A 144179-nucleotide genomic window follows, 5' to 3' on the forward strand; every position below is an offset into this window, starting at 1 on the left:
ACACACCACAGCTCACGATGCAGCCCGGAGTGTAGGCCTATGTTAATTACAGCCATACTGAACAGAAAAAGATATAGTGCGGATAATGAATTAGACGCTTGTTAGTGTTAGCGCTCAAAGGTGTGAAATGCCATGTGTACGAACCCCCATCCACCCCCAGCTCTCTACCCTGGTCCAAACATAGCCAGAAACACAGAGAAAACACGTCTTATACAGTCAGTTATGATAATTAATGGTAATAACCCGGGTCTCCAGCACATCAAATTGTCAGTTTTCCCAATTAATGTCACCTCTCTGGGAGTACATTTAGCAGGCAGAGGAAAGAACAGTCACCTGTTTTGGCAACCTGAGCCTCACCACAGCAGACAGAGAGAGAGATGTTAACCTACCCCTAAAACCTACCAAAGAATGATTCACATGATTTTAACTTAAACCTATCCTATGCATTATATAATATTAGTGTATGATGATACGGTATGTAATAGAGCATGTCAATACTGAACTATAGAACAGGTTAACGTTTAATCCATTGTAGAGGATCTTGTAGGTACACACTGAAGCCATGTTAAAGTGATACATATGGAGGGGAGTTGAGTTGAGTTGAGTTGAGTTGCAGAGTTTGAGGAGTATCTATAGATCAGATCTTTACTGGTCACATGTCCAAATACCTCCATGCCTCCACTCAGTTACCCAACTCAACCAAACTGGACTCAGGGGTAGACGTAACATAGTCAACGTAAATTTGACACTCCAATTAGTATGATATGTTACGTTTCGTATGGTATGTATTAATTTGTGGATGTCCATTTAGTATGCTATGTTCTGAATTAAAATTCGTATGATATGTTATGAATTCCAATTCGTTGTAGCTAACGTTAGCTAGGTGTCAGTCAATACGGAACATTTCAAGAACTTTGAACGTTTCTTCAAGTGCAGTTGCAAAAACCATCAAGCGCTATGATGAAACTGGCTCTCATGAGGACCGCCACAGGAATGGAAGACCCAGAGTTACCTCTTCTGCAGAGGATAAGTTCATTAGAGTTACCAGCCTCAGAAATTGCAGCCCAAATAAAGTTCAAGTAACAGACACATCTCACCATCAACTGTTCAGAGGAGACTGTGTGAATCAGGCCTTCATGGTCGAATTGTGCAAAGTAACCACTACTAAAGGACACCAATAAGAAGAGGAGACTTGCTTGGGACAAGAAACACGAGCAATGGACATTAGACTGGTGGAAATGTGTCCTTTGGTCTGGAGTCCAAATTTGAGATTTTTGGTTCCAACCGCTGTGTCTTTGTGAGATGCGGTTTGGGTGAACGTATTTCCCATCGTAAAGCATGGAGGAGGAGGTGTTATGGTGTGGGGGTGCTTTTCTGGTGACACTGTCTGTGATTTATTTAGAAATCAAGGCACACTTAACCAGCATGGCTACCACAGCATTCTGCAGCGGTACGCCATCCCATCTGGTTTGGGCTTAGTGGGACTATCATTTGTTTTTCAACAGGACAATGACCCAACAAACCTCCAGGATGTGTAAGGACTATTTTACCAAGAAGGAGAGGGATGGAGTGCTGCATCAGATGACCTGGCCTCCACAATCCCCCGACCTCAAACAAATTGAGATGGTTAGGGATGAGTCTGACCGCAGAGTGCTCAGCATATGTGGGAATTCTTTCAAGACTGTTGGAAAAGCATTCCAGGTGAAGCTGGTTGAGAGAATGCCAAGAGTGTGCAAAGCTGTCATCAAGGCAAAGGGTGGCTATTTGAAGAATCTCAAATATAAAATATATTTTGATTTGTTTAACACCTTTTTGGTTACTACATGATTCCATATTTGTTATTTCATAGTTTTGATGTCTTCACTATTATTCTACAATGTAGAACATATTAAAAATAATGCCCTTGAATGAGTAGGTCTTCTACATCTTTTGACCGGTAGTGTACACCCACCCATCCATGCTGACCAACCACCCTACTTTTGTTTTTGCCTTAAGTAACCTTCTGTCACCATACCAAACGTAACATATCATTCTAATTTGATTGTCCCGGATTACACTTACTATGTTACGTCTAGTCTATGAGACCAGGCTGACTCAACATACTGGACTGCCTGAGTACTGCAAGGGAATACCTTCCTTGCTGTTCTTATAGAATGTGAAGTGATTACAACATTGTCATATCATGTCATATTACATTACATTATAGTATATACTATTAAACATCATATCATATCATTATGAATTCAGACTGCTAACACACATTATCACCCTGCAAGATATGAAACTGCAAGAACTCTCTCTCTTTCTCGCTCTCTCTCTCTTCTCTCTCTCTCTCTCTGGTTCGGATGGTCATGTGTTCAATCCCAGTGCTAGGCACTCATTTATTTTATATATTTTTAACCCTATTCCAAACCTTAACCCTTAACTTAACCATTCGGAATGAATGCCTGAATTTAACCTTTGAAATCTGACGTTTATGGACAAATATTGAATTCTGCAGTGAGACTGTGAGAGCTTGTTGCTCTCTCTCTCTCACTCTGTCTGAGGAACAGTCCATTCTCTCTCTCTCTCTCACTCTGTCTGAGGAACAGTCCATTCTCTCTCTCTCTATCTCTCACTCTGTCTGAGGAACAGTCCATTCTCTCTCTCTCTCTCTCTCTCTCACTCTGTCTGAGGAACAGTCCATTCTCTCTCTCTCTCTCTCTCTCTGTCTGAGGAACAGTCCATTCTCTCTCTCTCTCTCACTCTGTCTGAGGAACAGTCCATTCTCTCTCTCTCTCTCTCACTCTGTCTGAGGAACAGTCCATTCTCTCTCTCTCTCTCTCACTCTGTCTGAGGAACAGTCCATTCTCTCTCTCTCTCTCTCACTCTGTCTGAGGAACAGTCCATTCTCTCTCTCTCTCTCTCTCTCACTCTGTCTGAGGAACAGTCCATTCTCTCTCTCTCTCTCTCTCTCTGAGGAACAGTCCATTCTCTCTCTCTCTCTCTCTCTCTCTCTCTCTCTCTCTCTCTCTCTCTCTCTCTCTCTCTCACTCTGTCTGAGGAACAGTCCATTCTCTCTCTCTCTCTCTCTCACTCTGTCTGAGGAACAGTCCATTCTCTCTCTCTCTCTCTCACTCTGTCTGAGGAACAGTCCATTCTCTCTCTCTCTCTCTCTCTCTCTCTCTCTCTCACACTCTGTCTGAGGAACAGTCCATTCTCTCTCTCTCTCTCTCACTCTGTCTGAGGAACAGTCCATTCTCTCTCTCTCTCTCTCACTCTGTCTGAGGAACAGTCCATTCTCTCTCTCTCTCTCTCTCACTCTGTCTGAGGAACAGTCCATTCTCTCTCTCTCTCTCTCACTCTGTCTGAGGAACAGTCCATTCTCTCTCTCTCTCTCTCTCACTCTGTCTGAGGAACAGTCCATTCTCTCTCACTCTCTCTCTCTCTCTCTGTCTGAGGAACAGTCCATTCTCTCTCTCTCTCTCTCTCTCTCTCTCTCTCTCTCTCACTCTGTCTGAGGAACAGTCCATTCTCTCTCTCTCTCTCTCTCTCTCACTCTGTCTGAGGAACAGTCCATTCTCTCTCTCTCTCTCTCTCTGTCTGAGGAACAGTCCATTCTCTCTCTCTCTCTCTCTCTCTCTCTCACTCTGTCTGAGGAACAGTCCATTCTCTCTCTCTCTCTCTCTCACTCTGTCTGAGGAACAGTCCATTCTCTCTCTCTCTCTCTCTCTCTCTCTCTCTCTCTCTCTCTCTGTCTGAGGAACAGTCCATTCTCTCTCCTCTTCCCCCTTTCATCTCTGTCTGAGGAACAGTCCATTCTCTCTCCTCTTCCCCCTTTCATCTCTGTCTGAGGAACAGTCCATTCTCTCTCCTCTTCCCCCTTTCATCTCTGTCTTCTAAAGCCTCTCTCTCTGTATAGCATAATTCAAAGAGCCATTTTGTCACTGAGAATTGAATTTGTATGAATGGCGCAGACTGAATGACACACACACACACACACACACACAGTATTTTACAACTAACACAATTCAGACCCATTCAAAATCCTATTTTCTCTAACCCCTAAACCTAACCCTAACCTTAACCCTAACCCCTAAACCTAACCCTAACCTTAACCATAACCCCAAAACCTAACTCTAACCCTAAAACTAACCCTAGCTCCTAACCATAAACCTAATTCTAATCCTAACACTAATTCTAACCTTAACCCTAAACCCCCTAGATATAGCATTTGACCTTGTGAGGACTAACAACATTTCCCCAGTTTTTGTTTGTTTACTATTCTTGTGGGTACTTCTGGTCCCCACAAGTATAGTTAAACACATCCACACACACACACACACACACAGGAATAATTGTCTCTCTGCGATCTTCCCTGTAGTCTTTGGTGTCACCAAATGGACAATAAAATAATAGTCTACTGTGAGGTTCTCCAGTACGTGGCTGTCAGAGTTACACTATTATGTAAATAGACAATCTTTTAAACAGACAGTGAATACATTATTACGTATCTGTCAATACAGTATAATTATATTGAGAAACCACTTATACATTTCAGACATAATTTTCCCTTACGAAAAATGTATCAACCCCTACAAAAATGTCTATTAATTATAATCCACATTTCCTGTTGGTGCAGGATTATTTTCCTGCTGTGGCAAACTGGCTCAAATTAAGATCCTACATCTGTAATTGGTCTAGGCTGGAGGGTTCCTTCCTCTGCCTGTGAGATTCATGTGATGCTAGTCATCTGCCCCTGCTTACCAAAAGTGTGTGTGTGTGTGTGTGTGTGTGTGTGTGTGTGTGTGTGTGTGTGTGTGAAGTAGGAAACAGTTAACTCTACTATATATGTTTAAATATAGTCAGTTCATGGTGAGACTCTCCTCCCACACTCAGAACTCAAAGTCCTCTGAGTAATCCATGTGCAAACCACAATATTGCAGGTTAGTTTGCATTCATGTGTGCATGTTTGTGCATGGATGTGTGTGAGAGCATGTGTGTGTGTGATCTCCAAAGGAACGTGTGCGCAACAAACCATTCCGGTCTTGAAACTGTATCCATCAGAAATCCTACTGGACGTTAGCTCTTAACAGGCTATCCAACTGGTCCAGTACATTGGACCATTAAAATACCTGAGCAGAGAGAGAGAGAGAGAGAGAGAGAGAGAGAGAGAGAGAGAGAGAGAGAGAGAGAGAGAGAGAGAGAGAGAGAGAGAGAGAGAGACCCAGCTCCATGTCCTGTTCTCTGTTTGTTTATTAAATATTTAACCACCACTTTGGTGCTAGCAGCTCCCTGGAATAGATTTACATTTTCTGTTAGGTTCTTCTCCTCACCCAGCGCTCTGTGTGTTTGTGTATGTATGTTTCTGTGTGTGTGCACCCTGTAATGGAGGACACGGCCAATCTAATCAGTCTGAAGAATGTTCCAGGCTGAGCTCCTGGCAGTTGTTCCATGCTGGAATAGATTTACATTGTCTGTTATGTTCATCTCCTCACCCAGCACTCTGTGTTTGTGTGTGTGTGTGCCTGCATGCACGTGTGTGTGAGAGACTACATTTCATTCATGTGTTCATTTGTGTTTCAATGGAGTTTGCTGTTGTAAATACAGCACAAGACCACATGTTTGATCCTAATACTAAATAGAGAATACAGTGCTATGAAAGAGTATTTGCCCCCTTTCTAATTTTCTCTACTTTTGCATATTTGTGATACCGAATGTTATCAGATCTTCAACCAAAACCTAATATTAGATAAAGGGAACATAAGTGAACAAATAACACAACAATTACATATTTATTTCATTTATTTCATAAACAATGTTATGCAACACCCAATTCCCCTGTGTGAAAAAGTAATTGCCCACTATTCCATGCAGAACTGCTTTAACTCAGTGACGTGTGGGTTTTCAAGCATGAACTGCTCGTTTCAAGTCCTGCCACAACATCTCAATTGGGATTAGGTCTGGACTTTGACTAGGCCATTCCAAAACGTCCAATTTGTTGCTTTTTAGCAATTTTCATGTAGACTTGATTGTGTGTTTTGGATCATTGTCTTGCTGCATGACCCAGCTGCGCTTCAGCTTCAGCTCACAGACGGATGGTCTGACATTCTCCTGTAGAATTCCCTGATACAGAGCAGAATTCATGGTTCCTTCTATTAAGGCAAGTCGTCCAGGTCCTGAGGCAGCAAAGCATCCCCAAACCATCACACCACCACCACCATGCTTGACCTTTGGTATGATGTTCTTACTGTGGAATGCAGTGTTTGGTTTTCGCCAGGCATAATGGGACCCATCTCGTCCAAAAAGTTGACTAAAGTTTGGCAAAAAGCACCTGGATGATCATCAAGACTCTTGGAAGAACGTTCTATGGACAGATGATTCAAAAGTATAACTTTTTGGACGACATGGTTCCAGTAATGCAAAAAAACAAAATCTGCATTCCACAGTAAGAACATCATATCAAAGGTCAAGCTGGTGGTGTGATGGTTTGGGGATGCTTTGCTGCCTCAGGACCTGGACGACTTGCCTTAATAGAAGGAACCATGAATTCTGCTCTGTATCAGGGAATTCTACAGGAGAATGTCAGACCATCCGTCTGTGAGCTGAAGCTGAAGCGCAGCTGGGTCATGCAGCAAGACAAATGTGATCCAAAACACACAATCAAGTCTACATGAAAATTGCTAAAAAGCAACAAATTGGAAGTTTTGGAATGGCCTAGTCAAAGTCCAGACCTAATCCCAATTGAGATGTTGTGGCAGGACTTGAAACGAGCCGTTCATGCTTGAAAACCCACACGTCACTGAGTTAAAGCAGTTCTGCATGGAAGAGTGGGCCAAAATTCCTCCACAGCAACGTGAGAGGCTGATCAACAACTACAGGAAGCATTTGGTTGGAGTCATTGCAGCTAAAGGTGGCACAACCAGTTATTGAGTGTAAGGGGGCAATTACTTTTTCACACAGGGGAATTGGGTGTTGCATAACTTTGTTTATGAAATAAATGAAATAAATATGTAATTGTTGTGTTATTTGTTCACTTATGTTCCCTTTATCATGGTTCATCAACATCTTCAACAGCCGAAGCTAAGTAGTAACATTAACATGATGTCTTCTAATTGCAGTCGCTGTACTCATAATATACAGGAGAACGATCGCCTTACGGCGAAAATAGCTGTGCTACAAGCCCAGCTTCAGACGCAATCGTTAGGCAAGGGTAATCTCAGTGTAGGAAAGGAAGAAACAGCGTCTGTGCCACCAGTAAGTACAGACAGTAACGTTAGTATAAATCCCCCCGCACAGTCCCTGCAGCCGGACAACTTTCTCATGGCTTCTGGAGGGAAATACTGTTGGAATGCTCAACCGGTGTCGCTCATTCAGCCGACAGAAACCTTCAACCGGTTTTCCCCATTATGTAGCGAGTCGGAGTCTGAGTCTGAGTCTTCTCTAGTCTCTACTCCTCCCGTTACAGGGTCTGAGACGCCGAAGGCTCCCACCATTAGCTCTGACAAATTGAAAACCCTAGTCATTGGCGACTCCATTACCCGCAGTATTAGACTTAAAACGAATCACCCAGCGATCATACACTGTTTACCAGGGGGCAGGGCTACCGACGTTAAGGCTAATCTAAAGATGGTGCTGGCTAAAGCTAAAACTGGCGAGTGTAGAGAGTATAGAGATATTGTTATCCACGTCGGCACCAACGATGTTAGGATGAAACAGTCAGAGGTCACCAAGTGCAACATAGCTTCAGTGTGTAAATCAGCTAGAAAGATGTGTCGGCATCGAGTAATTGTCTCTGGCCCCCTCCCAGTTAGGGGAAGTGACGAGCTCTACAGCAGAGTCTCAGCACTTAATCGCTGGTTGAAAACTGTTTTCTGCCCCTCCCAAAAGATAACATTTGTGGATAATTGGCCCTCTTTCTGGGACTCACCCACAAACAGGACCAAGCCTGACCTGCTGAGGAGTGACGGACTCCATCCTAGCTGGAGGGGTGCTCTCCTCTTATCTACCAACATAGATAGGGCTCTAACTCCTCTAGCCCCACAGTGAAATAGGGTGCAGGCCAGGCAGCAGGCTGTTAGCCAACCTGCCAGCTTAGTGGAGTCTGCCAATAGCACAGTCAGTGTAGTCAGCTCAGCCATACCCATTGAGACTGTGTCTGTGCCTCAACCTAGGTTGGGCAAAACTAAACATGGCGGTGTTCACCCTAGCAATCTTATTAGGATAAAGACCTCCTCCATTCCTGCCATTATTGAAAGAGATCGTGATACCTCACATCTCAAAATAGGGTTACTTAATGTTAGATCCCTCACTTCAAAGGCAGTCATAGTCAATGAACTAATCACTGATCATAATCTTGATGTGATTGGCCTGACTGAAACATGGCTTAAGCCTGATGAATTTGCTGTGTTAAATGAGGCCTCACCTCCTGGTTACACTAGTGACCATATTCCCCGTGCATCCCGCAAAGGCGGAGGTGTTGCTAACATTTGCGATAGCAAATTTCAATTTACAAAAAAAAAAATGGCGTTTTCATCTTTTGAGCTTCTAGTCATGAAATCTATGCAGCCTACTCAATCACTTTTTATAGCTACTGTTTACAGGCCTCCTGGGCCATATACAGCGTTCCTCTCTGAGTTTCCTGAATTCCTATCAGACCTTGTAGTCATAGCAGATCATATTCTAATTTTTGGTGATTTTAATATTCACATGGAGAAGTCCACAGACCCACTCCAAAAGTCTTTCGGAGCCATTATCGACTCAGTGGGTTTTGTCCAACATGTCTCTGGACCTACTCACTGCCACAGTCATACTCTGGACCTAGTTTTGTCCCATGGAATAAATGTTGTAGATCTTAATGTTTTTCCACAAAATCCTGGACTATCGGACCACCATTTTATTACATTTGCAATCGCAACAAATAATCTGCTCAGACCCCAACCAAGGAGCATCAAAAGTCGTGCTATAAATTCTCAAACAACACAAAAATTCATTGATGCCCTTCCAGACTCCTTCTGCCTACCGAAGGACGTCAGAGGACAAAAATCAGTTAACCACTTAACTGAGGAACTCAATTTAACCTTGCGCAATACCCTAGATGCAGTTGCACCCCTAAAAACGAAAAACATTTGTCATAAGAAACTAGCTCCCTGGTATACAGAAAATACCCGAGCTTTGAAGCAAGCTTCCAGGAAATTGGAACGGAAATGGCGCCACACCAAACTGGAAGTCTTCCGACTAGCTTGGAAAGACAGTACCGTGCAGTACCGAAGAGCCCTCACTGCTGCTCGATCATCCTACTTTTCCAACTTAATTGAAGGAAAATAAGAACAATCCAAAATTTCTTTTTGATACTGTTGCAAAGCTAACTAAAAAGCAGCATTCCCCAAGAGAGGATGGCTTTCACTTCAGCAGTGATAAATTCATGAACTTCTTTGAGGAAAAGATCATGACCATTAGAAAGCAAATTACGGACTCCTCTTTGAATCTGCGTATTCCTCCAGGGCTTAGCTGTCCTGGATCTGCACAGCTCTACGAGGGCCTGGGATCGGGAGAGACACTTAAGTGTTTTAGTACTATATCTCTTGACACAATGATGAAAATAATCATGGCCTCTAAACCTTCAAGCTGCATACTGGATCCTATTCCTACTAAACTGCTGAAGGAGCTGCTTCCTGTGCTTGGCCCTCCTATGTTGAACATAATAAACAGCTCTCTATCCACCGGATGTGTACCAAACTCACTAAAATTGGCAGTGATAAAGCCTCTCTTGAAAAAGCCAAACCTTGACCCGGAAAATATAAAAAACTATCGGCCTATATCGAATCTTCCATTCCTCTCAAAAATTTTAGAAAAAGCTGTTGCGCAGCAACTCACTGCCTTTCTGAAGACAAACAATGTATACGAAATGCTTCAGTCTGGTTTTAGACCCCATCATAGCACTGAGACTGCACTTGTGAAGGTGGTAAATGACCTTTTAATGGCGTCAGACCGAGGCTCTGCATCTGTCCTCGTGCTACTAGACCTTAGTGCTGCCTTTGACACCATCGATCACCACATTCTTTTGGAGAGACTGGAAACCCAAATTGGTCTACACGGACAAGTTCTGGCCTGGTTTAGATCCTACCTGTCGGAAAGATATCAGTTTGTCTCTGTGAATGGTCTGTCCTCCGACAAATCAACTGTACATTTCGGTGTTCCTCAAGGTTCCGTTTTAGGACCACTATTGTTTTCACTATATATTTTACCTCTTGGGGATGTTATTCGAAAACATAATGTTAACTTTCACTGCTATGCGGATGACACACAGCTGTACATTTCAATGAAACATGGTGAAGCCCCAAAATTGCCCTCGCTAGAAGCCTGTGTTTCAGACATAAGGAAGTGGATGGCTGAAAACTTTTTACTTTTAAACTCGGACAAAACAGAGATGCTTGTTCTAGGTCCCAAGAAACAAAGAGATCTTCTGTTAAATCTGACAATTCATCTTGATGGTTGTAAAGTCGTCTCAAATAAAACTGTGAAGGACCTCGGCGTTACTCTTGACCCTGATCTCTCTTTTGACGAACATATCAAGACTGTTTCAAGGACAGCTTTTTTCCATCTACGTAACATTGCAAAAATCAGAAATTTTCTGTCCAAAAATGATGCAGAAAAATTAATCCATGCATTTGTTACTTCTAGGTTAGACTACTGCAATGCTCTATTTTCCGGCTACCCGGATAAAGCACTAAATAAACTTCAGTTAGTGCTAAATACGGCTGCTAGAATCCTGACTAGAACCAAGAAATTTGATCATATTACTCCAGTGCTAGCTTCCCTACACTGGCTTCCTGTTAAGGCAAGGGCTGATTTCAAGGTTTTACTGTTAACCTATAAAGCGTTACATGGGCTTGCTCCTACCTATCTTTCCGAGTTGGTCCTGCCGTACATACCAATACGTACGCTACGGTCACAAGACGCAGGCCTCCTAATTGTCCCTAGAATTTCTAAGCAAACAGCGGGAGGCAGGGCTTTCTCCTATAGATCTCCATTTTTATGGAACAGTCTGCCTACCCATGTGAGAGACGCAGACTCGGTCTCAACCTTTAAGTCTTTACTGAAGACTTATCTCTTCAGTAGGTCATATGATTGAGTGTAGTCTGGCCCAGGAGTGTGAAGGTGAACGGAAAGGCTGGAGCAACGAACAGCCCTTGCTGTCTCTGCCGGGCCGGTTCCCCTCTCCACTGGGGTTCTCTGCCTCTAACCCTGTTGCAGGGGCTGAGTCACTGGCTTGCTGGTGCTCTTTCATGCCGTCCCTGGGAGGGGTGCGTCACTTGAGTGGGTTGAGTTACTGACGTGATCTTCCTGTCTGGGTTGGCGCCCCCCCCTTGGTTTGTGCTGTGGTGGAGACCTCTGTGGGCTATACTCGGCCTTGTCTCAGGATTGTAAGTTGGTGGTTGGGGATATCCCTCTAGTGGTGCGGGGGCTGTGCTTTGGCGGAGTGGGTGGGGTTATATCCTTCCTGTTTGGCCCTGTCCGGGGGTTTCTTCGGATGGGGCCACAGTGTCTCCGGACCGCTCCTGTCTCAGCCTCCAGTATTTATGCTGCAGTAGTTTATGTGTCGGGGGGCTGGGGTTAGTTGGTTATACCTGGAGTACTTCTCCTGTCTTATCCAGTGTCCTGTGTGAATTTAAGTATGCTCTCTCTAATTCTCTCGTTCTCTCTTTCTCTCTGAGAACCTGAGCCCTAGGACCATACGTCAGGACTACCGGGCATGATGACACCTTGCTGTCCCCAGTCCGCCTGGCCTTGCTGCTATTCCAGTTTCAACTGTTCTGCCTGCGGCTACGAAACCCCTACCTGTCCCAGACCTGCTGTTTTCAACTCTTTAATGATCGGCTATGAAAAGCCAACTGAGAGACCTGAGCCCTAGGACCATACGTCGGGACTACCGGCCGTGGTGACTCCTTGCTGTCCCCAGTCCGCCTGGCCTTGCTGCTATTCCAGTTTCAACTGTTCTGCCTGCGGTTATGGAACCCCTACCTGTCCCAGACCTGCTGTTTTCAACTCTTAATGATCGGCTATGAAAAGCCAACTGAGATTTATTCCTGATTATTATTTGACCATGCTTGTCACTTATGAACATTTTTGAACATCTTGGCATGGTTCTGTTATAATCTCCACCCGGCACAGCCAGAAGAGGACTGGCCACCCCTCATAGCCTGGTTCCTCTCTAGGTTTCTTCCTAGGTTTTCGCCTTTCTAGGGAGTTTTTCCTAGCCACCGTGCTTCTACACCTGCATTACTAGCTGTTTGGGGTTTTAGGCTGGGTTTCTGTACAGCACTTCGAGATATTAGCTGATGTAAGAAGGGCTATATAAAATAAAATTGATTGATCTAATATTAGGTTTTGGTTGAAGATCTGATAACATTCTATATCACAAATATGCAAAAATAGAGAAAATTAGAAAGGGGGCAAATACTTTTCATAGCACTGTATAATGAACTATTCTGGGATAGAGCTGCTTTGAGAGCCGCCCTTCTAGCCCTAATAATTATTTAATGATCATAACCTTTTCTCTGCTCTAACGATGACCTTAGCAAACATTTGCATAATGAGGTATTCCGCAAAACACTTGTGAAGATGGATTGCTGTGATTTTTTGTAAGGTACATTATTATTTCCATCAGTTCCATCAATATCAGCTGTGCACACATCATATTTAATGCAAGATCATACCTGTACATTTACTTTGGCTGTGTCTCAAGTCAAATGACACCTTATTCCTCTGGGGAAGTAGTGCACTATATGAGGTATAGGTTGTCATTGCAGATTTTCCCTTTGTGACCCACTACCTGTGGTGTGAAAGGTGTTGAAGAGGAGACTTCCCCCAGAGAGGTTCAGATAGACCCTGGGTGAACAGGGAATGTGTTGGGAGCTGAGGTGGCTGTGGAGGGTAAATTAGATTAGGTAGTTGAGGAAGGTGAGGTGGCTATGGAGGGTGAGGTGGAAGGTGAGATAGTTGAGAGATGGTTGTGTTGATGCAGATCAGTTATGTAGAACATGTAAACATAACAAAAATAGCCACTGACATACTTACTTACTGTAGGTAGACAGGAGAGGAGAGGAAGAAAACAGAACAGAACTTCTGTCCTTCTTTCCCCCTCCCTCTCTCTCCCTTCCTTCCAGCCAGCCTTGCCTAGCGGGACAGTGGCCAGTTACATTTGGAGGGATTTGTGTTAATTCCACTGCAAACCAATAATACAATTAATCCTATAAGCATCCAATCATCAGCAGGCCTTTGTTACCCTACTTCCTGTTTCCTGGCCTCATTCTGGGCCGGTCGGCACTCTGATCCTGACCTCTGAACCCTCAGCACCATTGCCATCAGTTACAAAACAAACATATGCGCTGCAAAGACCACTGCTCACACCGGTACACCTCCATTGACATGTTCAACACGTCACAAGTTCTTCAATACTTTAATGTCTGAATGTCTATTAAATGTTGTTGGTTGGTTGTCCGATAGACAATACCAGGCAAATATAGACAGAGGCAGGCACAGAAGAGTAGAGTAGTCCTTTGTTGGCATCAAACGTCTGTGGCCATGTGGGCATCACCATGCCAATGGAATGCAGACAGGCCTGAACCAGATGCTGGGAGAGTAGTTCATGTCTGTCTGAGGAAAGTTCACTTCTACGTTAAAGCAATATGAGCTCTACAGATAACATTTAGCACTTTAATTTTCCTAGCTCTCCATTCAAGGCCAGGTTTGGTAACCACTCACGGTTCTACAGACATTGTGAGTGATTGTATGTCTCCTTTCAGTGTCCTTGACTGTAAGTCGCTTTGGATAAAAGCGTCTGCTAAATGGCATATTATTATTATTATTATTGTTAAGTCATGACTAGGATACAGTCTTACTGTCCTAACTAACTGAAAGAAGCCATCTGGCTTCAGCTCTCATGTAAGACCATTCACATTAGCCAGCTGAGCTGAAGCCTAGATGTTAGGTTTTAAGGGTTAACCTGGGTCTTCAGGTGTCAGGCAAGGTTACTCATCAGGCGAGGATTGCTCAGGGAACTACCCCTGCTACATTCACATGTCACTGAGTTCACTACTCAACACTAATAGATGTTGACTCACACACATTCACACACACACACTGCTGAAATGGCTCTTCTAGATGTTATGTCATTACAACTATCACCAGTTCAAACATCACCAGTCAACTGTCACCATGTTCAAATAGTTATTTATTCTGTAACACGCACACGCACACACAAACACACACAGACTAGGAGGCATATTGCATTAGCTGGTTAAAGTGAGAATCATGTCAACACTGCAAGGCTGGCTGAGGAAGGCTTGTGCTATGCTGAGCTGTGATTGGCCGTTGCTATAACAATGAGGGAGGGGGATAAAGGGGTAGGGGGGCGGAGAGAGAGGCTGATTATAAAACCCTCCATATAGCTCTCTCTTCTCCTCTGGGGATTTTCTCTTCAGTTTTTTTAGTTTGTCTTTTTTTTCAGGCAGCGGAGTGATTGCATGCAGGTGGACGGAGGGGTTGAGTCGTGCACTGTCAGAGGGGAAGACTGGAGTGGTTGTTTCTCTCTACCATTCTCTCTCTGTTTCTCTCTCTCGGTCTGGTCTGTGTCTTCTGCCTACGTCCGTCAGAAGAACATTAAGACACACCTGGGAAGTCTTTGGAAGCCGTGAGCAGAAGGAGAGAGGCTTCTGTTTCCCTTCGCGGACAACCTCTTCACTCCTGTAAGTACAACTGTTGCTGCTCTCTGTCTTTTTCCCTCTCTCACTCTGTATCTCTTTCTCTGTATATCTCTCTCTCACTCTCTTCGTATCTATTTCTGTGTCTCCTTACTTTCTGTCTTTCTATGTATCCCCCCTCTCTCTCACCCCTTCCCTCCCTCCTCTATGTCAAACAGCTGACATCAGGTGTAGACTGACCCTGAGACAGTGTGTGTGTGTGTGTGTTTCAGTTAATCCAAGTCACTCCGTGTTTCACTCACGCAGCATTTTATTGTCAGAAATGTTATTATGAGAAAGACTAACTATGTGTGTGTGTGTATATACAGTGAGCTCAAAAAGTATTGGGACAGTGACACATTTGTTGTTGTTTTGGCTCTGTACTCGAGCACATTGGAATGATACAATGACTATGAAGATAAAGTGCAGACTGTCAGCTTTAATTTGAGGGTATTATCATCCATATCGGGTTAACTGTTTTTTTTCTTCATCAATCTACACACAATACCCCATAATGAACAAGCGAAAACAGTTTTATTTTGTAAAAATGTTGATAAATTATAAATAAATAAAAACTGAAATACCTTATTTACATAAGTATTCAGACCCTTTGCTATGAGACTCGAAATTGAGCTCAAATACATCCTGTTTCCATTGATCATCCTTGAGATGTTTCTATAACTTGATTGGAGTCCACCTGTGGTAAATTCAATTGATTGGATATGATTTGGAAAGGCACACACCTGTCTATATAAGGTCCCACAGTTGACAGTGCATGTCAGAGCAAAAACCAAGCCATGAGGTCGAAGGAATTGTCCGTAGAGCTCCGAGACAGGATTCTGTCGAGGCACAGATCTGGGGAAGGGTACCGAAAATGTTCTGTAGCATGGAAGGTCCCCAAGAACACAGTTGCCTCCATCATTCTTAAATGGAAGAAGTTTGAAACCACTAAGAATCTTCCTAAAGCTGGCCGCCCGGCCAAACTGAGCAATCGGGGGAGAAGGTCCTTGGTCAGGGAGGTGACCAAGAACCTGATGGTCACTCTGACAGAGCTCCAGAGTTCCTCTGTGGAGATGGGAGAACCTTCCAGAAGGACAACCATCTCTGCACCACTCCACCAATCAGGCCTTTATGGTAGAGTGGCCAGACAGAAGACACTCCTCAGTATAAGGCACATAACAGCCCGCTTGGAGTTTGCCAAAAGGCACCTAAACGACTCTCAGACCATGAGAAACAAGATTCTCTGGTCTGATGAAACCAAGAGTGAACTCTTTGGCCTGAATGCCAAGTGTCACGTCTGGAGGAAACCTGGCACCATCTCTACGGTGAAGCATGGTGGTGGCAGCATCATGCTGTGGGGATGTTTTTCAGCGGCAGGGACTGGGAGACTTGTCAGGATCAAGGGAAAGATGAACGGAGCAAAGTACAGAGAGATCCGTGATGAAAGCCTGCTCCAGAGCACTCAGGACCTCAGACTGGGGCGAAGGTTTACCTTCCAAGAGGATAACGACCCTAAGCACACAGCCAAGACAATGCAGGAGTGGCTTAGGGACAAGTCTCTGAATGTCCTTGAGTGGCCCAGCCAGAGCCCGGACTTGAACCGGATCTAACATCTCTGGAGAGACCTGAAAATAGCTGTGCAGCAACGCTCCCCATTCAACTTGACAGAGCTTGAGAGGATCTGCAGAGAAGAATGGGAGAAACTCCCCAAATACAGGTGTAACAAGCTTGTAGCGTCATACCCAAGAAGACTCGAGGCTGTAATCGCTGCCAATGGTGGTTCAACAAAGTACTGAGTAAAGGGTCTGAATACTTATGGAAATGTGATATTTCCGTTTTTACTTTTTTATAAATTTGGGAAGATTGTATCCACCATATAATTAACATTCTATTGATAGCAAGAATTTTATATAATAATTTCAATTGAAAGATTCTAAGTTTTGAATCCGGCGTCGTTTTGCGAATCAATTCATAAACACTATGCCATGGAATCGGTACGTCAAAAATCTCTTCCCAACAATTTTGCAATCTATATGGGACGGCTGTCAATCCTTTGGTCCTTAAATGAAACTGGTATACTTTTTTATTTATCACAATTTTCTTTAACCAATTATATTCTTTAATGCAAGGCCGACAGAAGAGTTCCTTACTTTTTCCCCCTTCCACTTTCCTTTTTTCTTTCTTTTTTTGTGGTAATGCTGCAATTATTTGGTTGTAATTTTGGGTAGAGCAGACATTTCCATATGGTTTTGTTAGCTGCATGTGCGACATAACTCCAACAGTCCTACATTTTTAAAACATTTTGTCCAAAAAAAAAGTTGTTTTATCAATTAGTATATTTGAGTTTAACCACAATATTTGTTGCATTATTTGTTCTGTTGTTTCTGGAGGATTAAATTTAAATTGCAATCAACTTTCTATGGCTTTTTTTTTTTTTTTTTAGAAATAGTGATATTTGGGAGATTATTTCCTTCCAAATAACTTAAAGTGAGAGGTTGTAATCTGAATAAAAGGAAAAAGTCCAGTGTAGCTCAGTTGGTAGAGCATGGCGCTTGCAACGCCAGGGTTGTGGGTTCGATTCCCACGGGGGGCCAGTATGAGAAATGTATGAAAATGTATGCACTCACTAACTGTAAGTCGCTCTGGATAAGAGCGTCTGCTAAATGACTAAAATGTAAATGTAAAAAGGCCATTCTTGAACATTGGGTGAGACAATCTTACTAATTTGCTAGAGAACCAGTTCGGATTTAAGTATGACTGAAGCTTTTAGTGATAGGTCTAATGCTTTAATATTTAATCATTTCTGTCCTCCGAATTCATATTCATTATATAAATAGGCCCGTTCAATTTTGTCTGGCTTGCCGTTCCAAATAAAATGAAATATTTTTTTCTCATATAATTTTAAAAAACTGTTCGCTAGGCGTAGGCAAGACCATAAGCAAATAGGTAAACTCGGATAATACTAAAGAGTTAATCAGGGTGATTTTTCCACAAATTGACAGCTTTTACCTTTCCATGGTAGCAAGATCTTATCTATTTTTTCTAAATTACTATTAACATTTATTGGAGTGAGATCATTTATTTCATTTGGGATATGTATTCCGAGTATATCCACATCACCATCAGACCATTTTATTGGTAAACTACATGGTAATGTGCAATTTTTATTTTTTTGTGATCCAATACGTAATATAGTACATTTATCATAATTTGGTTGTAATCCAGAGAGGTTAGAAAATGTATCTAGATCCTCTATGAGGCTGTGGAGGGATTCAAGTTGTGGATTTAAAAGAAAACATGAATCATCAGCGTACAATGACACCTTTGTTTTTAAGCCCTGGATTTCTAATCCCTTGATATTATTGTTGGATCTGATTTGAATAGCTAACATCTCGATGGCAATAATAAATAGATATGCCGATAGTGGACAACCTTGTTTCACTCCTCTTGACAGTTTAAACATTTCTGAGAAATAGCCATTATTTACTATTTTACACCTAGAGGTACTATTCATGATTTTAACCCAATTTATAAGAAATTGTCCAAAATTGAAATGCTCCAGGCATTTATATATAAACCCCAGTCGTACTTTATCAAATGCCTTTTCGAAGTCTGCTATGAATAGTAGGCCTGGTTTCCCAGATTGTTCATAGTGTTCTATTGTTTCCAGTACTTGCCTTATATTATCTCCAATGTATCGCCCATGTAAAAAAAGTATTTAATTGCATCCAGAAGTTCCTCCTCTGTAATTTCACCTTCACATGAGTCTATCTGTATGGCTGTTAATTTTACATTATCAATAGAAAACAAATCTCTACAATTTGCTTCAGTTAGAGGAGATGGAGGCGACTGAAATGAAAACATATGCTTAAAGTACTTTGTTTCCTCCTTCAAAATATAATTTGGTGAATCATGGGTGACTCCGTCATTTGTAACCAGTTTAAATAAATTAGTTTTGGTAGCATTCCTTTGTTGAAGATTAAAAAAGAATTTGGTGCATTTTTCCCCATATTCCATCCAGTTTGCTTTATTTTTTATAATATATTACACTTGATCTTTCTTGAATAAGTTTCTCAATTTCTTTATTTGAGCTGTTCTTGCCATAATATGGACTTGGTCTTTTACCAAATACAGTGGGGGAGAAAAGTATTTAGTTAGCCACCAATTGTGCAAGTTCTCCCACTTAAAAATATGAGAGAGGCCTGTAATTTTCATCATAGGTACACGTCAACTATGACAGACAAAATAAGGAAAAAAAATCCAGAAAATCACATTGTATGATTTGTAATGAATTTATTTGCAAATGATGGTGGAAAATAAGTATTTGGTCAATAAAAAAAGTTTCTCAATACTTTGTTATATACCCTTTGTTGGCAATGACACAGGTCAAACGTTTTCTGTAAGTCTTCACAAGGTTTTCACACACTGTTGCTGGTATTTTGGCCCATTCCTCCATGCAGATATCCTCTAGAGCAGTGATGTTTTGGGGCTGTCGCTGGGCAACACGGACTTTCAACTCCCTCCAAAGATTTTCTATGGGGTTGAGATCTGGAGACTGGCTAGGCCACTCCAGGACCTTGAAATGCTTCTTACGAAGCCACTCCTTCGTTGCCCGGGCGGTGTGTTTGGGATCATTGTCATGCTGAAAGACCCAGCCACGTTTCATCTTCAATGCCCTTGCTGATGGAAGGAGGTTTTCACTCAAAATCTCACGATACATGGCCCCATTCATTATTTCCTTTACACGGATCAGTCGTCCTGGTCCCTTTTCAGAAAAACAGCCCCAAAGCATGATGTTTCCACCCCCATGCTTCACAGTAGGTATGGTGTTCTTTGGATGCAACTCAGCATTCTTTGTCCTCCAAACACGACGAGTTGAGTTTTTACCAAAAATATCTATTTTGGTTTCATCTGACCATATGACATTCTCCCAATCCTCTTCTGGATCATCCAAATGCACTCTAGCAAACTTAAGATGGGCCTGGACATGTACTGGCTTAAGCAGGGGGACACGTCTGGCACTGCAGGATTTGAGTACCTGGCGGCGTAGTGTGTTACTGATGGTAGGCTTTGTTACTTTGGTCCCAGCTCTCTGCAGGTCATTCACTAGGTCCCCCCGTGTGGTTCTGGGATTTTTGCTCACCGTTCTTGTGATCATTTTGACCCCACGGGGTGAGATCTTGCGTGGAGCCCCAGATCGAGGGAGATTATCAGTGGTCTTGTATGTCTTCCATTTCCTAATAATTGCTCCCACAGTTGATTTCTTCAAACCAAGCTGCTTACCTATTGCAGATTCAGTCTTCCCAGCCTGGTGCAGGTCTACAGTTTTGTTTCTGGTGTCCTTTGACAGCTCTTTGGTCTTGGCCATAGTGGAGTTTGGAGTGTGACTGTTTGAGGTTGTGGATAGGTGTCTTTTATACTGATAACAAGTTCAAACAGGTGCCATTAATACAGGTAACGAGTGAAGGACAGAGGAGCCTCTTAAAGAAGAAGTTACAGGTCTGTGAGAGCCAGAAATCTTGCTTGTTTGTAGGTGACCAAATACTTATTTTCCACCATCATTTGCAAATAAATTCATAAAAAATCCTACAATGTGATTTTCTGGATTTTTTTTCTCAATTTGTCTGTCATAGTTGACGTGTACCTATGATGAAAATTACAGGCCTCTCTCATCTTTTTAAGTGGGAGAACTTGCACAATTAGTGGCTGACTATATACTTTTTTTCCCCACTGTAGGGCTATCTTCTGTATACCCCCCCCCCTAACTTGTCACAACACAACTGATTGTCTCAAACGCATTAAGAAGGAAAGAAATTCCACAAATTAACTTTTAAGAAGGCACACCTGTTAATTGAAATGCATTCCAGGTGACTACCTCATGAAACTGGTTGAGAGAATGCCAAGAGTGTGCAAAGCTGTCATCAAGGCAAAGGGTGGCTATTTGAAGAATCTCAAATATAAAATATATATATACTTTTTTGGTTACTACATGATTCCATTTGTGTAATGGGAGACAGGTAGCTTAGTGGTTAAGAGTGTTGTGCCAGTAACCGAAAGGTCGCTGGTTCTAATCCCCGAGCCGACTAGGTGAAAAATCTGTCGATGTGCCCTTGAGCAAGGCACTTAACCCTAATTGCTCATGTAAGTCGCTCTGGATAAGAGCGTCTGCTAAATGACTAAAATGTAAATGTATTCTTTCATAGTTTTGATGTCTTCACTATTATTCTACAATGTAAAAAAATGTAAAAATAAAGACAAACCCTTGAATGAGTAGGTGTGTCCAAACTATTGACTGGTCGTATATATTTTATTTAATTTTATAATTTATATACTTAACAAAAATGTAAACGCAACATGCAACAATTTCAACTATTTTACTGAGTTACAGTCCATATAGGAAAATCAGTGAATTGAAATAAATTCAGAAATCTATGGATTTCACATGACTGGGCAGAGGCGCAGCCATGAGTGGGCCTGGGAGGGCATAGGCCTACCCACTGGGGGTCCAGGCCCACCCACTGGGGAGCCAGGCACAGCCAATCAGAATGAGTTTTTCCCACAAAAGGGCTTCATTACAGACATAAATACTCCTTAGTTTCATCAGCTGTCCGGGTGGCTGGTTTCAGACAATCAAGCAGGTGAAGAAGCCGGATGTGGAGGTCCTAGGCTGGCGTGGTTACCCGTGGTCTGCGTTGTGAGGCCGGATGGACGTACTGCCAAATTCTCTAAAACGACATTGGAGGCTGCTTATGGTAGAGAAATTAACATTAAATTATATGGCAACAGCTCCAGTGGACATTTCTGCAGTCAGCATTCCAATTGCAAACTCCCTCAAAACTTGAGACATCTGTGGCATTGTGTTGTGTGACAAAACTTTTAGAGTGGCCTTTTATTGTCCCAAGCACAAGGTGCACCTGTGTAGTGATCATGCTGTTTAATCAGCTTCTTGATATGCCACACCTGTCAGGTGGATGGATTATCTTAGCAAAGGAGAAATGCTCACTAACAGGGATGTAAACACATTTGTGCACAAAATTTGAGATAAATAAACTTTTTGTGTGTTGAACATTTCTGGGATCTTTTACTTCAGCTCATGAAACATGGGACCAACACGTTACATGTTGCGTTTATACTTTTGTTCAGTATTTTTGTTCAGTATATATACATACATACTAACTCGTGGAGGCCATGGGTGTTCAGTGGCATGTGTATGATGCGCCACTCAAACCACCTCGCTGGCCGGATTGAATGGGCCCGCTGGCCATATGTTTGACACCCCTGCTGTAGAGTGTGTGTGACGTGTGCATGCTGCCATGATTGGCTGCTCTGTGCCAGGAATGGAGATTGCCCAGTGTTCATTGGCTGTGTGTGTGTGTCTCACCTGCACTGACCCCAATTACAAGCAGGCAGTTGTTTTGTGTTGTGTTGTGTTGTATGGGGCACATTACACTATTTACATAACTCACGTTTTATTGTTGGCTCTCTGACTCATCTAACACCCCCAAACCCGTTTTTAATCATGTTAATATGAAGCAAGAACCACGGCATAGAGAAACAATGGGCCTGGATTAATCAAAAAACACCACAGATATAAATACACTCACTGGGAATACAATCAAGCCCAGATTTATACACACATGCTAAGCCACACACCAAGCTGGTATCATTGTATGTGCGGAAAAGCATGTGTGTTTTAGTCAAACTTCTCACCTCTCCCACTACAAGATGTCCAGGCTGGAAAGTGATTCCCTTGGTGTGAGGAAAGGAGAGAGAGAGAGAGTAGAGAGCTGAGCCCGGTTTCCCAAAAGCATCTTGTTGTGGGAGAGGTGAGCAGCTAAATTCATCGTTAGAAACTTTGTAGGAGCATCGTTAAATCTCTGAGCTGTTTCCCAAAACTATTGTTATTAACACTCGTAATCTAACACCTGCCTCAGGCCATTCGTAAAACAGCTAATTGGATCGTTAGATGCTTTTTTGCCCTCTTGTGTCACTTTATACACTGAACATCTCCGCTGAACATTGTTTATCCGCCTCTCTGTAACCGCCGATAACTTCAGAACAAAATTGGCTACAAATACAAAAGTTGCCAATGTCTTTGCAACTGATAAAAAACCAGCAACGTATAAAAAGATGCTTTAAATTAAAACTGCATTAAAATATAAATACAGTGTGCTATAGGCTAGGCCTATTTCAATCATATTGAAATCAGTGGCGGCCGCTGATTGGCTGAATACCCGGGGCGTGAGGTGGTTGGAGTTGTCAACAAAGCAGCATGACAGAAATATGAAGCCAAGTTTTTGAACTAACGGTAGTTTCTTTGAGAAGATATATAAAGCGATCTGTGCATTTGAACAACAGCATAAATACACCTATTTCACTTTTGCATGTAAAAAACCGAATGACCACTGCTATACATGCTGCCACTGATTTGAACAGATTACATTATACTATTTATAACGAGCAGCCAACTCACGTCATGAAAGAATGAGTGCACCAGGGAGAATGCAACAAGCATGCAGATGCAATAAGTGATAACACATTATGTACCTGGGGATAGCTAGCTAACATAATGTCACAAAGCATGATGCGCTAGCCAGTTCACTATAATTCTGAAATAATTTCATATTTCCAAGTTAGTCATATATTAGTTTGGAAAGACTTGAAATTGGCATGGGAGCGAACTATCTAGCAAACTACCAAATGTAGATAACTGGTTAATTTGACCAAAAAATCTACCAAACTATTTCTCAATGTTTAAAAAAATTACTGTAGCTGGCTAAATCATTTGATCATGCTTTCTGATACACCCGGTTTTATGCTGTTTTAGTCCACACAACATGTCGCACTTTCACCTACAGTAGAACCCGATGAACAACATGGGGGGAAAAAATACAATTTGCCAAGCTTTTTTGTCCTACCAGTTCCGCGATGAGAAGGTTCTAGCTAGTGTATCCCTCTGTCCTTCGACTCTTGTTGGATGTAGTTGTCTGGTTTATCAGGTCCCAGGCACCCATGACTGTTATGATTATTTATTAACAAGGTAATTACAATTTGCTTTTTGCTTTAGCGCCATCTGTACCTGATAGAGCAGATCTAGTCTCACGTAAGCCGTCTGGCATGAGAGACTCATTGGGAGGGAGACTAGAGCAGACCCAGAAGTTCTGACTGAACGGACGCAAATTTGAGTGCCCCAGGACAGTCCTTTTACTTTGTGCTGTTATAATTTATGCTATGAAATCCTGAGATTTTAATTAGGGCAGTTCCCCCTCATATCAAATAGCTGGCAAAACAATCCAAGCAATGATCGCACGGCCTATGCACCCACGGAGGCAGAGCTGCTGCTGCTGCTAGCAGACACAAATGGGCAGAGTATTAAGTAACTGAACAGCTTGTTTTGAACTATATATTTTTTCAACAGGAAAATGTACACATTTACCACACTTTTATGAGCATTTAAAACATAATCCATTAAATACAAATAGTTTTGGGGGACCAATCACAAGTGAGGCACCGCCCCTAACACCCTAATTGGCGGGCCGCCGCTGATTTAAATACATTTAATGTTCAATCAATTGAATTCTATTTTGCTACTTGTAGGCTACTGTCCGTAGTTTGTCTCAATATATTTCATGATGTGTAGCCTAACGTGCACAATGATGTGCCAAATCTTGATTTTGTGCATTATTATAGGGTAAGCATTAGAATAAGCTGCCTCAATATTTGCAGCCATAGATTATAATATCTTTCTAGGAGCTGATCCGTCGTCAGTATTGTGGAATAATTCTAATGTTAAGGTAAGATTTGAATGGAGAAAGCTGATCCGAGTGCAGCTTGCCTTTCTTTCGATCCTATCAGTATCGACACTTAGCGAACGTTCTCTCTGGGTGGTGTTTTGGGAAACGTACACTACCATTCAAAAGTTTGGGGTCACTTAGAAATGTCCTTGTTTTCGAAAGAAAAGCAATTTTTTTGTCCATTAAAATAACATCAAATTGATCAGAAATACAGTGTAGACATAGTTAATGTTGTAAATGGCTATTGTAGCTGGAAACGGCTGATTTTTTATGGGATATCTACATAGGCTTACAGAGGCCCATTATCAGCAACCATCAGTCCTGTGTTCCAATGGCACGTTGTGTTTGCTAATCCAAGTTTATCATTTTAAAAGGCTAATTGATCATTAGAAATCCCTTTTGCAATTATGTTGTGCTGATTAAAGAAGCAATAAAACTGGCCTTCTTGATACTAGTTGAGTATCTGGAGCATCAGCAATTGTGGGTTCGATTACAGGCTCAAAATGTCCAGAAACAAATAACTTTCTTCTGAAACTCGTCAGTCTATTCTTGTTCTGAGAAATGAAGGCTATTCCATGCGAGAAATTGCCAAGAAACTGAAGATCTCGTACAACGCTGTGTACTACTCCCTTCACAGAACAGCGCAAACTGGCTCTAACCAGAATAGAAAGAGGAGTGGGAGGCCCCGGTGCACAACTGAGCAAGAGGACAAATACATTAGAGTGTCTAGTTTGAGAAACAGGCGCCTCACAGGTCCTCAACTGGCAGCTTCATTAAATAGTACCCGCAAAACACCAGTCTCAACGTCAACAGTGAAGAGGCGACTCCGGGATGCTGACCTTCTAGGCAGAGTTGCAAAGAAAAAGCCATATCTCAGACTGGCCGATAAAATGGGCAGTCTGAGATATGGCTTTTTCTTTGCAATCAATTTGATGTTATTTTAATGGACAAAAAAAATAGCATTTATTTCGAAAACAAGGACATTTCTAAGTGACCCCAAACTTTTGAACGGTAGTGTATGTTACATTTTTGTCTGTTGTAGGAAAGATGCATTGTTAAAACACTCGTAAGCCTAAGTTCCATCACTATCGGGAAACTGGGCCCTGGTGTCTTAGCCAAGGTCAGTCTGACATTATCAACCAACTCAGTCGAAATGTGATTAGACACCATGCTAAACCCAGTGAACTCTCCCTCACTCTCCTGGGGGTGTGATTGAGCTTAGAGGAGAAAGGGGAGCACACTGTTTAGATGCAACAGACACACTAATGCAGCTCAACAGGAACAGTCAGCACATATGAGCTTTCATGAAAGACACACAATAGCCGCTAACCTCTAGCCCCTTACCTCTCCCATGTTTGCATATCTGAAGTAATCGGATAGATAGATATAAGCAATATGGTGAGGGCCTACGCCCTATTGCTTAAACCTATACGGTTTCCACAGAGCTGCCAAACCAGGCTCAGTGTGGCATTGTCCTGACAGTATTGGTCTACACTACAGTAGGTGTCCCCCCCGCTGCAGCACATCATGTGCTCCTCCGAGGCCCCGGCAGAGACAGCAGATCAGGTGTGCTGCTCATAACAACAGGCATGTAATTCACACAATCCTTGCAGTCTGCAGACATGGGGTCAACTTTATTCCAGAACAATCAGTCATTTATTCCTGGAAGCTACAGTGTTTTCACAGAAACCATTTGCCTGATGTCTTCTGCCATGAGAAAAATATGTCAATCCGATGAGGTATTTTCCCATCCAGACACATAGTTGTTGATAGTCAGAGCTTCTAGTCTTCCAGCTTTATAGTCTTGTTCAGTGACTTCTAATGAGATGCATGCAGAAAATTATCTGAGGCAACAAATTCTCTACAATGATCATTCCAGTGACATCTTCATCTTTGGCACTCTTGCACAATCACACTGTTTGAAAATAAGGATCTTTCTGCTAATTGTCTCTTTCTGGTATTTTCCCTCTGAGTTGTGGAGTGAACTGTTGAGAACTCTGCCTGCTGGTCTAGTAGACTGTATTCTAATCTGGCTGGCTGTTCTGAGGCAGTCTGATGAGGTGATTTTAGATAATTGCCAGCTTGGTTCTCCAGAGGCGAACGCTGGCTGGGTAAGAGCTCATTAAAGACACTGGTCGTGTCCGAATACCCATACTAGCATACTACATATTTAAACTGCATACTATTTACTCATCGTCGCACACTATTTATCACGTACTGTTTAGTCAAATGTATGCAGTATGCCAAAGCCACAACACAGTAGCGGCTCCTGATTGGCTGAGTAGGTGTGTTGAGGCCAAGTGCGGGTGGATTTTTTCCAAATTCAACAAACATATAGTACATTTGTCATAATTTGGTTGTAATCCAGAGAGGTTAGAAAATGTATCTAGATCCTCTATGAGGCTGTGGAGTGATTCTAGTTGTGGATTTAAAAGAAAACATGAATCATCAGCGTACAATGCACCTTTGTTTTTAAGACCTGGATTTCTAAATCCCTGATATTATTGTTGGATCTGATTTTAATAGCGTACATCTCGATGGCCACAATAAATAGATATGCCGATAGTGTACAACCTTGTTTCACTCCTCTTGACAGTTTAAAACTTTCTGAGAAATAGCCATTATTTACTATTTTACACCTAGGGATACTATACATGATTTTGACCCATTTTATAAGAGATTCACTAAAATTGAAATGCTCCAGGCATTTATATATAAACCCCAGTCGTACTTTATCAAATGCCTTTTCGAAGTATGCTATGAATAGCAGACCTGGTTTCTCAGATTTTCCATAATGTTCTATTGTTTCCAATACTTGCCTTATATTATCTCCAATGTATCTTCCATGTAAAAAACCTGTCTGATTAGAATGAATAATAACCGACAATACCTTTTTCATTCTATGCGCTATACATTTTGCTAGAATTTTTGCATCACAACACTGAAGTGTAAGGGGCCTCCATTTTTTTTAATGGACTGGATCTTTATATTTTCCACTTGTATCCTGTTTCAGTAATAATGAGATCAGACCTTCTTTTTGAGTGTCAGATAATCTACCATGTACATAGGAGTGGTTAAAACATGCTAATAACGGTCCTATTAGTATATCAAAAAAGGTTTGGTATACCTCGACTGGTTTGCCATCCAACCCTGGAGTTTTCCCGGGCTTAAAGTCTTTAATTGCATCCAGAAGTTCCTCCTCTGTAATTTCACCTTCACATGAGTCTTTCTGTATGGCTGTTAATTTTACATTATCAATAGAAAAAAACTCTCTACAATTAGCTTCAGTTAGAGGAGATGGAGGCGACTGAAACTAAAACATATGCTTAAAGTACTTTGTTTCCTCCTTCAAAATATCATTTGGTGAATCATGGGTTACTCTGTCAGTTGTAACCAGTTTCATTAAATTATTTTTGGTAGCATTCCTATGTTGAAGATTAAAAAAGAATTTGGTGCATTTTTCCCCATATTCCATCCAGTTTGCTTTATTTTTATAATATATTACACTTGATCTTTCTTGAATAAGTTTCTCAATTTCTTTTTGTTTTTCCTCTAATTTATTCTGAGCCTCTATGTTACAGTTTTTATTGCCATCTATCTGTTCTGTTAGACTTTCTATTTCCTTTGTTAGTATAAACTCTATTGACCTAAATTGCTTTTGTTTTCGAGATGAGTACTGAATTGCATGGCCTCTAAAGGCACATTTAAAGGTGTCCCATACAATAAGGGGATTTGCTGTACCTATGTTATATCGGAAAAAGTCCGTTATAAATTCCTTTGTCCTAGTTAAAAATAAATTATCATACAATAGGCTTTGATTAAATGTCCAATATCCTCGCCCACGTGGAAATTCAGTAAGAGTAATGTATATGCCAATTATATGTCCCCTATCAACACTTTTTTTTTTACTTTTGATGCCAACGAGAATGAGATAAGAAAGAAGTCAAGACGACTAGCTTGATTGAGTCTCCGCCATGTATATCTCACTAGATCAGGATATTTAAGCCTCCATATATCTACTAGTTCTAATGTATCCATGACATTCACGATTTCCTTAAGAGCATGTGGGTGATTGTTTGTGGTGTGATTTCCTTTACGGTCCATTGAGCTATTTAAAACAGTATTATAATCCCACACCATAATAATATTGTCTTGAATTGCTTGCAGGGTTGATAATGTATTATATATATTGTCAAAGAAGTTTGGATCATCATTATTTGGTCCGTAAATGTTAATGAGCCATATCTGTTTATTGTCCAATAACATATTTAAAATAATCCATCTACCTTGCGTATCTATTTGAAAAATGTGCACATTCGGATCGAAATTACAATTAATATCATCACCCCTTTTGAATTTCTTTGCCCATGGGAGAAGTATATTTCGCCCCCCCCCCCCATTCCTTTTTCCACGCAACTTCATCTAGAATTGTTGAATGAGTTTCCTGTAAACAATAGATATTATATTCCTTCTCTTTGAGCCATGTAAATATTGTTCTTCTTTTGTTATTATCAGCTAAGCCATTACAATTATAACTGGCTATACTTATTTCACCATACACCATAATGAGATATACATTTCAAGTCTTTTTATCATTATATATGTTTAACATTTACCAATAAAAAATACCGTAATGATTGAGTGTCCATATAGCTGTACCGTGATATTTGCATTGCTACTAAGTATCCCTTCAATTGTTCTCCACTAATTCCCCCGCTAAAGCCCCTCCCCATCCCAAGTTGAGCCGTCATCCCAGTTATCGGCATCCCACCCACATCCCTCCGGATCCCTAGGGCCCCGAGAGGCCAGGACCCATCCTTCGAAAACAGCACACAGTGCCACGCACAAAACAGAAGCAGATTAACCGCCAAAAGCATTTCTAATGCTGTCACCTCTATATATATAACTATTTAAAAATATATATCTATTCAAATATCTTGCATATCTTATTTTCCATCATTATCAATTAATATGCGTAATAATGTCGGCAGTTCATGCATAGGATTTTAACATATAACCCGGATTGCCATTGTATTACATTTAATTTATTGACAAACAATTATTATCCTAGCAAATAATTACCGCGGTCCATCCCATACCCCCCCCCCCCCCCCCCCCAACATCCCCACCCCCCACAACAGATGCTGGACAAACACACACGCACATACTCACATACTCCAACACACTCAACCCCCCCCCTCTACAATCCACCATAAAATCAGATACTCAACGGTTGTTATATCCCAGAGCCCAACTCAAGAAAGGACCTGATTTACGAGTGCACATACAGTTACAGCTGATTGAGAGAGCATGCAAGATTGAGCAGAAATTGACAACAATGTGAGATTTTATTAATCTAAATCTATGTCAAGTACTAGGTAATGGAGATCAGATCCACCCTCTTCACCTGAGACACAAACACTCTGGTTCCCTGTTGTAACCATTTTTCCCAAGCATCTCCGTGCATTCAGACCTTTGATTATTTTGTGCCACTTGGGCCACAATGATAAACCCCCTCTCTGATTGTCCGAGTGTGACCCCCTCCCCATGGGTTACTGCAGCCAGTGTTGCCAGCACTGCCACTACCTGGGTGGGGGTACCCCACCGGAATCCCCACCGGCTAGGTACAAGGTCGTCAAGGTTCTCATTAGCAGCTTTGAGAATGTCCTTGTATATAATGCTCTCCCATCAGGGGGCTCTGGCTTTGTAGGACCAACCCTGCCAGGCAGGCTCAGAATCTTGAGGGGGCGGTGCTGCTCAAGTAGGTCTCTGACCGCATTTATTTCTCTGTTTAGGCTGCATACTCACAGCAGGTCCATAAAAGAGATGGGAACTTCTCTTTGGTGTATGGGTCACTCAGGTGGGTGTCCAGGATATAGGGTTGGGGATCTTTCCATCATGATAGGGCAATAAAAAAATTAGATTAGATGTATACTATATTTAAAAATGTATATCCCTCGTCTACACAAAATTGAAAGCTCTCTCTCACTACCCCTGCTCATAGACACCCGTCGGCTCTGGGATATGCAACCATTTCCCCTCTCACTCACTTAACACCGCACCTTTTCAAACACCAAAAATGCACACCACATGGTTGACTGCGGAGGAAATGGGCCGAGTGTGCAAACGCACCCACATCCCACACCTGCCGCAAGGGGGAAAGGACGCCGGGGAGAATAATAATAATAATATAATAATATGCCATTTAGCAGACGCTTTTATCCAAAGAGACTTACAGTCATGCGTGCATACATTTTTGTGTATGGGTGGTCCCGGGGATCGAACCCACTACCTTGGCGTTACAAGCGCCGTGCTCTACCAGGACCAACCACAACAACCGTCCGCCAAAACAACAATTGCCCGCCAAAAATGCCATGTTCTAATTAGTTGTATTTGAAGATGTATTATTCTGCTTGTTATCTTTTCTTGTTATATCGTTTTATCCTTTTTTAAATACTATACTTACTATAAATGTTCTTTAATATTCCAATCCCTATCATTGCTACTATTGGGTGTTCCATTATTTGACTCCTCTATTACAACTTTTAGAATATCCATGGAGTAGTCATTGTGTCTCTGAACATTTGGTTGTCAATATATAGTTTATCGACAACGAGTGCAACACGTTTCCCTTTTAATCTATTTTCCTTGAAGATTGGATACAGAACTTTGCGCCTTTCTGCAATCTCCCTCGGGAACTGATCATTCATGCCTATTTTTGTGCCAGCAAGTCTTTTACCAAGGCTTTTAACCATTGCTTTATTCTTAAAAAATGCAAATTTGGCAACAATTGGGCGATCATATTTCTGTCCTCTTTGTCCAAAACGGTGTACACGTTCGAGTTGGATTTTATCGACAGCCTCGAGTGGGATTTGAAGTGCTGTATGCCGGAAATCCTTCATAATATTCTTGGTTATTTCTCCCTCCTTTTCCTGAATACTCGTAAGTACTAGATTTTCTCTCATCGATCTAGTTTGGATGTCTAGTAAGGCTTCTCTCAAAAGGTTGTTCTCCTTTTTAAGTTTCCTAACGTCTGTTTCCATCTTAGTTAGTTACTTTAAATTTTTTGGTTTCTGTTTCCATTATCGCTGCTTTTTCGTCACTCATTTCAAGACTCGCTTTCAACTCTTCTACGTCCTTACTGACCAATTCTAGTATGCCCAATTTGTCATTTATCGACTTCAACAGGTCACTTTCCACACTTACCAGACCCAGCGGTGAAAAGCATAAATAATCTGTATCAGTCGACGAGTCGCGTTTTCTCTTGGGGATTGGTTCTCCTCGTTTATCTTCCGCCATGTTTGGTTGTTGCGTGTTATTGTAACATTTGTCGATATATTTCTCTAGCCTTATGATTTGCTTTGTCTTATTATAACATAATTTTATTTACTGCGAATATATGAAATGCTAATATTTAGTCTAACTTACTGATTTTGAATATAATGTTTTTATCTTGAGGTGGTTTGTACCTCTTTCTATTCAATACGCCATCTTGCCTCCCTGTCTCTTTCTCTCTCTGTGTCTCTCTCTCTCTCACTCTCTCTCTCTGTCTCTCTGTCTCTGTCTCTTTCTCTCTCTCTCTCTCTCTCTGTCTCTCTGTCTCTCTCTCCTTTGCACATTTATTGAAAATGAAATACAGAAATATCTAATTTATACTGAACGAAAACATAAACGCAATATGAAACAATTTCAACGATTTTACTGAATTACAGTTCATATAAGGAAATCAGTAAATAAATTCAGTAGGCTCTAATCTATGGATTTCACATGACTGTGAATACAGATATGCATCTGGTGATCACAGACACCTTTAAAAACAAAAGGTAGGGGCGTGGATCAGAAAACCAGTCAGTATTTTGCCTCATGCAGCATGACACTCCTTCTCATAGAGTTGATCAGGCTGTTGATTGTGGCCTGTGGAATGCTGTCACTCCTCTTCAATGGCTGTGCGAAGTTGCTGGATATTGGCTGGAACTGGAACACGCTGTCGCACATAAGTATTCACACCCCTGAGTCAATACATGTTAGAATCACCTTTGGCAGCGATTACAGCTGTTAGTCTTTCTGGGTAAGTCTCTAAGAGCTTTGCACACCTGGATTGTACAATATTTGTACATTATTCTTAAAATAATTATTCAAACTCGGTCAAGTTAGTTGTTGATCATTGCTAGACAGCCATTTTTAAGTCTTGCCATAGATTTTCCTGCCGGTTTAAGTCAAAACTGTAACTAGGCCACTCAGAAACATTCAATGTTGTCTCTGTAAGCAATTCCAGTGTATATTTGGCCTTGTGTTTTAGGTTATTGTCCTGCTGAAAGGTGAATTTGTCTCCCAGTGTCTATTGGAAAGCAGACTGAACCAGGTTTTCCTCTAGGATTTTGCCTGTGCTTAGCTCTATTCCATTTATTTTTATCCTATAAAACTTCCTAGTACTTGTCAATGACAAGCTTACCAATAACATGATGCAGCCACCACCATGCTTGAAAATATGAAGAGTGGTACTCAGTCATGTGTTGTGTTGGATTTGCCCCCAAACATGCCTCAAACATAACACTTTGTATTCAGGACAAAGTTCATTTATTTGCCAATTTGGCCTCTGCATGCCTCCGGAGGCTCTGCAATTGCGTCACACCTCCATACGGAGCCTCCGACCACATTTTCGGATCAAGCATAAACTGGCTTTTAGCCTTAGCGCTGAGACCTGTAGTGACGGTCACTCCTCAACCATGATATGCGTAGTGTTGATTTTCTGGTCTCTGAGGCACAGACGTATGGGCGAAAGGCCAGCAGTCAGCGCCAACCTTCTATGTGGCCTCTATTATACACGCAGGCACACACACACACACACACACACACACACACACACACACACACACACACACACACACACACACACACACACACACACACACACACACACACACACACACACACAGTTTTAGGTTATTGATTGTGAGAGAGCTGGGGGACAGACCGTAATAGGCGATTTGAGAGTACTCTGACAGATAAAACCATCAATAGAGCCAATACGTCACCACTCAATGACAATCAGTACTGTTAAATGGCCAGGCTGTGACATCTAAAATTGATGCCACATTCAGTATGCTCAAATCTAAGACCCTTTCAAAACCATTTACTAAAGTGATATGATTAATCCTTTTGCTCGTAATGTCATTTAAATTGAGTAACACCAATGACACATTATTTAGACACACCAAATTATCAATGGAATCATAAAATGTATGACATGCTAAAGGGTATAAAACATTGGGACACAATATGTTATGTTACTTGTTATGTGTGACAAATGCACATTTTAGAGTGGCCTTTTATTGTCCCCAGCACAAGGTGCACCTGTGTAATGATCATGCTGTTTAATCAGCTTCTTGATATGCCACACCTGAGGTGGATGGATTATCTTGGCAAAGGAGAAATGCTCACTAACAGGGATGTAAACAAATGTGTGCACAACATTTTAGAGAAATAAGCTTTTTGTGCATATGGAACATTTCTGGGATATTTTATTTCAGCTCATGAAACATGGGACCAACACTTTACATGTTGCATTTATATTTTTGTTCAGTGTAATAGTGATTTGTATTGTAAGGGGGGACTTGCTGATGTGTAGTACCCAGTTTTGTGCAGTTTAGGAAAACTGAGAAAACTGATATTATGCTGTATATGATGGATATGGACTCAGACCTTGGAAGAAACTGACTTACAATAATAACAGTGATTGCTGTTGGGGAGGGTGGGGTATATTGAGCCATTTTCTACATTCAGCATCACTACATCAAGGGAAATATAGTATTCTTTCTAACAAAGATATCTACATATATTTCAGGATGTTGTCTATCCCTGGAAATAATCAGAATTGATGTTGTCCAAAAAAAGTGGCACAACATACCCCAGGTATGGGGTAAGTTGAGCCACCTTGGGGTAAGTGGGGGATGGTGCTGGTAGGTCAAAGTTTAATTCATGGAATGGGGGTGTGGTATATTGTATATCTTAAATGTATGCCTACATTCAGATATAGATCTCTCTGTTCAATATCACTTACCCTTCCATTTCTTGACCAGTTGTCTGGGACGGAGATGTTGTTTCGATGTGCCAACTCGTAGGCAAGTTCTGTGCATTTGAGGTTACTAAGCCCATGAAACTGATCTGCGAGATTCTTGATATGTTTAGCAAGCTCAGAGTCATCAGGTAAGTAAGACCTTATGTGCCTCTGCTACTCTATCACAGCTCCTCCTTCGCACAGCTACTGTACATGTATATTTTATTTTTTGTCAATGTACCTCTTCAGTGTCATTCAGTCTATTTTTTCCTCCCTTGCTGCTGATCGAATTGACTTTATCCCTTCTCTCACTTCCTTGTGTAACCGGTGTGAAATGGCTAGCTAGTTAGCGGTGCGCACTAGTAGCGTTTCAATCGGTGACGTCATTCGCTCTGAGACCTTGAAGTAGTTGTTTCCCTTGCTCTGCAAGGGCCGCAGCTTTTGTGGAGCGACGGGTAACGGTGCTTTGAGGGTGACTGTTGTCGATGTGTGCAGAGGGTCCCTGGTTCAAGCCCAGGTAGGGGCGAGGAGAGGGACGGGAGCAACACTGTTACACTTGGCTGCTCTCTTAAGAACCTCACAGGGGGCTAGACCCCTGCTTGTTTTACATTAAATGTACATTTTGTATACATGGGCAATGATGTCTGCTCTGTAACAATACAAAGGCACTTTACAAAAAAATAATCTAATCTTGCATTCATGGCTCAATTTATCCCAAGGCAAACATTGACTATCTTAGCCCACACAGCTACAAGGATGCACTTTCATGCTAGGTTTAGGACCTCATATTGTAGCTTATAGAGACCCCAACTGATCTACTTTGATTTAGATACAAGCGTCATGAAACCTATAACGCAATAAATTCATTTGACTTTGTGAATAAAAATGTTGGACCTAACTTGATTACCACTTTTTCTATGTGGTTTCTTCTTTCACAGACTCCATGAAATGATGACCTCTTCCTAAATATTTGGTCACATTAATAATTTTGTGTATGGTTTCCTAGAAACATGGGGTGGCTCAACTAACCCTTTGGCTCAACTTATCCCACTCTCCCCTAGTTGGAATTCAAGCACACTGCTTAACATAACACGCACACACACCATAACACCCAACTGTGATTTAATTAGTGTGTGTGTGCATGTGTGTGTGTGTGTGTGTGGGTGGGTGATTTAAGTATTTTAAGACGAATCATCAGCAGTGACATTTCTAGAGAGCCATCCAAGCCATACTACTCATGATGACATCCCTAACATGTTCTTATCTGCTTTCTCCTGTGTGTGGTGGGACAGACTGATTGACAGATGTTGAATCTAAGGCCCAATTCTCACTATTGACCAAACCATACTACACTCTTGAATAATGCAAGAATTCACAAGCATGTGCAGACAATTAAAGGGTTTATTTTCTTGTCTATAGGTTATATACATTACATTTTAGCTTCAAGACAAAATTACAGAGTTGCTAACAGCAGTCTTCATCAAGTAACAATAGACTATCAAATGAACGATTAACCCTCTCATACAAATATAAAAATACAGTAAGCCTACCGTACAACATTACAACAAACCACGCTTCATTTTTATCAACATCATGCAAATCATTACATGTAGTAAAAGCTAATTGCGACTGATAATGTGAGTATAAGTGAATTCACTGCCACAAGCTGTTTCATATGGAAGCTCAAACCTGCCACAAAAAAGATAAAATAAAATGCCTCATGATTTGTCAACGTGCACAATTAGTCTGTGCTTCAGTCTGATCAACTGTAGTATACTGTTAACCACAGCTGCAGGTAGCCTAGAGAAGCCTATGCACTCTGATCCAATCTAGACCTGGCCAGGGGAAACGTAACGTCATATTTTTATAGCCTAAGCTATGTATTTCTAGCCTAAAATAGGCCCATTTATTTATGTTCAGGAAAATGTGAATGTGATAAAATTTGGTTTATATTCAAACATCGGCTGGCTAGGCTACCTAGTCCTTTTCAATCCAAAATGATTGACTGGAATTAATCAAATCAACACATTTGATTGACATACTGTATGAGTATATTTTTTATTACAGATGCAAAGGCCTACACGATGCAACCCTGCATAAAGCGAGCTCAGCCCTGTTAGTTTTATTGTCCAATCGCAGTTGTTGTCTCTTTGTCTGTGTAAAGGGTTTAATGTTTTCATCCTCACTAGGGCCAGGCGTTTTTCCAGCCTCCTCTGGTGGGTGAGTATAGTGAATGACACTCTGCAGTAATACCCTCTGCAGCGCACTGCGATCAACACAGCCAAGGTCGACATCTGATGTTCCAGGTGCAATCAAATCACATACACCTGCATAAGCACATGAACAAGCACACACACACACACACAAATTTGCAGGCTCACAAACACACATGCTCACACACACATTTACAATATACACTTTTACAATATTTACACTTGCAAACATTGAGTGCACACAAAGCCCTTGTAATTACAAGCACAATATGACTATAACCAAAAAGCAATTGACCAAAGATAAGAAGTGTAACATAAATTACCTATTACATAAAGCTGCATGGCCAGCTGGAACACAATGGGGCACTCTGATGTTGACCCAGCAGAGTGAGATATTTGTTTTTCACTCAGGCCCATGGTTTACAGTAGGCCTTCTGTTCAGAGAGAGAGAGAGAGAGACAGATGCACATACACTAGACACACACACCAGACCAGAGAGAGAGCGGGGGAGAGACAGCGAGGGAGGACAAGAGAAAGACCAAAGAAAATAATATTTGTTTTATTACGAAGCATCTCTGCCGCTGGCGAGAAAAATACAAAAGGTCATCTTTATTATTGTCTCACCACGGTTTAGGAGAGAGGGATGGATGGGGAGGAGGGAGAGCGCGGGGGAAAATTCTCACCATGCATAGTCCGTCTGTTGAGTGCATGAGACACGTGTGACTGTGATGTTGACACATGACAACAGTCCCTATGGAACATGACCAGAGGAGAAACAAGACAGCCCTTCACCATTGTACTTATTATCTATAGTCACACACAATTACCACAACAGCCCTTTAGAATTAGAACATTTCACTAAAGCAAATCAGTGCTTCCAATTCTCTCTGTTTTCTTTGTGCATAATCTTTGTTTTATATTCTGAGAGTAGCCCGTCTTTTTTCCTCTTGCACCTGGAAATAACCAACTTTGCACAGGACTGGTCAGAGGCAGTATGTGTCTGTGTGAGCTTGCGCGTGCATTGGTGTGTATGTGATCTGTACGGGGGACAGATGTTCAATGTTCCTGTGTGTGCCTTCTGTCTGCCGTCCTCTGGGGATATTCTCTGTAGGAGTGAGTTGTGCATGTTGCGCATGTGTGTAGAGACAGAGAGTGTGTGTGTTAAGTGCGTTTATGTAGACAACGAGTTTGTGTTGATGAATGAGCGTGCATGTGAAATGTGTGTGTGTACTTGTTTTCCTACCTTATCAGGACCCCAATGTCCTAACAATTCCCCCGAATGTCCTGACAAGGTAGTAAAACAAGTCCTGAATTTGTTCAAATGCTATTTTAAGCTTAAGGGTTAGGTTTTGGGCTTAAGGTTAAGTTGAGTTTTTTGGGGGGTTAAGGTTAGGGTTAAGGTTAGAGTTAGGAAGAAAAAAAATGTAATGGTCAAACATCTTTACTCCCCAAAAAGTCCTGAAATGTCATGAAAATAAAGATGTGAGTGTTTGGACAGCTATCGGCGGTTACACAGGCAGCACTTGAATGAGCAGTCTTTTAGTGCGTGTGAACTGTTGGGGCGAGAGGTAATATGACCACAGGCCCAGAGTGGGCCTCACTACTGTGCAGACACGCACACACACACTGCAGAAGAACGGTCTGTCCGTAGTACAGTACAAAGACACACACTCATTCATTATTCTTCCTGAATTTCATTTATAAAAATAAACACTGTCTTTTTTTCTCTTCTGCTCACCCCCCCCTCTCCTCTCATCACGTGCCATTCCTGCTGCATGTGCATGTGCTTTCCATCTTTCTAAACTCCTCTTTCCATCTCCTCTTTCTAAACTCCTCTTTCCGTCTCCTCTTTCTAAACTCCTCTTTCTAAAATCCTCTTTCCATCTCCTCTTTCTAAACTCCTCTTTCCATCTCCTCTTTCCATCTCCTCTTTCCGTCTCCTCTTTCTAAACTCCTCTTTCCAGCTCCTCTTTCTAAACTCCTCTTTCCATCTCCTCTTTCTAAACTCCTCTTTCTAAAATCCTCTTTCCATCTCCTCTTTCTAAACTCCTCTTTCCATCTCCTCTTTCTAAACTCCTCTTTCCATCCCCTCTTTCCATCTCCTCTTTCTAAACTCCTCTTTCCATCTCCTCTTTCTAAACTCCTCTTTCTCATCACAGAATTCCTAGAATGGACAAGTCCATCAAACCATGTCAATGGCAACCCAATATGCCTGAGATAGTATTAAGGATTGTGATGCATACTTGCCATGGGACTTTTAACACATATTCCAATTTTCTCATCCTCTCTTTTTCCATGGAAATCTATGTGTATCTGTCTGTGTGTGACTGTTATCTCCTCTCTGGTGACCAGAGATAATGTTATTATGTTGGAGTGGACAGAAGGTCTGCCAGGTTCATAGGAAGTCTGATTGGAAAATCACAATCACCAGATTAGACTGCTGACCCACTGGGTGGTAATGGCTTTTCCTACCACTGAGCCCAGAAACACATTTCAGCCTATTCCAGACTATTTCAGGTGTGGATGAGCCAGAGAAAGAAAGAGAGAAAGAGACAGAGATGAGAGAAAGGGATGAGATGAGTCAGAGAGATCAGGGTAGCACCATTAAGGCCGTCTGTGTCCAGGACTGATCAGAGGGAATGAACGGCTGGACTGAGCACCCCAATACGACCAGATGCTCTTTGATAGTGTGACACCCACACGGGAGACTAATAGAGGGTAGGAGACCATATAAACCAGCCTTCACTGCTGCTCAGAGAGAGAGAGAGATGAGAGAGAGAACAATGAGAGAGATGGATAGAGAGAGAGCGAGATGTAATGATTGTGTGTGTGGGGGTATGGTTATATAAGGTATTGACACAGCAGTGTCTGGGCCATGACAGAGAGGTGACTGTATTGATTAAATGCTCTCCTGCTGTTTCTCTGCCTCATTATTCCATCCATCAGTGATCTGAGATTAGCATCAATAACAGCCAGGGAACACAACACACAGAGACTGCCTCTGTCTCTCTGTTCCTGACCTCAACCAAAGACCACAACCCAATCACTAGCTGTTCTGTTTGGTGTGGGAGGGCATGCAGTGCACATTAGGTAAGGGAACATTGGCTGAGCAGAGGTCCGCCTGTGCAGTGGGATGGCAGGATGATACCATCCCTTTATTATACAATTTAGTCATTTAGCAGATGCTCTTATCCAGAGCGACTTACAGTTAGTGCATTCATCTTAAGATAGCTAGGTGGCGCAACCACATCACAGTAAGTATATTTTTCTTCAATAAAGTAGCTATCAGCAAAGTCAGAGCTAGTACGGAGGGAAATAAGTCAGGTGCGAGTGTTAGTTCACATAAGGCATAAGGTGCGGGATTATCTAAGATACTCTTTGAAGAGTTAGGGTTACAGATGGTTCCACCATTTGGGGTCCAGGACAGAGAAGAGCTTGGACTGGGCTGAGCGGGAGCTGCCCTCCCGTAGGGGTGGGAGGGCCAAGAGACCAGAGGTGGCAGAACTGAGTGCTCGGGTTGGGGTGTAGGGTTTGAGCATAGCCTGAAGGTAGGGATGGGAAGTTCCTCTTGCTGCTCCGTAGGCAAGTACCATAGTCTTGTAGTGGATGCGAGCTTCGACTGGAAACCAATGGAGTGTGCGGAGGAGCGGGGTGACATGGGAGAACTTGAACACCAGGCGAGCTGCAGCATTCTGGATAAGTTGCAGGGGTTTGATGGCTCAAGCAGGGAGCCCAGCCAACAGAGAGTTGCAGTAGTCCAAACGGGAGATGACAAGTGCCTGGATTAGGACCTGTGCTGCTTCCTGTGTGAGGTAGGGTCATAATCCATGGATGTTGTAGAGCATGAACCTGCAGGAGTGAGTCACTGCTTTGATGTTTGCAGAGAACAACAGGGTGTTGTCCAGGGTCACGCCAAGGTTCTTTGCACTCTGGGAGGGGGACACTGCGGAGTTGTGAACCATGATATAGAGGCCTTGGAGCGGGCAGGCCTTCCCTCGGAGGAAGAGCAGCTCCGTCTTGTTGAGGTTGAGCTTGAGTTGTAGGATGTGGAAAGGGAGGAGAGTAGGGTCGAAGAGGCAGAATCAGGAGACAGAAGCATTTAATAGAAAGGAGAGATGATAGGATAGAAGAGGAGAGAGTAGTGGGAGAGAGAGAGCGAAGATTGAGACAGCGCATTAACATCTGGGTAGGGGCTCAGTGGATAGGGTTGGGGGAGAGGGTGACAGAAAAATAAACAAAGTAGTGATCAGAGACCTGGAGGGGGGTTGCAGTGAGATTAGTAGGCGAACAGCCTCTAGTAAAGATGAGGTCAAGCGTATTGCCTGCCTTGTGAGTGGGAGGGGACTGCGAAAGGGAGAGATCAAAAGAGGCAAGGAGGGGAAAGAGAGAGTTGGAAAGAAATTACTTGAAGGCAGACGTCGGAAGTTTGAAGTAGCCAAGTACGAAGAGTGGTAAGCCATCATCAGGAAATTAGCTTATCAAGGTGTCAAGCTCATTGATGAACTCTCCAAGGGCACCTGGTGGGTGATAGATGACAACAATGTTAAGCTTGAGTGGACAAGTGACAGCGACAGCATGGAATTCAAATGAGGAGATGGACAGGTGAGTGAGAAAGAAAATAGGAAATCTCCACTTGGGAGAAATGAGTAGCCCTGTGCCACTACCACGATGACCAGATGCTCTCGGACTATGAGAGAAAACGTAGTCAGATGAAGAGAGAGCAGCTGAAGTAGCAGTGTTCTCTGGGTTGATCCATGTCTCCGTCAGGGCCAAAAAGTAAAGGGACTGAAGGGCAGCATAGACTTGAGATGAACTCGGCCTTCTTGACCGCATATTGGCAGTTCCAAACGCTGCTAGAGACCAGGAATTCCACATGGGTTGTGCGCGCAGGGTACACTGAATTAGAAGGTTGCAGCCAAGGGGTGGGGAGCATCTGTAAAGCCTACAGGAAGAGGAGCGAACAGGTATAGAAAACACACACAGTTGCCAAAGCTATGAAAGAGAGTGGTGTGGAGCCTTCCTCAATTTTACTTCCTCTAATAACTCCGCAAAACAACTAGTCAAAATGTATTTGTTTCGCGACGAGATCGCCGCTAACACAACTACCGGTGGAGACTGAAGTACTAATACTAATTGCTAATTGCCTTGCAGAGGTGAGGTGTGAAATATCGAAATGTCTGTTTGTAGCCAGCACTTTAAGCCAGAGGATTTTGAAACAGAACTGAAGTCTCAACTGATGGGGTTGCCATGTTGTCGAATGTTGAAAAGGGATGCTATTCCATTGATTTTCCCCTTCACTTCAAAAAGGAAGGCATCCGATCAGCCAACATCAGCGCAGCAGAAAAGAGCGAGCTAGCTTTCAGAATATACTGGCTAGACATTCCAAAACATATCAATGTAATTAGCCAGCTTATATATGGCAATGTGATTTGTAACATTGCCGCTAACATTAGCTTCGTTAGGTTACGTTAGTTAACCTTTAGCTAGCTAGCTAATGAACTACCACAGATGGTAACGCAACTGTTTTCTATTTAGAGTCCGATCCCATGAACATCTGCAGATGCATCAACATCAAGCTCAGCACCAGGAACTAGTGTAAGTCACAATCTAATATCGACTAAATCTTTCCATGACTCCACGATGAGCAAATACATCTACTGGAACTAGGCATAAACATGGTTTGTGTCTTGTTGTCATAGTTGGTGTGTTTACAAGTAGGCTACAACTTCTACTGTAGTTCTCTGTATTATGGAGGCTTAGTTGATTGTTCATGCAAGGCTTGAAGTCTAAATTGGAGAAAGGGAGGTATTAGAAAGGAGGGGATGTTGTTGGTGACTGACTGATGTCTGTTGGTGGTGGGTATTGTGTGTGAAGGTTAGTATGCATGATTTATTGACATGAAGAAAAAAAACTGCCTATTCACTCTATTGTTGGCAGTGCTTGTCTACATAACAGCACAACCACAAGCCAACACTTTACATGTTGCATTTATGATTTTGTTCATTATATAAGCGCAACATGTAAAGTGTTGGTCCCATGTTTCATGAGCTGAAATAAAAGGTCCCAGAAATGTTCCATATAAACAAAAAGCTTCTCCCAAATGTTGTGCACAAATTTGTTTACATCCCTGTTAGTGAGCATTTCTCCTTTGACAAGATAATCAATCCACCTGACAGGTGTGGCATATGAAGAAGCTGATTAAACAGCATGATCATTGCACAGGTGCACCTTGTGCTGGGGATAAAGGCCACTCTAAAATGTTCCGTTTTGTCACACAACACAATGCCACAGATGTCTGAAGTTTTGAGGGAGCGTGCATTTGGCATGCTCATTGCAGGAATGTCCACCAGAGCTGTTGCCAGATAATTGAATGTTAATTTCTCTACCATAAGCCACCTCTGTTGTTTTAGAAACTTTGGCAGTACGTCCAACTGGCCTCACAATCGCAGACCATGTGTAACCACGCCAGCCCAGGACCTCCACATCCGGCTTCTTCACCTGCTAGATTGTCTGAGATTGTCAGAAACTGTCTCAGGGAAGCTCATCCGCGTGCTTGTCGTCCTCACCAGGGTCTTGACCTGACTACAGTTCGCCGTTGTAACCAACTTCAGCAAATGCTCACCTTCAATGGCCACTGGCACGCTGGAGAAGTATGCTCTTCACAGATGAATCTGTACCCGGCAGATGGCAGACAGTGTGTATGGTGTCGCGTGGGCGAGCGGTTTGCTGTCACCCTTAGAGTATGTTTGGAATGCTCTGGATCAACATGTACAACAGCGTGTTCCAGTATCCGCCAACATCCAGCAACTTCGCACAGCCATTGAAGAGGCGTGGGACAACATTTCACAGGCCACAATCAACAACCTGATCAACTCTATGCAAAGGAGATGTTTCGCGCTGCATGAGGTAAATGGTGGTCACACCAGACACTGACTGGTTTTCTGATCGACGTACCACGTAGCTACCTTTTGTTTTAAGGTATCTGTGACCAACAGATGCATATCTGTATTCTCAGTCATGTGAAATCCATAGATTAGTGCCTAATGACTTTATTTCAAGTGACTGATTTCATTATATGAACTATAACTCAAAGAACTGAAATTGATGCATGTTGCGTTTTATATTTTTTGTTCAGTGTAATAACCATCATATCGAAGTAAACTTGAAATCACGCGAAGATATGGTGTGTGGTCCTCCCACCACGACTTGGGAAAGCATGCAATTTATTAGACTACAGACTAAATAAGTTATGATGAACTTCACAGGGTGGTGAAAGTGCAAGGTGATTCGCTTGATGCTCCTTTCCAATAACTATCGAGGGTCCTATTCTGGTGACATGATGATCGATGCTTGGCTGCCATTAGACAAATTAAAACAATATTGCTCTTTTGTCAATAATAATCTCATCATGTAGGCTATACCTGCACTGTATCCGCGAGCTGTTTTTTTTGAGTGCACCTGCCAATACCAGATTGTGCACATTCGCTATATAGCGCAACATTTTTTGTGACAAAACCATCAGTAGGGTTGAAAATGCGATGGAAACTCATTTAACTTGTATTTTTTATTCGGTACATGGGAATTTAATCGCAAAAGTTTTTGTTAATGTGCACTACGTCATCACGCACAGACTTCTATCCGCAACAAGTCAATTTGATGGAAACATCTCTGGTGGGAAAATGTGCATATTTTACTTATGCATTTTTTAGAATATTCACATGAAAATCTGTCGCCAATTAGATGGAAACCTAGTTACTATAGCAAATAAGTAGACATGGCTTGTATTCAAGAACACAGCAGCATGCAGGAACAGTTATGACATATACAGTAGAATAAAAATATACTACTAACGCTTTTAATAAATAGTAGAGTTCTACAAAGGGATATGGTGTATTTGGGTGGTGCAGTGAGGTGTTCGGAGTCACTTTGATACAAGGGGAGATTGTTGTTATGGGACCTTTCACATCTCCTCGAGTCATCAACTTCTTTGTATTCAAGCGGTATTGTCTGTGAGAGAAAGACGAAAATGCTATTACACATTCATGAGCAATCATTGTGTACTGTCTGTATTCCTACTGTAGCAGCATTGTGTAGAATGAGATATCTCACAGACACGTTACCTAGCTAGCTACACACAGGTATAGTTACTCCAAGACTAATATGAGTCATGAAGCCAAAGTCATTCCTTTACCCTCCGCCAATATCAAAACATTTCTCTGGTTTTGCTCCTAATGAGAGGCACTGAGGCTAGCTAGGCTAGTTAGCTAGCTAGCGATAAAGTTAGACTACAGTACATTTTAGGTATAGCAAACACAGCTAGCTAAACTTGGCTAGTAGTGGTACTAGCAAGCCCCGTTGTACTGTACTGAACAACTGCCTTGTGTAAAAAAGAAAGCTTATATTGCTAGCTAGCTACCGACAGCAAAACAACTTACTAGTTTGTCATATACCCTTCTGAGTCCTGGTCCAGCTGGTCTCGCAATTATTTTTCTCGCTGTCTCAACAGTTCTTCAGTGTATTCCGGCTCAAATAAATAGGGCTGTATGTTCCTATGTAAAAGAACATCAAAAAATGTTTTGTCGTCCAGCTCTTCTTGGAAAGAGGAATCATCAGAAGCAGCAATTGTAGCTAATTATTTAGCAATCTTGGATAGACAGTGCACGGTAACATAGCTCCGGTGAAACTGTAAACTAGTACTGCACCCATTTTGAAAATCCTGCCTTTGAGGGTGGGAACAAGGAAGTATGGCTCCCGTCAGGCTGTCTTTACAAAACCAGGGAAAATGAGTCAACCGAGTTATCCTGCAATGTCCTGGCAGATAGGAACCAATGGCTCTATTGAACAAGGACAACCATACCTACACATGCTGCTAGTATGATACGCAAAGGCCACAATAATTGCTACAAAACATGACGCCATACATTTTTAGATCAGACAGCAGGCTCAATCAACCAAGGACGTCACAAAAATTCTAAAATTCAGCTATAGTGTATAATTATGTCAGAAACACCCTCTCATCACTCATAATTATGTAGGGAGACTGAAAAATCCCAAATATTGTCTAGTGGTGAAGTTTCCCTTTAAAGTAGATGGCCCTAGCTAGGAAAAACACAGTACTAGACAACAGATTAAGACTAAAATTATCCTTACCACTCCTGCTGCTGCTACTCTGTTTGATTATTTATGCATAGTCACTTTAACTCTACCCACATGTACATATTACCTCAATTACCTCGACTAACCGGTGCCCCCGCACATTGACTCTGTACCGGTACCCCCTGTATATAGCCTCACTACTGTTATTTGATTTTACTGCTGCTCTTTAATTATTTGCTATTTTAAATTTACTTATCGATTTTTTTACGTAACACTTTTTAAATTTTTTCTTATAAACTGCATTGTTGGTTAAGGGCTTGTAAGTAAGCATTTCACTGTAAGGTCTACCCCGGTTGTAATCGGCACATGTGGAAAATTAAATTTGATTTGATTTGAGTAATAATAACAACAAAGGAGAAGTTACAAATTCACTTTCCTCTGTTCAAACAGTCTAATCGTAATTCTCTTTCACCCAAGGGGTTATGGTAAGTGGTAGTTAATCATATGACGTGGTTGTAGCCTGTAGAGTGGGACTCTTCTACTGTAAGTGTAAAGGACATGGTGTTGTTTGAGTAACTTTGCTTTGGATCTGAAAACTTGTGTTAGATCCCAGGGCTAATGCTTTGGCTTTACCTCAGTGGGCTAACATGGCTTGGAGTGATACAGAAAAACAGGGTTCAATACCCAGTCATTTACATACATGTATGCCTTGTCTGACTGTCTCACGCTCTCTTTCTCAGGTACGGCTCCTCAGCGCCATGAACAAGATGAAGAACTTTAAGCGACGTTTCTCTCTGTCCGTCCCTCGCACCGAAACCATAGAGGAGAACGAGTTCACCGAGCAAATCAACCAGCTCAACATCCAACACACTCAGGGTAAGACCTTTAACACTACCTAATTCTACCCAACAATGTCAAATGACACACAGCAATTCTCTCCTCTGTCCTTGTCTCCAGTGGGTCTTGCTGTTATGAGCGTTGCTAATGAATGACCAGTCCTTTTCACAACGTATTGGGACCATATTTAGACACAGGAAGCTCAAAGTCCTGATCCCAGATCTTACATTACTCCCTCCCGCCATTCATTCATTCCTTTATTAATGGATCAGGCCATTATTGGATCCATTTGTAATCAAACCACCAGCCCAGTCATCTCTGTACCAGCCCCAATTAGTCTCCACAGCCCGATTAGTAGCACTGATTTCCGGCTGGGCTGAGGGAAGGCTGGGGGTTAGATGAGGTTAAGACACACATTTATACAAGCTCTGAGTGGAGAGATGGAGGAGAGGTGAAGGAGAAAGGGAGGTGTGTGTGAGAGAGAGAGTAATAGGGGGTGCTAGGAGCTGAGGCTGATGACAGTAAGCAGGGTTCAAGACACATTTATACAAGTCAATCTCCCTCGCTGTGGGCCACTGGGTCAGAGTAACAGCCATCCTCCCATCTGGCCCCAGTCTACCCTGCATCAATGACAGAAAACAATGTTGATAATATTGATTATTATTATTTTAATTATATTAATATTGTAAATCTCCAAAGTAAGCTTTGGCAATATGTACATTGTTACATCATGCCAATAAAGCAAATTTAATTTAATTGAAAACCTTTTAACCATTGTGTTCTTGGTGTTCACCATTTCTCATGCACACTTGACACAGCAACACTTGACCTCATAGTTACTTCTCTCACTATTGAGGCAGCTAACCTTGTACTGAAGTTTAGTTTATTAGGATCCCAATTAGCTGGTGCATATGCAGCAGCTACTATTCCTGGGTTCCACATAAAAAACATGTACATGAAAGATTACAGAACAGTTATAGACAAGAACATAAGAAGTCAATGAGCACACTGGGATTCAGAATGGAGGTCAGGATGGATGGGAATGTAGCGTTGTGTTATGCCAGCGGTTGTCAGCTGTCTGGGGGAAGCAGCTGTGTCTGTGATCTAACCCCAGAGAGCCCTGTACCCCTCTGATGCAGACACAACTCCATGTCTGAGAGAGTGAGAGAGTGAGAAAGAGAGATAGAGGTGGCGACAGAAGTGTTAATAGGCTCTCTGTCAATCCAGACATTCTACCCTTCACAACCCCTTCTTCCATCACAGCCTCTTTCAGACAATAACTGAACAAAAATGTCATGAAATAATCCTTGATTTGAATCAGGGCAATGCTGTCCAACTTTCTGACCATGTTTGGAGACGGACTTGGCTCACATTTTTCCCAGGATTAACCACATTCCCTGGATATTCCTTTCAACTCCTAATGAGGTTGGGATTCAACATCAGCAACATAACCTTTCCTAGACTTTCAAATAATGTTTTTTCACATTCAAATATAGTTCAATCAAATTCCTTTACACTGAAATACCATAACACACAATACATTTGTCACATCAGAGGAGCTGTCTTTACAGTGGTCATATATTTATTGTTTCAAATACATCTTTATTGCAAACAAAAAGAGAATAACACAATCAGGTCGCAGATCAGAATTACTATCTAGGTTCCTTAGGGAAGCTTTATCAACATAATATCCCCTTCAGTCGCCCATCTCAGCTGGTAAGCAGCTGCATCAAACTTTAAAAGACAGAGAAAATTCACACCTGAATTAGACTGATTAATTCAGTATCATACCCCACAGGCTAACACACAGACACGCACATCTACAGCGTTACAGCTAATCTAATGAGACATCCCAAATCAGTTTGGATTCACACACAAGCCTAACACAATTACCACTCCACTACTGCAGGATTAGCTCCTAGCTATGTGTGTGTGTGTGTGTGTGTGTGTGTGTGTGTACCAGGGAGGCCACCCACCTGCCACTATCAGTCTAATCTTTAAGTCAATCTAATACAGCAACCTAGTTTATATCCAGTGCAGCTTCTCAATTAAATCATCACTTTGAAATTCTAACAAGTGTACTGATGGAAAGATAAATCAGTTAATCAGTTCAGATCATCACATCAATCACTGTCATACTAACCTTTAACAGAGCCAGCCAGAAAAGAATGGATGCCCCCTCTGTAGAAACATATTAGTAGCCTACAACCATAAGCTTCATTAGAAATCACCTGTAGTGAGGAACCAAAAGACAGCAGACAGTTCGGGCTCCATTTTAACAAACCTAACGCAATGGTAAATCTAAGCGCAGGCGGTAGCTCTATAGGTTCAGGGGGGTTTCAGAAATATTTTTAGCTATTTTCACTATTATAATTATCAGCGCACTTGCTGGCATTGGCGCAAAAGGGTTGGGTTTTGATGAATAAACAAGTTGTGGGTGTGTCGAGGCTTGGCCCCGCACTGGCCAATCAGAATGTGCTCCATGGGGATAATGTGGTTGCTTCAAGCTGTGCATTTACGGTCTTATGTATTGCCTTGGAATCAACTCCAATTCCAATGTAGTCCGTTATAGTCAAATGGTTTACAGAAACTAAATAACAAAATGTAGACCTATCTTTGCCAAATATGTTAACTTGAACCCATTTGCAGTCCACACTGTTCCAAGTAATTGCATGGCTTCAATAGTATTCACACTGAAATGGGGGCTAGGCCTACCGTAAATTGCATTATGGCTGAGCATGGACATGCCAAACATTGTCAATAAGCAAGATTAAATTCATTATTGATAAGGCCTAAAAAGAGAAAGAATAATTCTAATCAAATTCTAAACAAAACAACAACTTGTTTTAAAAAGGCTATGACACACTTACAGGCGCCATCATTTCTCCCAGTGGGCATATACTATTAAAACAAGGCAGAGTATGTTGGTTTTTACGCACATCCAAACTTTTCATAGTAGCTGAACAAAGATCCAATATAAATATAAAGGGAGAATGTCCACTCACCTTTATACTTCTCCAAAATAGGCCTATGTTTTATGAACATAATCAGAACCATCTTACAGATCACATCACATTCACACTTCTCCAGAAGTTGCATTGCATGCGCGCCACGGATGTTGTAACCATAAAACAAGGAAGGTGAATCATTCTAATAAGATTGGTTGTAATACAATTAAAACGAAAAACAAGCAATGTTGTTTTTTAAACAATAAATACATGTAAAATGTAATGATATCATAAGATGGGCAGGATAAAAAAAAACAGGCATTGCTGTTGAACCAGCCTTCGTTATAGTAGGCCTAAGGGGGGCTTGGGTTTTACAACTGAAAACAAGCTATTTTTATAGGTTACAGATAACTTCTAAATGCGAGGTTCCCCGGTATTCACCGCGGTACTCATCTCTCGTTTCACGATGGGCATGGACACGTAGCCTACATCATGGAGGGGTTTTTACGCACGTCCAAAACGGGACCTACATGGCTTGTCACGCCTGCTCCCGCTCCCCTTCCCTGGCGCTCGAGGGCGCCAGGCTGCCCATCATTACGCACACCTGTTACCATCATTATGCGCATCAGCGCTCATTGGACTCACCTGGACTCCTTCACTTTGTTGATTGCCCCTTCTATATCTGTCTGTTCCCCAGTTTGATCCCCGTGTCTGCATTAATGTCGTTATGTTTCCCCTGTCCAGACGCTGTCCATGTTTTGTTTCATGTCTGTATGTATTAAATGTTCACTCCCTGTACTTGCTTCTCATCTCCCAGCGTCTGTCCTCACATGGCTAAAATAAATGTGGGCCTGCCTGCAATGCATACTGTAGATACAAAGGGAATTTCAGTTCAGTTTTACTCCTCTCAAACTTGACATTTTAATAAAGCTTTGGTGATTAAGATTTTTTTCCAAGAGGTCTCAGGAGGCAAACCCTTTATCGGCAGTCTTGACTACTTCGCGATTGCATTGGGCAGACAAAGAAAAGCCTTAATTGAGACGAGGGCAGGCTATGCTTGGTTTTTAATCAAATAAAACAAAATGGGAAAAAACATTAGCTTATGTTTCTAAATACAAAGTATACAGGCATCAAAAGCACATTGGGCTACTCTTGTTCCATGCGCATATGGGCAGTGTGTGTCATGGCTGGATAGGCTGTGTTTCCGCTGTCAAAATTCATGCCATAACCAACTGCTTTACTGCTAAAACAAGCTTTTGGTTGGTCTTAAATATCCCCATCAGAGCTTCCTGAAATTAGCACTTTGGATCATGTTTTTACAGGACACATCTCAAATAAACAGCAAAAAAATAAACTTCCTTTTTCAGGACCCCGTATTTCAAAGATAATTAGTAAAAATCCAAATAACTTCACAGATCTTCATTGTAAAGGGTTTAAACACTGTTTCCCATGCTTGTTCAATGAACCATAAACAATTAATGAACATGCACCTGTGGAACAGTCATTAAGACACTAACAGCTTACAGAAGGTAGGCAATTAAGGTCACAGTTATGAAAACTTAGGACACTAAAGAGGCCTTTCTACTGACTCTGAAAAACACCAAAAGAAAGATGCCCAGGGTCCCTGCTCATCTGCGTGAACGTGCCTTAGGCATGCTGCAAGGAGGCATGAGGACTGCAGATGTGGCCAGGGCAATAAATTGCAATGTCCGTACTGTGAGACGCCTAAGACAGCGCTACAGGGAGACAGGACGGACAGCTGATTGTCCTCGCAGTGGTAGACCACGTGTAACAACACCTGCACAGGATCGGTACATCCGAACATCACACCTGCGGGACAGGTACAGGATGGCAACAACAACTGCCCGAGTTACACCAGGAACGCACAATCCCTCCATCAGTGCTCAGACTGTCCGCAATAGGCTGAGAGAGGCTAGACTGAGGGCTTGTAGGCCTGTTGTAAGGCAGGTCCTCACTAGACATCACCGGCAACAATGTCGCCTATGGGCACAAACCCACCGTTGCTGGACCAGACAGGACTACCAAAAGTGCTCTTCACTGACGAGTCGCGGTTTTGTCTCACCAGGGGTGATGGTCGGATTCGCGTATATCGTCGAAGGAATGAGCGTTACACCGAGGCCTATACTCTGGAGCGGGATCGATTTGGAGGTGGAGGGGCCGTCATGGTCTGGGGCGGTGTGTCACAGCATCATCGGACTGAGCTTGTTGTCATTGCAGGCAATCTGAGGTGGCAATCTGGGGTGGCAGGTAGCTTAGTGGTTAAGAGCGTTGTGCCAGTAACCGCTGGTTCTAATCCCCGAGCCGACTAGGTGAAAAATCTGTCGATGTGCCCTTGAGCAAGGCACTTAACCCTAATTGCTCCTGTAAGTCACTCTGGATAAGAGCGTCTGCTAAATGACTAAAATGTAAATGTAAATGCAATCTCAACGCTGTGCGTTACAGGGAAGACATCCTCCTCCCTCATGTGGTACCCTTCCTGCAGGCTCATCCTGACATGACCCTCCAGCATGACAATGCCACCAGCCTTACTGCTCGTTCTGTGCGTGATTTCCTGCAAGACAGGAATGTCAGTGTTCTGCCATGGCCAACGAACAGCCCGGATCTCAATCCCATTGAGCACGTCTGGGACCTGTTGGATCGGAGGGTGAGGGCTAGAGCCATTCCCCCCAGAAATGTCCGGGAACTTGCAGGTGCCTTGGTGGAAGAGTGGGGTAACATCTCACAGCAATAACTGGCAAATCTGGTGCAGTCCATGAGGAGGAGATGCACTGCAGTACTTAATGCAGCTGGTGGCCACACCAGATGCTGACTGTTACTTTTGATTTTGACCCCCCCTTTGTTCAGGGACACATTATTCAATTTATGTTAGTGACATGTCTGTGGAACTTGTTCAGTTTATGTCTCAGCTATTGAATCTTGTTATGTTCATACAAATATTTACACGTTAAGTGTGCTGAAAATAAACGTAGTTGACAGTGAGAGGACGTTTATTTTTTTGCTGAGTTTATTTCCATCTCGCCCATCTGAGCGCAAGTGATCTGATATAAGACAGGTACATTTCCGAACATAGCGTTAGGGCTGGAAAATGCCAGTGCTCCAGTTTACATGACGAAAATTGCAAACTAACGTGCGTTTGACACTAGCGCTACCTTAACGCCAGCCGGAAATAAAGCCTTTCATGTCTTTGTCCACTTCTCCAATGATTGTGTTTCCTAACTGGCTTAACCCTTTACTACATAATTCACTTCATCAGATACATCTCCCATCTCAGATAGGATAGGACTAGAACATTGTGTGTGCGCGTGTCTCACCTGCCCTGGCCCCAATTAAAAGCAGACAGATCAAAGGGTTGCTGTAACTGTGATATTTAAATGATGAGCCAAACAGGCTCCCTTTCTTTCTCTCCCTCTCTGTGCCCACTCACAGCAGGAATATTAATCAAACTTAGAATCAAACTCACCATTCATCTATTGCCACTTCATTCCATCCAATTCCCTCTCTCTCTCCTTCATTGATCTCTCTATTCGATCTCTCCATCGCCCTTTTGTCCCATCTATTTTTGTCACCTTTTTCTAACACCATTAAGAGAGCTGGTTAGATACTTGCCTCCTGCCTCTGAATCATTAACTTTTATCTCAACTCAAATCTATCATCTAAATCTCCATCATCACCTGAATGCATGTACACCAAAAATGGTATCTGTGTGAGTCTCTGTGTGTGTGTAGGAGTAGCCAGGGCTTTTGAATTTCCACTAATAAAAGGAAGGCTGTGATATTGTATCTGTCAGAGAGAAGGAGACAGAGAGGGATGCAGACAGAGAGAGAGAGAGCTCACTGGGCACACACTGGTTGAAACAATGCTGTTAACACGTCATTTCAACGAAATTACGTTGAATCAATGTTGAATAGTAATTGAATTGACATCTTCGCCTAGTGAGAGAGAGAGGATATCTCCCGCCGTTTAGCCCCATGCTCACACGCTTTTGTTAACAATCAGTGTCTCCATGGAAACACGGAGTTAAAGAGCTCACTGCAGTCTACATCAAACACCCTGAGAGGAAGCGGGCTGAACACACATTCACATGCGCACGCGCACACACACACACACACACACACACCCATCCAATCAGTATACATACAGGTATCCACATACACAGACACATACACAGAGGTGTCAGTCGATGCGCTGGAACAGACATATCCACTCCAAACACACCCAACAGCAGCTAGACCAACAACCCATTCACACACAGGATCAAACCAAGGCTGAAACGCGAGCTGTTCAGAGGACTGTAAACACATGCACACATTTCCACACTGTAGCTGATGCAGCCTTGTGTAGTGTCCAGACTGAATGAGTGCTGTATTATTTATTCATAAAGAGCAATTGTCCACTCAATCTGCTGTGTACAACACTGAAAAAGAGAGGTTGTTCAAGCAATCCTGTCTTTGTGTGTGTTTAAGGCTACAATATGGAGTATTTATCAGCATCTGTGTGTTGCATGTTTTTCCATAACACTAAAGTGTGCGTTCTCGCTCTCTCTGTCTGACCTACAGCACTGACTCCAGACAGCCTGACCCTGCCTTCGCTGCACCCCGAGGCCAGTCCCAGTCCAGTGAGCCCTGAGCCAGCCACGCCCGGAGCACAGTCCCCCTCCTATCTCCAGTACCGCAGCAAAGCACCACACCGACACTTCTCTATGGTGGTGAGACAGGGAGGGATAGTTACGGAGAAGGAGAAATATAGAACGTTTAGAAATGATAAAGTTCACATTGACATTTGATATTTTATTAGGATCCCCATTAGCTGTTGCAAAAGCAGCAGCTACTCTTCCTGGGGTCCACACAAAACATGAAACATTACATAATACAGAACATTAATAGACAAGAACAGCTCAAGGACAGAACTACATACATGCCAATTAGTATAGTATAGCTCAAAACACCAAAGTGGTTCCAATCCGAAAGGAACTGCTATACTGAGAGGGACACCAACATAAATATAGCCTCCTGTACAAATTAGGTAACACTTTACTTGAAGGGGGTATACATAAGACATTCGTAACACCTTTATAAAACCAGTTATTACACCTTTATGATATCATAAGAGCTACTGACTGCGTTCCTCTCCTCCCTCTCCAAGCTGAGTGGCCATAACGTCCTCTCAGCCTCAGAGCAGCAGCTGCTATACAGCCCACAGGGAATTACAAGCCATCGTCTGAATGTTCTTTCTTTTCCATCTCTTGCCTTCTTCTTTTTTTTGGGTTCCACATAACCCGCCGTGCCAGACACCTTTAGTTAGAAAATTAAACCGTCTTACTTTTCAACAAAAATAACTGCAAAGAGCGACAGTCACAAACACGTGTTTGTGCATGCACAAGCACACACACACCCATCCACCCTGGGGAAATTCACATACACACAAACACCTTATTTTAGACAGTTCCAGATGTGTGCTGCAGGGGGAAGTGTGAGATAGATAGTCACTCACAGGAGAAACTGTGTCAGAGGGTGGGAGAACAGATGAACTGAACAGAGGACTGATTCATCTTGTCTTACATTAAGACAGGTCTCCATTCAGAACCACAGACAGAATAGACCCACAGACAGAAGATGACATTCTCAAACTAATGGTCATCTAGTCAATCCTAGCTTTAAATAGCCACAATCACTCCTTACCTCTATACTGTAATAACCGATCACAACATTAACCTAAAACTAACCCTACAAATAGCACTGTTGGCAATTTGGAAAGTCATAGTCAATCAATTAGCAATATAATAATACTCTTAGCAATACTCTGAGATTAGAAAGGTTCAGAATTCATGTAAGATATCAGCACAGTTGAAAAATATATGGCACATGGAACACAAGAGAGGGTGGTCTACAGAGATAGGTGGGATGGGCTGAGAGTAGCTGTGAGGTGGGATTAAAAGCTCATGATCTGTAATAGTTAAGACCGAAAATACCATATATACACACCGGTTATGTCTGAGTACCATTGAATGTGTAAATCAAACTATATTTTCTGTCATGTAATACTGTGTATAGAAGTACCATGTATGTGAAATGTATGAATAATGTGTATGTAACAAAATGGCTGTAAAAAAGAAAAGGAAAAAAAGTTAAACAAAGTTACTTTTGTCCTCCGAAGATGGTGGGGTGGTGGATGGAGCAATACATAATAATAATAATGAACGTTCTGGTGCAATGTTTCATTGATCATGTGAGAATATTGCCCATTTATGATGTGTGTATATTGACAAATAATGATTGATTGTGTGCGAGTATTGCATATCGATGACTGATTGATTCTCTGCAGGATGTGAGTAAGCGTATGTCTCTGCCCATGGACATCCGCCTGCCTCCAGAGATCCTCAAGAAGCTGCAGATGCAAAGAGAAATGGAGATTGAGAACAACTCTCCTCCCTGCAAACCCCTCAGCCGCATGTCCCGACGGGCTTCACTGGTTAGTACCCCTATATACTAATACAGTGGTTCCTGACCTTTTTCGGTTACTGTATCACCAACTGAATTTTGCTCTGCCCGGAGTACCCCTGAAGTACCCCCTCATTTGAATTTTACCAGTAGGCCTATGGTGTCATGAGTCTTCTCGAGTACCCCCTGTGGATAGGCCAAGTACCCCCACTGGTCCTAGTACCCCTTGTTGGGAACAACTGCTCTAATACCCCTATACCCTAACCCAAACCCCTCAGCCGCATGTCCCTACGGGCTTCACTGGTTAGTATCACATACCTCAAACTCCTATACACCCACACCGGAATACCCTAATACACCCATACCCTAAATCAATCCACTCAGACGCATGTCGTGACGGTCATCACTGTTCAGTACCCTGTACCCCCTTATACCCCTTTACACCCATACTGCAGTACCCTAATACACCCATACCCTAAATCAAACCCCTCAGCTGCAAGTCCCTGCGGGCTTCACTGGTCAGTAGACTACCCCCTATACCCAATATCACAGTATCCCAATAACATGATCCCTAAACCATATGGTCATAACCATACATACAGTGCCGTGAAAAAGTATTTGCCCCCTTTCTAATTTTCTCCACTTTTGCATATTTTTTTTATACTGAATGTTAATCAGATCTTCAACCAAAACCTAATATTAGATAAAAAGGAACCTGAGTGAACAAATAACACAACAATTACATACTTATTTAATTTATTTCATAAACAAAGTTATGCAACACCCAATGCCCCTGTGTGAAAAAGTAATTGCCCCCTTACACACAATAACTGGTGGTGCCACCTTTAGCTGCAATGACTCCAACCAAAGGTTTCCTGTAGATTTTGATCAGTCTCTCGCGTCGCTGTGGAGGAATTTTGGCCCACTCTTCCATGCAGAACTGCTTTAACTCAACGACATTTGTGGGTTTTCAAGCATGAACTGCTCCTTTCAAGTCCTGCCACAACATCTCAATCGGGATTAGATCTGGACTTTGACTAGGCCATTCCAAAACGTCAAATGTGTTGCTTTTTAGCCATTTTCACGTAGACTTGATTGTGTGTTTTGGATCATTGTCTTGGTCCTGAGTGTGCATTCCACAGTAAGACCCTCATACCAACGGTCAAGTAGTGTGATGGTGTGGGGATGCTTTGCTGCCTCAGGACCTGGACGACTTGCCTTAATAAAATGAACAATGAATTCTGCTCTGTATCAGAGAATTCTATAGGAGAATGTCAGGCCATCTGTCAAAGTCCAGACCTAATCCCAATTGAGATGTTGTGGCAGGACTTGAAACGAGCAGCTCATGCTTGAAAACCCAAAAATGTTGCTGAGTTACAGCAGTTCTGCATGCAAGAGCGGGCAAATATTCCTCCACAGCGATGTGAGAGACTGATCAACAACTACATGAAGCGAAGTCAGGCGCAGGACACAGAGCTAATCGAAAACGTACTTTACTCGTAGGTAACGTAAATCACATAACCTCCACGCAGGGAGGAACAAACCCGCTCACCAGACGACAACCAAACATGAAAAAACACGCACAAAACACAGTGGGAGCCAGAGGGATAAATAGGGAAGAAATCAATACATAATGGGAACCAGGTGTGAACAATAAAGACAAAACAAGTAGAACACAGAAACATAGATCGGTAGCAGCTAGTACTCCGGCGATGACGAACGCCGAAGCCTGCCCGAGTAAGGAGGGGCAGCAGCCTCGGCTGAATCCGTGACCCCCCCCCCCCCCCCCCCCCGACGCGCGGCTCTAGCCGTGCGCCGACAACGGCCTTGGGGACGGCCAGGAGGACGCGGCGCAGGGCGAGTCGGATGACGACGGTGGAAATCCCTCAACATGGAGGGATCGAGGATGTCCCTCCCAGGGACCCAGCACCGTTCCTCCGGACCGTACCACTCCCACTCCACGAGATACTGCAGGCCCCCCACCCGACGCCTCGAATCCAAGATGGAACGGACCGAGTACGCCAGTGCCCCCTCGATGTCCAGAGGGTACCCCCTCGATGTCCTCAGACTCCTGAAGTGGACCAGCTACCACCGGCCTGAGGAGAGACACATGGAACGAGGGGTTAATACGATACTCAGGAGGAAGCTGTAACCTATAACAAACCTCGTTCAATCTCCTCAGGACTTGAAATGGCCCCACAAACCGCAGACCCAGCTTCCGGCAGGGCAGGCGAAGGGGCAGGTTTCGGGTTGAGAGCCAGACCCGGTCCCCCGGTGCATACACGGGAGCCTCACTGTGGTGGTGGTCGGCGCTCGCCTTCTGTCGCCTGATGGCCCGTTGCAGGCGTACATGGGCAGCGTTCCAGGTCTCTTCCGAGCGCCGAAACCACTCCTCCACCGCAGGTGCCTCGATCTGGCTCTGATGCCAAGGTGCCAGGACCGGCTGATAACCTAACACACACTGAAATGGAGAAAGGTTAGTGGAGGAGTGGCGGAGGGAGTTTTGGGCCATCTCTGCCCAGGGGATAAAACCCGACCACTCCCCCGGCCAGTCCTGGCAATAGGACCGCAGAAACCTACCCACATCCTGGTTCACTCTCTCCACCTGCCCATTACTCTTGGGGTGAAAACCTGAGGTCAGGCTGACCGAGATCCCCAGATGTTCCATGAACGCCCTCCAGACCCTTGAGGTGAACTGGGGACCCCGATCAGATACAATATCCTCAGGTACCCCGTAGTGCCGGAAGACGTGTGTAAATAGGGCCGCCGCAGTCTGTAGGGCCGTAGGAAGACCGGGCATTGGAATGAGACGGCAGGACTTAGAAAACCGATCCACAACGACCAGGATCGTGGTGTTCCCTTGTGACGGGGGAAGGTCCGTAACAAAATCCACCGATAGGTGGGACCACGGCCGTTGTGGAACAGGTAGGGGTTGTAATTTCCCTCTGGGCAGGGGTCTAGGTGCCGCTACCTGACCAAAGCCCCGGATAAACCTCCGGTAGTAGTTGGCAAACCCTAAGAATCGCTGCACCTCCTTAACCGTGGTTGGAGTCGGCCAATTACGCACGGCCAAAATGCGGTCAATTTCCATCTCCACCCCTGACGCGGACAGGCGGTGCCCTAGGAAGGAGACAGACTTTTGAAAGAACAGACATTTCTCCGCCTTGACATACAGGTCATGTTCCAACAGTCGACCAAGCACCTTGCGCACCAGGGACACATGCTCGGCTCGTGTAGCGGAGTATATGAGAATATCATCTATATACATCACTACACCCTGTCCGTGCAGGTCCCTGAAAATCTCATCTACAAAGGATTGGAAGACTGATGGAGCGTTCATCAACCCGTACAGCATGATGAGGTACTCATAGTGCCCAGATGTGGTACTAAATGCCGTCTTCCACTCATCTCCCTCCCGGATACGCACCAGGTTGTACGCGCTCCTGAGATCCAATTTTGTGAAGAAGCGTGCCCCGTGCAATGACTCCGTCATACTAGCAATGAGCGGTAGTGGATAACTGTACTTGACAGTGATCTGATTGAGACCCCGGTAGTCAATGCACGGGCGTAAACCTACATCCTTCTTCTTCACAAAAAAGAAACTAGAGGAGACAGGTGAAGTGGATGGCCGAATGTATCCCTGCCCCAGAGATTCGGAGACATATGTTTCCATAGCTGCCGTCTCTTCCTGTGACAGGGGATACACGTGACTCCGGGGAAGTGCAGCGCCTACCTGGAGATTTATCGCACAATCCCCCTGTCGATGGGGTGGTAATTGAGTCGCCTTCTTTTTACAGAAGGCGAGAGCCAAATCGGCATATTTGGGGGGAATGTGCATGGTGGAGACCTGGTAGGTGTTTCCATAGGTTGCCCCTATGGAAACACCTCCCCGAGCACTGACTTGACCATCCCTTGAGAGCCCTCTGTTGCCATGAAATCGTGGGGTCATGAGAAGTTAACCAGGGAAGCCCCAACACCACTGGAAACGCAGGAGAATCAATCAGATAGAGACTAATTTTCTCCTCATGACCCTCCTGCGTCTTCATCCAGAGTGGAGCTGTGACCTCCCTAATCAGGCCTGACCCTAAAGGGCGACTATCTAAGGCATTTACATGGAAGGGCACATCAACAGGAACAATAGGAATCCCTAAACTACTGGAAAACTGACGATCAATAAAGTTCCCAGCTGCGCCTGAATCTACAAGCGCCTTATGCTGGGAATGAGGGGAAAACTCTGGAAATATAATATCAATACACATATGCGCAACAGGGAGCTCTGGGTGAGTCGGGTGCCTACTCATCTGAGACGGTCCACCAGTGCTCTGCCTACTGCCTCGACTCCCTAAAGACCCTCCCCAGCACCGACCAGCAGTGTGTCCTCTGCGGCCACAGTTGGTGCAGGAGATGGCCCTTCTTCTGGTCTCCCTAAGCACAGCACCTCCGAGCTCCATAGGGGTAGGGTCGGAGGTGCTGGGGGGATGGAATGGACGGCCCCTGATCCGGACGTCCACGGGTTGCCAACAGGTTATCCAGCCTTATCGACATATCCACCAGTTGGTCCAGTGTAAGGGTGGTGTTCCTGCAGGCCAGTTCCCGACGAACGTCCTCTCGTAGGCTGCATCGGTAGTGGTCGATCAGGGCCCTCTCATTCCATCCTGCGCTGGCAGCCAGAGTCCTGAAGTCCAGTGCGCTCCTCTTCCCCTGTCTGAGGTGGAATAGACGTTCCCCCGCCGCTCTCCCCTCCGGTGGATGATCGAATACCGCCCGAAAGCGGCGGGTGAAATCCTCATAGCGTACTGACGCTACGTCTATTCCTCCCCACTCGGTGTTGGCCCACTCGAGCGCTCTCCCCGACAGACAGGAGATGAGGGCGGACACGCTCTCGTATCCCGAGGGAGCCGGGTGGATGGTAGCCAGGTAGAGCTCTACCTGGAGCAGAAAACCCTGGCACCCGGCAGCTGTACCATCGTATGCCCTCGGGAGCGAGAGCCGAATCCCACTGGACCCAGGTGACGAAGGGGTGGACAGCGGTGTGGGTGGTTGTGTAGTTGGAGGAGCTGTATGATAACCACCTCTCTCCCATCGCTCCATGGTGTTCAACACGCGCTCCATTGCGGTGCCGAGAGTCTGGATCATGGTCGCCTGCTGTTGGACACGTTCCTCCATTGATCCGGACGAAATGAATGTACCTGCTGACTCCATTAAAGGTGCGTGTTTCTGTCAGGCGGTCAGTGTGATGCGGTAGGACGAAGTCAGGCGCAGGACACAGAGCTAATCGAAAACGTACTTTACTCATAGGTAACGTAAATCACATAACCTCCACGCAGGGAGGAACAAACCCGCTCACCAGACGACAACCAAACATGAAAAAACACGCACAAAACACAGTGGGAGCCAGAGGGATAAATAGGGAAGAAATCAATACATAATGGGAACCAGGTGTGAACAATAAAGACAAAACAAGTAGAACACAGAAACATAGATCGGTAGCAGCTAGTACTCCGGCGACGACGAACGCCGAAGCCTGCCCGAGCAAGGAGGAGGAGCAGCCTCGGCTGAATCTGTGACATATGCTAACTTTAGGCTACCTTGTGTGTTTTTCCATACAGTCTGACATTGGCTTTGGAAAGCTGGAGACGTATGTGAAACTGGGAAAACTGGGAGAGGCAAGTATGTCACTATGGTTACGTTCTTTCAACTGCAGTTTAAGGCACACATCCAGCTGATTTAGTAGGTGCAGGATACAGAGAAATTAGAGTTTTTTTAACTAAAATGTGTGTGGGTATTCCCAGTGTGGTTATTCAGTGCGTGGGTTTTCACCTTCCTTTTAACCCATGAAGTGAGGGGAATTTGTGTATTTCATAAGTGAAAGTAAAATAAAGTATTTTCTTTATAAACATTTGAATTATGAAAGATTATGAAATTACGTTGAAAAGCGGAAAGGTTACATTCCAATCCTATTTCTAAGCTGCTTGGTCAAGCCATGTGGGGGGGTGGGGGCATTGCAATTTCTATAACCATATTAAAGAAGGGGGCATTGCAACTTCCAGAATACAATACATCCCAAGCTCTTTTGTGCTGTTGCTATAAAGACCTCCCTTACCAGTAAACACGAACACATTTGGCCGACATATCAAAATGTGTTGGGAATATGTAGTGTGGAGAGCGTTTGCACATTGGGAAGACGTCGCTGAGACATCAGAAAATAATGTTGATGCCTGGCCGACGTACAGTGCATTGGGAAAGTATTCAGACCCCTTCCCTTTTTCCACATTGTTACGTTACAGCCTAATTCTAAAATTGATTAAATTCATTTTTTTCCTGATCAATCTACACACAATACCCCATAATGACTAAGCAAAAACAGTTTAGACATTTTTGCTAATGTATTAAAAATAATAAACAGACCCTTTGCTATGAGACTCGAAATTGAGCTCAGGTGCATCCTGTTTCCATTGATCATCCTTTAAATGTTTCTACAACTTGATTGGAGTCCACCTGATTTGGAAAGGCACACACCTGTCTATATAAGGTCCCACAGTTGACAGTTCATGTCAGAGCAAAAACCAAGCCATGAGGTCGAAGGAATTGTCCGTAGAGCCCCCGAGTGGATTGTGTTGAGGCACAGATCTGGGGAAGGGTACCAAAAACATTCTGCAGCATTGAAGGTCCCCAAGAATACAGTAGCCTCCATCATTCTTAAATGGAAGAAGTTTGGAACTCTTCCTAGAGCTGGCCGCCCAGCCAAACTGAGCAATCGAGGGAGAAGGGCCTTGGTCAGGGAGGTGACCAAAAATCCGATGGTCACTCTGACAGAGCTCCAATGTTCCTCTGTGGATATGGGAAATCCTTCCAGAAGGACAACCATAATATAATAATAATAATAATAATAATATGCCATTTAGCAGACGCTTTTATCCAAAGCGACTTAGTCGTGCGTGCATACATTTGTGTGTATGGGTGGTCCCGGGGATCGAACCCACTACCTTGGCGTTACAAGCGCCGTGCTCTACCAGCTGAGCTACAGAGGACCATCTCTGCAGCACTCCATGAATCAGGCCTTTATGGTAGAGTGGCCAGACGGAAGCCACTCCTCAGTAAAAGGCACATGACAGCCCGCTTGGAGTTTGCCAAAAGGCACCTAAAGGACTCAGACCATGAGAAACAAGATTATCTGCTCTGATGAAACCAAGATTGAACTCTTTGGCCTGAATGCCAAGCGTGACGTCTGGAGGGAACCTGGCACCAACTTCGGTGAAGCATGGTGGTGGCAGCATCATGCTGTGGGGATGTTTTTCAGCGGCAGGGACTGGGAGACTAGTCAGGATCAAGGGAAAGCTGAACAGAGCAAAGTACAGAGAGATCCTTGATGAAAACCTGCTCCAGAGCACTCAGGACCTCAGACTGGGGCGAAGGTTCACCTTCCAACAGGACAACGACCCTAAGCACACAACCAAGACAACGCAGGAGTGGCTTCGGGACAAGTCTCTGAATGTCCTTGAGTGGCCCAGCCAGAGCCCGGACTTGAACCCAATCAAACATCTCTGGAGAGACCTGAAAATAGCTGTGCAGCGACGCTCCCCATCCAACCTGACAGAGCTTGAGAGGATCTGCAGAGAAGAATGGGAGAAACTCCCCAAATACAGGTGTGCCAAGCTTGTAGTGTCATACCCAAGAAGACTTAAGGCTGTAATCACTGCCAAAGGTGCTTCAACAAAGGACTGAGTAAAGGGTCTGAATACTTAGATAAATGTGATTTCAGTTTATTTTGTATACATTTGAAAAAAATCTAAAAACCTGTTTTTGCTTTGTCATTATGGGGTATTGTGTGTAGATTGATGAGGGGGAAAAACGATTTAATCAATTTTAGAATAAGGCTGTAACGTAACAATGTGGAGTAATTCAAGGGGTCTGAATACTTTCCGAATGCACTGTATAAACTATGTAGAACTGTAGAATTTAGAATGTAGATATTCTAAATATATCTGTGAGACGTCTTGCCAATTAGCAAACGATGTCTAAACTGCATCTTCCCGATGCATCATGTATACATCCCCTGGGCAGAGGTATCTGTCCTATCTGGGTTTGTTGTCCCTCTCACACATTTATTCTGTCACACACCGACACAAACACACGCATACACAGAAAATGTAATATGTTGTTCTCAAGGCATAAAATGCTGAATTCTGTGTAGAATATTGTTCAATCAAAGACAGGCTTGGCTAAGACTATGTATGCTATATTGCTTAATTTCCTGCTACAAAAGGAATAGGCTACTAGCAAACATTGTGACAACCAACTACATACTGTGTGACAACCAACCCCGCGATGGGGTTGGTTGTCACAAGTGGACAGTGTGTGTTTGATGGCTTATAACTCCATGTTAGAATAAGATGAAGATAAAAAGGGTCCCCATTTCAACCCAAGACCTTTCTTTCTATTAAATGTTGAAAAGAGTCTTGTAAGACATACTCGTGCTAAGAAATACACACAAGAGTGAAAAGTGTGACAACCAATCCCAGTCTCCCCTACTACATACCTAGTTCTACATAGCAATATGAGATTGATTTATAGAACTGGGTATGTACTCTCACACACAGTGGCTACTTCCTTTATCTGTTGTCTCAGACTGTACTCATGAATGCCCAGCTACTGTTATTGCAGAGTAGAAGTCAGACTGAATAGGCTACATCTGTCCTAATCATGCTCACTCATAAGGGTCAACAACTGGGCTGCATCTCATTTCAGATAGTTGTCCCCTTCCATCCGCCCTAATTCACTCCCTTTCACAATAGCTGGATAGGTGTAAGCAATCCCTGTACTTAGTTTAAAATACCTTACATCCTGCCATGAGACAAGCCAGTGTTTCAAGAAAGAGACAGCAATGACATTAAGCTACCTGGTAGCCAAATGAACCTTGTTCTTTATAGGCTAGGGTTAAGGTTATGGGTTAGGGTTAAGGTTATGGTTAGGGTTAGGCTCAGTAGTTAAAAGAGTCAGGGTTAGACATTTGGCATGGCCATAAAGTGACGACCATTATATATATAAAAAAAACCTGACTGATGTGATTAACTAATTATTCCCGTTTGCTATTTCACGTTTCAATTACTTCCTGTTCCTGTGTAGGGGACGTACGCCACGGTTTTTAAGGGGCGGAGCAAACTGACGGAGAACCTGGTGGCGCTGAAAGAGATTAGGTTAGAGCATGAAGAGGGAGCGCCCTGTACAGCTATCAGAGAAGGTAAAAACACACAACACCCTATACAACCATAGTCTCGGAAATGCCAGACCTAGAGCAACAGCACTAGGTCTGGGAATTATTTTGGATTTTGGAGGACGCTCTTCACACAGACAACTCTCCCAACAAATCACGAGTTTGGGTAGGCGGTGCTTAAAAATAATCCCCTTGGAAACATGACAGAGGCGGACACACAATGCGGACGAAGATAGCTAGGCTAGTTTTAGCCACAGCCAGTCAGTGGTTATAAGCTTGTAACACTAACGTCATGGTGCATGCAAACTACTCGCTTGCAGAATACACTCATTGAAAATATCCTACGCGAGCTCCATCTAGCTAGCTGCCGGAAACGTTTACAGCAGGGCTCTGGGCTGATTTTCTGGCGTCCAACTCCACCCTTTCCTCTCTGCCAAACTGATGTCGGTAAAAGTACAGACGTGTATGCTGGAACATTGGTACATTGTGGGAGGCAACCTGTATGTCTAGAGCAGGGATGTCAAACGTCCGGCCCGCGGGCCGGATCAGGCCCGCAAACGGGTTTAATCCGGACCGCGAGATGATTTTGTAAAGTATAAAAATGCGCTGCAATTTTTCAATAAAATAAACTGCTGTTCCAATTGCGTCCACTGGATGGCGCAATAGCAATTGTGTTAAGCAAGCAAACTGCTTATACCGGGGCAGAGCAAGTAGGTCAAGCACGTGCAGCCAATGAGCTACTTTGTTTTGCCCGCGATATTTATTACGGCTTCTACTTTTAACATTATGTGCTTTGGCACCCTCATTGCCCCAATATGTCTCTGTCAAAAAAGAGAAAAGTGGAAGCAGAGTGCAGAGTGTTCCAAGAAAAATGGTCATCCTCCTATTTATTCACGGAATTGAATGGGAAAGCTGTATGTTTGGTGTGTTCACAGCATGTTGCAGTGCTGAAAGAATATAACCTTCGTCGCCACTATGTGAGTCTTCATGCCGACAAATATGACAACTTTCAAGGACAGCGGAGAAGAGAGAAGGTGAATGAACTGTTGGCGGGTCTGAAGAAACAGCAGTCTGTGTTTACTCACAGCCGAGACATCAGTGACGCTGCAGTGAAAGCTAGCTACCTCATTGCTAATGAAATCGCAGTGGCTTCAAAACCATTTAGTGAGGGTGAATTTGTAAAAACATGCATGATGAAGGCAGCGGAGATTGTGTGCCCTGAAAAGCGTCAGGCTTTTGTAAATATCAGCCTGACAAGAAACACAGTTGCAGACAGGATTTACGATCTTTCAGTGGATTTGGACAGCCAGTTGAAGCAAAAAGTAAAGTCATTTATTGCGTTTTCGGTTGCAATTTATGAAAGCACGGACATTACAGATGTTGCACAACTGGCCATTTTCATCCGCGGAGTTGATGACACATTGACCGTCACCGAGGAGTTCGTGGAGTTTGTGCCGATGACCGATACAACGACAGCAGCTGATATTTTTACCGCACTCGTCGGCGCGCTGGACAGGGTCGGAGTGGACTGGTCCCGCGCTGTCAGCCTGGCTACAGATGGTGCGCCCTCAATGATCGGGAAAAAAGCAGGCGTTGTGACAAAGTTCAGAGAGAAAGTGCAATCTGCAAATGGAGGACGTGATTTTTTGACTTTTCACTGTATTTTGCACCAGGAGGCTTTGTGTTGCAAGTCATTAAAGATGGATAACGTCATGAAGGTGGTCATCCAAACTGTTAATTTCATCCGATCCAGAAGCCTGAATCACCGTCAGTTTGACAGCCTTCTCAGAGAGAAAGACCACATCTATGGCCTGCCATACCACACTGAGGTAAGATGGTTAAGCCGAGGTGCTGTGCTGAGGCGTTTCTTTGATTTACGAGAAGAAATTGAACAGTTCATGGAAGAAAAGGGCAAACCAGTGTTAGAATTTCATTCCGCAGAATGGATGCAGGACCTTGCATTTATGGTGGATGTTACAGAGCACCTGAATAACTTGAACAAACAGCTGCAAGGGCGCAACAAAGTTGTCACGCAGTATTATGACAGCATACGTTCTTTCAAGTTGAAGCTGTCATTGTGGGAGACGCAACTTGCCGGTGGTGATGCAGCTCACTTCCCCTGTCTGAAAAATGTGTGCGCGACCCAACATGTGGCAGACATGAAGCGGTTCAAAGATAAAATAACGGGACTGTTACGGGAGTTTGAGCAACGCTTTCAGATTTTTGGTGAACTGGAGAAAGACTTCAACGTTTTTTGCTCGCCATTCACCGTGAATCCCTCTGATCTGCCCATCAGCATCCAACTTGAAATAATAGACTTGCAGTGTGACTCGGATTTGAAGGGCAAATTTGCCGCAGCTGGCTTGGACACATTTTATCAGAATCTCTTGCCAGGTTACCCCAACTTGACAGCCCTCGCTGCAAAACTGTTGTGCATGTTTGGAACCACATATCTTTGTGAGCAAGTTCCCTGTAATGAGCATAAATAAAACAAAGCTGCGCTCAAGGCTCACGCACAAGCACTTGAATCACATCCTGAAGTTGGCTGCCACTCAGGATGTGACGCCTGATATTGATGCGCTGGTGAAAGCTAAAAGATGCCAGGTATCAGGAGTCAAATAAACTATGCAACCCCACTTAGTGCTGCATGAGACACCCTGATATAGTTCTGTGATCTGTGATATACTTCTGTGAATCACTGAGGCATTGTGTGTTTGTGTGTTCTTTGTCCTCAGAACTTTCAAATAACTTGAGGTGTTTTATGATTAATAGTGATGTTGTGCTTTTGGACACACTGTCCTCAGGCTCCAGCTTTATGTTATATGTTTTTATGTTGATGTGCTATTGTTTTTAATTGTTTTTATTTTATTTGTATATTTAACCTATTCTTGACTCTGTGGTTTTTGCACTTGTTTGGGGAACAGGATTTCATTCTTTTTATCTACATTTCTGCCTGAGAAATGACACCCTGATATAGTTCTGTGATCTGTGAAACAGTTCTGTTAATCACTGAGGCATTGTGTGTTTGTGTGTTCTTTTTCTTTAGAATTTTCAAATAAACTTGACGTGTTTTATGATTAATAGTGATGTTGTGCTTGTACTATTTTGGACACACTGTCCTCAGGCTCCAGCTTTATGTTGTATGTTGATCGTATTAAAACAAAGAAAACAATCTGAAGTTGTTGTTTTTAAGTTATATATACCATGATTTTTCCGGTCCGGCCCACTTGGGAATAGATTTTCCTCCATGTGGCCCCTGAGCTAAATTGAGTTTGACACCCCTGGTCTAGAGAGACTAATACAACCATCAAACCTCTCCTAACCTATTCTCACCCCTCCTAACAAAACACATACTGCAACAACAGGGTTTTTGCCTCAGATTTACTACAGTAGCTTTTCAGAAGAACTCAGGAGTAGAACACTGCCACCCAGTGGAGCTAAAATGTCAATGGCATGTCCTCATGCCTCCATGCAGCCAGAGCAGCATCCAACCATTTTCTCTGTGCGTCTCTGCAGTGTCTCTACTGAAGAACCTAAAACATGCCAACATTGTCACGCTGCATGACATCATACACACAGAACGCTCCCTCACTCTAGTCTTTGAGTACCTGGTGAGTAGAACACACATCTTTCAAATACTTCATGATCAGTATAATAACCAGAGTGTTATATCTGCTTGTTTTACTTACAAGTTAAAGTTCTGCAATGGTGTGTCTGTGTGTCTCTCAGGACAGTGATCTGAAACAGTACCTGGACAACTGTGGAAACCTCATGAGCATGAACAACGTTAAGGTTAGTCAACCCTACTGAACACTTAATCATCATCATCAGACAGAGAAGTGAAGTCTTCTCTCCTTCTCTCTCTGTAGATCTTTATGTTCCAGTTGTTACGTGGTCTGTCCTACTGCCATAAGAGGAAGATCCTTCACAGAGATCTGAAACCTCAGAACCTGCTAATCAACGACAAGGGAGAGCTCAAACTAGCCGACTTTGGTATGATGCACACACACACAGTCTTCCCATACAGATACACTGACATTGGTAACCTAGCAACAGATCTCCTTCTATATTATCTAGGGCCGGGACGATAACAGCATCGCGTTACTCGTAAGTATCGTGGCAAGGAAACAAAACACGAAGCAGATTTAACTTCTTTAATGTTAGAAACAAACAGTATGTTGTCATCCAGAGTAATTTATTTATTTTCCAAGCTATAGCACACTATTTTACATACAGCAAGTTTTTAAAGGACCAAAGAGTTTGGTCTGCTTCCTGTTTTCTTTCTTGGCATAGAAAAAATATTGCGATATTGGTATCGTCCCAGCCCTAATATTATCCCTAACCTTTTCAACACCCATCCTGCATGTAGATAGAAGACCAGATCAGTAGATAAAATACTCCCTCTCTGAGATCCAGCTCATGACTGTTTATTTGATTGGTCAGGTCTGGCCCGGGCCAAGTCTGTGCCAACTAAGACCTACTCCAACGAGGTGGTGACTCTATGGTACCGCCCCCCTGAAGTACTGCTGGGTACCACAGAGTACTCTACACCCATCGACATGTGGTGAGTACATTACACACGCATATACACGTGCCTCCATTCTGACTCACAGAGACATTTCAACAAACCTACTCACTGTCACATTGATTAACCTTCATTAACACTACCAGAGTGAAAACCTAAATGAGGGAGAACATGTTTTGATTAGATTTGTATACAACACTATGAATCATCACAGCAACATAGCTATGCTGTTCCTTACCTTAACTTGCATGTAAGCCACCACTCCTGATATGGGCAATCACCATGGTGATCATTTCTGCATCACATTCATTAACCTTGAATCTCCAAAGGCTGTTATCCAGCAACACAACAATAGAGAACCTTTCATAAACTAATTTGCAAAACATTCCTTTCATCAGTGGATGGGTCTCCATCAGAGCAGACACCCTCAGTGATAAACAAAGGGAAAGTGTACTCTATGACACCCTGCCTCTTACACAGGCCTGCTTGTGATCCCTACACACAGTCTTTGATGTATGTGTGTCTCTCTGTTCTACCGACGAACCTCTTGCTGTCTGTCTGTGTGTGCGTGCGTGCGGTCCAGAAGTCCCCACAAGAATAGTAAACAAACAAAAATTAGACCAACTGGGGACATTTTGCCAGTCCCCACAAGGGAAAAGGCTATTTCTAGGGGGTTAGGGTTAGAATTATTGTTAGAATTAGGGTTAAAGATTATGTTTAGGAGTTAGGGTTAGGGGTTAGGGAAAATTTGATTTTGAATGAGTCAATTGTGTGTCCTCACAAGGTTAGCAAAACAAGACTGTGTGTGTATGCGTGTGTGTGCATGCTGGCCCCCATGTGATGTAATGTTATGATTCCATCAGTGTGTGCGTGTGGCTCCAGGGGTTTGTCATTTCCATGGAGACACTACCACCTCCCTTCAGGCATTAGTCTCCAAAGATACATTTGGCTGTGTTCGAGAGCATCAAAAGCGTGATGTATCATGGGTACATTGTGTCTGACTGACTGATCTACAAATAATATGGAGTAGTTATTTATGACACAAGGTGATTTGTAGATCAGTCAGTCTTGACTCAACTTTAAAGTCGGCTGTAATGTCGAACGTGCCCCTTCACTTTCCATTTAAATCCTATGTGTCTGTGCTTTCTGTGTGTGTTAAAGGGGCGTGGGCTGTATTCTATTTGAGATGGCAACGGGTCGTCCCATGTTCCCCGGCTCCACAGTGAAGGAGGAGCTGCACTTGGTCTTCAAACTCATTGGTAATTCTATTCTTTCATTTATACCACAGAGAGCAATCTTCCTGGGGTGAGTAGTTAGGATTCAAATACATACATACAGACAGACAACCCCCCCCCCATACAGACATAGAATATGAAGAATGACCCTCTCCCCTCACCCTCTCTCTCAGGTACCCCAACAGAGGACAGCTGGCCAGGTATCTCCAATAATGATGAGTTCAGATCCTACATGTTCTCCCAGTACAGACCTCAACCACTCATCAACCACGTGCCCAGGTTACACAACCACAACACAGCCACAACACAACCACAATAAGACCACTCACCAACCACTTGCTCAGGTAACACAAAATCACAACTAAAACACAAGTACTGTGTTTCCTCTCCAGGCTGGATACTGAGGGGATTGACATGCTTACTGCTCTACTCCTGGTAAGAAACCACCCCCACACCAACCTGTAACCACTAGTGTTGAATACCAAACCAGTATTCTGGTTTTAAGTGTGTATTTCTCTGTTTTATTTCAGTATGACACTAGGACCAGAGTCTCAGCTGAAGCATCTCTAAGACACCCCTACTTCCTCAGCCTGGGAGAGAACATCCACAGCCTCGCAGACAGTAAGACACACACAGATGTATTTGACTTTAGTCGTGTGCTGAGGATGATGTATTAAGTGGCAATTTATGTTTTGTGCATTATGTACAGAAAACACCATTGACCAATATTTCTCTCACCCCTCACCCTAGCCTCCTCAGTGTTTTCCCTCAGAGAGATTAAACTGCAGAAAGACCCAGGCCACCGCAGCTCAGTGTTCCAGCCTCCAGGTACAGTCTCAACACACTGCAACACATATTACTTCCATAAACCATCACAATAATACGAAACAACTACTGGAAATAAACCATGAAACATGTTCAGTTCAGTCATGTCATCCCCATGTTCTCTTTACCAAACCCAGGTCGGGGGAAAAACAGAAGGCAGAGCATATTCTAAAGGACGACCAGCCAGAGGAGTGCAGACAGGGTGAGACTATTCTGAGAGAAAGCCTCAAGGAGGAATTGGCTTTAAAGACAAACACACACCAATCCCCCATACAAACACAAATACAAACATCCAGGTCATATCCAGAGCCCTATACTACGAATGTAGTTTGAGGAGTTAGCGAGGTCACTTGGGTCAACTCTGAGTTCAACCTGGGATAACTGGTACCACGAAAGTGGCACACCTTTTAGCCAGGTACATTTTTATGCCAACAAATCCTTCAGATCTAACCTGCTCCGGGACAGGCTAACTCAGAGCCGTGTGTTGAGGACCAATGAAATCAGATTCCCTCCCTCTCACAAAGATTGTATCATCATCCACTTCATTTGAGGAAGACAACTGATGAAATACTTTATTCATCAAATGTGTTTGTGCATGTAAAAAAAAGAGTAATGTTAAAATACCTATCACATTACGCATTAATGACAAATGCATTTGAAACTTCACGCACAGTAAAACTTTTGTATGACTTTATAAAATGATTTTATTGATAGGAGTGGGGAAAAAGGTGCTTGTGCATTGATAACCACACCAAATAAATAAAAACTTCACTTCTAAAAGTCGATTTCAAATAATAGCCTGCTGAATTTGCTAGATAACTCTTCATTTATTTTGATTTTGGCACAAATGAAAATGTGGCACTGACTTGCCCATGAATTTATGTTTCAGCATTGTCTCAATGAAGAGTTCGGTGTTCGACTAGCCACATGCACACGCAGTTACAACCCTGCTAGAGTTAGCGGCAGGCAGACGAGCAATATCCACCATCGTAGTACAGTTGAAGCCCGAGCTGGAATGGAAGCTAATTGAAGCTGGCTAGCTTCAGAAAACACTCAGTAGATACAGTGCATTCGGAAAGTATCCCTTGACTTTTTCCACATTTTGTTACATTACAGCCTTACTCTAAAATTGATTAAATTGTTTTTTTCCCCTCATCAATCTACACACAATACCCCATAATCACAAAGCAAAACCAGTTATTTGGTAATTTCTGCAAATGTATAAAAAATGTAAACCTGAAATATCAAATGTACATAAGTATTCAGACCCTTTTACTCAGTACTTTGTTGAAGCACCTTTGGCAGCGATTACAGCCTCAAGTCTTCGTGGGTATGATGCTACAAGCTTTCCACACCTGTATTTGGGGAGTTTCTCCCATTCTTCTCTGCAGATCCTCTCAAGCTCTGTCAGGTTGGATGGGGAGCATTGCTGCACAGCTATTTTCAGGTCTCTCCAGAGATGTTCGATCAGGTTCAAGTCCGGGCTCTGGCTGGGCCACTCAAGGACATTCAGAGACTTGTCCCGAAGCCACTCCAGCATTGTCATGGCTGTGTGCTTAGGGTCATTGTTCTGTTGGAAGGTGAACATTTGCCCCAGTCTGTGGTCCTGAGCGCTCTGCAGATCTCTCTGTACTTTGCTCCGTTCATCTTTCCCTTGATCCTGACTAGTCTGCCAGTCCCTGCCGCTGAAAAACATCCCCACATCATGATGCTGCCACCACGTTTCACCGTAGGGATGGTGCCAAGTTTCCTCCAGACGTGACGCTTGGCATTCAGGCCAAAGAGTTCAATCTTGGTTTCATCAGACCAGAGAATCTTATTTTTCATGGTCTGAGAATCTTTAGGTGCCTTTTGGCAATCTCTAAGTGGGCTGTCATGTGCCTTTTACTGAGGAGTGGCTTCCGTCTGGCCACTCTACCATAATAAGCCTGATTGGTGGAGTGCTGCAGAGATTGTTGTCCTTCTGGAAGGTTCTGGAATGCACCTGAGCTCAATTTCGATTCTCATTGCAAACGGTCTGCATACTTATGTAAATAAGGTATCTGCAAAAATGTCTAAACCTGTTTTCACTTTGTCATTATGAGGTATTGTGTGTAGATTGAATCCATTTTAGAATAAGGCTGTAACGTAACAAAATGTGGAAAAAGTCAAGGGGTCTGAATACTTACTGTAGCTTGCTTCGTAGTATACCCCTCTGGTCAACCTCAAAGGTCTTTCCTGGTTAAATAAAGGTACAAGTTTAATTAACACAAACACACATCTAATCCCCTCGCGCTCCCCACAACAGAGGATGGATACAGACAGGGTTTCTGAGAATGAGCTTGCACTTAATCTCAAATGGTTTGGAGCTTAGGTCCCTCACTCCATACAGATCCTATTAAATTACTAAAGGAGCTATGTCATAAACTCTCAAAGTTCCAGAATGGGATGATAATGGCAGCCATTTTGGTCAGGGAGAAATCCAAAATAGTTAATTGGAAAGAATGGCAGTAGAGGCATAATCTTGATTTTACTTATGTAGGGAAATAAAAGTAAGATGTGGTATATCAGAAATTGTGTAATAAAATTGTCAACCTAAAATATTGTCATATAATTATAAATACAGTTTATAGGGGTTTTATACCAATTATCTATAAATAGCCTCTAGAATATGTAAACAGACCATAAATGTCTAAATTATTGATTTCTTCAAAAGCTATGAGTGTTAAATGATACACAATCAGTACTTGTTGCATTTACAACTTGTCTAAATTCTATCATCAATTTCAGCCAGGTTATGGCTGTTGATTGACTGCATTGTTTGTTTGGAATGTTGGCAGTTAATTTGACAAATTATTGGAATCATTCCACTTAAACTTGTTGGCTAACTAGATAATTATACTGTGCAGATAATCTTCAAATTCATTGTTTCACAGCACTGGCTGACCAACTCCCTTACCAAAATGGCTGACCTTTTATACTGTCATAAGAAGGTTAATTTCCATTCTCTCTGATGCTCAGTTGGGCATCAGTCCTAAAATGAATGTTCAAAACAATAGGTGATGAAACCTGCAACCCATGAATATTAGCCTTCTACTGTCATGTTAATAATACACTGGATTCCCACTGCTGATTCTGGGGACTGACCAAGAACTCTCTCCAATTCTACTACCCAGTCCCCTCCCCTCTCCACTCAGCCCCCTGCAGACACCCAAGCCAACCAATCACTCTGCATGTTTCACTGACTTCTTCTCTTTTCGCCATTTCCACATCTCCCTTTCCCTTCCTCCTCTCCTTCTGTTTATGCCTGCCATGAATCTGCTAAAAGCCTGTCTGCCCAGCACTTTCACATCTGATGAAGTAAAGGAGACAAGGAAAGGAAGCCACTTTAGACTACTGAGATGCAGTTCTCTCTACCCCACACTGGAGAAGAAGCCAATACTCTTCTAGAGCTACCTTTCCATGCGTCCTTTCCTTTCTCACCCCCAAGCTGAAACAATTGTTAGAGGTGAAAGCAATATGGTGGACCTGTCAGTGGTCATGAAGGAAAGAAGGTGAGAGTGAAGCCATGTAAAAGCATTGAGACCCACTGGGAGAGATGTGTGTTACACTTTAAAAGTTCCCCTCTCTTTATTTTAGCAACCCCTGGGGCAGAAGTATTATTGTATGTGTTTTGTTGTGGTAAATGAAGATATTTTAAATACTGTAATGAAAAGAAATAATATATGTATTTTAACAGATGTTGTCATGTTCTTTCTCAGTGAATTTTATGCCAGACAAAACAAGAGATGACTGTATTAAATGACTGTAGACGATGTCTAAATGTTTTATAAAATATATAAAGTATATTTAGATTTTGTATGAAATGTGATATTCAATATTTTGTGTGATTTGTTTACTGCGCAATTATTAAAACCAGAAACTGAATGTATTGTGACTGCCATGAAGCCAAAGGTGATCAAATAATAACAAATAAATGATATCACTCTGTAGTACAATGACCAGCTCTCATACAGTACTAATACAGTATACAATACCGTCTATGACTGAGTGTCTTCCATCATGATTGAAAAGAAACAGAAAGAGAGAAAACATTTTAAGTGTTCAATAGGTGCCACAATTCCCAATCTGGCCCTAATACTACCTTGGCTATCTAATCATCCCAATTTTGTCACTGATGATCCTTTGCACTTAATCTCAAATGGTTTGGACTGTAATCTACCTTTTGAGATCATTAGGACCGACAGGAGGCGCTACATCCACAACACAGAGACCAAATAGACAGGTCTATAGATCTATTCAATAGAGAGGTCCAGAAAACTTAAACTCATCCATTCAAATGCATTACACGGAAAATAACGTGTAATCATGACACTTCACATCGCCGTGGAAGATGCCATAGTCTCCTACACAGCAGCACAGTTAAGTGATGGACATCAGTCTCCAGGGGAGGGCACTGCTAGTTCGACAGGTCTATCAGCGTGACGTGACTGGGAGGCAAATAAAAGTTTATCAACTCTACTTACCAACCATATATGCTAGCATCCCAACTTCGCCAGTCCACTTTAAAAAAACATCAGCGCGCGTAAAGGTTCCTTACAACCGTCCTCTCAATGAAAGGAGGTGGTTTCCCTCTCCTAACCTGCTCCAGCGTTCATCACGGCGACCCACTAGCAACAACGAGATGATGTTTGTAGATGATCGGGTCTGGGCTCTGTTCAAGCGCAACTGGCAGCACACACTGACTTACTGGAGCGTGTTCTTCAGTTTCGGGCTGTGTATCGCGTTCCTGGGGCCGACCATCCTGGACCTGAGGTGTCAGACCCAGTCAACTCTGCAGGAGATTACCTGGGTTTTCTTCGCCCAACAGCTCTTCCTCATGCTGGGGAGCGCCTTGGGAGGACTCTTCAAGAAGACGTGAGTGAAAGCTGTCTGGTTATGACGAGATGGTATACAGTTTGTCAGAATTGATTTTTCGTAGCAGGTTAGGATAATTAACGTAGGTTCTGAGAATTAGGTTAAGGTTAGGCTAGCTCAGGGTTTCCCAAACTCTGTTTCCACCCGTGCACATTTAGATGTTTGCCCTAACACTACACAGCTGATTCAAATAACCAACTGATCATCCAGCTTTCATTATTTGAATTAGCTGTGTAGTGCAAGGGCAAAAAACTTGCACCCAGTTTCTGATGAACTCCACCAATGGAGTTGAGCAGAGACCAGGCTTTGTGGAATTCAGCTTCGACTACATTCGCCCCAAGGTCAATACTTCCAATAATTTTATTATGAAACGCTTACCTTGTACCCATGTTTGTCCTCTGTAGTTGCATGATTTGTTTGCCAAAAGCCATACTTTTTAATAAAACGTTAATCAAATATAACCAGACTGTATCCTTGTTGCCAACTTAGAGCAACAGCAATGAGCAAACAGTCATTGGTTGTATTTGATTAACGTTTATTGAAAAAGTATGGTTTCAGCAAACAAAGGCACGCAACTACAGAGGACAAACATAGGTACAAGGTAAGCATTTCATAATTACAATTTTTGGAAGTATTGACCCTGGGCAAATCGATGTAGTCTGAGCTGAATTCCTTAAAGCCTGGTCTCTGCTCAACTCTGTTGGAGTGCATCAGAAACTTGTTTCACCATGGAGTTGAGTTTAGTCAGCTAGGGTAAGGCAGGAACAGACTGGGACCAGAAATCGGGCCGGCATCTGACACACCTGACCATTATTATTTTTCTCGAGGCCCCATTACTAGCCAAATAATAATTTATACAGGCCCAGTAGGATTACTCATTATACACTGAACACAATTATAAACGCAACATGTAAAGTGTTGGTTTCATGAACTGAAATAAAGGATCCCAACATTTTTCCATACGCACAAACAGCTTCTTTCTCTCATTTTGTGCACAAATTTGTTACCATCCCTGTTAGTCCGTATGTCTCCTTTGCCAAGATAATCCATCCACCTGACAGGTGTAGCATATCAAGAAGCTGATTAAACAACACACAGGTGCACCTTGTGCTTGGGACAATAAAAGGCCACTCTAAAAGGTGCAGTTTTGTCACAACACAATGCCACAGATGTCTCAAGTTTTGAGGGATCATGCAATTGGCATGCTGACTGCAGGAATGTCCACCAGAGCTGTGGCGAGATAATTCAATGTTAATTTCTCTACCATAAGCCACCTCCAACATCATTTTAGAGAATTTGACAGTACGTTCAACCGGCCTCACAACCGCAGACCATGTGTAAACACGCCAGCCCAGGACCTCCACATCCGGCTTCTTCACCTGCTAGATCGTCTGATATCAGCCACCCAGACAGCTGATGAAACTGTGGTTTTGCACAACCAAATAATTTCTTTACAAACGGTCATCTGCATGCTCGCCATCCTCACCAGGGTATTGATCTGACTGCAGTTCAGTGCCGTAACCGACTTCAGTGGGCAAATGCACACCTTTGATAGCCACTGGCATGCTGGAGAAGTGTGCTCTTCACGGATGAATCCCGGGTTTCAACTGTACAAGCCAGATGGCAGTTTTGTGGGCGAGCGGTTTGCTGATGTGAACAGAGTGCCCATGGTGGGGTTATGGTTTGGGCAGGCATAAGCAACGGACAAGGAACACAATTGCATTTTATCGATGGCAATTTAAATGCACAGAGATACTGTGACGAGATCCTGAGGCCCATTGTCGTGCCATTCATCCGGCATCACCTCATGTTTCAGCATGATAATGCACTGCCCCATGTCGCAAGGATCTGTACACAATTCCTGGAAGCTGAAAATGTCCCAGTTCTTCCATGGCCTGCATACTCACCAGACATTGAGCATGTTTGGGATACTCTGGATTGACGTGTACGACAGCGTGTTCCAGTTCCCGCCAATATCTAGCAACTTCGCACAGCCATTGAAGAGGAGTTGGACAACATTCCACAGGCCACAATCAACAGCCTGATCAACTATGCGAAGGAGGATGTGTTGTGCTGCATGAGGCAAATGGTCACACCAGATATTGACTGGTTTTCTGATCCACCCCCCTACCTTTTTTAAAAGTTATCTGTGACCAACCAATGCATATCTGTATTCCCAGTCATGTGAAATCCATAGATTAGGGCCTAATTTATTTATTTCAATTGACTGATTTCCTTATGAACTGTAACTCAGTAAAATCTTTGAAATTGTTGCATGTTGCGTTTTATATTTTTGTTCAGTGTATTAATAGTCTGATTTAATCAACAAATACGATAGTCCTTTTAAAAAAAGGTTAAGGCAGTAGTTCCCAAACTAGGGGTCGCGACCCCATGTGGTGTCGCCTGATATAAATCCTGGAAAAATGCAACAAAATATATATTATAATATCGTCTTTGTATCTCAATCATTGTAATGTGGTTAACCTTAAAAACATTCAATTCAACCAGAGAGCACCCTTAGATCATGGGTAAAGGCCGCACTTGACCATTACACTTGAATCATTCCCACAGTGAATGGCTAGGTTCGCTACGCTATGAAACCACACACTATTGCAGAAACCTTTATATTACGGCCGCAATTGATATGGTGAAAACAATGTGTGGTGAGGCACAGGCCATACCTTTGTCAGATAACTGTTAAACAAAGAATTTATGCTATTGCTAGCAATCAAGATGAAACTCTGACTGAACAACTCAAACTCCCCAGCTTATACTCTCCAAATGGACGTTAGCTGTGAGGGCCGAGATGCCCATGCAATGACTTTTGTTCGCTATACATGTCGGGGGATGCTATCCACGTGGACATATTGTTCTGTCTCACGATTCCCAAGCATGAAACAGCACAGGGGATGTTCAGTGTGCTGCGTGGCTATATTGACAAAAGATGCCAACAAGGCCTTGTGCCTGGCTGTGTGTGAATCTCTCAGTGATGCTCATTAATTGGGAAGTTGAGTATTTTTCTCTCTCACCACTCCAGAATATAACAAATGACTGCCCTCTGACAACTGGCAATATTGTTCCTATACCAATTAAGTTTGTTTCAACCAAATGTATCTGTCTGTCCCTGTGACCTTCACAGATCTCCAGTCCAATAGTTCTGCCCTGATACGTTTCCTGATCTACTGCCACATGACTGTTGTTTAAATACACACACCTGTATCAGAGCTGAAGAGATAACAGAGAAAGGGAGATATAGAGAGAGGAGGAGAGCGAGAAAGTGGTGAGAAGAGAGTGCGAGAGACGTGGGGAGGGAGAGAGCTAGAAAAATTGAGATTTACATTCTGGTTTTAATTGCAGCTTGTTGAACTGAACATTACTACTGAGGCCACTACACAGACAGTTAATGGAAAGTTGGCAAGAAGGCGGTGTAGATAAGGCGTCTCCGCTGTACACTAGGTGCCTCAGGGGGTCTGATAAACCGGGTAAATAAATAGCACTTACCTGGGTATTGGGTCAAGGTGACATTCCAGTTACAATACTGCCCACGTTAGCAGAGCTGGAAAAACAGCCCCTCAGCTACCCCTCCATGGAGTTTCCTCTGGGCCCCGGGCTAAGGCCAGAGAGGGAGCGAAAGAGGGCTGGGTCCCGTCGCTACCTGGATGGCAGACCAGATGAGACTGGAAGTGGAGAGAGAGGGCCAGTAAGGGGGCTCAATTACATCAAACAGAGGGAGCTATAAATTGTAGTTAAATGAAAACAGTTCTCTTTCCCAAAAGAGTGCTCTAATATCCTTTCTCTCTCCCCCACCTCTTTCCAGGCTCCGCTGCTCCCTCTCAGCTCTCTTCGTCTCCAGTCTTGTCATCTCCATGGTGTTTGCCATCATCCCACTTTGCCACCATGTGCTGATGCTGGCTGTTGCCATGGCGATATCTGGCACGGCAATGGGGGTGATTGACACCATCGCCAACCTGCAGCTGGTGACGCTCTACCAGAAGGACTCAGCAGTTTTCCTACAGGTCAGGGAGAGGCAGGCGTAAGGGAGGGGGAAGGAGAAGGGATGGAGGGGAGGAGAAAGTAAGGGGGGTCAGGGATATTTTGATCACAAATTATGCAAAAATGATTCAAAGAACAGGTGCTAATTTCTTTCCCTCTCTCCTTCCTGCTCCATCTCCCACCATACCCCCTCCATTTTCCTCTCTTTCTCTCCCATTCCTCCCTGTCTTCTACCCAGGTTCTGCATTTCTTCATAGGGCTGGGAGCGTTGGTCAGTCCCCTGGTAGCAGACCCATTCCTGTCGGAGGGGAGTTGTGTTCTGGGGGGGAACATGACAGCCAACTTCTCCACTGACCTCCATCACCTCCGCAGCTCCCTGGCAGGCAAGGGGCCAACCAACCTGCACAACGTATCCGAGCACTACCACCTCCGCACAGAAGGCATCATCACCACCAATGTGTCCTACGCATTCTGGATCATGGCTCTTATCAATGTAAGTGTATAAACGCTTTGTTAGCAGTTGGATTGTGGCGTTGAAGCTGTAGGTTGATACTGTAGCTGCAGGTTAGCAGTAGCGACTGGTTGATTTGAATAGCAAAACAAAAAGGGAGATTGTTCTGTAGGGCAGGCTTCCTCAATCACTGAGAGAGATGGCCCTTTTGCATAGACAGTAACGAGGGAGTCACAGAGAGAAATGTGTAATTTTTTTAAACTGCGTGTGTGCTCTCTCTAGCTGCCTGTACCAGTAGCAGTGTATGTGTTGATGTACCGTGAGAGGCTGTTCCCCTGCTCGAACCACAGCCCACGTCTACTGGACAAGGAGAAAAACTCACAGAAGAACCAACAGGACCACAATATCCAGGGTAAGACCACCCCTTACCCAACTCAGGGTAAGTCTCACAATGCTCCCATCACACCTCCACAGATCCAGTGTTAAACCTCCCCACACATTCACACAACTCAAGGTAAGACCCCCCCTCAAATATATACAACGGCTGCCAGGGTAGAATCCCTTACAGCCCCATCTCCAAACGCCTCACCAACTAAAACATGGCTAGTGCTGGGCTGGAATAAAAGCCTGTACAACCTGTAGCTCTCCAGGTCTGGGGTTGAAAACCCCTGAACTAAACATTCCTGTGCTGTACATCCAGGTCACGGGGGTTTGTTTGGCTGCTGTAATTATGGTGATGTGAAGGATCGCCCCGCCTCCTACTTCCTCCTCTACATTCTGGGCGGAGCCGTGCTCTTCATCACCGACGGCATAATTGTGAGACTGAACCTAACCCCCCTCCCCCCCATAATTGTGAGACTGAACCTAACCCCCCCCCCCCCCCCCCCACACACGACTATCACCATCAGCATTCTAACATAATTTTTCTTCTCTTACAGGGTTCTTACACAGGATTTGTCTACACCTACGCGGTGTCTCCTCCCCTCTCTCTGCCTCACAAGATGGCAGGCTGTCTGACCAGTGTGTTCTGGGCATCTGTCACTGCGGGCAGACTGGCGTCTATATATCTGTCATACAGATACACACAACAACGACTAATCTCTGTCAGCCTGGTACGGACACACACACGTGTGGTTTTGCATACTGTATTAGTAGCGTGTTGAAGTGCACTGAGAAGTGAAACTGCTTTAAAACAGACGTTATTGGAGAGATGATTAAATATTTGATGGGTGTGTTTTTAAAACAGTCAGGTGGCTGCATGGATGGCTTTATTGCACACTCATACAGTATACACACACACACAATGCATCCATGCACACGTGAAGAGCACTAAACGCAATTTGAATTCAAAGTCATAAATATCTGCATCAATGTTATTTTGTATTATGTCAAATGCATAACAAGCGTATAGATGCTTAGCAAGCATAAGATTACATGTGGTAGATATGCTGATGTCCACCTTACAACATTATTTAGGGAAAAAGGCATGGACATATGACCATGTGAAAATAAATAATCTTACTTCCACTCTCCTGCTCCTCCTCTCTCTCTCTCTCTCTCTGTGTTTCAGGTGGGGGTGATAGTGGTGCAGTGTCTGCTGTTGATCCTGTACTCCAGCCGTGTGTTCCTCTTCATGGGGACATGTGTGTTAGGCCTCTTCATCAGCAGTGTGTTCCCCTGCATGGTGGCCCTCACAGAAGACATGGTCAACTATAAAGGTATGCACGCACACACACTGTAAGAATGCTTGTATTTGAAATGTTATGGGTAAAGTCTCCTCTTCCTATCTTAGGTTGTGCCACTACTGTCCTGGTGACCAGTGCTGGTACAGGAGAGATGGTGCTGCAGCTTCTCACGGGACAGGTAAGGAACTCTGGGGCGGTTACTGCTCTGTGAATAGGCTAGCCTGTGTTGTCTAGGTGTAATGTGTGTTTCTCTCTTCAGTTGATCCACAGTAAAGGCAGTTATAGTTTCTTGTTGGTTGGTATGATATCATCCTGCATCGGATTCACTGTATTCCTGGGGCTACTCTACATCCAGCATCTACACAGGAGCTCCCAAGCAGGTACACACTCACACATACACCAACAGGTTGTGAGGAAACTATTTTAGTAAACTAAATCTCAAATTGTATTTATTTCTCTCCACAGCCACAGGTGCTAGTAAGGAAATTGCCATGACAGAGAAGCCTTCAAGTGAGTGATGGAGAGAGGCTGTGAGGATGGAACAACGGAAAGAGAGGACTGTTTAAACAAATGACAAAGTGAAGGAAAAACAGAAGTGACCCAACTTTTTAAAATGGCTGGAGGAAAGGCAGTGAGCACTGGAATCCAATGTTAGACTTCAGTCCCTCTCCTTTCTTCCAGCTCTCAACACCGACAATCAAGTTAAACCCAAAGACAATCCCATCCTACCCAGTACCCACCCTCAGATCAAACAAACTGATTCAGATTCAGCTGGCTTTAGATACAAAAATAAATCTTCCAATGTATCATTCTAAACAGTCTATTTCTGAGTGGTACAGTATTATATTTGTTTAAACTGGGAAATGTTGTTTTATGCTGTAGCTGTCTGACCTTGAATGTAGCATTCATAAACCAGGAGTTGGGAAAGTAGATGTTAACTTGGCTTGTTCATGTCTTTGTCTTTTTAAATGCTGTCATGAACAGGTGGAGACCAAAGCCTCCTCCATTGGCATGCTGCTTATTTAAACTCAATGTCAGCTGGTATCCTGCTGGATCCTTAACTGCTCCGTGTCTTATAGAGCTTTAATGTAGACAGTGACCCGTGTGACTCAGGTGGAGTGGTCACATGAGGACAGATGGTGTTGCTATGTGAGCAAGGTGTGGTGGTTAGTTACCTCGTAAAACTCACTGGATTAGGAAAACAAGTCTCGTGGGGACATACTTCCAAATCTAGTCTTCAGAGGCTAAGAAACAGACACAAACAGGGTGACTAGAGATCAAGGTTGTTTTAATAGTCTCTGTTATAAACGTTTCCTACTTCTCCTCAAACACAAACGCGCCACTCCAAGACAAGTAGCTTGTAAACATTTGAAAAGCATTTTGAACAAATAATTTACAGAAGCGAACAAAACAAGAACAGAACTGTAGAAGCAAACAGTCAGTTTGTCATTTCAACTGCAAAAGTACTGGTTTTATAATTGAATTGATTCAAATAAAAACATTGTTTAAATGTAAAATACTATTTTTTACGGAAATATGCACTAGGTGTAATGCTGGGTTGAATAGGGTCTAATGAATGGAACCTGAATCAATGTTCACTCCTACCTTCACTTACAATATGGCTGCCTATTCAGAGGTTGTCTATCAAAACTATAGTCATATTATAGAACTCTGTTGGACTACTGTATGAAGTTAACAAATCTAACTCTTTAAAGAAAATACACATTTGTAATAGGGCCTAACTAAACAAAGGGACTGTGCTTCATTTAAAATCATAATGCCTCTTAAAGTGGCAATTGGCAGATTAAACAAAGCGACGCCCCGTTTCAGTAAAAAGCTGAGGGATGGGGCTGGAGAAATGTAAGCACTCAAATTCATAGACAGAACTATGGATGCAAGGACTGACCATCCATATCAAAACTATAGTTTTAACCATGTTGAGTCTATATAGTGTTTGTTTACATTTACTTTGTTTACAAACACTGGAATAAAACAAGCTTATTCTGGGTTCTGATGGGATATGACAGTTGAACTAAGCTCATGAGCCATTAAGTTATATTCTTCAAGAATCAATAGGTACATATTCATAAGTCAAATGGATTGACCCTTTAAAGATGCGCTTCCTTAGAGTTTAAAATGTACTCTTTAGATTTGCAATATTAAAGTATTTTGTGCATAGCTTTACTGTTGATTGGGAAAAAGATATTGACATAATATTCATTTACAGCTATAATTAGGGTCAATATAGCTTTTTCAAAGAACACAGGGGGAAAGATTCAGATTTAAAACATAAAAGGGACACTGGCAAAACCAATACTACAGGAACCCCATTGTTCTAAGTGCCAATGTTAAGACACACACACACAATATTAAAAAAGGTCCAATGCAGCAGTTTTTACCTCAACACCAAATAGTTTATGGGTAACAATTAATTACCTTACTGTGATTGTTTTCAATTAAATGTGTCAAAAAGCAACAAAAATAGCTTCAAATAGCAATTTCTCAAGCAAGAATTTTGCTAAGACTGTCAGGGAGTGGTCTGAGTGGGAAACTGAAAATGAGTTGTTATTGGCAGAGAGGTTTGGAACCGTTTCTTATTGTCTATGAACTAATTTACCGCATGGTGATATCACCATGGAAGGCCAAAACTCCATCCCACCAAAACAGGCTGAAATTTCAGGCAGTCTTTTCAAACAGCTCTTCAACTAAAAGGACATTATCATTTTCACAATTTCATTATTATTCCAACCTCTGTGTGGAAATATATATAAAACACATGAAAATCAAGTCTGACTGCACTGGGCCTTTAACAATATCAAAATACTTAAAGACAGATTTAAGTTTCTCTCTGTAAGGCTTTGATTTGCAAATAGTCAATGTCATCATCACTTCCCAACACTGAGTAAAGAAAACCCACAATCAAACAAGACATCAGCGTTAAAAACCAACTACAGAACAGCATTGAGCCTAGCATCTGGCCATATTACAAAAACACAGATTACAATTCGGCGGGGGGGGGGGTAAATGGAATTAAATTACAAGTCAGCTGAAGTACACATCACTATTTTGTCATTTGATTGTATCTGACACATAAGCAGATGAGGGAAAGGGAGATTTGATTGTGTACTGATAAATCATATACATGTGTACTGTAAATGTCTCTTGTGCAAAATCGAGCTTAGCAGAATCTCTCTAGACAGGATTCTTGGTACATTAAAACCTCATTCATGTTCCTGATTCACAGGACTTGCAAATGTGGGCGATAATATTCCATACTTAAAACAGCCACGTCAGTTTGCGATATTAGAACAACAAAGAAGTTACTGCAAACAACGTTACTGCAAACAGTTTTTTCCCCCTCTGACATCTTTGTACGCACGATAGAAGAGCACAATATGTACTGCACACCAACAATAACAACGGTGGTGGGGGCGGTCAGGGGCACAGTTTCCCCGAACTGCGGATTCCATCTTTAAGGCGACTGTCATTCAAATCAAAAATGACTATGCAAACCTGTTCTAAAACATGAATAATACAAAGAAATATCAAAATGTTAAAGTCACATTACAACATCATGAGAATAAGTAACAAACCATATTGTGACAGGCTTCGTGTCATCTTTGAACGCCCTGTGTGGGTTTTCTGACAGTAGCCTGGGTACCTGACTGGTTCTGCCTTCAACCATGCCACATCATTGCCCTTCCCAAAGTATTGGCAAGGTGACAGGTTGGCAAAGCAGAAACAGACTGGCACCAACCAGGCTATTCACTGGCCATGTCATGGGAAGGGCTGTTACCCCCACCTGTTAGTTCGCTGGGAGAGGAAACATACTGTATATAGGAGAGCAGACATTACAGACAAGTAAAGGACCGGTAGAAATCTAGAAAACGTACACTATGTATTCTAGTACTTTATCAATTTACTTTATAAACCAAACGCTGTTGTAGTGCTCTGTTGAAGTTTGCACCCAGGGATAGGGTATAGGCACTGGAGACCAGCGCAGGGCAGTGGGGAGGAGGGTAGAGAGTGGACAGGGGAGGGGATGGCTGTTCCCCCTCAGGTTTGGCTTGGGTTTAGGGGTTTAAGGCACCACGTTCACATGGCTGATTCTTATAGAGCAACGTTACAGGTTCGTGACAAACTCCTCTGCCATCCAACACTAACAAAAGTACACCTTACTTATCAATTCTATCAGAGTCCAGATGTGACTTCCCTTCAAACATTTCATGTTTTCCTTATAGCTTCACATCAACAGAAATGCACAGCCTTAGGGTTAGTTTATGGTGAGGATCCTTATTTGCTCAATCTCCACAAGGTTAGTGGTTATTTGGCAAAGGAGGTGATATTCATCTGTCCATTCTACTACCTGGCCACAGGATTGTTTACATTTTGCTTATAGGTTAGGAATGTGGTTAAGGCTAGGTTTTAGGTTGGGGTTATAGTAAGGGTTATGGCTTCTCATAAATTGACCCAGAGGCATAGGGACTTTTTCCATACATAAATTCAATATCTTCCAAGCGTCACACATGCATAAGTCCCATAAATATGCATGTTTTTCTCTGGTAGAGACTGAGGTGGTTTGGTTCTATTCTGATATGGCCGCCTGTATACTGGTCTAAGTGAGAGGGGTACAGTAAGGACTTCATTAAATAACACATTTTGTTATGGCAAAAGACCGTTATACACTGCAGAGAGCAGTCACGGTTCTGACAGACCTCACACTGCTTCATATATACTGGCAGACCTCACACTGTTTCATATATACTGGCATGTAGAAGAGGGGGTTGACTGTTTCAGATGAGGGTTTTGGTAAGGGTAGAGTTGGTGTTGGTAAGCGGAGAGGTCAGTTGAAGCATTTCCCATCTGAGAGGGCCGGGGAGGAGAAACATTAAGGTTAGCTGGTTAAAAAACGTTAAAAACATACAAGAAATAACAGGAAAATTATCCATTAAAAAAATATCTAAAAACTAAGTCGGAATTGACAACACACCATCAAACAGTTTGTTGTGAAATTCCACAAAAAGAATAGAAGGAAATTCTATGAAGAAAAAGGTCTGTAATCCATTTGCTCTCAGAGTGGAGACACGATTGGCTGTTCCAGGTAAAGTGATGCACATTTCTAACTGGTCAGCATCAAATCAGTAGACTTTGCAGCACACATTACCATGGCAATTCCTTAAAAGTCTGGCTAAGCCCTCTTTAGGAGAGGTGTCAATGGAGACCTGAAGATGGCAAGTTAAAAGAACAAGAAGTGTTCAAGGAATCAAAGATGTGTGCGTGTTGGAAACCTCTAACCACCTCAGCCCCTCCTGGCAGTGCGTGGCCCTCATTCCCCTCATTTCCCCCCCCCTTCTGGAGCAGAAGATGGGCCTCAGTGTCTGGGGGCTCCACAGGTTCCAAGGATAAGGTCCCTTATGTCTTATGGGGGTCTGGAGTGAGGGGTCCGGGGGTGTTGGTCCCATCCAGGCTATGTGTGGGGATATGGAAATGAGGGGTGAGCACCGAGGGGAACTGGAAGAGAACACAAGAGAACACAGAACAGCTTCAATGGGTCATAAAGAGCAGAATTTGGGTCCATAGAATAGAGGACAGAAACAGAAGACACAGTATGGAGCAGAGAGACACAGAACAGGCTAGAGCAGGAACTGACGAGGACACAGAGAGGGATGAGAGAAAGACACTGAAGTGCAGTGGAGATTGGAGGGCTCCCTGAGAGAGGATAGCGTGATGAGAGAGGGATGAGAGAGGATAGCGTGATGAGAGAGGGATGAGAGAGGATAGCGTGATGAGAGAGGATAGCGTGATGAGAGAGGGATGAGAGAGGATAGCGTGATGAGAGAGGATAGCGTGATGAGAGAGGATAGCGTGATGAGAGAGGGATGAGAGAGGATAGCGTGATGAGAGAGGGATGAGAGAGGATAGCGTGATGAGAGAGGATAGCGTGATGAGAGAGGGATGAGAGAGGATAGCGTGATGAGAGGGATGAGAGAGGATAGCGTGATGAGAGAGGATAGTGTGATGAGAGAGGGATGAGAGAGGATAGCGTGATGAGAGAGGGATGAGAGGATAGCGTGATGAGAGGATAGCGTGATGAGAGAGGATAGCGTGATGAGAGAGGATAGCGTGATGAGAGAGGGATGAGAGAGGATAGCGTGATGAGAGAGGGATGAGAGAGGATAGCGTGATGAGAGAGGGATGAGAGAGGATAGCGTGATGAGAGAGGGATGAGAGAGGATAGCGTGATGAGAGAGGATAGCGTGATGAGAGAGGGATGTGTTCTGACCTGGAACAGGGTGTGTGCTCCTTGCTGGCGCCGGGTGGCAGGGCTGAGGGGAGCCACCGGACTGAGCGTGCTCCAGAAGTGGATGTTAGACAGCAGGGGACTGGGGGTCAGCAACAGAGTGGGCGTCTGTAAACACACACACACACACATACATAGGCTAGTAGTTAGGAGAAAGCCGGAAACCGTGTCAAGGAAAAAAAACACTTAAAAACATACTCAAATTGTCATTTGGGAATATCTCAAAATTATCACCAATTGGCACAAAAGTTCTCTCAATGCTGGAATTAGAGCTGTAAGTGCTAGTATTTGAATTGAAAACAAAATATGTTCTATTTTGTATCCATAATAGAGGCTTTGATTGTTTACCAGCAAGCCAACCCAGATGAGAAGCTAGCCAGGGGCTGGCTCCAACGGAGCAGTCTCATGACCACAGTAGCATAGATGTTAACCCACAGAGGGAAAATCTGAGAGAATAATGAGACCATTGTCAGGTCCTGCTGATATAACCTAATATTATGATCACAACAGGAACATGTGGTCAACATCCCATTGACAGGCCAAAGGAATGACAACAGTCGTTGTCATGGTAACTCGGTTCTGACTGGGAGAAGGGGTGTTCAATAAAACTACAGCACTGCTGCCATCTGCTGGGGGAAAACTATCAATGAAGTTTGTTTACATTTCACCTAGCCTCATCCCTAATCGTAAATGTATCTTCTCCTAATCAAGAATACATCTCAAACAATAATACTGTGAGTGTGGAGTGTATAAGATTGTGTAAAAATGCTTGTGTGTGTGTCTCACCTGTAGCAGTGCTGGTGTGAGAGAGGCGGTGGGTAGTGAGGGGCTGTAGAGGTTCATAGGTGAGAGGTCAGAGGTGGTGACCACCAGTGTAGGAGTGGAAAGCTCCAGGACTTTAGGAGGCTTGCGGGCCTTGCCCCCTGTGATATGGCCACTCACACACACCGGAGACAAACTCATCTCCCTATTCCCTCCCTTGTCCCTGTCTCTGTTTCCTACACACACCTCACCACCTGACACATGGCCAGAACTCTGCACCTGAGAGAGAGAACGGGAGACATAGAGAGAAGGAGAAAGCACACAGTCAGTTGAATCACAGAGAGCAAAAACATCAATAAATAAATCAATCTTCATGTTGGAAGGAGATGGACTAAATGTCGCAGAAAGTGTGTGTGTGCGTGTTATCCTTACCACCTGTATCTGTGTCTCTGTCGGTTGGGAGGAGATGGACTCGATGTCACTGTCAATCACCAGCTCCTGGGTGGAGTCCGGCACCATGCTGGGGGAGGGACTCCGAGAGGGCAACTCTGATAGGCTGAAACTATGCAGGATTCGAGGATTCGAGGATTCCAAGGGCTTGGCTTGCTCAAACGCGTACACAGCCTGAGGCAGGAGGGCGGAGTGTGTCGTCACTACATCATCTATGGGAGGCAGGACTTGGAGAGGGTACAATGGCGGATTGGATGTTTCTATGGTAACCTGAGGAGGTGGAGGGCTTCTCTTGGGAGGGGTGGTCCCAAACTTGATGACTGACGGTGACTGCATTGGCTGAGAGGGCGGGTCTTGGGCCCGGGTATTGGACTTCCTGTCGGCCATCTTGTCCCCGGGGTTCTCCATCTTAATGGACTTGAAGAGCTGGCGTCCATTTTGCAGCGAGGTGAGGGTGAAGGAGGTGTACAGGCCAGAGTGGATGTAGTCATTACGGTTAGACGGCTTAGTACTGGACCCCTGTGTCGCTGTCACACCTCCACTCCTGTCCCCACCCTCATCATCTCTGGATGTGTTGTCCCCCCTCTCTGAGAGTGGCAGGCCACCCCCTGCACCCCCCTCCCCATCGGGCCGAACAGAGGCATCCCCTTTCAGAATGTCTGGGTAAGAGACGAAGCGGTACACAAACTTCTGCCCGTTCACCTTCTTAATGATGTTCTACAGGAGAAAACAAGGAGAGAGTGATGTTACATTGTGGAGAAAAAGTAGACAGACAGCTGTACGAAAGACAGACTCCTCCCTTTCCCTGTCTTTTCTCCCTCTCTTACAAAAACAGCCCACAGAGTAACCTCTGCGTGGGAATGTTCCATCCTTCCTGTCTGCACCAAACAAACAGCCAATCAGGCCTGTCGTGCTCTGTCTTCAGCTAAACACAACTCACCACCCCACCCACTGACAGATGCAGGCTGTCTATAGGCCAAACCACAGAGAGAGTGGGAAAGATACACAGCAAACGAGCAGTACTCTGAGAGACTGGGTGGTGACATGTCACAGGAGTGCTTAACCACAGAGACTTCCCTGCCCACAGCTACCCAGCCCAGCACTAAACTAAAACCTAGGGCCCTATAAAATCTGCGATGCGGAGAACGCAGACGGAATCACGGAATCCAGACACAAACAGAATTCAACAAAATTCCAAAATGTATTGAACTTAGAAGGAATTCAACTAAATGTATTGAACTTATTAGAACATTTATTAATTTGCCCAATATTTTCATAAGACATGAACAATATGCATCAGTGATTCATTTGTTCCTTAAACTTTCTGAAGAGGCAACGTGGGAATGCCCCTGTCTGTGTGCGTTTGTCTACCACTTTGTGTAGCCATTAGCGATGATGCTAATAATAAGAGTCTTCTGGTATATGGAAAGGCTTTCCAAAAAACCTTCTCCATTAAATATGTACTACAAAGTAACCTATGCCTACATAGCAGAATGATTATTTGCATCAATCCAGTTGTGATTTGTTTAGCAAACTCTGCAAGCAAATATGCGCTACAGAAACACTGCTGACCAAACAAGTATCTTGCTGGTGTGTACTTGAATTAAAGGGTATCTACACCCCAAAATGAAAATGTCTTAGAAGTGGTCTCCTGATGTGGTTTAAGCATTGTTGTGGACTTAGAACACCCAATTGTGTTGTTTTTCTATTCAAAAAGTGTGATTTTGAGACAAATCAGAAACCTGTCCTCATTTTCTCAACAGGTCTCATCAAGGGGCCCCTTGTCTAAGCTAATGTGAGGTGTGTGTGTGTATGTGTCTACACCTTGTCGTAGTAGTATCTCAGGGCTCTGCTGAGCTTGTCGTAGTTCATGTTGGGTTTGTTCTTCCTGGCGCCCCACAGCTTGGCCACCTCCTCCGCCTGCAGCAGCTTGAACTCGCCCTCCTCATTGGTCCAGCAGATCAGATGATCGTTGGTGGGGTCCAATAGGAGCTGGAGCAAGAACTGCCACAGGGTCACAGAGCTGTCCATGCTCCCCGCTACAGAGAGAGAGAGAGAGAGAGAGATGTAGAGACAGGGCATGTAGAAGACAGATCAGACATGCACAGTGTCACCAACAGACAGTTATCAAACTGTTGAACTGTGACTACTCATAGCCTGATATAGACCCCCATTCAGAATCTACAGCCTCAGTCAACAAACCTAACATACCTGCCTTTTTCTGCACTCAACACGAAAGCAAAAAATTTGAATTGGCACCAAGGCTATCAGACATCAATATAAGTTCCAGCATTTTCTAATCTTGATCACCTAATAATAAGTTACTGTTTGGAATTCAAGGTGATTTGAAGATCAGTGATTCTGCACAGCCTAGTGCCTTGGTCAGGCCAATCATCTCGAACGCCCTTAAAACAGCGTTTTTTATTCAATCAGTCGTGACGACGACAAGATGTTTTCTAACAACCTTTTCACCTTGTTTGTAGAAATGCTGTACACATTCATTAATTTGCTCCAAGACCTCTCCATCACGATTGACAACTCCACGATGTCCCCCTCCCAGAGTGCAAAGAACCTTGGCGTGACCCTGGACAACACCCTGTCGTTCTCTGCAAACATAAATGCAGTGACTCACTCCTGCAGGTTCATGCTCTACAACGTAGAGTTCGACCCTACCTCACACAAGGAGCGGTGCAGGTCCTAATACAGGCACTTTTCATCTCCCGTCTAGACTACTGCAACTCGCGGTTGCCTGAGCTCCCTGCTTGTGCCATTAAACCCATGCAACTTATCCAGAACGCTGCAGCCCGCCTGGTGTTCAAACTTCCCAAGTTCTCCCATGTCACCCCGCTCCTCCACTGGCTTCTAGTCAAAGCTCACATCCACTACAAGACCATGTACTAACACTTGCACTTGACTTTTTTTACCCATTACTAGCTCTGACAGCTACTTTGAGGAAAAAATGACTTACTATGACTGTGATATGTGGTTGTCCCACCTAGTTGTAATATATAATATGCCATTTAGCATGTATGCCATTTTCTAATGAGCAACTGAAAAACACACGTGCCAATTGGTGGGTTCAGTGGATCTTTAACATCAAAGTAAGCTACAGTGCATTCGGAAAGTAGTCAGACCCCTTGACTTTTTCCACATTTTGTTACGTTACAGCCTTATTCTAAAATTGATTAAATTAAGCTAATTGTTTTCCTCATCAATCTACACACAATACCCCATAATGACAAAGCGAAAAAATGTTTTTTTAATTTTTGCTAATTTATTAAAAAATAAACACGGAAATACCTTATTTACTTAAGTATTCAGACCATTTGTTATGAGACTCGAAATTGAGCTCAGGTGCATCCTGTTTTTCGACTGATCATCCATGAGATGTTTCTACAACTTAATTGGAGTCCACCTGTGGTAAATTCAATTGATTGGACATGATTTGGAAAGGCACACACCTGTCTATATAAGGTCCCACAGTTGACAGTGCATGTCAGAGCAAAAACGAAGCCATGAGGTCGAAGGAATTGTCAATAGAGCTCCAAGACAGGATTGTGTCAAGGCAGAGATCTGGGGAAGGGTACCAAAAAATGTCTGCAACATTGAAGGTCCCCAAGAACACAGTAGCCTCCATCATTCTTAAATGGAAGAGGTTTGGAACCACCAAGACTCTTCCTAGAGCTGGCCGCCCGGCTACACTGAGCAATTCGGGGGAGAAGGGCCTTGGTCAGGGAGGTGACCAAGAACCTGATGGTCACTCTGACAGAGCTCCAGAGTTCCTCTGTGGAGATGGAGAACCTTCCAGAAGGACAACCATCTTTGCAGCACTCCACCAATCATGCCTTTATGGTAGAGTGGCCAGAAGGAAGCCACTCTTCAGTAAAAGGCACATGACAGCCCACTTGGAGTTTGCCAAAAGTCACCCAAAGGACTCTGACCATGAGAAACAAGATTCTCTGGTCTGATGAAACCAAGATGGAACTATTTGGCCTGAATGCCAAGCGTCACGCCTGGAGGAAACCAGGCACCATCCCTACGGTGAAGCATGGTGGTGGCAGCATCATGCTGTGGCGATGTTTTTCAGCGGCAGGGACTGGGAGACTAGTCAGGATCGAAGCAAAGTACAGAGAGATCTTTGATGAAAACCTGCTCCAGACGCTCAGGACCTCAAACTGGGGCGAAGGTTCACCTTCCAACAGGACAATGACCCTAAGCACACAGCCAAGACAATGCAGGAGTGGCTTCGGGACAAGTCCCTGAATGTCCTTGAGTGGTCCAGCCAGAGCCCGGACTTGAACCCGATCAAACATCTCTGGAGAGGCCTGAAAATAGCTGTGCAGTGACGCTCCCCATCCAACCTGACAGAGCTTTAGAGGATCTGCAGAGAAGAATGGGAGAAACTCCCAAAATACAGGTGTGCCATGCTTGTAGCGTCATACCCAAGAAGACTCAAGGCTGTAATCGTTGCCAAAGGTGCTTCAACAAAGTACTGAGTAATCAGAAATACTATCAAATTCCCAAATGGGCATATTTATATGCCTACATTTGCGCGCAGGCCAGGTAGCCTATTGGCCTACTTCTATGCGTGAGCGTCCTTACTCAACATTGACAGGAGCGCTCCAAACAAAAGACAATGACTACATTGACAAAACTCGTAATGGAATGAAATAAACACAAGTGTAGCATAGGTTGTGTACTCTGCAAACAATGTGAACGGGAATAATAATATTGAATACATTAAAATAAATTACCGTAACCAAAGTAACAAACATTGTAGATTAGAAATTATAGGAATTAACGGCAAATGTACTACTGGTGATATGTGTAATGGGGAACTGATATACACTAACAATCAAAAGCAAACAATTCACACAATGAAGTTATGAAACAATGAAAGTGCGCAAATTGGCAGGAGAGAGCACATTCTGGATATAGAAGTGAATTGTGCATCTGGGCATATGGTCAATCTGGCGTCTGCATTGGCCATGCAGCATTTACGGTGATATGTCCTCAGCAAAAGTCAGGGCAATGCCTCGTGCGCTTCACAGAGCAGTGCAGAGCTGTTGTCAAGGAAGTGAGTTTGTGTTTATACAGGATGTACCGCTCCCACCTACCATCAACCAATCATGTCAATGTGGAGCTATACAGACCCCTCCGCATTGTTACAACATTTGGGAGGCGCATGGCAATGCGGTACAGAGCTCAATTTTGGCCTCTGCAATTGCGTCACACCCTCCATATGGAGCCTCCGACCACATTTTCAGATCAAGCATGAATTGGCTTTTAGTCTAGGCCTCCGCAAAGGATTAGTTCACTGAGATGGGCGCAAATAAAATAAAAAAATTATATGTATGTATGTATGTATGTATGTATGTGTATATATGTATGTATGTATGTATGTATGTATGTATGTATGTATGTATGTATGTATGTATGTATGTATGTATGTATGTATGTATGTATGTATGTATGTATGTATATATATATATATATATATATATATATATACACACACACACAGTGGGGGAAACAAGTATTTAATCAGCCACCAATTGTGCAAGTTCTCCCACTTAAAAAGATGAGAGAGGCCTGTAATTTTCATCATAGGTACACGTCAACTATGACAGACAAATTGAGAAAAAAACATCCAGAAAATCACATTGTAGGATTTTTAATGAATTTATTTGCAAATTATGGTGGAAAATAAGTATTTGGTCACCTACAAACAAGCAAGATTTCTGGCTCTCACAGACCTGTAACTTCTTCTTTAAGAGGCTCCTCTGTCCTCCACTCGTTAACTGTATAAATGGCACCTGTTTGAACTTGTTATCAGTATAAAAGACACCTGTCCACAACCTCAAACAGTCACACTCCAAACTCCACTATGGCCAAGACCAAAGAGCTGTCAAAGGACACCAGAAACAAAATTGTAGACCTGCACCAGGCTGGGAAGACTGAATCTGCAATAGGTAAGCAGCTTGGTTTGAAGAAATCAACTGTGGGAGCAATTATTAGGAAATGGAAGACATACAAGACCACTGATAATCTCCCTCGATCTGGGGCTCCACGCAAGATCTCACCCCGTGGGGTCAAAATGATCACAAGAACGGTGAGCAAAAATCCCAGAACCACACAGGGGGACCTAGTGAATGACCTGCAGAAAGCTGGGACCAAAGTAACAAAGCCTACCATCAGTAACACACTACGCCGCCAGGGACTCAAATCCTGCAGTGCCAGACGTGTCCCCCTGCTTAAGCCAGTACATGTCCAGGCCCGTCTGAAGTTTGCTAGAGTGCATTTGGATGATCCAGAAGAGGATTGGGAGAATGTCATATGATCAGATGAAACCAAAATAGAACTTTTTGGTAAAAACTCAACTTGTCGTGTTTGGAGGACAAAGAATGCTGAGTTGCATCCAAAGAACACCATACCTACTGTGAAGCATGGGGGTGGAAACATCATGCTTTGGGGCTGTTTTTCTGCAAAGGGACCAGGACGACTGATCCGTGTAAAGGAAAGAATGAATGGGGCCATGTATCGTGAGATTTTGAGTGAAAACCTCCTTCCATCAGCAAGGGCATTGAAGATGAAACGTGGCTAGGTCTTTCAGCATGACAATGATCCCAAACACACCGCCCGGGCAACGAAAGAGTGGCTTCGTAAGAAGCATTTCAAGGTCCTGGAGTGGCCTAGCCAGTCTCCAGATCTCAACCCCATAGAACATCTTTGGAGGGAGTTGAAAGTCTGTGTTGCCCAGCGACAGCCCCAAAACATCACTGCTCTAGAGGAGATCTGCATGGAGGAATGGGCCAAAATACCAGCAACAGTGTGTGAAAACCTTGTGAAGACTTACAGAAAACGCTTGACCTGTGTCATTGCCAACAAAGGGTATATAACAAAGTATTGAGAAACTTTTGTTATTGACCAAATACTTATTTTCCACCATAATTTGCAAATAAATTCATAAAAAATCCTACAATGTGATTTTCTGGATTTTTTTTTCTCATTTTGTCTGTCATAGTTGACGTGTACCTATGATGAAAATTACAGGCCTCTCTCATCTTTTTAAGTGGGAGAACTTGCACAATTGGTGGCTGACTAAATACTTTTTTCCCCCACTGTATGCTGAGCACTTGTTGGCTGCTTTTCCTTCACTCTGCCGTCCTACTCATCCCAAACCATCTTAATTTGGTTGAGGTCGGGGGATTGTGGAGGCCAGGTCATATGATGCAGCACTCCATCACTCTCCTTCTTGGTAAAATAGCCCTTACACAGCCTGGTGGTGTGTTGGCTCATTGTTCGAAATGATAGTCCCACTAAGCCCAAACCAGATGAGATGGCGTATCGCTGTAGAATGCTGTGGAATAAATGGTGGTTAAGTGTGCCTTGAATTCTAAATGAATCACAGACAGCGTCACTAGCAAAGCACTCCCACACCATAACACCACCTCCTCCATGCTTTACGGTGGGAACTACACATGCAGAGATCGTCCGTTCACCCACACCGCTTCTCACAAAGACACGGCCGTTGGAACCAAAAATCTCCAATTTGGACTCCAGACCAAAGGACACATTTCCACCGGTCTAATGTCCATTGATCGTGTTTCTTGGCCCAAGCAGGTCTCTTCTTCTTATTGGTGTCATTTAGTAGTGGTTTCTTTGCAGCAATTTGACCATGAAGGCCTGATTCACACAGTCTCCTCTGAACAGTTGATGTTAAGATGTGTCTGTTACTTGAACTCTGTGGCGCAGTGGTCTAAGGCACTGCATCGCAGTGCTAACTGTGCCACTAGAGATCCTGGTTCGAATCCAGGCTCTGTCGCAGCCGGCCGCGACCGGGAGACTCATGGGCGGCGCACAATTGGCCCAGCGTCGTCCAGGGTAGGGGAGGGAATGGCCGGCAGGGATGTAGCTCAGTTGATAGAGCATGGCGTTTGCAACGCCAGGGTTGTGGGTTTGATTCCCACGGGGGGGGGGGCAGTATAAAAAAATTATATATGTATTCACTAACTGTAAGTCGCTCTGGATAAGAGCGTCTACTAAAATGTAAAATGTATTTATTTGGGCTGCAATTTCTGAGGCTGGTAACTCTAATGAACGTATCCTCTGCAGCAGAGGTAACTCTGGGTCTTCCATTCCTGTGGCAGTCCTCATGAGAGCCAGTTTCATCATAGCCCTTGATGGTTTTTGTGACTGCACTTGAAGAAAGTTATTGAAATGATCCGTATTGACTGACCTTCATGTCTTAAAGTAATAATGGACTGTCATTTTTCTTTTGCTTATTTGAGCTGTTCTTGCCATAATATGGACTTGGTCTTTTACAAAATAGGGCCATCTTCTGTATACCCCCCCTACCTTGTCACAACACAACTGACTGGCTCAAACGCATTAAGGAGGAAAGAAATTCCACAAATTAACTTTTAAGGCACACCTGTTAATTGAAATGAATTCCAGGTGACTACCTCAGGAAGCCATTTGAGAGAATACCAAGAGTGTGCAAAGCTGTCATTTACATTTTACATTTTAGTCATTTACCAGACGCTCTTATCCAGAGCGACTTACAGTTAGTGAGTGCATACATTATTTTTATATTTTTAATACTGGCCCCCGTGGGAATCGAACCCACAACCCTGGCGTTGCAAACGCCATGCTCTACCAACTGAGCTACATCCCTGCTGGCCCTTCCCTCCCCTACCCTGGACGACGCTGGGCCAATTGTGCGCCGCCTCATGGGTCTCCCGGTCGCGGCCGGCTACGACAGAGCCTGGATCTGGCACTTAGGCCAATAAACAGTCAAACTATGACTATGAATAGCCACCTCATCAAGGCAAAGGGTGGCTATTTGAAGAATCTCAAATATAAAAAATATTTTGATTTGTTTAACACTTTTTTGGTTACGACATGATTCCATATGTGTTATTTCATAGTTTTGATGTCTTCACTATTATTCTTCAACGTAGAAAATAGTTTAAAAAAGGAAAAACCCTGGAATTAGTAGATGTGTCCAAACTTTTGACTGGTACTGTATATATACACAACATTAAGAACACCTGCTCTTTCCATGACAGTTTCACGCTCAACAGTTTCCTGTGTGCATCAAGAATGGTCCACCACCCAAAAGACATCCAGCCAACTTGACAAAACTGTGGGAAGCATTGGAGTTAACATGGGCCAGCATCCCAGTGGAACGCTTTTGACACCTTGTAGAGTCCATGCCCAGACAAATTGAGGCTGTTCTGAGGGCAAAAAGATGGGGGGGTGCAACTCAATGTTTTGTATACTCGGGGTTTTTTTCTTCCATTAAGGTCTTCATCCATAACTGTCGGTTACACAGTAATTGTGCCAGCCCTACCGATAACTGATATTCAATAAATGGGGATTAAAAAAACGGGAATCTCATGCTTATCCAAACACTTGCGGCCACTCATGTGTCGTCATTATTGTCACATTGTAAGAAATTAACATTTGAGGCATATTTCTTGGACAATTGCTCTTTTGGATGCCAATTTATGAGAACTCAGTGTGGAAAAATGACACTTTAATTTCCCCACTGTAAAACAGTATATCGGCAGATATATTGTACATGTACGTTTTGTCCCAGCAAAAATCGGAATCAGACAAAAAAAAACTTAGAGGTTGGGCTCTAGAACTCATTAATAACATTTGTATGTCTCTGCAAGCAGTTTGAAGGAAGTTAAAAGTAGTTTTGCAAGCCATGATAACTAGAATTAGCACAATGACTGGAAGTCTACAGGAACAGATAGCATGCTAGCGCAATGACTGGAAGTCTACAGGAACAGCTAGCATGCTTGCTGTTCACATAGACTTACAGTCATTGCACTAACACTAGTTTACATAATATTTATTGGGAGTGGAGGCAACGATTTAGCGCTGCTGCTAAATGAATACAGAGGAAACACTTGTCATCCACCCTCCATAACACTCAAAATATGACACATTATAAAACAGTCAAGATGCCATGCAAGAAAAGCTCAAACTATGCTAAACAGCACTATCACAATAACCATGTCTACTTGGCGGCATAAGAGTGGAAATTACGGGCATAGTCATAGTTTGACTGTTTATTGTCATAAATATCAATAAAGCCGCTTACATCAGAACTGAACTGATAAGGAGTATACATTTGTTGCACTCTGCAACACATGTAGGCCAGATCAGGTTGTGTACTGAACACTACCTACCTAACGTAGACTATCTACCGTGTGTGTGCGTGTATATATGTATGTAAGAGGCTTAGTTGAAAAGTCAATCTGCCCTGACTCATCCAGCCCAGCTGGGACGGGGACACATCCCCCACTCACAATCCGTCTCATTCTTACGGTGTAAAACTGGGTAACAACGATACAGACTGGCTCACAGTGAGGCCGCCAAGGAACACAAGATTATAGATATGATTAGAGCAATTCTGATTATGTAACGAGGACATCCAGCACTCAGCTAGGACCCACAGAGCAAAGAGCACATACAGTGATGTCACTTGTAATATATGTTGCAGTTAAATTGTCGTTTGACCACCCAAACAATATCATAATACTGTTTAACAAAAAGCACTAAGATATGGTATTAAAATGTGATGGCTTGTTAACGTTAGCAGTTAGAAAAAAAGTCATGTCAACAACTAACAGTTAGCTAACGACGTTAGCTAGTTTGAAATCACAGACTCGATGAAATGCCATGTTGTAGCTAACAGTTACGCTAGCTGCACGAAAACAACCACTTGTTAGCTTGCCAAATACTGAGATGTTGGCTAACTATGCATTTACCTAGATTGCCGCTAGTGCAATTACTTAGCTATCATTCATTTCCCTACGTTGTCACAATATCTTACAGTTTAGAGTAACTAGCTATCTAGGTTAGCTAACGTTAGTTACGGTAGCTTACCTTGCTAGTCGAACTCGTTGAAAATTTGAGCCGCCCAGAAGTGTCGATACAACTCCCAAAACATGACAGAAAACGAGCTTGCTAGCTTCAGCTAACTGAGTAGCAAATAGCTAGCTAGCTAGTTAGCTAGCTAGCCCTTTACGTGAAAACTATCAAATTGCCATATACATTTTGGGTGATAAAAAAATGTGTGCGAATCTTTAAGAACAAGAAATTAAACGCATGCCGAGATCACTTCCCTTTTTGTTTGCGTTCCATATGCGGGTTGTTTTCTGTCCCCGCCAACCACTTTTATTTTCAGCTACATTTGTCTCAACAAAAAAAAAGTGTTTTCAACGATGCTTCACTTTCGCTGTTGACCCAAAAACATTTGACAGTATAATCTAATTTCACAAGTTACAATGTAACAGGCAAGTTTGCAAAGACTTGACTGCTGTTGTCATACCTCTGCTCTGCTCGTCGCGTGGAGCATTCGCGCGTGGGAGGCGTGGTGAGAAATGTTGCGGCAACAGCTTCTTCTTCTTTGTGTGAATTTCCGCCAGACTAGATGCTGTGTTGCTTATTGCTGTCTTCGCAGGTCGGAGTGCGGATTGCACATTTTGGTCAAAACAAAACGGGGAAAAGGGGAATGGGAAAACCTTTAAATTGCACCACCATCTAACCCTGCACCTATACACTATTCCCACACCACCCCAACCCATTACTTTGGCCCTAAATAATCATACACCAGGCATTTGGCCTGGGAGGATAGAACCCCTTCACTCAAAACGTCCTGTAGATCTTCTGCACGAAAATCTCTCACACCCAAATATTTCTCTGCTGCTGCAACTACCATATCTATCTTCTGTGATTTCCACTCCATCAGCGCAGTGCAGTTGAGCACCACGGAAATAAACGCCAGAAATCCAACCTTACTAAAACTCATCCTCTCTGGATCTCTCTCTTCAGGCCTACTCACTGGGGGGCTTCCAGTCGAATCACTCACCCTTGGGCTATCCTCAACTCTCTTCACTGCTTTAGGATAGGAAACTTTCTGCCCCACTCGAACTCTGACAATCTCCATCTGTTTCTCCCTCACAGGGCAGTTCGGATCCCCAGCTGCATGGGCGCCCCTACAGTTGACACACAGTGCTTTCTCCATCCCAACTGTACACTCCCTCTGACTGTGCCCTCCTGCACGTTTCTCACAATGTGAGATCTCCCTTCTGCACACTGCTGCAACATGTCGAATCCTTGGCACTTAAAGCACCATAGTGGGTTCGGAACATAGGCCCTCACAGAATAGCTAATTTAACCTAACCTGACCTTATCAGGTAGAAACTCTGTGTCAAAGCTCAACAAGACAGACAGGGTATTCTCAGTCTCGCCATTGCCACCAGGTCTATGTCTCACCAAACTGCAGGTGTCACAAACACCAGGAATATTCTTCTTCATTTGATCCACCTCTACACTCAACGCTACCCCACTGATCACCCCGTTGAACGGCGCCCTGTTCCAGTGAGCAAAGCACGCCACAGGTTGAGCCCCGAGCCAAGTGACGTGAAGCGCTCGCTTCCTCTGGGCGGAGGATGCACAAAAAATCTAAACAATTCCACTTCTGGAAACTTTCACAGATGTAACCATTCCCAGTTTGTCCTTTACCCAGCTTGACACAACATATAGGTTGGACAAAAAGCAGGAATCCACTCTTTCCAAAAATCTCACTTCCACTGGTCCAAAATCTTCTCTGGTAGGATTCACAGGGCAAACACTGGAAGTCTCTACCACACCTGTCGCCGCAGGTAGGCCCACTTCATCCTGGACTGGCTCAACCTCAGAGCGCTCACCACTACCGACCGACTCCATTTCGAGATCCTCAAGTTTCTCAAGAGAGCATGAAGACCTAAAGGTAAATTTACATGGTTTGTATTCAGGAGACAAAAGTACATACTCAGGAGTCAAAGGTGTGTACTCAGCAGACAAAGGTCTGAACTTAGCGCCATTCTTATGCTTTTGTGTCATCGCACCTATTCCAGCAAAACCCTTCAATTTTCTAGCTAGCTAGTTATGGTTCCATGCATTTGATTTATTCAGACTTTCTCCATATCTAGCTAACTATCTGGCTATCTTCAGAAAATGCTACGAACGAGACTACAGATCCAAACTCACTTCCCTTGCGGCAACCGGGTGTGCCCAAATAAGCCCTGAAGGCTATTCGAAATCAACTACCAAACAGATTTACTGTCTATTGATATCAATAGAATGTGTTGTGTCTCTCAATATGTTTTTCTTTCTTGTTGTAAATTTGTGTTATGTCATTTATTTAATAATTCTGCATTCACAACATCTAGTAATTTCGTAAATACCAGCATACGACTGGGAAAAATACAAAATGTTGATACAAAATGTATTCTGTTCATCTTCCTTTTGATTTAGAAAGTGAAAGCAGCTCTGGATAAAAAAAAGAGCAAAACAATCACAAACCTTCTAGTGACCTCCGTTTGATGGTATTTCCCAGTTCAAAACGTGAATGCACCCAACTTAACAACTGGTAATTACCACCTTCCCACTTGGTTATTAATGCAGCATAGGCTTTTTTATTTCCGCCTTTCAGGTGTCCCCCTGATCCTAAAACACAAATCCAGGTAGGCACCACATATTTTGTTATAAAATAATAGGCTATAATAGGCTTTTTTCTGTTTGATATCCTTCCTTTCACTGCATTTTAAGTGAATCCGACATGTAAAATGTATTTATGCTTACATATGCTTTTGACAGTACAATGTTTAGAGCAGCACTAAAAGGTCAGAGGTCAAAATAAACTCAGGACAACCTGCTCAACAAATACACCATCTGACCACAGTGTGGCAGCCTGGCACCAAATATTGATTTTATTGATCATCAGGTTTTCAAAGGGGGAAAGAATGTACCCAATGTACTCAGTGTCTACTGTCCAGAGATTAATTGTATGCTGCCCCGGGAAAATAGCAGGCCTTTTCTGTACAGTGGAGGCATCTGGGGTGTGGTATTGGAGTGTCTAACTCATACCTCTATTGATCAGATGCTTCAGTGGCAGTGGTGAACTGAAATTCAGCTACTTCCATATAGTGGATATTTTTCATTATCACAACGATCTAGCCCCAAACTGTCACGATCGTCGTAAGCAACGGACCAAGGCGCAGCGTGATATGCGTACATCTTTTAATGAGTACTTTTCAACAATTAACAAAACAACAAAATGATACGTGAAGTCCTAAGGTTAACAAAACACAAACCTCTCTGGAACAAGATCCCACAAATGACAAGTGCAAAACAGGCTGCCTAAGTATGGTTCCCAATCAGAGACAACACGCCACAGCTGCCTCTGATTGGGAACCACCCCGGCCAACATAGAAATACATGATCTAGAACCTGAACATAGAACACTAAACATAGAAACTAACACCCTGGCTCAACATATAAGAGTCCCCAGAGCCAGGGCGTGACAGTACCCCCCCCAACTAAACCCAACAGGGGAGGGGCCGGGTGGGCATTCCGCCTTGGAGGCGGATCCGGCTCCGGGCGTGACCACCACTCTCTAGCTACCCCCCCGTAGCGCCCCTGGTCTGGTCTGGCCCCGCTGGCTGGAGCTGGACTGGACATCGGTGGAGCGGATTGCTTAGGCTCCGGTGTGGACCAGGCACCGGTAGAACAGGCACGGGTTGTGCCGGACTGACGACGCGCACCACTGGCTTGGTGCGGGGAGCAGGAACAGGCCGGACCGGGCTGACGACGTGCACCACTGGCTTGGTGCGGGGAGCAGGAACAGGCCGGACCGGGCTGGCGACGCGCACCACTGGCTTGGTGCGGGGAGCAGGAACAGGCCGGACCGGGCTGACGACGCGCACCACTGGCTTGGTGCGGGGAGCAGGAACAGGCCGGACCGGGCTGGCGACGCGCACCACTGGCTTGGTGCGAGGGGCAGGAACAGGCCGGGCCGGGCTGGCGACGCGCACCACTGGCTTGGTGCGGGGAGCAGGAACAGGCCGGGCCGGGCTGGCGACGCGCACCACAGGCTTGGTGCGAGGGGCAGGAACAGGCCGGGCCGGGCTGGCGACGCGCACCCTAGGCTTGGTGCGAGGGGCAGGAACAGGCCGGGCCGGGCTGGCGACGCGCACCACTAACTTAGTGCGGGGAGCAGGAACGGGTTGGGCCGTACTGGGAACACGCACCACTAACTTAGTGCGGGGAGCAGGAACGGGTTGGGCCGGACTGGGAACACGCACCACTAACTTAGTGGGGGGAGCAGGAACGGGTTGGGCCGTACTGGGAACACGCACCACTAACTTAGTGCGGGGAGCAGGAACGGGCCGGACCGGACTGGTGACACACACCACTTGCTTAGTGCGAGGAGCGGGACTGGGTTTCGTCATAAACCTCCGCTCCCTCTGCTGCCTAACCAGTTCCTCTCGCCGTGCCTCTACTCTCTCCTTCTCCCTTATCGCCTCCAGTAGCTCCTCCCTCTGACCAACTAACTCCTGCTCCCTCATGACCAATAGCCCCCATAACCTGGTGGCCTCCTCTCCTATTCTGCAGATTCGCCCTGTAGCTGCCTCCTGCTGCCCCGTCGTCCACGCCGTGTGCCCCCCAAAAAAAATGTATTGGGGTTGCCTCTCGCCTGTCCGACGACGGCCCGGTTGGCGCCGCTTCTCCTCTCCTGCCTGGACATCCTCCCTCATCGCCCTCCGGTAGCGGACGGCCTCCTCCTCGGTGATCTTCCCCCAACCGAGGAGGACATCCACTAGCGTTACCTCCGGCGTTTGCTCCTGGACACGCTGCTTGGTCCTTATTTGGTGGGATCTTCTGTCACGATCGTCGTAAGCAACAGACCAAGGCGCAGCGTGATATGCGTACATCTTTTAATGAGTACTTTTCAACAATTAACAAAACAACAAAACGATACGTGAAGTCCTAAGGTTAACAAAACACAAACCTCTCTGGAACAAGATCCCACAAATGACAAGTGCAAAACAGGCTGCCTAAGTATGGTTCCCAATCAGAGACAACACGCCACAGCTGCCTCTGATTGGGAACCACCCCGGCCAACATAGAAATACATGATCTAGAACCTGAACATAGAACACTAAACATAGAAACTAACACCCTGGCTCAACATATAAGAGTCCCCAGAGCCAGGGCGTGACACAAACAAAGTGTATGGTCAGCTCATAACAAGCATAATGTATGTAAAGGGAACTTGTATGAGACGCAGTTATATAGGCTAGTAGGTATTTTATACCAAACCTGTGTAAGTAATGTAATACTTTAGTCATGTTATGTTAGTTTAGCTAAGTCTGCGAGTGTGTTTTACCTGTACAGTTCACTGTATTGAGGGCACTAGGAGAGGAATTGTTAATAGAATAGTCATGCCAGATTGGAATTGCTGCATTACTGTACAGACTGGTATTTACCACAACAACAAAACATACTACAGTTTACTATAGAATACTATTGCACTTACTGTAGAATTCTATAGAATAGTATACTGTTTAACTGTAGTATACTGTTTAATCCTATACTCCACACTGTAGTATCCCTTGATCGTGTAGTGCTTACTGTAGACTTTTGTAGTATACTGTAGAACACTTTACTACACACTATACTATCCCTTGATCATGTGTAGTGCTTAGTTGAGAATTTTGTAGTATACTGTAGAATACTATACTACACACTGTACTATCCCTCGATCATGTAGCGCTTATTTTAGAATTTTGTAGTATACTGGAGAATACTATACTACACACTTTAGTTTCCCTCGATTGTATAGTGCTTACTGTATATACTGTTTTTATATACTGGAGAATACTATACTACACACTGTAGTACCCCCCTTGATCGTGTAGTGCTTAGGCCTACTATAGAATTTTGTAGTATACTGGAGAATTCTATGGTACACACTGTAGTATCCCTCGTTCGTGTAGTGCTTACTATAGAGTTTTGTAGTATACTGTAGAATACTATACTACACACTGTAGTATCCCTTGATCATGTAGTGCTTACTTTAGAATGTTGTAGTATACTGTGTAGAATACTATACTGCACACTTTAGTATCCCTCAATCGCGTAGTGCTTACTTTAGAATTTTTAGATCGATTGGACAGCTAGCTAGCTTTACTGCCAACTGCTAGCTTTGTCGATGCCATTTTGATTTGAAAGTGCTGTCCTTTGGGAGCTCCTGGGGATTTCCTCTGAGGTTCCCCCCTCGATTGTGTAGTGCTTACTATATACTTTTGTAGTATACTGTAGAATACTATACTCCACACTGTAGTATCCATTGATTGATTCATTTTATTTGATTATTTAAAAACACCATAAAACCACAAATGTGGATACAATGCATTAAGACATTTGTCGAGATTAACACAACAAAGTTTAACATGTATTTCCATTGTGGTCGTAGTTCAAACATCAAACATGTTACACATTTACAGCTAAACCACACGACAAAATACTATAGTATACGATGGTCTAAATTCTGTAGTATTACTATATTTATATACTATAGTCAGGGCTGGCCCCCCATTAGGCAGGATTAGGCTGCTGCCTAGAGCGGCAGTTTGATGGGGGTGGCATTTTCCAAGCTAAACTGACCAACAACACCTCACACAAATCTGCCCCAAAACAATGAAAACGTCTCTCACACAGTGGAATATGGGCTATTAAGGTGAGCGCTGATGCCGCCCCATGATAAGCAGTGCCCGCTTTGCCAAAGGCAGGTGCGCAAAATATGTATCTTGTCAATGCCCAGTGCACCTCTTCATGGTGCTGTTGGAGAGACGCAGCGCTGCCGCGCTCCACCAATGCTCGGTCAAAGTCATCTAACATAAATCATGTAACAGATATAGCCTATGGTATAAAGAGTAGACCTATGTGGCCTTTATTATGACAATGTCATGAGACAGACACGTTTTACATCATGCGTGTTTCCGATCAAATAGCCTAAATGGCGCCATATAAAATAATAATTTGCTTCGACGTAAATATGAATTAACATGTTAACAAACACACCATATCTCTCAGTTCCATTACATTACACATAAGAGTCATTAGACGAAGGAGTCTTCTGTATAGGGGAGTTTTGTTAAGCACCCTGACGCTCGGTCTGAACATTAACAGGCATTGCTTCCGCTATGGTTTGGAAGCATAATGACCTTATCTTTCATATCAGTGAGACACAATAATAAATCAATAAAACTTTCAATTGATACTCACACAGCCATATCTCCATGTTACAGCGTGTGTTTACGGACGACAGAGAGACCATCTGTGCTAATTAGCTATCTAGCATGCTCTGAACACCTGTGTGCAATGGAAGAAGGCCACCGGAAACGTGTTGTCACTGAAAAACACGGTCGGCTGCAACTGTGATAAGGCTGGTTAAAACAGTGTACAGTAAGTGTGTATTTTGCATTTGTGAAATTATTTTGATGTAATTAGAACGTAAAGGGCTTTATGTTAATATCCCGAGTGGCGCAGTGGTCTAAGGCACTGCATCGCAGTGCTAGCTGTGCCACTAGAGAACATGGTTTGAATTCAGGCTCTGTTGTAGCAGGTCGCGACCGGGAGACCCATGGGGTTGGCACACAATTGGTCTAGGGGAGGGAATGGCCGGCAGGGATGTAGCTCAGTTGGTAGAGCATGGCGTTTGCAACGGCAGGGTTGTGGGTTCGATTCCCACGGGGGGCCAGTATGAAAAAAAAAAATGTATGCACTCACTAACTGTAAGTCACTCTGGATGAGAGCGTCTGCTAAATGACTAAAAATGTAAAAATATGTTTCTAGAACCTATTACAATTGAGAATCAATTCACATTTAGATGGAGTATTTGGCTGTTTTTGCTGCCAGAGCCAGTCTCATTCCAAAATCAAGGGCATTAATATGGAGTTGCTGCTATAACTGCCTTCACTCTTCTGGGAAGGCTTTCCACTAGATGTTGGAACATTGCTGCAGGGACTTTCTTCCATTCAGCCACAAAAGCATTAGTGAGGTCGGGCACTGATGTTGGGCGATTAGGCCTGGCTCGCAGTCGGCGTTCCAATTCATCCCAAAGGTGTTAGATGGGGTTGAGGTCAGGGCTCTGTGCAGACAAGTCAATTTCTTCCACACCGATCTCGACAAACCATTTCTGTATGGACCTCGCTTTGTGCACGGGGGTATTGTCATGCTGAAACAGGAAAGGGCCTTCCCCAAAATTGTTGCTACAAAGTTGGAAGGACAGAATCGTCTAGAATGACATTGTATGCTGTAGTGTTAAGATTTCCCTTCACTGGAACTAAGGGGCCTAGCCCGAACCATGAAAAACAGCCCCTGACCATTATTCCTCCTCCACCTAACTTTACAGTTGGCACTATGCATTCGGCAGGTAGCGTTCTCCTGGCATCTGCCAAACCCAGATTTGTCCGTCGGACTGCCAGATGGTGAAGCGTGATTCATCACTCCAGAGAACGCGATTCCACTGCTCCAGAGTCCAATGGCGGTGAGCTTTACACCACTCCAGCCAAACACTTGGCATTGCGCATGGTGATCTTAGCGGGAAAAAAATATATTTAAATATACTTAAATCATACTTCATTAACATATTTTAAGAATATTTAAAATTATCTAAATGTGAACTATTTTAAATACATTTAATGCATTTAATGTCAATTTTATTTGTATTTTATTAGCATTTAAGTATATAGAAACATCAAGGATGATCAATGGAAACCTGAGGTCAATTTCGAGTCTCATAGCAAAGTGTCTGACAACGTATGTAAACATTTCTAAAAAGCAGTTTTCGCTTTGTCATTGTGGGGTATTGTGTGTAGATTGATTAGACATTTTTCATTTAATCAATATTAGAATAAGGCTGTAACATAACAAAATGTGGAAAAAGTCAAGGGGTCTGAATACTTACCAAATGTACTGTATATGCTGTGTAAAACAGCTAAAAGGCTATAAAGTAACATTAACTGTAAAGCTATCAGTCACTAGTGGAAACATTTACAACTACAATTAAGTTACGTTATATTTTTTATGTATTTTACATCAGACGATCTGGTAGTAAGGTTGCTAGCTAGCACTCCTAGCAGGTAATGCAGGTTAGCTGGCTATCATTTTCTGCTAGTGAAGTTGCTAGCTAGCAAGTTAGCATAAACTAGCCCTAACTGTGCTAGTCATTGTCTAAATGACTGGTAGAAGCACATTCATAACCATACAGGGGTAATTAGCCCCCAGGGGCCAGTTACCCCCTAGTAAGGGGGTGGGGTGAGTTGCCCCCAACACACTCATCCAACATATACTTTGTTCAAAACTTATCTAAATTTTTCTCTCTAAACAGGTGGATTATTTATCTTAAGGCTTTCCTTGTTGTATATATATATACTTTTTTTTATAGATTTAACTTCATTGGAATGTATCTACAACTTTTTTATAATTAGATCAACTTACCACAAAATCGTTTTGTTGAAATATGAAGAGTTGTGATGACACAGAGGACATTTTCTGTTGAGCGAGAGCAGTGGCAGCCAGGGAAAGTGTTGGGGAAAGAATTTGATGACAGCTTGTGGTCTTAATGTGAATGACAGGGGGGCAGTTACCCCAGGGGGCTAGTTACCCCCTAGTACCCTACTTGTAGTGTTAATGACATTTAAGTTATTTTGCAAATGCTCTTATCCAGAGCGCCTTACAGTAGTGAGTGCATACATTTTCATATTTGTCGTACTGGTTCCCCGTGGGAATCGAATGCACAACCCTGGTGTTGCAGGTGCCATGCTCTACCAACTGAGCCACACGGGACCATGCACCATGCATTGCCTTTGTTATGCTAACTAGGCCTTCTTTATGGCTATGCTTGCTACTTTTGATATCTTTATATTGTTTGTTTGCCATGTTATGTAGCCATTGATAAATTAGCTTGCTATAGCTTCGGCCTACCATGCTATATTTATGCATAGCTTTACCAATTTAAACTGAGTGTACAAAACATTAAGAACACTTGCTCTTTCCATGACAGACTGACCAGGTGAAAGCTTTGATCCCTTATTGATGTCACTTGTTAAATCCACTTCCATCAGTGTAGATGAAGGCATTGAGACAATTGAGACATGGATTGTGACACTCAGAGGGTGAATGGGCAAGACAAAAAATGTAAGTGCCTTTGAACGGGGTATGGTAGTAGGTGCCAGGCGCACCGGTTTGTGTCAAGAACTGCAACACTGCTGGGTTTTTCATGCTTAACAGTTTCCCGTGTGGATCAAGAATGGTCCAGCATCCAAAGGACATCAAGCCAACTTGACAACTGTGGGAAGCATTAGAGTCAACATTGGCCAGCATCCCTGTGAAACGCTTGACACCTTCTAGAGTCCATGCCCCGACGAATTGAGGCTATTCTGAGGGCAATATTAGGAAGGTGTTCTTAATGTTTTGTACACTCAGTGTATAGTATTCACTGTAGTGTTTTTGCAGACATGACTGTAGTATACTGTAGTATTTACTGTAGTGTTTTTGCAGACATGACTGTAGTAACACCTGCCAACTAGGGTTAGCTAAAATGGCACAACTACCAGACTACACCAGTTACTGTTAATGTTTTGTATACTCCGTGTAGTATACTACAGTCATGTCCGCAAAAACTTGACAGTAAATACTATAGTATACTACGGTCATGTCTGCAAAAACACTACAGTGAATACCAAGGGTTGGAACTGGTTCAGGGAACAGAACCGAAAACCATAAAATAACAACATTATTTGAGGAACAGAACCCAAACCGGAAGCAAAAGTTATCTATACTGTTCCAGAACAGAACCGTTATTTTAAAAGCATGGGAACCGGTTAATAACGTTATTTTACGTTCCAGGCATTTTTTTCCATTCCCACAAAAATCCTAACAATGCTCCTATGCAAAGCCCTCACTCTGTCACTCAGAAACCAGTGTCTGCCTGCTAGCTGGAAATCTTTGCCAGTGGGTGTGCTTGTGTGTAGGCTACCTGCCCCTCTCCTCTGAAGCATAGGTTACTGTAGCCTACTGACGACTTTATAAGCATGATTCAGAAATTAGGGAGAGATGTTTAAAAGAATGGATTAACTTTTTCAATGCTAGTTAAGGATACTATAGTTATCACGTTTCACATTGGATTTATTTACACCAAGTCACTTGGCTCTGTCATATCCTCACATGGCCTCTCCTATCATTGCTACGCAGACGACACACAATTCATTTTCTCCTTTCCCCCTTCTGATAACCAGGTGGCGAATCGCATATCTGCATGTCTGGCAGACATATCAGTGTAGATGTCGGATCACCACCTCAAGCTGAACCTCGGCAAGACGGAACTGCTCTTCCTCCCAGGGAAGGACTGCCCGCTCCATGATCTCGCCATCCCGGTTGACAACTCCATTGTGTCCTCCTCCCAGAGTGCAAAGAACCTTGGCGTGACCCTGGACAACACCTTGTCGTTCTCCGCTAACATCAAAGCGGTGACCCGATCCTGCAGGTACATGCTCTACAACATTCGCAGAGTACGACCCTACCTTACACAGAAAGCGGCACAGGTCCTAATCCAGGCACTTGTCATCTCCCGTCTGGATTACTGCAACTCGCTATTGGCTGGGCTCCCTGCGTGTGCCATTAAACCCCTACAACTTATCCAGAACGCTGCAGCCCGTCTGGTGTTCAACCTTCCCAAGTTCTCTCATGTCACCCCGCTCCTCCGCACACTCCACTGGCTTCCAGTTGAGGCTCGCATTTACTACAATACCATGGTGCTTGCCTACCTCCTTACCTTCAGGCTCTGATCAGACCCTACACCCAAACGAGGGCACTACGTTCATCCACCTCTGGCCTGCTAGCTCCCCTACCTCTACGGAAGCACAGTTCCCGCTCAGCCCAGTCAAAGCTATTCGCTGCTCTGGCACCCCAATGGTGGAACAAGCTCCCCCACGACGCCAGGACAGCGGAGTCACTGACCACCTTCCGGAGACACTTGAAACCCTACTTCTTTAAGGAGTACCTGGAATAGTATAAAGTAATCCTTCTTCCCCCACCCCCCAAACAAAACAAAAAAAGTGGTTGTCCCACTGGCTATCATAAATTGAATGCACCAATTTGTAAGTCGCTCTGGATAAGAGCGTCTGCTAAATGATGTAAATGTAAATGTATTATCTACAAAAAGGTAAGACATGTTTTTAATTCTAGTGCTGCTTTGCACACACAAGCTTGTTAGCTAGCTAGCTAACTAACTAACGTTTGCTCTGGTCCAATGTTAAACCAACTCGGAAGTTCAAAGATATTCAAAGTTCCTCCATAGAAGCTGCTCCTCCGTAGGTATAATTCTGTGAGCCTAATTCAGATAATTCATGTCATAACAAGCTCCCCAGCGCTTCAAGGCAAGCTTCCTCCATCCTCTCTTGCTCTCTCCTCACCCACAAAATGTCAGTTGCATTGCACACCCTCACTGTGACTGGCAGCACAGTGTGTGTTTGTCTTTCATTATGATTAAACCATGCTGTTACCGCAAAATACAGTGAGGGAAAAAAGTATTTGATCCCCTGCTGATTTTGTACGTTTGCCCACTGACAAAGAAATGATCAGTCTATATTTTTAATGGTAGGTTTATTTGAACAGTGAGAGACAGAATAACAACAAAAGAATCCAGAAAGACACATGTCAATAAATTGATTTGCATTTTAATAAGGGAAATAAGTATTTGACCCCCTCTCAATCAGAAAGATTTCTGGCTCCCAGGTGTTTTATACAGGTAACGAGCTGAGATTAGGAGCACACTCTTAAAGGGAGTGCTCCTAATCTCAGATTGTTACCTGTATAAAAGACACCTGTCCACAGAAGCAATCAATCAGATTACCAACTCTCCACCATGGACAAGAACAAAGAGCTCTCCTAGGATGTCAGGGACAAGATTGTAGACCTACACAAGGCTGGAATGGGCTACAAGACCATCGCCAAGCAGCTTGGTGAGAAGGTGACAACAGTTGGTGCAATTATTTGCAAATGGAAGAAACACAAAATAACTGTCAATCTCCCTCGGCCTGGGGCTCCATGCAAGATCTCACCTCGTGGAGTTGCAATGGTCATGAGAACGGTGAGGAATCAGCCCAGAACTACACGGGAGTATCTTGTCAATGATCTCAAGGCAGCTGGGACCATAGTCACCAAGAAAACAATTGGTAACACACTACGCCGTGAAGGACTGAAATCCTGCAGCGCCCGCAAGGTCCCCCTGCTCAAGAAAGCACATATACATGCCCGTCTGAAGTTTGCCAATGAACATCTGAATGATTCAGAGGAGAACTGGGTGAAAGTGTTGTGGTCAGATGAGACCAAAATCGAGCTCTTTGGCATCAACTCAACTCGCCGTGTTTGGAGGAGGAGTAATGCTGCCTATGACCCCAAGAACACCATCCCCACCGTCAAACATGGAGGTGGAAACATTATGCTTTGGGGGTGTTTTTCTGCTAAGGGGACAGGACAACTTCACCGCATCAAAGGGACAATGGACGGGCCATGTACCGTCAAATCTTGGGTGAGAACCTCCTTCCCTCAGCCAGGGCATTGAAAATGGGTCGTGGATGGGTATTCCAGCATGACAATGACCCAAAACACACGGCCAAGGCAACAAAGGAGTGGCTCAAGAAGAAACACATGAAGGTCCTGGAGTGGCCTAGCCAGTCTCCAGACCTTAATCCCATAGAAAATCTGTGGAGGGAGCTGAAGGTTCGAGTTGCCAAACGTCAGGCTCGAAACTTTAATGACTTGGAGAAGATCTGCAAAGAGGAGTGGGACAAAATCCCTCCTGAGATGTGTGCAAACCAGGTGGCCAACTACAAGAAATGTCTGACCTCTGTGATTGCCAACAAGGGTTTTGCCACCAAGTACTAAGTCATGTTTTGCAGAGGGGTCAAATACTTATTTCCCTCATTAAAATGCAAATAAATTCATAACATTTTTGACATGCGTTTTTCTGGATTTCTTTATTGTTATTCTGTCTCTCACTGTTCAAATAAACCTACCATTAAAATTATAGACTGATCATGTCTTTGTCAGTGGGCAAACATACAAAATCAGCAGGGGATCAAATACTTTTTTCCCTCACTGTAAAATGTACTCTTAACGACTTTACTATACAGATTAAATTGTTTACCCGCTGCATAGCAAGCTGCTCTTTCCGCACTGATTGGTGAAGTAATTTAACGTCGAGCTAAATGTAAAAAAAAACTCAAATCTATTTCAGAGGTTTAAAAAGGAACAGAAACTATCTATATAAACCTGTACTTTATTTTGGTTTGAACCAGTTCAGAACTTTATTTTGCTGGTGGAACAGTGGAACGGAACAAAAAAAATAGTTATGTTCAAAATGAAACGATTGGAAAATAATTTTGGTTCCAACCCCTGGTGAATACTATAATGTACTACAGTCATGTATGCAAAAACACTACAGTGAATACTATAGTATACAGTATAAATATAGTCATACTACAGTATTTATACCATAGTAGACAAGTATCTATTTTATGTGGGTACACAGAGGTTTTCAATTAAAGAGAAAATGCATGCTACTAACACCACACTGGTTCAAGCGCTGGCCAGAAAACACAGTGAACAAAGGATAAAGATTTGTCAAACCATTGAATGACTGTTGGGAGTATATAAAAAATAGTGGACAAATTATTCATTTTTTCCAATTCTGTGAGGGTTTAAGGAGATGGACTGTAATGTATTTCTTTACTGAGATGGGCCTAGTACTCGCACATAGCAGAAGTTGCCCTTCGGCACAGATCTAGGATCAGTTGGGGTACCCTCCCTCCCCAATCTAAACCTCAACCACCAACCTGTGAAGCGTGATGTCACCTGTGGCTCTCATTGGAATGTGTCAACAGCTATAGGGCCAAGAATTGTGTATGTTTATTCTAGAACGACAGTAACCCCTAGGCCTGGGCAGTATGGCTGGAGCTTATTTGCAGCCTCACAGTTCTTCTAGCGATCTCAGGGCTGCACTTAATTCCAAAAAGATGTCTCCTTCCCTCTGCTCTCATTCACTTCCTTTCACAGATCTGGATAGGTGAGAGCAATACACCGGGAACTATGGTGAGTGATGGAGGCTTACACCTACCCAGTCCTCTCAGGTTTGTGAACGGTAGAGTCAAGTGAACAAGGGCAGATGGGAAGGGGTGCTATTTTTTTGGGATGAAATGTAGCCCAACCTTCTTCCAGACACACCTTCAGTCCCAGAGCGACTCAGCTCCACACATTGCCAGACATTCCAGTCTTACAGGCAGGCTGGCTTCTGAAGCACACTGGGATAATTCCTCTCTCTCTCTAGCATTGTAAACCCACATTTCTTCACCCTGTAACAGCGGAATCAATGTTAGAAATATGCCAGGGTTCGCAGTACTGAAGCCTACGGCATTCTCTTCCGAGGCAGAGACTTGTAGGAACAGCCTCCCACTGTGCCACAATCAACACCGTTATTTGGTGCAGAGACAAAGCAATAATTTTACAATCTTGGATAAGCATGGATAATTTTGTTTCTTGAAATACACAACAACAAAAAAACATAAGCCATGACTCAAATAATGACGAGGATGGTGCTTCAATTTTCTTATCCTTTATTCTCATACATAGGAAAATAGCATTTCTGGTATTCCAAAAAAAAGTAACCTGTATTTCAGCAGAACTGAATTATTACAGTAGTTGTGTGTGTTTGTGTGTGTACACTGGATGATAGAGTTACTGGGAGAGAGCGACCTATGGTTGAAGGTAAGGCAGAAAAGGGAATATTTACAATAGGACTGATTCAGAGGGACTAGACCAGCCATGGACACACAGCTGGGTCAGACGTCTGTCTAGGTGGGTTTGTGTGGTCACGATCTAATCAAATTAGTCATGTTCAAAGAAAGCAATACACAAACAATCTTAAAGAACAACAAACTGTTTCTGTAATGGCAAGAGACCATTTAATGATGATGATTGCCAGTGATACTGATGAAGTGCGGTGGTCCATTCTGAGTTTACCCATTCAAATTTAACAAGAAGCAAGAAAATGTGTTTTAAACAAAGGTTTGGCTCGTCATAGGTTCTGAATCACTGTGATGGGTGGCAAATGTGAGTGATGGATTGCACATTTGAGTACAATATAAGTGGGTATTAAGCACATGTACCCACTCTGGTTTCTCTCAAGGGATATGGGCCAAGACTGCTAGCCTGAAAAGTCCATTGTTTTCTCTATATGGTTTCCTAAGTGCAGTAGCCTGTTGAAAAAGCACCTTGTACACTCAAATCCAGAGCTACAGCTTATATACTCATAGCAGAGCCCTCCAGTCCTTGGCATAGCATTTAGAAAATATCTTTATTGTCCATGTCTTACAGCGAACAACGGAAATGTGTCTTCTGCTCCTTTCTCAGCACATATCACACACAGTTGAGACAAGCACAGGTTCAAGCTGCAGTGCAGGGCCCCTGGATGGAGAGCATGTTGTGGGGTTAAGGGCCTTGCTCAAGGGCCCAACAGTAGAGGAACGTCTTTAGGATGTGAATCCAGCAGCCCTCCAGTTGCCAGATCAATTCCCCCTTATCTTTCCAGTGCAATGCCCCAGGATTTGAACCAGCCACCTTTCAGTTACAGGTCCAATTCCTTAGCCTTTGGGCTACCTATAACTGTTCTCCATGCTTAACCCTCTCCTGCTAGACCTGCTAACATAAGTGCACTTGAGAACAGAGGGCTAATCTTGATGGGGTGTGATGGGTTAACTAATTAATGGAAGAGTGGGTCTCATAATTAACTCCTGTCTGGCTGATCTGATGACCCCTCAATAACATTCCACAGTTTCACCAAGCACAGACACCACTGGATAGCTTAATGTACTGACTAAGGGTTTCTCTGGATAGGAGCTTCTATATGTTCTGTACATGTAAATTAGATATTTGACAGATACAGATTGGACAAAGATCAGCTGCCCTTTTCAGGTACAGTACTGTACACTATAAATGATTAGCTTTGCTTGCTAACCTACTAACCTTCACTACTGTAAATGACTAAGCAGTTCTTCACATCGGGTTGCTTTGCATTGTAAAGCCAATGTATAAAACATACAGTATACACACACAGGTAGCTTTCGCCGAGTCTCTTTTGTCAGTTTAACATTGATTTCAAAGACATAGAAAGAAAGTAAAAGAGCTTATAGGTTCTACACCAGACAATGTGTGAGCAGTTCACACAAAAAGGTGATTGAAAAGTCAAGAGGACTTCTTGCTTGGCAACAAAAAAACCTAATCTCAGTTGTTTAAGAGCATGGACCAGGTGGGCCGCGGTGTCTGCTGGTTTTCACTCAGTCACTCGCCCTTCAAATCAGCATCTGACGCAAACCTGGGAAACCAGGTTGGTGTGAGTGGACTCTTAACTAATCAGTTATTACATAATGGACCAGTAAAGCACCATGGTGAAAACCAGCAGACACTAGTCTGCAGCCCTGAGGTCTTTTAGGGAGTGGGAGGAGGCACGAGGTCAGGGAAGCGGTGGTAACAGTACTGGATTGGCCGTTATGGTCAGGGAGGGATGTGGTTGGGCCAGAGGTTTGGCACCGAGGGGAGCAGGAGGGGATATGTAAGCGATTTAGACTCAAACCTGTTCTCTGAGAGAATCTGGCAGCTCACATATCAACACAGTACTTTCAAGTTTCAACTGGGCTAATAGCACAGATTATGGGCTAGAATGAGCTGGGTCAGTGCATTGACCTCTAAAACTGTCTTGAGGGTGTAACTCCTGAAGCAGATTCACAGAGCAATAGAATATGTAGAATAGAATGTGTGACAGTGTAGTGTTTTAAACACAATCCAATGACATATAAAACATTATCTTCTGAGAGTTAGACCGTGCACAGCTGCCTGTCACGTTTGTCATCTGCTCAGGGTAACGAGGTGTGTGTGTGTGTGTGTGTGGCAGGGGGATGTGATTTAACCTAAAGGCCTGAAATCCACTTTAAGCTGAACAATCACATCCCTGAGATGGCCGTTACCCATTAGTTCACTGTCTAGCACCAATACCTCATCTGCTCTGCTGCAGGAGGGAGTAGAGGAGAGGGTGAGGAGAGGCCGGCAGGGTCTGAATCAGATTCAGAACCCTACTCTTAGGTTTTGGTCCAGGTCTGCTCCTGTAGCACCAGTGTCCTGATGAGGACTCAGACTCCCTAACAGGGCCTCCCCGGGGAAGGGCTGGGTGGATGAGTCTGATTATTCTGTCAGCCTGTGGTCGGGTTGAGATTGGACTGGCCTGGGTTGGGCAGGCACAGCCAGGGTGTAGGTGGGGGACCAGGCTGCTCTGAATTCTAGAGGCAAGTTCTTATAATTCTGCCATCCAGGTCAAGCGCTGCAACGGGGTTAAGGGTGAGGAGGGTGGCATCAGGATCACGACTGGACTGAGCTGGGTTTGCTGTGTCGACATGCTGGCTGGGTCAGACGGTAGTTCTGACGATTCTGCCAGGCCGGGGGCTGCGGTGCACCTTGGTGTGTTTGGAGAGGTGGTCACTGCGGGCAAACTTCTTCTCACACAGAGAGCACTCGTAGGGTTTGACCCCGGAGTGGGAGCGCCGGTGACGAGACAGCTCATCAGAACGAGAGAACCTACAGAGATAGAGGTGCTTTGATCATTTCTCTGAATTCTAATTGTTTCTACGCTAAACACTTAGCTCAGTCAGTTCCAGCTAAGTGTGTCAGGAGGCCTGTTATTCCCCCTGTTTGATTGCCCCCAAATTAGCGCTCAGACACAGCTCTGAGGGAAATAGGAACACTAAATGGTGGGTCAAACAGTATTTACAATTTACAGTGCCTTCAGAAAGTATTCATACCCCTTGACTTATTCCACATTGTGTTATGTTCCAGCCTGAATTCAATATGTTTTCTTCTCACCCATCTACACACAATACCCCATAATGACAAAGTGAAAACATGTTTGTAGAAATGTTTGCACATTTATTGAAGATTAAATATAGAAATCTCATTTGCACAAGTGTTCACACCCTTGAGTCACTACTTTGTAGAAGCACCTTTGGCAGCGATTACAGCTGTGAGTCTTTCTGGGTAAGTCTCTAAGAGCTTTCGACACCTGGATTGTGTAACATTTGTCCATAATTATTTTCAAAATTCTTCAAGCTGTCAAATTTGTTGTTGATCATTGCTAGATAACCATTTTCAGTTCTTGCCATAGATTTTCAAGTACATGGAAGTCAAAACTGTAACTCGGCCACTCAGGAACATTCACTGTCTTCTTGGTAAGCAACTGGCCTTGTATTTTAGGTGATTGTCTTGCTGAAATGTTAATTAATCTCCCAGTGTCAGGTGGAAAGCAGACTGAACTAGGCTTTCCTCTAGGATTTTGCCTCCATTCCATTTCTTTTTTATCCTGAAAAACTCTCCAGTCCTTGACGAAGAAAATGAAGAGTGGCACTCAGTGATGTGTTGTGTTAGATTTGTCTCAAACACCTTGTATTCAGGACAAAAAGTGAATTGCTTTACCACATTTTTTGCAGTATTACTTTAGTGCCTTGTTGCAAACAGGATGGATGTTTTTGGAATATTTGTATTCTGTACAGGCTTCCTTCATTTCACTCTGTAATTTAGGTTAGTGTTGTGGGGTAACTACAATGTTGTTGATCCATCCTCAATTTTCTCCTATCACAGCCATTAAACTCTGTTTTAAAGTCACCTCATGGTGAAATCCCTGAGCGGTTTCCTTCCTCGCCAGCAACTGAGTTAGGAAGGACGCCTGTATCTTTGTAGTGACTGGGTGTATTGATACACCATCCAAAGTGTAATTAATAACTTCACCATATTATTGCACACAGAGTGAATCCATGCAACTTATTATGTAACTTGTTAAGCACATTTTTACTCCTGACCTTATTTAGGCTTGCCATAACAAAGGGGTTGAATACTTATTGACTCAAGACATTTCAGCTTTTCATTTTTAATTAATTTGTAAAAATTTCAAAAAACATAATTCCACTTTGTTATTATGAGGCATTGTGTGTAGGCCAGTAAAAAATAAATACATGTCAATTTAATCCATTTTAAATTCAGGCTGTAACAACACAATGTGAAAAAAAGTCAAGGGTTGTGAATACTTTCTGAAGGCACTGTACAAACAACATTATAAGCATATATTTTCACATCCTCTAACTACCTTAATAACCCTAACCCCAATCCTTTCCTTACAGAGCTCACTGCAGTTGCTTATTGGGAAACTGTAACTGTTAGCAACAGTGAGTGTGTTGTAATATCTAATATTTGCTGAACTTCTATATTGTTACTGTTTTATACCAGCTCTACTTCCTACCTCTGCAGAGACAGAACAATATTTACTTTATGTTCAGCTTTACAAAATAATTACAGTGCAATACTGTATGTCAATATCCTAACAAAAATAACAACTGTGATAGAGCATCTGTTTGCCACTGTCATCATTATACCCACTTCATTTTGAACCAGTCATTACAGACTTTTCTTTATTCTCTCTCCGTTTTATTAACCTATCACATGCTAATGACTAGCCTATATGGTAATAAACTACATTTAACAAACCCAAGATTCCTGTGTTTTCTCTGCATCTTGACTAGCATTGTTATATATATATATATATATATATATAAATAAATATAACTCACCTCCAGACACAGTCAGGCCAGCTGCAGGTGTAGGGCTTTTCTCCGGTGTGTCTGCGGAAGTGGGCCTTCAGATGGCTGCTCTTGGTGTACATCTTCTCACAGCCCGGGTGAGAACACTTGTGCACCCTCAGCGTCTCTTTAGGAGGGGGTCTGTTCACCCTAGGGGGGGCCACAGCTTTCACCACGGCCCCTCCACTGTGACCCACAACCACTGTTGCCCCAACAAGCCCCCCGGTAACCCTCACAGTGATTGGTAGAGGGGCAATCTTCACATACTTCTGGTCTGGAGCGTCCGTGCTGGCTATGTTGAGAAGGGTGGCTGAGGCGGAGGGCACCTGTGGGGCCAGCAGGGTAACGTTCTGCCCTCCGTGGAGTCCCAGGACCAGGTGGGCCAATCTCAGCCCGCTGGATGCACCAGGAGGAGAGCCTGTCTGGGGGTGAGGCTGGGCCAGAGGCAAGGACTGGACCTGGAGAACCAGGGGTGCTCCCAGGAGCACTGGGGGGGTGGTGGGGGGTGGGGAGGGGAACAGGGCTGCTGGGCTGGGGGTGTGAGGGGTGTTGGGGATTTGTGGGGTGGGGGGTGACAGGGCAGCGCTGGTGCCTGGGTCACTGTGTCCCCCTGGGGAGGAGAAGGGTTGTTTCATGGAGCTGGAAGGGGAGGGAGCGGGCTCCTCTATGGGTTCACCAGGGAAGAGAACCCCCTCTCTCACCAGCTCCATCTTCTCCCTGAGGAACTCCTCGATGTCCTCCAGGGTGGGAGAGAAGGGTGAGGGCAGGCGGGGGCTGAAGTCAAGCAGACCCTCTGTGGGGGTCAGATAGAGTCGGAGCAGGCCCCCTTCCTCTCCGTCATCCTCCTCCTCTCCAGGGCTGAAGCTGAGTCCAGCCCCCATGTCCCCAGCCTCGGGGCTGTAACACGAAGCAAAGCTACCCCCCTCACTCCCCCCCTCACTGCCCTCTCCCTCCACAAGCCCCAGGGAGACCAGGCTAACGCTGTCCCTAAAGAGGTCATTATCAGAGACCAGCGCTCTGCTGCTTAACGACACCATTGATACAGTCCAGATACACAGGAGAACCACGCTTCTCACTACACCTGCATAGAAAACGTGGGGGATACTGCAGTTAAAAACATAAATGCTGAATCATGAATAAGAATATAATATTTAATACAGATTGAATTAAGTACCTAATTATAGGGCAAAATAAATATAATGGGGGATGTATAGAAAGGGTAGTTGAAAGCATTAATTCTCGTCAGAAAGTAAAAAATCATTCAATTGAATGTGTTTCATTTGCAAGATCTCTTGAGTTATTACCATTTTGTAACCTGGTAATAATAACTGAAACCTGACAATCTACAAATAATTAGGCCAAACATCCAATCCGAATGGGATCAAGGCCTATATACATGTACTGAAACAGAGCAAATCTATCACCAAATGAAAAATAAACACATTAGTGCTTTTTACTGTCATTCATAACAATGTAGCAAAACTCTGGACAATTAAATGGATTAATTGTGCATAATGATGTGCCCAGTGTAAACAGTGGCAGGGTTGCCATGTCGGCAATTTTCCTTTGAAAACTATGTTGAGGGTGAAAATGTATTGGTCACGGGTTGCGGATTTTTGGGCTACTTCTAAATTCCACCGCGGCCGCCATGGCATTTCTCTTTTATTTATTTTTGATTCATTTCACTGCTACTACTGCCTCTCAGGGAGTGATGCAGGCTGTTGCTGAGTGAGTAAGTCAGTGGCCATGTTCGAGGGGATCATAGCCACAATAGCATGGGTAAATTGTGACTGACCGATCTACAAATAATAATGAGTTGTTATTTATGATGCAAGGTGATTTGTAGATCAGTCAGTCGGCAGTCACCTGCAGTCGTTTTGATGCTCTCGAACACGGCCAATGAGTGGTGGGGAGGGAACGCCGGAGGGGTGTGTGTGTGTGTGTGTGTTGAGCACAGTCATTGGTGTTGAGAAAGCGCTGCAGAAGGCAGTCATGCCAAGCGATGTGAGAACAACGAACTAATAAACTAGCACTAGCTATCTACATACTTCTCCCTCATAATTCTTGTTTGCCTCGTTCGTTGTATCCTGACCGCCCCCAGTCCTACCAATCATTACTAGAGCCAACACTGCAAGGGAGAGAAACTGAGAAATAATCATCCAACAGTTTCAGCGAGAGGATCAAACTATGTGTTTCTCTCTGGGTAGACTATGTAGCCAGGGCTCGAAATTAAAGGCCTCCTGTCATCCCGGGACGATAAAGAAAATATGTCTGGGACGGTTTAAACAGACTAGGAAAGTTCTGGGATGATTGATTCAAAATCATACAACTACTGTACATCAAAAAATGTTAAAACGCAATGAGGCTAATGCAACAAATCAGAATATTTAGCTTAAAATGTTGATAAACTACAGTGGGGAAAAAAAGTATTTAGTCAGCCACCAATTGTGCAAGTTCTCCCACTTAAAAAGATGAGAGAGGCCTGTAATTTTCATCATAGGTACACGTCAACTATGACAGACAAAATGAGGAAAAAAATCCAGAAAAAAAATCCAGAAAATCACATTGTAGGATTTTTTATGAATTTATTTGCAAATTATGGTGGAAAATAAGTATTTGGTCAATAACAAAAGTTTCTCAATACTTTGTTATATACCCTTTGTTGGCAATGACACAGGTCAAACGTTTTCTGTAAGTCTTCACAAGGTTTTCACACACTGTTGCTGGTATTTTGGCCCATTCCTCCATGCAGATCTCCTCTAGAGCAGTGATGTTTTGGGGCTGTCGCTGGGCAACACGGACTTTCAACTCCCTCCAAAGATGTTCTATGGGGTTGAGATCTGGAGACTGGCTAGGCCACTCCAGGACCTTGAAATGCTTCTTACGAAGCCACTCCTTCGTTGCCCGGGCGGTGTGTTTGGGATCATTGTCATGCTGAAAGACCCAGCTACGTTTCATCTTCAATGCCCTTGCTGATGGAAGGAGGTTTTCACTCAAAATCTCACGATACATGGCCCCATTAATTCTTTCATTTACACGGATCAGTCGTCCTGGTCCCTTTGCAGAAAAACAGCCCCAAAGCATGATGTTTCCACTCCCATGCTTCACAGTAGGTATGGTGTTCTTTGGATGCAACTCAGCATTCTTTGTCCTCCAAACACGACGAGTTGAGTTTTTACCAAAAAGTTCTATTTTGGTTTCATCTGACCATATGACATTCTCCCAATCCTCTTCTGGATCATCCAAATGCACTCTAGCAAACTTCAGACGGGCCTGGACATGTACTGGCTTAAGCAGGGGGACACGTCTGGCACTGCAGGATTTGAGTCACTGGCGACGTAGTGTGTTACTGATGGTAGGCTTTGTTACTTTGGTCCCAGCTCTCTGCAGGTCATTCACTAGGTCCCCCCGTGTGGTTCTGGGATTTTTGCACACCGTTCTTGTGATCATTTTGACCCCATGGGGTGAGATCTTGCGTGGAGCCCCAGATCGAGGGAGATTATCAGTGGTCTTGTATGTCTTCCATTTCCTAATAATTGCTCCCACAGTTGATTTCTTCAAACCAAGCTGCTTACCTATTGCAGATTCAGTCTTCCCAGCCTGGTGCAGGTCTACAATTTTGTTTCTGGTGTCCTTTGACAGCTCTTTGGTCTTGGCCATAGTGGAGTTTGGAGTGTGACTGTTTGAGGTTGTGGACAGGTGTATTTTATACTGATAACAAGTTCAAACAGGTGCCATTAATACAGGTAACGAGTGGAGGACAGAGGAGCCTCTTAAAGAAGAAGTTACAGGTCTGTGAGAGCCAGAAATCCTGCTTGTTTGTAGGTGACCAAATACTTATTTTCCACCATAATTTGCAAATAAATTCATTAAAAATCCTACAATGTGATTTTCTTGAAAAAGAATTCTCAATTTGTCTGTCATAGTTGATGTGTACCTATGATGAAAAGTACAGGCCTCTCTCATCTTTTTAAGTGGGAGAACTTGCACAATTGGTGGCTGACTAAATACTTTTTTCCCCCACTGTATTTCTTCACATAAGCGCAGCAATGTGCACGAAGCAGTAGCCTACGCGCGAATGTTCCAAAAATGCAATTAGCGGGAACACACCTTTCTAAAAAGCGCACCGCACATGCGAGCGATTTCATCTGACAGAGTTGAAAATAATTTTGAAAGAGGGGAGATCTAATATGACTAGGATGGAGTCTGCCTGCTGGACTATGAAATTAAGTTGATTTGAAAACCAATAGAACAATAGAAAACGCTGATTTCAATGGCATAAGGAATTGTTTATAAAATCATTTGGCTAAGCTACTTTGAAAATGTTTTTGTTTAAACAAATGTTTACAGTTAATGGTTATGCCCCGTGTAGCTCAGTTGGTAGAGCATGGCGCTTGCAACGCCAGGGTTGTGGGTTCGTTTCCCACGGGGGGCCAGTATGAAAATATATGCACTCACTAACTGTAAGTCGATCTGGATAAGAGCGTCTGCTAAATGACGTAAATGTAAATAGTTTCAAAATGCAGACTGCCTCCGTTCAGATTTCAAGATGGGTGATGTGTGCGGTGCGCAACAGGAACTGGCGTTTCTCTCCGCTCTTGTGACCATTTGATCTGAATGAACCGTGCTTGGAGTATGTCAACAGAATCAAACCTTTAGACATTAATTATACTAAATTATAATTGTCAAACATGACTGGCGTTTAGCCTATATTTAAGTAATTAAAAGTATCTTTAAAATGTGGCTTCGGTATCGGTGTGGACTGTGAGGCTGAAGCCAATAAGTATTCAACCTAGGCTACACTTACATGTAGGCAAATTATTTATGTACTTTTATGCGAAATAGATTGAAATATTATTCCAATGTTGGCTTTTTTAGAGGATTCTTTTGACAGGCCCATGTATCTACTTCAGTAGTAGGCTACTCTTATTAGCCTTTTAAATCTATGAATTACCTATGTCCTATGAGTAGACCCAATTTAATTTGGGACGGTTTAAAATTGCACTTTGGAACAATTTTGGGATGGTGATGAAAAAAGTATTGAGCCCTGTATGCAGCAAGCTAGCTAGCTAACATTGGCCAGAAAGTTGAAGTTAGAGGAGAGAGAGCAGCACAGAGGTGAGGACAGAGCGGAACCGATTAACTCCATTACTGACTATCAAATTATAATAGTAGTGATTGATTGATTAATAGTATAATGAACTCTGTTGATGTACTTGGACTCATGATGGATCGCCTCTCTCTTTTTCCCTTTCCATCTTGCTCCAGAGGGATGGATGACTGGGACATTAGGCTGCAGCCACACATCAATTTACTTTTTTTATGGAATAAAAGAAGCCAAAAAGCAAACTGTTTGGGCTTTTCGATTTTTATACTCCAGTTGAAAATAAAATTATTTGAAAGCAATGTGACTTGTATTAACACTATTTCACAATGGTTAAAACCGTTTTAGTTGTTCAGTTTGTCATTCTTTTGTCTTTTGTCTTATGTTTGTTGTGTAGTAAATATTTCAGCTTTTATTTCTATTGTTTCCTGTGATGCACATTGTGTTGCATTCCATGTCTGAAATGTGCTGTATAAATAAAGCTTGATTTGAACACCATTTCACAATGTTTTATGAAAAAAACATCCATCATACCCATTCCCTATCTATCCATCACTTCTATAGTTCAAATGAAATCATTTGGTGTGATAAACCAATAACAAAGGGAGAAATGCAGAGATCAAGGTAAAGCAATTTTACCAGTTGTATTTAGATTGTCATTATGGAGACACCTATTGGATAAATGTGGCGACTCCTCACTTGCTGCGAAAAACATTTTTTGCCCTACTTCAGGCCGTGTAGTGGGTTTTCAGTAGTTATGCCTCAAAATTGTAGCTGGACCTGGCAACCCTGAACATTGGCCACATGACGCGCATATGTGTATCGGGCGCAAAACAACATGGAGCAGGACTGTAATAAGTGCGTATTACACCAAAGTGAAAACTGTAAAGCGTAATGGGCCTACAATCAATGAACTATCTTCGACATTAGCAAACAGTATTATTTAGAACTTCAACTGCTTTTAAATTCAGCGCATGGGCAGGCGAGGCGCATGGCAAAAGCGACCTGACTACAACAGCCAGACAGGAATTCACAAGTCTCAAGTTCGCAGTGTAGGGTCAACATATTATAAATACAAATCTAACAATACAGCGCAACCGAAGACAGCAAATACCACTAGTGAGGGTGAACTTACCGTCGATAATCATGAACTATATTAAAACCTTTCGAAATGCACGGTTCTCGAAGGTTTTCACCGTCGTCTTATTTTTGCAGAAAGGGATCCCGTCCTTGCCACTGTTCCATGTTGGCATTCTTTCTGAGGCCATCACATGACTGCATTGCTGTACACTAGGAGGCACGGATCCAATTCCGCCGTTCTGATTGGCTAAGCGTATGGAGGCTCGCCCTAAAACAAGGGATTTTATTGGTTTCCGCTCGATGAACGCGGTTTGCCATTATTTTTGGAAATGTCACTGATGTAGGCCTACTGTCCAGAGTGCCACATTCAAGTGCTAATCGAAACTAGGAAACGGACATTTCCATTTCAATCATTTAGCAGACGCTCTTATCCAGTGCGACTTACAGTAGTGAGTGCACACATTTTCATACTGGTCCCCCGTGGGAATCGAACCCACAACCCTGGCGTTGCAAGCACCATGCTCTACCAACTGAGCCAAACGGGACTATTTCCGACTTGCTAATTGGTCTGCTTGAAGTTATACAAACAGTTAGCAAGTCGAACATTTCCAAATGTACTAGTTCCGACTAGTACGTGAACGCGGCAAATGTATCTAGTGTTTTCAAAATGATGTCATACACATCGTGGCTCGTTCAGAAACCGTCAGTCATGAACTGAACAAGATGGTAGCGCTTTGAACTGCAGGTATGGTACAATGGACCTTTTGTTCAACTGTAGCCTATGCATTGCTTAATTAGTATGAACAATGACAGCCTTCTTCATGCTTAACCAAATGTTGGTGTCACTCAGCCCGGTGGAGAGCACAGGGATGACCACGAAACTAGAGACCTCCATTCTGGTGTTTGGGAGAGTGCAGCAATACAATGGGGACCTCTGCTGGAGATTCAGGATATTGGTCACAACGATCCAGAGTCGGCTATAATTTTAATCCCCTAATTTTGTCGATTTTGGTGGGGTAATCTGATTCCAACTTCTGTATTGAACATGAAGGACTGTTAAGGTTTTATAATTTAGATTACATATGAAAAATGTATTATGTTTAAAATATTTTATTCATAACACAAAAGGAAGGAGAAAGAATGCTTGCATATAAAAATGCAATAATGTAAGGCACTACGACCTGCTATTACCCTGTGTAATAACTTCATGTTTTTAAACACTGGATAGGTGCAGTGAAATGTGTTGTTTTACAGGGTCAGCCATAGTAGTATGGCACCCCTGGAGCAAAGTAATAACTAATCATTTTCCTTGATACAATTACAAACAGTTTAAACCGTGAAAAACTATAAAACCAACCAATATATTATGTAAGAAATATATAGCTAATTTTTGCAGAACATTTTACCATTAGGTGAAAGCATGTCCAAGGACACCATGCCAGGAAAACATGGAATAACTGTACATTTCCCACCTGATGACAATGTATTATTACATTCAAGTACATGGTTTAAAAATAAGGCATTTAGCTATCAGCCTACAATGGAAACTGATTTTCCTGCACTGAGCTCCCTGAGGAATACAATGCCACACTTCATTCCCAATACATACACACAATCATATGTTATCAATACATACCATTTCACTCTCTTTTCAAGTAATCATGATATCATAGCATATCGAAAACAGAAGATTTACATGTTGGGTTAAGGCATAGGGATAGGGGACAAAGACTCTTGATGTATTATCCAAAACACAATTGTCACTGTTCATATGACTACCTAGTTCTTTATGTCAACATAAGAAACTATAAGGTTCGTAAACTCATTACAATTAGAGATAAAGAAATGCCATAGCGGAATGACACACCAACCAACAGTAGATAAATACATTGACAAAACTATATGAAATGTGCCCAGAAGTAACAGCACACAATGTGATTCTGTGGCTGGAAGTAAAAAGTATGTGCAGAAAGAATGATCTGTCCCTTAGATTATGTTGTTAATCTCTACCTGTGTCAACATAGCTCTTGAGCTGTTGACACAGTATGTATGACATGAAAAATTGGCCAGTCTGTCTGTCTGTCTCAGAGGTGCTGATGTCAGAGCTGCAATCCCAAACCCTTTGAGGAGTCAGACGGCATATTTCTCATTCTACAGGATTCTATACCAGATTCTATAACGGACTGCCAAAATCTAGTAGAAATCTGCAATTCCACAATAGAACACAGATAACAACTAGAATCCACAATGGATTAACCCTTTAGCCCCCTCAGCGTTGGAGTGTCGCCCTTTGACCCTGTGAGCCTGTGGAAGTCGCTGCGTGTGAAGACGACCCCGGTGGAGCAGAGCAGGGACAGGAGGCTGAGGAAGCAAGCTGAGGCCATATAGGCACTGACGCTGTGTGATTGCTGCACTATGGAGCCCAGACACAGAGCAGGCAGCACCTGCAGGGGAGGGAACAGAACACAATAGAACAGTACATTATTAGGCATAATTGTTGAGACAAATATTTGTCCCAAGACAACACAAAGACACACAGACATGCACGCACAGGTCAACCGGTCTAACTTGTAGAGAGACTAGCAGCTGTCCTTACCTGGGAGAGCAGGTAGGCACTGTCCAGGATAGCCATGTCCAGACACATTCCTCTCTGAGGCAGGGATACGGCCTCTCCCTCTCTCTCCAGGGGCAGAGACACTTTGGGGGAGGCAGAGGTGAGAAGGGGGGCCTTGCCATGGTCGGGGGGAAGGAGGAGCTTGGAGTGGGTGTGGTTGTCACTTTCTCCTGGGTGAGAAGGTCTGGATTTGTAGCTGGAGAAAAAGACCTGAGAGAGAGAGAGATGTGGTTTAACTACTGTGATCACTTCTGTCAGAACGTGGCGTAGTTGTTTCGGTCGGTGCCGGCCATTCATCTGGCTCCTGTGTGTGGGGGTTCTGCTGGGCCTGCAGGTCTTGCCCCAGGCCTCTCACCTAGCTGCACTGCTCTACCCACAGCGCCCCCGCTGGCTGGAGTGGTAATGTGTGTGTGTGTCTTACCTGTCTGTCAGAGTGGTACAGACACAGCAGGGTGTAGGGCAGGACCTGCAGCACACAGAAGGTATATCCAGTAGCTGCGGCCATGACTGTGACCATCACTACACTCTTTGAGAAGCTCATCACAGCTGTAGCTAACGCTAGCAGGATCACACTGCTAACGTACACAGCCCGGGCACCTAGCAACACCATCCAGCGCTCCATCAGGATGGAGCAGACCACGGAGATCAGGCACTGCAGGAACAGACCCATGCTCGCCATGCGTACACCTGGGAGATATGAGGGGAGAGTAGGTCTATGGCTGCATTGAAATGGGTGAATTGAACATCTTTTATAAAAATGTTACAGGGTAAGGAGGAGACCAAAGGAAAAAAGGAGGTTGCTGTTAATGAAAATATAAGAAATGTATATAGTAAGTATAAGCTGGAAGTAGAGGCCTAAGCATTGTTGTTCACTAGTTTACTCCAATTAGGGAAAGGGTGGTGGGGTTGGAAAGTAATAAAGGGGAATATATTTTTAAAAAAAAGATATGTATGTGTATGTGTGTGTATATATATGTATATATGTGTGTATGTGTATATATATATATGTATGTATGTGTGTATATGTATGTATGTGTGTATATGTATATATATATATATGTATACAGTGGGGGAAAAAGTATTTAGTCAGCCACCAATTGTGCAAGTTCTCCCACTTAAAAAGATGAGAGAGGCCTGTAATTTTCATCATAGGTACACATCAACTATGACAGACAAATTGAGAAAAAAAAATCCAGAAAATCACATTGTAGGATTTTTAATGAATTTATTTGCAAATTATGGTGGAAAATAAGTATTTGGTCACCTACAAACAAGCAAGATTTCTGGCTCTCACAGACCTGTAACTTCTTCTTTAAGAGGCTCCTCTGTCCTCCACTCGTTACCTGTATAAATGGCACCTGTTTGAACTTGTTATCAGTATAAAAGACACCTGTCCACAACCTCAAACATTCACACTCCAAACTCCACTTTGGCCAAGACCAAAGAGCTGTCAACGGACACCAGAAACAAAATTGTAGACCTGCACCAGGCTGGGAAGACTGAATCTGCAATAGGTAAGCAGCTTGGTTTGAAGAAATCAACTGTGGGAGCAATTATTAGGAAATGGAAGACATACAAGACCACTGATAATCTCCCTCGATCTGGGGCTCCACGCATGATCTCACCCCGTGGGGTCAAAATGATCACAAGAACGGTGAGCAAAAATCCCAGAACCACACAGGGGGACCTAGTGAATGACCTGCAGAGAGCTGGGACCAAAGTAACAAAGCCTACCATCAGTAACACACTACGCCGCCAGGGACTCAAATCCTGCAGTGCCGGACGTGTCCCCCTGCTTAAGCCAGTACATGTCCAGGCCCGTCTGAAGTTTGCTAGAGTGCATTTGGATGATCCAGAAGAGGATTGGGAGAATGTCATATGGTCAGATTAAACCAAAATATAACTTTTTGGTAAAAACTCAACTCGTCATGTTTGGAGGACAAAGAATGCTGAGTTGCATCCAAAGAACACCATACCTACTGTGAAGCATGGGGGTGGAAACATCATGCTTTGGGGCTGTTTTTCTGCAAAGGGACCAGGACGACTGATCCGTGTAAAGGAAAGAATGAATGGGGCCATGTATCGTGAGATTTTGAGTGAAAACCTCCTTCCATCAGCAAGGCATTGAAGATGAAACGTGGCTGGGTCTTTCAGCATGACAATGATCCCAAACACACCGCCCGGGCAACGAAGGAGTGGCTTCGTAAGAAGCATTTCAAGGTCCTGGAGTGGCCTAGCCAGTCTCCAGATCTCAACCCCATAGAAAATCTTTGGAGGGAGTTGAAAGTCCGTCTTGCCCAGCGACAGCCCCAAAACATCACTGCTCTAGAGGAGATCTGCATGGAGGAATGGGCCAAAATACCAGCAACAGTGTGTGAAAACCTTGTGAAGACTTACAGAAAACGTTTGACCTGTGTCATTGCCAACAAAGGGTATATAACAAAGTATTGAGAAACTTTTGTTATTGACCAAATACTTATTTTCCACCATAATTTGCAAATAAATTCATAAAAAATCCTACAATGTGGTTTTCTGGAATTTTTTTTCTCATTTTGTCTGTCATAGTTGATGTGTACCTATGATGAAAATTACAGGCCTCTCTCATCTTTTTAAGTGGGAGAACTTGCACAATTGGTGGCTGACTAAATACTTTTTTCCCCCACTGTATACAGTGGGGAGAACAAGTATTTGATACACTGCCGATTTTGCAGGTTTTCCTACTTACAAAGTATGTAGAGGTCTGTAATTTTTATCTTAGGTACACTTCAGCTGTGAGAGACGGAATCTAAAACAAAAATCCAGAAAATCACATTGTATGATTTTTAAGTAATTAATTTGGATTTTATTGCATGACATAAGTATTTGATACATCAGAAAAGCATAACTTAATATTTGGTACAGAAACCTTTGTTTGCAATTACAGAGATCATAAGTTTCCTGTAGGTCTTGACCAGGTTTGCACACACTGCAGCAGGGATTTTGGCCCACTCCTCCATACAGACCTTCTCCAGATCCTTCAGGTTTCGGGGCTGTCACTGGGCAATACGGACTTTCAGCTCCCTCCAAAGATTTTCTATTGGGTTCAGGTCTGGAGACTGGCTAGGCCACTCCAGGACCTTGAGATGCTTCTTACGGAGCCACTCCTTAGTTACCCTGGCTGTGTGTTTCGGGTCGTTGTCATGCTGGAAGACCCAGACACGACCCATCTTCAATGCTCTTACTGAGGGAAGGAGGTTGTTGGCCAAGATCTTGCGATACGTGGCCCCATCCATCCTCCCCTCAATACGGTGCAGTCGTCCTGTCCCCTTTGCAGAAAAGCATCCCCAAAGAATGATGTTTCCACCTCCATGTTTCACGGTTGGGATGGTGTTTACATTTACATTTTAGTCATTTAGCAGACGCTCTTATCCAGAGCGACTTACAGGAGCAATTAGGGTTAAGTGCCTTGCTTAAGGGCACATCGACAGATTTTTCACCTAGTCGGCTCGGGGATTAGAACCAGCGACCTTTCGGTTACTGGCACAACGCTCTTACCCACTAAGCTACCTGCCGTGTTCTTGGGGTTGTACTCATCCTTCTTCTTCCTCCAAACACAGCGAGTGGAGTTTAGACCAAAAATATATATTTTTGTCTCATCAGACCACATGACCTTCTCCCATTCCTCCTCTGGATCATCCAGATGGTCATTGGCAAACTTCAGACGGGCCTGGACATGCGCTGGTTTGAGCAGGGGGATTTTGCGTGCGCTGCAGGATTTTAATCCATGACGGCGTAGTGTGTTACTAATGGTTTTCTTTGAGACTGTGGTCCCAGCTCTCTTCAGGTCATTGACCAGGTCCTGCCGTGTAGTTCTGGGCTGATCCCTCACCTTCCTCATGATCATTGATGCCCCACGAGGTGACATCTTGCATGGAGCCCCAGACCGAGGGTGATTGACCGTCATCTTCAACTTCTTCCATTTTCTAATAATTGCGCCAACAGTTGTTGCCTTCTCACCAAGCTGCTTGCCTATTGTCCTGTAGCCCATCCCAGCCTTGTGCAGGTCTACAATTTTATTCCTGATGTCCTTTCACAGCTCTCTGGTCTTGGCCATTGTGGAGAGATTGGAGTCTGTTTGATTGAGTGTGTGGACAGGTGTCTTTTATATAGGTAACGAGTTCAAACAGGTGCAGTTAATACAGGTAATGAGTGGAGAACAGGAGGGCTTCTTAAAGAAAAACGAACAGGTCTGTGAGAGCCGGAATTCTTACTGGTTGGTAGGTGATCAAATACTTATGTCATGCAATAAAATGCAAATTAATTACTTAAAAATCATACAATGTGATTTTCTGGATTTTTGTTTTAGATTCCATCTCTCACAGTTGAAGTGTACCTATGATACAAATTACAGACCTCTACATGCTTTGTAAGTAGGAAAACTTGAAAAATCGGCAGTGTATCAAATACTTGTTCTCCCCACTGTATATAAAAACATGGGGGATTGGAAGTGATGCAGACAATTACATTGATGGAAGTTACAATCTATCTGCAATATTAAGCTGATCTACCCCCTAAAAAAAATTATGAAAAGATAAGAATCAAGTAAATGTCTGCCCATCCTACCTTCGTCGTATCGTAGTCTCTCCTGTGTTCCAGGTGTAGCGTTGGGTACTCCACGGTACAGCCCCACTCCCATAAAGTCTGTATAGAACAGCATGAAACTCATCAGAGCCATCCAGCTGAACAGCTCAGCTACAAACAGCCGCCGTATCACTGCCGGCACGCGCATACACACACCGTACACATGCGGCAGTGCCGATACGCACAGCGACACACACCACCCCACAGCCATCCGCACACACTGGGGCCGCGACAGCAAGGGGTGTGCACAGTATCGGCTCCTCCAAGGGGAAGGGCTCAGGGCGGAACTAACGCTAACGCCCTTCCTGGTTTTCTCTCCTTCTCCTCCGGTCCATCTGTCCTCTGAGATGAAGACTGTGCTGAAGAGGCAGGTGAGGAAGATGAGGGTGATCAACGCGTAGATAAAGGCCTCCTGGCCACCCAGGTAGGCTGCTGTGGGGGCATGGCTCCAGTCCAGGGCTGGGAGCAGGTACCTAGGATGAGACAGAGAGGGATCACAGAGGTGGACTTTCTGGTCTCTTTTATGACATGACCTCTGATCTTGAGAGAGAGAGAGAGGTCCCTTACCCAAGGCATCCTCCGAGGCTGATCATCAGTGAGTAGACAGAGAAGGCCCTTCTGCTCTCCTCCTCTCCAGGGAATTGGTCTGAGATCAGCGCTTCCAGCGGTGTGAAACAGGCCTGTGGATAACAACAGTCATTTAGGTGCTATCAACTCCACACACACACACACACACACACACACACACACACACACACACACACACACACACACACACACACACACACACACACACACACACACACAGTAAGGAGCAATCAAATAAAGAATTCAAATAAAGTCATACAAATCTACATCCCAATGTTATCTATTTAACAATATATTGAGATTTTCTGCTTCACCTGCCCTGAGAACTCCAGCAGACAGGCTGCCCCCGCCAGCAGTACCCCCTCCAGCCAGCGGGGGCGCTGTGGGTAGAGCAGGGCAGCTAGGTGAGAAGCCTGGGGCAAGACCTGCAGGCCCAGCAGAACCCCCACACACAGGAGCCAGATGAATGGCCGGCGCCGACCAAAACGACCACGCCACGAGTCACTATACGAACCGATCATGGGCACGAAGATCAAACCCAGAACCGGCCCGACTCCTGAGAGAGAGAGAGAGAGAGAGAGGTAGAGAGGGAAGAGAAGGAGATAGGGAAGATCTACTTCAAAGCTCAATAACAAATCCCTTATTTCAACCATGGTCATAGTGTTTACACTACGGTCACTCATCCAGAACTAAGGTCATATAGTGTTGACTCACCCAGCACCATGGTCATGTAGCGTTCCTCCATGCCGGCCTGCAGCAGTAGAGGGGGGATGTAGAAAGTCCCTGCAGCCATACACACCTCCAGACCACAGGTCAACGTATTCACCAGCAACAGCTGACACACACGGCCTTGCATGACTCAAAGATAATTCCTCCGTCTATACCTCTATAGCTCTATCTCTATACTTGACACGTCCACTCTATGTCTCGCTCTCTGGTCTCTCCCCTACTTTCTGTCTCTCTCTCCCACACAGTTTCTGAGACACCTGTGATACAGGAGTTTATAGTGACTGTGTAGACAGGACAGAATGCTCTTCTCTATGCATGTGTTCTAAGGGCTAGTCTTACAGACGGAAGTCCTTGGGGTACCTGCATATGTAAATGAGTGGGTGGTGCAGAGGAAAAGGGGGCAGGGTTCTGGCTGATGTTTGTGTCCCATGCTTCTGTGCAGAGGTCCCAGTGTCTCTTTACTCAAGATAGTGGAAAACAGACAATATAGCTGACCGGATGGCTTCCCCAAGTTGTCTGCGCTCACATTGTACTTTTTTTTATTTTTTTATTTTTTTACTTCTGGCAGAGAGAGGTAAAGGGAGAGTTGTCTCTCTTGCTCCGTCTATTTCTCTCTGTCTTACGCAGGTAGAGCAGCAGGGTCAATGAAGGTAAAAGAGTCCAGTCCTGTGGTCATGCCTGATGTAGTTTACTCAAGTCTGCCAATCACCAGAGAAATCCACACACGAAACCATGGGCCCTGGGAGAAGTGAGGGAGAACAGGCCGATATGAATAGAGGCACAACGTGATAAAGGATATTATATAATATCTTGAGTCATTACAGGACACAACAAGCTTCCTAATTATTCTATAGTAATTTAGAGAGCTTGGGACTACAAGTTTCTATCTGCATTTTTGTCAAAATTGAGTTATTGACATAGCTTTGTTCTGTTCAATGTTCTCTACCCATATAGTACTCTAAATATCCCAATTCCTGTTGTTAAGTTAAAAAGAATACTAGATAAAAATAGCTGACACCATTCAAACCAATGAGGGTTTGGAACTTTAAAGCCAATTATCTCAGAATTATGTTTTTGCAGATACAGTAGAACCTTATAGTCTCAAGCTCTCGATTTATAAGTGTTGCCCTAATATTGGGTCTGGACTCGGGACTCATTGGTGGGCTTTAGATGGGTCACAACGCTTAAATAGCGACTGCCTTTAAAAAGCAACAAATCCCTTTGAAAAAGTTATATTTTATTCATTCTGGGGATTTTGAGGAAGTGAAATAGGCTCATGGGGGACAAACATCCTTAACCTCTATGGGATCGGTGGCCCGTATACGTGACGGTTGAGCTAACGTGCGCTAATGTGATTAGCATGACTGTTGTAAGTAACAGCAAACGTTCCAGGACATAGACATGTCTTATTTGGGAAGAAAGCTTAAATTCTTATTAATCTAACTGCACTGTCCAATTTACAGTAGCTATTACAAAATACCATGCTATTGTTTGAGGAGAGTGCACAACAACAAAAAACGTATCACGGAAGTGTTCTATTGCGTAGCTGCCTCATCCTGTAACTCGCAGGGAAAACAGGATGGAAAACCGGTTGATTAAGATTCTAAGATGTGATAAACTCCAATAAGACTCTTCAGGTGAGCTGGAATGTAGCTGCCCAGGAGTGAAATCAGCTGAGTCACTGTGTATATACACCCTGTCGGGGATCTAAAGTGATCCAAGGGGTTGATCCAAAGTGGGAGTGTTGTGCGTGTGCGTGTGTGTGCATGCAATATTTCTGTAAAACAGTACGTTTTCTCAGTAATCAGAGAAAGGGAGCAAGAGAGAAAGTGGTTGATTCTCTGGAAGAGAAAAGAAACACACCCCCGCCAAGTTGAGTTCAGCCCAGCCTGACTTGCTGAGGTGTGTCCTCCTCTTTCAGTCTGGCTGCCAGCTCAACGCACACACAACACAATCACACCCTGACACCATACTTTAATACCTAGTATCAAAACATGTGTACTGTGCCTAGATAAAGGTGTCTGACTTGCATCAGGAAGAAACTGATTGCTAAAGACTTGGCTTCACAGTCGAGGCAACTTGACAAATGAGAGGAGGAATTTGCACATAACTAGTTGGTTCTTTTTTAATGTTTGTTTTTGTTAGTGACAGTTACATTGAGGTCGAGTCAGGAACAGTAGCTCTCAGAAAGCAGCTCTCAGCTTGAAATTAGGATTTCACAGTGAGCACTCTGTCGATAATTTCATTATTATATCAAATAAATCAATTATTTATTACAAAACATCTTGACATGTCTAATTCTCTCACCTCAATGATTAAATGAATAAGGACATTCTATAGCCTACACTTCTTGAATTCTATTGAACGTTAACCTTCTACTGCAGTGGGCTAAATCAGGGTCACACAGTGTGTTTCTTCGCAGTATTAAACAAATCTGCTTTAAAACAAAAGTATACACCTCACACATATGGTTATGGGCTTAGAAAAAAGAAGACACGTCCCATGTCAGATATAGAGTTGAAATGTATTACATTTGGAGTTTGCATCCCAATATTAAACTTTATATACATCACAGAAGACTGAAATATAACAAAACCGTTCGACATAGAAACACCTGATTTTTGGCGTTAATTTTTTAAAAATGTTGATTAATTATGAAATTATGAAAAATATTAATAACATTCCACCCATGAGGCCACTAGAGGGCGATTTGGTCATTTGACTGCAGGAAAGGGGTACGTAGGGCCTAATATACTGCTACATCACTTTGAATAATTACACTCTTCCTTGCATCAAAGAAAGGTTGTAAAGTCAATAAAAATACAAAACTCACAGTCCAACCATAAAATAATCCTCTGTGTCTCTCGTAGAGCTGTGTCTGTGTGTGTCCACTCCTCATGTGCCCATGTCCGTCAACTCTCAGGAGGAAGTAAGTCCTGTGTGTGTGTGTGTCCTTTCCCATCAACCAGGCAATTCTAGACTTACCAAGGAATAACCTATATTCCTAGGTAACACACCTGTTGTGATGTGTGTCGCACCTGTCATGAGGTAACACACCTGTAACACACCTATTGTCAGCTGAGATGGGAGCTGTCGGGAGTGCCAGGCTCAGGTTCAGGCTCAGGTTGGGAACTGGAATATCAGCATTCCCATCACGTCCTGGAGAAATGAGTCGCATCAGCGGGGCAAACAACCACAACAGTGTCCCAGCCAGCCAAAAGCAGCAGAAGGGTGTGGCCTAAGAACCACGGTCACAACTGATTATAAAAAACCATCTCCTCTGGACACACACTCCTGAGAACACACCCCTTAGAACAATGGTTTCTAACCCTAGTCCTGGAGAGCTTTAGGGTGTGGGAACTTCTGTTGCAACCCAATACAATTGACTCAAAAAAATCAAGGTTGTAATGATTGGTTGACTAGTGCTGGGTTGTAACAAAAGCATACACATCATGTAGCTCTCCAGGACCAGGGTTGGTGACCACTGCTGAAAAACAGAGACAAACTGTCTATCTGACTCTCAGTGTAAAGACCTAATGATATCCCAGCAGAGGTAAATAAGCTATCAGCCAGTCACTACCCAGCATGCCCGGCGTGGATGTTTACTGAGGCCGCAATAAAGATGACAATCACATCCTGGTCCAACAGACCCACACCTGCCAGGGGAGCGTATCCGTGACAACAACAGGTAGGTAACCTAAACCACCAGGACAGTCAGTCAGAGAACACTGCTTCAATAAATCAAAATGAGAGGGCATTGAATAGTCATCATGTTCCCAAAGAAACCCAACTCTGAGCCGTACCTACCTTTTGACTGGCACAGAAATTCCAGATGGGCATGAATAATGTTCTAATCAGGAGAATCAAGTGTTGCTTAACATGAGCAGAGAAATTAGTAATGTAGTAGAGCAAATCTGCGCAGTGCTCAAGCTGAAACAAGCACTTTGAAGTCGAACAACACAAAAGTGTTAATGTGGCAGTTATTAAAAGTGTTGAATTAAGGGAAAACGGCACCTGAGGTCAGTCACACATACACACACAAAGTCAGTTAACGGGAACTATCAGTGTAGCAACACAGGATCCTTCATGTATGTGTGTGTGTATATGTTTATCCTCCAAAAAAAGGAAAGAGAGAGCACCCTGAGATGTCCATCTCTGTGAAAGATCAGCCCCCACTCACTGGGCACACTACGTCATTTCAATGTGGATAATTGGGTAATATTTGGCTGAGACGTTAATAAGTGAGTTTACAACCTATATTCACCCACTCAAAACACAGCCAAAGTTAGTAGAATTTCCAATGTCACTATGCTTCTACATCTGCATTGCTTGCTGTTTGGGGTTTTAGGCTGGGTTTCTGTATAGCACTTTGTGACATCTACTGATGTAAAAAGGGCTTTATAAATACATTTAATTGATTGATTGATTGATGCTTTCAACCATCTAAAAGCACAACCAAATTCCAATGGAAAAACAATGTCTGATTTTTGGTTTAGTTGTCACCCAAATAAATGTCTATCACTGCGCTTTCAACCATTTAAAAGCACAGCAACGTTCAAATGGGAATACAATGTCAGATACTTTGTTTATTTATACAACAGATTCATGTGTTATCAGTGTTAGCAGAACCAAATTACCTGGATTGCACCAAGGCACTCTGTATTTAATTAATAAAAATGCCTTTATTTGTATGGAATGTTCAATGGAAGAAAGATTTTAAAACCTAACACGTTTTGGCTGCATGGCCTTCGTCATGGAGTACAAAGATTTTTTGGAACAAAGCATTTTCCAATCAACCCTGATGGAAGAGGGAGTGGTTACAAAGTAGTCAATATTAATTGGATACTATACATTCAAAAGTGAAATAGATATGTTATCAAAATGCATATTAGGTTAAAAGTATTAGAACATACTAGAAAATACTAAGTAGTTCAAGCCTTGAATAGGAGTGGGCAAATGCTGAGAGTAGGAGAGCCATACATTTTATAGTACACTAGATCACAGCAAACATGGACCACAGCAGTCCAAACATAGCAGAGGGCAATAGGGCAATGTGTCCACTAGATGACAGCAAAGGGACCACTAAGACCCTACAGGAATGGTGAGCAATCCATATCCCTTTTACCATAGAGCACCTTCTATCTACAAAAACCTACTATTGTATCCTAACAGCGCTTCATTCATTTTTGACCTGGATTGCAGTTGAGTTTACATTAAAAGTATATGGTGCAAGTGACCAATGCTGTTTGAGTTTCTGTGCAGATTATTACAGCAATTGTGGAGATCTTTCCAGACCTGCGACGGCCTATGCATGCTTTCATGAACATGCACACTTTATATGACTACATAAGAAGAAATGTATAGTTACAGTAACCTCAAAACATTTAAAGGAGATGTATCTACTGCTTGGACAGTTCTTTCTGAGCCACTGGCTTAACCCCATTCTTTAAATGTATTTTTGGTTGAGTTGGAGACATGAATCCAACATATAATTTGTTAACTTGTCGACATGTTAATAGGGTATTTATTGTATTTCTACAGTGATATTGAATTGTGTTTGGTTGTCAAAGCAACCAAATATATCAAAAATTGAAGGAGATGTATCTTTCGCTTGGATAGGTCCACCTGTACCATTTATTAATCTGGCTTTAATTCAAATTTGTCTACAAATTAATAATTGATATGTTGTATTATCATCTCCATCTCAACCAAAATTCTAAGTTAAACAATAGGACTAAATCAAAACAAATCAAACTTTAAATACACTTTAAATAAAGTTTGATTTGATTTAGTCATTTTCTTTAACTTTGGTTGAGATGGAGACGTGACTCCAACATATCAATTATTAATTTGTAGACAAACTGGAATTAAAGCCAGACTAATTAGTGGCACAGATGGAACTATCCAAGCAGAAGAAACATCTCCTTCAAATGTTGATATTTGGTTGCGTTGACAACCAAACACAATTCAATATCACTAAATATCATTACATTTTAAATCAACCAGAGCTTAAAACCAATCAGTTTGTACCCAGTGGGCAGTGTGCAGTGAAGTGTTTAGATACCCCCACTGTAGTCTAAAGTGCATCTTCTGAGTTGTGACTTTCTGGCCATACTAGAAAGGACAGAGGTCTGGCACTTTCTATCTACAAATCCCATTAAATTAGTCTGTTCTCATAGGCTAGATGTAACATAGTAAATGTAAATCCGGGACACTCAGATTAGTATGACATATTACGTTTGGTATGGTTACATAAGACAGAAGGTTACTTAAGGCAAAAACGAAAGCAGGGTGATTGGTCGGGGTGGATGGGTGGCTGTATAACGCAAACGTCTAGCAACCCAAAGGTTACATGTTCAAACCTCATCATGGACAACTTTATCATTTTAGCTAATTAGCATTTACTTACTACTTTTTAGCTACTTTGCAACTACTTAGCATGTTAGCTAACCCTTCCCCTAACCCTAACCTTAACCCTTTAACCTAACTCCTGACCCTAACCTTAACCCCTAGCCTAGCTAACATTAGCCACCTAGCTAAATTGGAATCATACTTTTTTCAAATATGTAACATATTGTACAAATTGCCATTTCTAACATATTGCATGAATTGCAATTCGTAACATATAATACAAATTATAATTCGTAACATATCATACAAAATGGATGATGGACATCCACAAATTAATACATACCATACGAAACATCATATTGGCATGTACCGGATTTACCTTTACTATGTTACGTCTACCCCTGAGTCCAGGTTGATTAAATCAAGACCGACTGATAAAGCAGAGAGAGTTTGGTAAAGCAGAGATGAATTTTACTCAGGGAAGATGGCGGAAACGGATGTTCTGTTCGAAACTGATGGCGGGTTGGGTGAAGATGAGAGTGAGAACGAGTGGGCTACAGTCGTGATGGAAACTAAGAAATTCCTAGATTTGTTTATAGTCGGAGTGAAGGTTTTGGATCAATGTTACCTGGGGGATCCGTTTGAAGTCACAAGGATTATCATGGATGTGTTGGGTGAGGTGGCATCAGTGAGAGTCACAAGAGCTGGTCTTATTCCGATTCTGTCCACGGAACAGAAGAAGCGTGCTTTGCGCCTCAAATATATTTTTTAATGGAATGTTGTGTGTGGATTTCCAAAGCAGGGTGCCTGTTAAGGGGGTTATCTCTGGGGTTGCACATGAAGTGGATGCAGATGATATACCTGAGGAAGTAGGTGAAGTGATTGGTGCATGTCGACTGACCTGAATGGTGGATGGAGTAAGTAAACCCACTTTGTCTATATTATTGTTTTCTGATGAGTCTCTCCCTTCTCACATAAAGCTAGGCTTTATGAGATACCCTGTAAGAGCGCCAGTGTTATAAATACAAAAGATTTGGGCATGTA

General features: G+C 43.4%; 5 protein-coding genes across 8 annotated transcripts; 2 read left to right on the forward strand and 3 right to left on the reverse strand.

The window, feature by feature from the left end:
- Positions 1-14472: 14472 nt before the first annotated feature.
- Positions 14473-75945, forward strand: LOC311137914 (cyclin-dependent kinase 18-like). 3 transcript variants are annotated; one of them, XM_084172524.1, is made up of 17 exons: positions 14473-14729; positions 46624-46759; positions 54246-54394; positions 56011-56157; positions 61736-61792; positions 65253-65367; positions 68857-68951; positions 69070-69132; positions 69210-69333; positions 69784-69904; positions 71027-71124; positions 71274-71379; positions 71493-71535; positions 71631-71721; positions 71851-71928; positions 72063-72127; positions 75233-75945. In XM_084172524.1, the coding sequence occupies exons 2-16, from the start codon at positions 46642-46644 to the stop codon at positions 72095-72097; spliced, it is 1440 nt and encodes a 479-aa protein (XP_084028650.1). In that variant the 5' UTR covers positions 14473-14729; positions 46624-46641; the 3' UTR covers positions 72098-72127; positions 75233-75945. The 3 variants fall into 3 exon arrangements, with proteins under 3 accessions (XP_084028650.1, XP_084028652.1, XP_084028651.1); XM_084172526.1 differs by lacking the exon at positions 75233-75945 and adding an exon at positions 72815-74586; XM_084172525.1 differs by lacking the exon at positions 14473-14729 and adding an exon at positions 42323-42382.
- A 643-nt stretch (positions 75946-76588) lies between these two features.
- On the forward strand, positions 76589-83753 carry LOC311137916 (major facilitator superfamily domain-containing protein 4A-like; the record flags this gene model as incomplete). Its single annotated transcript, XM_084172529.1, has 10 exons — positions 76589-76821; positions 80639-80837; positions 81053-81307; positions 81548-81677; positions 81966-82081; positions 82186-82377; positions 82836-82983; positions 83058-83128; positions 83210-83330; positions 83422-83753. The coding sequence occupies 10 exons, from the start codon at positions 76589-76591 to the stop codon at positions 83466-83468; spliced, it is 1512 nt and encodes a 503-aa protein (XP_084028655.1). The 3' UTR covers positions 83469-83753.
- Positions 83754-84221: 468 nt separating this feature from the next.
- Positions 84222-101866, reverse strand: LOC311137915 (ETS domain-containing protein Elk-4-like). Of its 2 annotated transcripts, none has more exons than XM_084172528.1 (6): positions 101814-101866; positions 92288-92502; positions 90446-91180; positions 90038-90292; positions 89234-89359; positions 84222-88461 (listed from the first exon to the last, which is right to left on the reverse strand). In XM_084172528.1, the coding sequence occupies exons 2-6, from the start codon at positions 92492-92494 to the stop codon at positions 88363-88365; spliced, it is 1422 nt and encodes a 473-aa protein (XP_084028654.1). In that variant the 5' UTR covers positions 92495-92502; positions 101814-101866; the 3' UTR covers positions 84222-88362. The 2 variants fall into 2 exon arrangements, with proteins under 2 accessions (XP_084028654.1, XP_084028653.1); XM_084172527.1 differs by having other exon boundaries at positions 101369-101824.
- A 15108-nt stretch (positions 101867-116974) lies between these two features.
- LOC311137920 (uncharacterized protein) lies at positions 116975-128395 on the reverse strand. The gene is made up of 3 exons (XM_084172535.1): positions 128289-128395; positions 122041-123130; positions 116975-120001 (listed from the first exon to the last, which is right to left on the reverse strand). The coding sequence occupies exons 1-3, from the start codon at positions 128299-128301 to the stop codon at positions 119833-119835; spliced, it is 1272 nt and encodes a 423-aa protein (XP_084028661.1). The 5' UTR covers positions 128302-128395; the 3' UTR covers positions 116975-119832.
- A 940-nt stretch (positions 128396-129335) lies between these two features.
- On the reverse strand, positions 129336-139777 carry slc45a3 (solute carrier family 45 member 3). Its single transcript, XM_084172521.1, has 8 exons — positions 139618-139777; positions 136770-137523; positions 136370-136611; positions 136035-136147; positions 135450-135940; positions 131269-131534; positions 130830-131057; positions 129336-130677 (listed from the first exon to the last, which is right to left on the reverse strand). The coding sequence occupies exons 2-8, from the start codon at positions 136909-136911 to the stop codon at positions 130486-130488; spliced, it is 1674 nt and encodes a 557-aa protein (XP_084028647.1). The 5' UTR covers positions 136912-137523; positions 139618-139777; the 3' UTR covers positions 129336-130485.
- Positions 139778-144179: the final 4402 nt, after the last annotated feature.

Source organism: Coregonus lavaretus (assembly GCF_964263955.1).
Source record: "Coregonus lavaretus genome assembly, chromosome: 12".
Taxonomy (NCBI): domain Eukaryota; kingdom Metazoa; phylum Chordata; class Actinopteri; order Salmoniformes; family Salmonidae; genus Coregonus; species Coregonus lavaretus.

Bases quoted from the DNA above. Each gene is read 5' to 3' on its own strand.
- LOC311137915 (XM_084172528.1), bottom strand. From the start codon at position 92,494: ATGGACAGCTCTGTGACCCTGTGGCAGTTCTTGCTCCAGCTCCTATTG. The intron at 91,181-92,287 runs GTGTAGACACAT...TTTCTCCTGTAG, and splicing joins TGAGATACTACTACGACAAG to AACATCATTAAGAAGGTGAA. The intron at 89,360-90,037 runs GTGAGACACACA...GTGTGTTTACAG, and splicing joins TCACACCAGCACTGCTACAG to ACGCCCACTCTGTTGCTGAC.
- LOC311137920 (XM_084172535.1), bottom strand. The intron at 120,002-122,040 runs GTGAGTTATATT...CTATCTCTGTAG, and splicing joins TGGCCTGACTGTGTCTGGAG to GTTCTCTCGTTCTGATGAGC.
- LOC311137914 (XM_084172524.1), top strand. From the start codon at position 46,642: ATGAACAAGATGAAGAACTTTAAGCGACGTTTCTCTCTGTCCGTCCCT. The intron at 54,395-56,010 runs GTGAGACAGGGA...GATTCTCTGCAG, and splicing joins ACCGACACTTCTCTATGGTG to GATGTGAGTAAGCGTATGTC. The intron at 71,380-71,492 runs GTTACACAACCA...TTTCCTCTCCAG, and splicing joins CTCATCAACCACGTGCCCAG to GCTGGATACTGAGGGGATTG.
- slc45a3 (XM_084172521.1), bottom strand. From the start codon at position 136,911: ATGCAAGGCCGTGTGTGTCAGCTGTTGCTGGTGAATACGTTGACCTGT. The intron at 135,941-136,034 runs GTAAGGGACCTC...GTCTCATCCTAG, and splicing joins AGCCTCGGAGGATGCCTTGG to GTACCTGCTCCCAGCCCTGG. The intron at 131,058-131,268 runs GTAAGACACACA...TCTCTCTCTCAG, and splicing joins TGTACCACTCTGACAGACAG to GTCTTTTTCTCCAGCTACAA.